Below are 144,179 nucleotides of genomic sequence, written 5' to 3'. Positions count from 1 at the left end.
AAGTGCCACGGAATCACAGCCCCTAACCAGCTCCCAACCATCAACAGTGCCACGGAATCAGGTATTTTCTAACCGGCTTCTAACCATCACCAGTGTTACGGAATCACATAGCCCCTAACCACCGTCCAATCATTAGCAGTACTACGGAATCACAGCCCCTAACCAGCTCCCAACCATCAACAGTGCCACGGAATCACAGCCCCTAACCAGCTTCCAACCATCAACAATGCCATGGAATCACATAGCCCCTAACCACCGGCCAACCATCAACAGTGGCACGGAATCACATAGCCCCTAACCAGCTTCTAACCATCAACAGTGACACGGAATCACAGCCCCTAACCACCTTCCAACCATCAGCAGTGACACGGAATCACAGCCCCTAAGCAGCTTCTAACCATCACCAGTGTTACGGAATCACAGTCCCTAACCACCGTCCAGCCATTAGCAGTACCACGGAATCACAGCCCCTAACCAGCTTCTAACCATCACCAGTGTTACGGAATCACAGTCCCTAACCACCGTCCAACCATCAACAGTGCCACGGAATTACAGTCCCTAACCAGCTCCCAACCATCAGCAGTACCACGGAATCACAGCCCCTAACCAGCTTCTAACCATCAACAGTGCCACGGAATCACAGCCCCTAACCAGCTTCTAACCATCAGCAGTGCCGCGGAATCACAGCCCCTAACCAGCTTCTAACCATCAGCAGTGCCGCGGAATCACAGCCCCTAACCAGCTTCTAATTATCAACAGTGCCATGGAATCACAGCCCCTAATCACCGTCCAATCATCACCAGTGTTACGGAATCACATAGCCCCTAACCACCGTCCAACCATCAACAGTGCCACGGAATCACAGCCCCTAACCAGCTTCTAACCATCAGCAGCGTCATGGACTTACATAGCTCCACAATACCTTCAGAACATCATTCATACAACACCAAACAATTAGCAGTGCCATGTCACTGGACATGAAACTCTAAATCACCACCTTTTAAACATGATATATACCTACTTGTATATTGATATTGTCGCCGTATCTATTTGATAAATATTCCATGTATTGTTGATATCTAATAGTACTTTGGTACATTTCTGATAAATATTCCATAACTGTTGAAATATTGATATTGTCTTGGTAACCTTCTGCTTCTGATAAATATTCCATAACTGTTGACATATTGATATTGTCTTGGTAACCTTCTGCTTCTGATAAATATTCCATAACTGTTGACATATTGATATTGTCTTGGTAACCTTCTGATAAATATTCCATAACTGTTGACTATTGATATTGTCTTGGTAACCTTCTGCTTCTGATAAATATTCCATAACTGTTGACATATTGATATTGTCTTGGTAACCTTCTGCTTCTGATAAATATTCCATAACTGTTGACATATTGATATTGTCTTGGTAACCTTCTGCTTCTGATAAATATTCCATAACTGTTGACATATTGATATTGTCTTGGTAACCTTCTGCTTCTGATAAATATTCCATAACTGTTGACATATTGATATTGTCTTGGTAACCTTCTGCTTCTGATAAATATTCCATAACTGTTGACATATTGATATTGTCTTGGTAACCTTCTGCTTCTGATAAATATTCCATAACTGTTGACATATTGATATTGTCTTGGTAACCTTCTGCTTCTGATAAATATTCCATAATTGTTGAATTGATATTGTCTATAAATATTCCATAACTGATATTGATATTGTCTTGGTAACCTTCTGCTTCTGATAAATATTCCATAATTGTTGACATATTGATATTGTCTTGGTAACCTTCTGCTTCTGATAAATATTCCATAACTGTTGACATATTGATATTGTCTTGGTAACCTTCTGCTTCTGATAAATATTCCATAATTGTTGACATATTGATATTGTCTTGGTAACCTTCTGCTTCTGATAAATATTCCATAACTGTTGACATATTGATATTGTCTTGGTAACCTTCTGCTTCTGATAAATATTCCATAACTGTTGACATATTGATATTGTCTTGGTAACCTTCTGCTTCTGATAAATATTCCATAAATATTCCCTTCTGCTTCTGATAAATATTCCATATTGTTGAACCTATAAATATTCCATAATTGTTGACATATTGATATTGTATTCTGCTTCTGATAAATATTCCATAATTGTTGACTTGATATTGTCTTGGTAACCTTCTGCTTCTGATAAATATTCCATAACCTATTGATATTGTCTTGGTAACCTTCTGCTTCTGATAAATATTCCATAATTGTTTAAATATTGATATTGTCTTGGTAACCTTCTGCTTCTGATATTGATATTGTCTTGGTAACCTTCTGCTTCTGATAAATATTCCATAACTGTTGACATATTGATATTGTCTTGGTAACCTTCTGCTTCTGATAAATATTCCATAATTGTTGAACTATTGATATTGTCTTGGTAACCTTCTGCTTCTGATAAATATTCCATAATTGTTGACATATTGATATTGTCATGGTAACCTTCTGCTTCTGATAAATATTCCATAACTGTTGACATATTGATATTGTCTTGGTAACCTTCTGCTTCTGATAAATATTCCATAACTGTTGACATATTGATATGTCTTGGTAACCTTCTGCTTGTTGAACTATTGATAAATATTCCATAATTGTTGAACTATTGATATTGTCTTGGTAACCTTCTGCTTCTGATAAATATTCCATAACTGTTGACATATTGATATTGTCTTGGTAACCTTCTGCTTCTGATAAATATTCCATAATTGTTGAACTATTGATATTGTCTTGGTAACCTTCTGCTTCTGATAAATATTCCATAACTGTTGACATATTGATATTGTCTTGGTATAAATATTCCATAACTGTTGACATATTGATATTGTCTTGGTAACCTTCTGCTTCTGATAATGTTTTCCATAATTGTTGACATATTGATATTGTCTTTAAATATTCCATAACTGTTGACATATGATAACTTCTTCTGATAAATATTCCATAATTGTTGAACTATTGATATTGTCGTGGTAATATTTGATGAGTATTAAAAAATTTTATGATAATTTTGAAATATTGATATCTCGTGGTAATTTGATAAATATTCCTTATCTGTTGATATATTGATATATTTCTTGGTAATTAGCTGATAAAAATTACCGAAGTGTTATATATTGATATTGCTGTTGTAATCATTTGATAAATATTACCTTACCAACCAGTATCGTTTTTATTTTGATATTGTCATGGTAACTGGTCTGAAAATATATTTTACTTATCTGGTTTATCTATATTGACCTAGAGATTATTCAAAGATTGTTATTTTCATCTTCTTCCGATAAACATAACTTGAGGGATTTGAATACAAAATGTATATTCTGTTTAGATTATATCGTAGATGTTTCTAACTAAATGATTAATTCTTGTGACCTATCAATGTTTGTGTTGTTATTAAAATACCATATTTTCCGTTAGTTACTACATCACTGAATCATCTATCCCACCCCATCAGTATGCCTGTCCCACCCCATCAGTATGCCTGTCCCATCCCATCAGTAACCTCATTTCGCTTTTTCATTTTTCTCATGCGATAACATTATTTTGTTTCAATTATCCTTAATAAAAATTAGTTTTTGCTACCCCGCGCTGTTTATTTGTTTATACTGTTTCGTAAATTTAAAATTCCATTCTATTAAACAGTCTATTTACTATATTTGAAAAAGATAATTCTTACTACTACTGGTTACTTTCTCTTTCTTATACCACTAATTGGTTCACATTTATAACCCCACATAACAGAACAAAATATAAATATGTGCAATATATCATTAACATAACTGTGGTTTTAATAAAATATTTATTCACTCTAAAAATGTTGCAAAACATGATGAAGCGAAAACAAAAATACTGAACTGCAGTTTCAACAATATTTGATATTTCTATCAAAGTAATATTAAAATGAATGTCCAAACATTGTAAAGTATAGCAACAATACGCACTATAGTTATAACAATAAATTGTCTCGCTTCCAAAGACTACATAAAACAACTACAACAAAATCATTGACTGGCTGTCAAAGTATGTACTATAGCTAACCATGTTTAACAAATATATATTGTTAGTGTCACAGCAATATCATACTGATCAACCCTCACAATTTAGAAGAGACTCCCGATTTTGGACATCTAATTTTGCCTTTTTTAACAAGTTAATTCACAAATCTGTTCCTATATTCTAACATGTAATACTTTCATATAAAAGGAACAATCCAAAAGATGACATTTACAAGTGTTCTTTCATTACTGAAGGGTATGGTTTATTTATGTTTTTATTTTTTAGCACTTAACATCTCGTAATATATCCACCATTAAAACTTTTAAAAGTTGGCATATATGTAATATGAAAAAAGTTATTAAGTATTGTCTGGCTGTTAAAACATTATATACCATATTTTAAAGAAAATTTACACGGACAGTCCAAAAAGTATTTAACTGAGATAACAAACGTGCCACATAAACTTTATTATAATATGGATAGGACGGAGCGCCAAACTTTCTATCAAGTGATATAAACATATCTAAATGGTTCATCAGTATTGTTCGTATATAATACAATTCTGCTTCACGTCAGTATTTCGTTTTTTTTATCTTAAGTAAAAATAAAATAAGTTTTATGATGACATTTTAATAAGTATCACAAGTGAGTTAGAACATTATGCATTTTGTTTATGTTTTTTAGATAACATTTAATGATTATTAAATTGCAAAAAAATGATATTATATTTTCATAACTGCATGATAGAAATAGAAACTCTAGAAATAAGCCATATTGAAATGCTCAGTTGGAATGAAACTATATAAACTTTTTTGTTTAAAATGTAATGGTGATAATTTTACGTTTAGTAAGATGTGGTACAAATATAAGTCATTCGTTACAAAGATTATATAGAAGTTTTGTTTTTGGTAATGTTGCTTTTATTTCTATTAAGTTACATATACTTATTTTCTTCTCCTGTAAATTTCATAAAATATCTATTGTGTACTTGTGTATTGGAGCTTGTTCTATTCTATATTGGTAACATAATGAATTCTTATATAATTCCTATCAATAAAGGATTTTGAAATGCTTTTTGAATTTTCGTTTCAGTTTACGGAGATATTGTAAACATTAAGGTATATGGATGACATTTATGTTACATGCATTACACGATTCGAACCCCTTGTTGCAATAAAATCGCAGTATTTATTTGATATGATTTCTTAACGATAAAAAAACCTGTGTTTTGATACTTTTTGATATTTTTTACGACTACAGACTGGTATATCATTAAATGATGCAGGTTTATTAATTCAGAAACATTTTAGTATCATTTTTCTTTACGTTTAAAAGATGTTAATATTATGCAATATATAAAAATTATATCCAAAATGATATATATTTGCAGTCTTTTTGGTTGTAAATATAAGCTTGCGTTATATTATAGAAATTGTTTGTGTGTAATATAATATTACTATAACAGTAATAAGAAGCAATGAAAAAAAAGTAATTCTCATAACAGGATTGAAAAAAATTGATTTGTAAACTTCATGTTATGAGACATGCCAAAGGGTTTTTTTTTCATATGTAATTAATAAAATTATTTAACAAATTCAATACGCGTTTTAGATCTCCTGTAATCTGGGAATCACGATAACTATTTTAATAGATGCAGTTATATCAAATTATCTAATTTTCTATTTATACATAATTTCTGAAATCTTCAGAATTTGTATTTATCAAATATATACGTTTGGCATTATGATAATCAGTGTTTCGTCAGTCTGCTAATAACTAATTTACCTACACAAAAAAAAGTCTATATACCTGTACTCGTGTTTACCTGTAACGGACTTATATATACCTATTCTGTGTCTATTTCACACCTGGTTATCGCCGTTAACGCATGTCCTTAGTTTAGACATTTTTATCTATTTTATTGCTTTATGTACTCAATACCATGGACACCTGTTACGTCCTCCAACGTCACACGGACCCATGGTACATACCGCGAATATGGTGCATTTACAGGTAGCAAGAGAGAAAGACTAACAAATTGGTTGATCGGGACATTTGATCATCCAAACATTTACAAAGAAACCTACTTTTGATCATATGTTGGTTGATTGGGACAAAGTATAAACATAATCAAAGAAAACGACGTGGTAAGTAAAAGTGATATAAAACAGGATTTCTTTTATATATATATATGACAGATAAACCAATTAAGAAATGAACAAAACTTGCGAAAAGAAACAAAACCAGAAACTAAAAGGACAACTAACAACATTAGGCATTGTAGAAACAAGTAAACACTGAATGTGATATCGCGATCTTTGTACACCAACTCTGACACTCGTCTTTACATGAAAGTATGTAAGTCAGAAGTGTAGTGATAACAAGTAAATCTTTAAACAGAGTTCACGCAACTGAATCACAGTTGATGGCGGGATGGCGCAGTGGTAACACACTCACTTTTCACCTAGCCATCCAGGGTTCGTTTCCCGGAATAGATGTGGAAAGGTATGGGGTCACCAACCCGACCACGTGAAATTTCCCCGGGTACTCCGGTATCCTCATACAGTAAGGCCCCTCGCGTGTTTCCATCCGGGCCAGCAAGGGTGATTAATATAAGTTGGAAAAACTTGTTTCGCAATTGCTGTAAAGTAAATAGAGTTCATTTTTTAAACAGAATCACGTGGCTGAAAATAAAGGCTAAGATATAATTTGAAATACATATTGCTTATGCTAGTTCAATACTGAAGTTATTCCTCCAAGCTTTGGTTTGTGTTCGAGTAGGGTTTTATTTTCTCATTAATAGACACGTGTTTATACCAAAGTGATTCCCTTCCCATGATTCTGATTCCTTGTTGAAGAATTGCTACCAATATATGTATACCAGTGTTAAAGTTACTGTTTATAGATCAGCGTCAAAGCTTATACATTTTAAGATGAATTCTGAATATTGGGACTCAAAATTGACAGTTTTCGCCTCTTAAACATTTTATTAGTATGTCGAAAACAACAAGAAAATAATGACATGTGAAATAATAATAATAATTCAAACATAAAATTAATAAAATTTTACATCAGTGAAAAAGTGCAATGGGAATAACAGGAGATGTAAGCATCTTCTACTTAATTGATATCATCCGTCAAGTAAATATTTAAATCTAAGTGATGTGACGCTCTCAAAGTAACAACCTGGATATATTACAACGAAACCAATACAAAAAATACTTCATATCGCATAACGGAAATGTTTTACAATAAGAACATGCCATCTTGTCAACTTGTAATGCTAATGTTTTAATTTTTCCGTCTGCTGTCAATATTTGTTCAAATCAAACATGATATTGGCAACAACCCATCATACACCGAATCAGCTGTGGAATGTAAATACCATATGCTTATGAAGAAGGCACATTTGGAAATTGAAATCATCACAGTTTAGATGGGAGCTGTCTCTTTTGGTTGTAAGAACAAGAGTCTGTACTGTCCTTTATTACCAGTTCTGGAGGTTATATGCGATGGACGTGATCAATAAATTTCTATTATTATGAAGACAAGACGTAAATCAAGTTGAAAAAAGAGTTGAGCTCTTAAAAAGAAGAAAAAAGGGTTCATTTGAAAACTGAAAGAAGTCAGCCAAGAGGGGAACACTATGTTCCCATAGGTATGCCATTAGTCTGCTGGAAAATCCTACCATCAGAAGAACCAGATATTCGACCATAGTTATCGTGGCTTTAGAAAGAGTTTTCATGAAATACGTTTTCATATAATTTATATCCATATACTCGTGTCGCTGTTAACCATTCGTTAAACAGAAAACTTGAAAGTGTGGAAAAATCAAACGTTCTTATTAAATAGAAAATATTTTTTTCAGAAGCAGATGTTTGAATGTTTGAGTGTTTAAAATAAACATTCAATAAACACCACTTCTGGAGTATATATACATCACTGCAAGACTGTAACGTTATCGTACTGAGAATATTACCATCTACATCAGTTGACAACACACTTTCCTGGATAAGGAGATCCCATGTCTAATAATGGTTAATCATTCACCGAGGGTCAAGACGTTGGTGACTAGAAATCGTAAGGAAATATACTTTTGGTTTGGTAATTAAAAATGTTATGACAAATCAACATATTTCATTGATTTTTTCTGGACGCATTTTTTCATAATATTCCTTTAATTGTATGTGTAGTTTTTGTCGCTTTAAACATTATAGTGTGCTTTTCGAATGATCATTGATAAGAAAGGAGAAGTCTTGCCTACTGCCAAGCAATTAAACAAAGTTTAATACTTCAATAGCGAGTACTTCTGCTCACAGACCTAAGTCAACAGTCTTGGACTGATTTATAATATCATATGCAATAGAAAACCCAATAAACAAGATATACTGAAAGAAATTGCTTTGACCTTCGACATTTTCCAATACGTAAATAAAAAGCGTTGAAAGATAACCAAATACAAGGTTGATAAATTGGTCGACGGTAATACCTATAATGTAGCAATGAGTATTTACAAATAGTGTAATACTGGAAAAATGTTAAATATTCCTGGGGATTGAAATGATTGTATGACTGTAATCTTTGATCATTAAGTGAATATTGGTAGAAATATAAATTTTAGACATTAAATACCGATTTACGACAACGCTACTTAATATCAATACAGAGGTCATTCATTTTTTCCCTCGATATACACGTTCATTGTGATTTTATTCAGTTACAAGGCAAACTGGGGAGTTTTTAACGTTGCAAATCAATATGGAAGACACAATCACGTTATATAAATAAATAATCATTTTTAAAGGTTTTGTCTACATAATATTACTTTAAACGCGTAGTTTCGGATACAATTCTTCAGTGTAGACGATACCATTTTGTTGATTTTACGGAGCTTGAAGAGGACAATAAATAAGAAAATATATGGGAATAATTATTTGTGAAACGCAGATGAAAATTTATTTAACTTCGTATGAATGTGAGAATTCTTTCTACAGTAAATATGCAAAATTGATTTCAACATTCTCATACGGGTGACAAAACTAAAGGTCACAAGTAGAATGCTTTACAAATGTACAAAGCAGTCTTCTAGACTAGACAAGACTAAGTTTTAGGGTACAAGCCAAGAACTATTGCTGTGACTGAGTGTGTGGTAACGAACGTGTTCTGGATCTTAACAAATAAAGTTATCGAACCAATCGAGACAGTTGTTTGACAGTGTCATACTCGGGTAGCTGTCTTTCCTCTGCCTAGTGTAAGAGGATATTCTGGAAATCTCTTGATTTATCGTCACTTATTCAGTCGAACGGATTACATTGTCTGTAATCAATTAGGAACCTATGAAAAGTTGTACCATAAATCTCATTAATTCGCTCTTGATGCTGGTAACATCTATTTCTGCGTCCATTTCCGCCATCATTTGTCTAGAAATATGTGTTGTTGTCATTGTATCTCTTTAAAAAAATACAATTTATTCTTTACGGCATTATATCTTGTGCAAAGTAAACAAATGCACACCTGTGTCAGTGTCTCGAAGTAAACAGTCCATTGTTAGAATCTTAAAGGGCATCCATTGTGTTGAAAATACCACCAGGGTTGTTCAGTACTGCGTATCCCCTGTTAGAGAGGATACTGTTATGTATGGAGAGCTCACCCCAGCACATACTGCTTCGTGTAAAGGAATAAATAGGTTCTTATACTAGTATTTGTCTTCAGTGATACAAGTACATAGCATGGCTACACAAGACATCGTCTTTAATATCATTGATGTGATGTCTATTTTACGTACTTAAATGCTGACCTTTGTACGTGTGTGGGCTTCCATAATTATTTGTGTGGCAGCATTGATAGGTCATCCCGTGATGTCCATTAGTTACTTTCGAACAGTAGGGCACGTGGTCTCAGATCAGTCGACTTTTAAAGAAGTTATGGGGACAATCTAAATTCTCCAAAACGACCTCCGATTGTCTTGGTTGTCTTTGATGGTATTGTGATAGGGAAAGCATTTCTCTATCAATGGTTGTCCAGGAATTTTTACTTTTCATACTACATACACGGGGTTATACCCTCTAGTAATCCCCATACAGCAATAATCTACCACACATTCCAAACATCGAATTTCGTTTTATTATGATCACAATTTCAGCATTAGTTTGATGCTATTTGAAAATGATTTCTTCACAAGGAGTTAAAAAAGATGAAATCGGTACAATACTTGGTATTTGGCTTGACTTGAAGGAAGATAAAGCACTGGTTATGGGATATAATTGACCTTGCCATGGTCATTGTATGCACTATGGTAAGTAGATGAGAGGTTTGACTTGAATAATATTCTTTTGCTTAGATAATATGGTATTTTGTTTTGACTTCAGTAATTATTCATTATTGATCAAAATTACATTTTTACATTTAAAAAAATGTAAACTTTGAGACTGTACAAAAGACACACAAGTAAGTAGCACCTTTTAATACAACTTTTGAGTAAGATGTTGCAGAACCAAGCAATGAATTAAACTGCATTGTCATCGAGCTGTTTCGTCCTTCTAAGACTCGACAGTGAAGTTATGGGCCTAAGTTTTGAAGCCAAAGAGACGACTGATAAAAATCCAAAATGAGGAATTCAAACATAGTTTTGTGATTAAAACATATTTTATTGTACCAGTACAATCGGCTAAGGCACAAGTTATCACAACTTAGTATTGCCTTCTCCGTGGTAATACATGATACAGTGTACATGTCAGCAATAACAAGACATTAATGTATATAAACAAAGATCTGGATCTGAAAGTACAGGAGAGATGGAGAAATGAAAGGGAATGATACCTAGTACAGACTTGACCTTAGAATATTTTACATTCTTTAATAAAAGTTTGTACAACATGAAAAATATTTTGTTTTTTTCACATCAGAAAAATTTGCAGAAACACATAATAGGACATCACATGTGATATAAAATATCTCAATACACTGTCAAATAAAGTTTTTTAAGAACATGTTCTCTATCTTCACAATCATTTCCACAGATTCATGATGGATCATTTATGATAATAATTCTGTGTAAATCGTAACTCAAACTACTACATGAATAACTTGGTATGTAAAATATTTAATTTTCTTTTCCAACTAAATAGAAGTTGGGTAAAGAATCGATTTTTTTGTTTAGTTAAATGTTCAGAACTATTGATGGATGGTTGCTCTCCGACACAATATTCTTAATCGTTCCACAGCTTTATAGTAGACGAAAAAATAAGACTGGGAGGAACTTCATAATCGGAATTTAGGACAGTGTAGTTTTCAGCGCTTTTCACACTGTAAGTAGATCGCCTACTTTGATAAAAAGAATATTAGTTAGATAAGACGGAGTTCTTATGAATTTTATACATAAGAATAAGATTTTTAGTCTTTCTTCTTTCGGTAAGCGACTCAAGTTGGGATTCCGGACACAAAGAATTTTTACTAGAAATAAGAAGGTATGTCAGTAATGACTGTTGCTGCCTCTAACTTGTTCTAGTTGGTTAGCATCTGACTGAGATCAACCTCCCCAACGTTTACATGCATACTCCAATACAGGAAATACCAACTCTTTATATATTCTTAACAAATTGTCCTACTTCTCAAGCATTTTAGCTTACGCAACACTGATGACTTTTTAAAACACGATTTTTGAATTTCTGAATTATGTATCGACCACTTTGCATATGCACTAAATGTTACACATAAGTGCCAGTGACTTGCAAAATTTCATCACGAAACGAGAGTTGTAAAGGTGGAATGTATCCAGATATTGGTAATACACATATCTTTAAAGGATTAAAATTTGTAAGCCAATCGTTCGGCACTCGATTAAGTATATCTAAATCTCTATTGAGGTGCAATTCAGTTATCATCAAAAGAAGACGAAGAATACATTAAAGAAGTATCATCAGCGTCCATGTATATTGAAAACAAAGTTGGTCCTTGTGGAGATGGGGAGGTGTACTAGGTCCATAATTCAATGGGTTTCGGACTTTTCATAAATCTGATCATTTAAGAACAACGTCAAGTATGTGTGTATTTACAGAACGGAGCCACTGTATAAAGAAATACCATTCACCACGGAATATTCCAAATCAGATTCTGAAGGCGCGGTTGGGAAAGCAGGAATATTATGATCAAGAGATGGAAAATTAACAATCAGAAAGTTGTAACGTAGAAAGGAAAGATAGCTGAAAAGCATTAATGAAATACGTTAAGCTCTTGATTTCAAGTTTACGTGTACTTCATATAAAAAAAATAGATTCTACATTTTGTAAAAAGAATTGAAGGATTTCTCGGAGTTTTGTTGATTTTTTAACAAATAAGTAAAATTTCAAAGATATGCCATAGGCAGTCTTAATTAACACAATATTGGGAAAGTTTAACATCAAACCTAACAAAAATATTGTTAATCAGAAATTCAATAATTCTCATTGTTTCCCCAAATTATATCCCCAAGATTATACAACATCCACACAAGTTAGAGCAACAATTTTAAAATTATATACAGTAGAATGAATTAATGAATTAAACTGCACCATGCAGCATTTTGTCGACCGAGGACTCGTCATTGATTCTAAGGATCTATAAAATATTTAAACCTGTGAGGCGACCGAAGAAATTAAAAATCTATCGAAAAAATTGGTCGAAATCCAGATGTGAAGATGTACTTGTCTCATATATTGATAAATTTCATTGACGTATAGGACGGTTCCAAAAGAACGTAAATACTTCGTGCATATGCTGAACCGTTATACGCTGCAGTTCACAACCACATGATTGTCTCGCCTTTCACTCTTCTATAGAAATTTTCCGTTACATATGTATGGATTTTTTTCTTCAGTATCCACATTTCTTTGTTTCAATTTCTGGATTTGTATTAAAATTCAGATATTCGCAATCATGTGATCAAAATTCATGTCTTGGTCTTGAATGAAAATGTTTTTTCACCAATATTTTCTTGTTTCAGTATTGAATTGCTTCAAGCACCCTTGCATCTTGGAAAATACACATGTTCCTGTATGGTCCTTGATGTATTACTTTGCCATTTGAATAACCAACCAGATGTATGCTTATGAAGACAACAATAATGAAAATGCTTCTACATCAATCTACCTATATTTACATTGTTCTCATTTGAGAACGAGACATTACTTACTTATATTGACAAAGAAGCAGAAACCATTTACAATCCAGGAACACATGGTCAGATTTGAGTTTGAATAAAGATTCTGTTGACATATCGGTATTCTCTTTGTTTTTTATGGCAATACATACATATATATCCAAGTATTTGTCAACACGCGTTTATCTTTATACAATTGTCTTGACATTAATCTATCTATTGCCATACATATGTATACACAGGATTGTGAAATAAAATACAGCTTAATAAACCAAATAATGAGGCTATTTCTTCCTTCTATACAATATTTCCTGCCTGCATATATCTGTAAACATCGATGTCTGTAGGACTGTTACCCGCAAGGGTATCACGTGTACGCATTCCAGGTGGGTGACGTCATGATGTTGGCGCCTTGCCGTCTGTTACAGCCGTTCTGTGTAGAGGGGTTTTCCTGTGCTCGGCCAGAGGAGAATTAATCATAACGACCACAATGAAGTCATTACAAAGGCATGTCGGGCCAGGCGGGGTTGCTAGGAGAGTAAAGATACAACTTATCAAACGGACAAGCTTCCACAGGTGTTCACTGGCTTCCATGTTTACTACCGGGGCAATTCCCCATAAACTTGTTTGCTAACGTATTCTACCTATGGTAAGGAATTTTGGAGTCAATTTAAATGACAAACTTGGGAAGACTAAAGATATCTCGATTACACGTACATTTCACGGGAATTCCCCATTAAGAATTCGTTTTTACAAAACATTTTATTAGAAACGTCAGAAAGATATTGAGGAGAAAATTGAGATTATACTTTGAATAGGCTCTATGTAGTAATAATGGTAGAATCAGCATTTTATTTGTGTGTTACGTTTTCCGCTAGAAGGAGAAAGTTGAATACGTATACAAACTACGACAGGCAATCGGCCTACCAAATTGTAAAGAGGACGCCCAGAGTTTGGAAAACTCCAAAGCGAGAGGATCAGCTGTGGTTTATGAAGACAGTGTGTCTTAAAAAGACATTATACAAGTAAGGGATCGGTTGATTCGGAAATGGACAAAGATTTAAGTTTTTATTTGGCTTTTCAAATTTGAATACTTACCGGAAAATAGCAACAAAGTTCGTTGTGTAATGATAACGGATAAATAGCAATTGCTAACCTTAATCACAGTGTGATAGGGTATCGCGTTAATCATTTTCTATATACGGCACTCATTATAACAACCTACGTTATTTTTTCTTGTGATGTGATAAACCGACCCAAATTCACACACAACTGCAGCACATAATAGTTTTTTGGGGGTATATATACGGTAACTGGGACACCTGCGAGCTCTAGACCAGGTGTGAAATTCTGTCCCAAATCAATACTCTTCACAGGCTTATTACATATTGAGTAAATTGGTCGTGATTTAATGACGCCTGTGTTACGACATTTACAGCAGAGCCAAACAGCGGGACGTGTATTTACCTACTGCGTGTCACTTACACGTGTGAAAATACCGTGCGCACATCGTTCGAACATCGTGTGTATATCATCAGAATATCGTCTGTAATAACGATAAACCTGACTTTGGAATAAAAATATTGTTATAAGAACAGGTTTCTCGTAATTTTCGACCGACTATATGTCAAATACAACCATTTCATTACACATAATATTTTCATTACCTACATTTACCTATGATTTGATTGTTTACGCTGTTGACGGCCGAACGTCGTCCACCGTTTAAGTGTCCCTTCAGTTCGTTGACCCGTACTTGGTGTAAGGATTAGTAATCTTTTAATACCCTTGTTCGGAGGTGTTGGTAATCCATGCCGTCTATGAACATACCTACCGGCTTCCTTACTGAGCAGCAACATTTAGACAGTGATGGAACTCTTTACCGGTCTTCTAAAACATAGTGTACAGCTACCGGCCACAAAGAGACCAAGTGCTTTTTAAGTCACTCGTAACCACAGTGGCATGTAACATATTATACCTTAGTTAGTACAGGGGACCAATGGATCACTAGAGAGAGAAATTAACCAGCCTCGGAAAAGTCGCCTGTATTCGGCCAAATACTATTGGATTTTTACATCGCTGGTACCAAAAGGATTAAAAATAAATACACTAATAAGTTACATATATACGTAAATAAACATTAAATCATATTTCAAGTATCCAGTTTAAAAATAATTTTAGAAACCAAATTCTTTTCGCCAAGAACTCCATTCGACTAAATCCCCCGCCAGTGCTGGTGGCATCGCATACGTAGGAATGGGACAATTTTGATTTTCAAAGGACGTATATGATTGGTCGATTTTATCTATTATCCAATCAAAAACGTTCTAAAGTTCGCTCACTGTTTTGCCCGGAACCAAATGCATGAGTTCTGTAAAGCATTAGTGTTCACAATTGTTTTCAGATTACTTCTCAGTTTCATCCTTGTTTTCCTCGATTTTAGGCTTATAACTTTTATTCTGATTATTTTGAATTCTATATGGTCTTTACAGTTGCCAATTTTCGTTCTTTTACCTTCGTTATTGTTATTTTAGATGGGCAGGCCAAATATTGTTTTATACTAGCTACCGGCGGTTTCCTATTTTCGATGAATTAAATTACTCTGAAATGATAAATGTCTCACAGAAATAGCATCCGATTTCCTTGCATGATATGAAGTTTTTTTAAGTGTTCGATTGTCTACCTTGCATAAGAGTTCGACTCGCTTGTTAAGAACATGACATTATTCTAATTTGACCGAACTTTACATGCCTGTTGTCAATCAAGTACCTGGTTTCATTCATCTCTTGTTGTTTAGTTCCCCTTAAATATTCATGGTTTACTTTTTACACTTTTTTTTATTTATTGGAGATACAATGATGGGTTTGTGTACACACCGGCATCTTTTTGTTGTTTAGAATATTTTCTTCAGGTTGGTAATGTCAGTAAAATAGACGTTCTTATAACATTTGTCTGATGAAGGTGACCGTGTAGTCATCGAAACGTCACACTCTTATCTTTTACTGGTTTTGTAATAAGATGAAGGTGAGCGTGTAATCATCGAAACATCACACTCTAATCTTCTACTGGTTGTGTAATAAGAACTTCTATTCTATCCTTTTGCTGTTTTGTACATATCCTAGCGAGGCAATAACAGTGTTTATTACAGTGAATTCAGTGATTAATCATAAACTACTTTCACACGTACGACTCTGCGCCTGTAAAAAGTTTAACGGTATATCAGCCATCACATTGTTAGCTATAACCCGTAATGTTGTCACAGAAAACCACAGCTATTTCCGGATTCTCCTTGGAAACTTTGGCTGATGTTGTTGGTATGTTTCACATTCACGGTGTCACAGTGCTTATATCAATCAAGTTTGAAATATTTCATAGTCCCTATTGATAGACTGACACCAAAAATGGCGGCACTGCGTCTGTTTGGAATCCTGAAAACAATTGGAAAACACTTCAATTCATGTTGATTATATGCTAACAAAATACCAAAACAATATTCTGCTATTTTTTTAATATAAAGATTTTGATGATTTGTGAAAATACACTGAAATTTTAGGGGAAAACTCCATCTCATTTCAGTCTAACATTTCCGACAAAGTTTTATAAAAATGAATTGTCTTAATATTTTTACCGAACAATCTTGTTTATTTTCTAAAAAGATAAGAGAGAGAAAAACCCACCAAAAACAAACAAAGTAAAAGATCGAATAACCAGGCACATTATCATAAAAAAAGGTTGTTTAATTAAAAACGTGACGAGAAGATGAGTTTTATATTTCATATATTTTACTAAATTAGTGATCAGGGATGGACAGATGGGATAGAACATAACGAGAGGATGAATTTAGGACGGACGGGATAGAACATAACGAGAGGATGAATTTAGGACGGATGGGATAGAACATAACGAGAGGATGAATTTAGGACGGACGGGATAGAACATAACGAGAGGATGAATTTAGGACGGATGAGATAGAACATAACGAGAGGATGAATTTAGGACAGATGGAATAGAACATAACGAGAGGATGAATTTAGGACGGATGTGATAGAACATAACGAGAATATAAATTTAAGACAGATGGCATAGAACATATCGAGAGGATGAATTTAGGACGGACGGGATAGAACATATCGAGAGGATGAATTTAGGACAGATGGGATAGAACATAACGAGAGGATGAATTTAGGACGGACGGGATAGAACATAACGAGAGGATGAATTTAGGACAGATGGGATAGAACATAATGAGAGGATGAATTTAGGACAGACGGGATAGAACATAACGAGAGGATGAATTTAGGACAGATGGGATAGAACATAACGAGAGGATGAATTTAGGACGGACGGGATAGAACATAACGAGAGGATGAATTTAGGACAGATGGGATAGAACATAACGAGAGGATGAATTTAGGACGGATGGGATAGAACATAACGAGAGGATGAATTTAGGACAGATGGGATAGAACATAACGAGAGGATGAATTTAGGACGGACGGGATAGAACATAACGAGAGGATGAATTTAGGACAGATGGGATAGAACATAACGAGAGGATGGATATTATATATTGATAAATTAGTGAAGCAGGGATGAACGGATGGAGTAGATCATAATAAGTAGAAAACTAAATAGATGTTTCATCAAATTTTCGTTCTAAAAAATATGAATCCTAAATATGTTTTGTATTTAACTTTCCAAATGCAAGGTTCATCGTGTTAATTATCTAACTCTCCAACCAAAATGCTCATCATGTCTTTATCTAAATCTCCACTCAAGCCTCGGTTTTTTAGGCATCTTACACGTCGCAAACCGAAAACCTCGCAATGATTGTTTACGTGTTATCATCCCGTTATAACAGACGAGTAAGGACAAAAGACGACATGACCTTTTTCATGGTAGTTAATTTACCTGTTTTCTGCGAATAGTCACGACCTTACAATGTAGTCGCTGACTCAGAGTGACGGAAACTTAGTTTTCCGCCAGTATCATGACGGATCAGCTTGGTCAATTGATAATTAAATGATCGCGGATATTACAAATAGCAGCGCAGACGTCATTTGCACGTGCTTGCTTCCTGCGCCCTAGAAGACTGCTTTGTATGAGGCACAAGCGCGCGAAACATTAAGCACAATCAATATACTTTCGATGATAAAAATCAAATAAAACATTTTAATACAAAAAAGGTCGCAATCAATTAAACAAGACTCGCAAAACGCTGTCGACAACGTACAAAGTACAAAGCAATTAGAGATGTGTAAATATGTTATAAAGCTGACAGTGTTAATTTCATGGTAATATGAGTACATAGTGTTAAATAGACCTGGATGCATGTGCTTCATTCAACCCTTACCGCCAAGTTAAACAACTGTCTCGTTTTCATGTTCAATGATACTTTTTAGCACTTCCGAAAGATGAAACTATATTCATTTGCTAATATGGATTCTGTACATCAGACTCTAAATTCAGTGTGATGCTGTTTAATATTTTTGAAATTCTCACGGGAACCGAAATTGAAGTTTTTGTTTTGTTTCTCTCCCTTTGTTTTTGAAACGTAGTTGAAACTATGCAATGAAGCTGTTTCTGATGGGAAAACGTGCTTAAAAGTTATTAACTAGAGCGATGAAAAAGTAGATGATTATTGGATGAGTGACTGCATTGTTTCATACACGCATATCAAAACCAAATTCTTTTAATGCAAGTATTTAATGTACCGAAAATTCATATAGTTAGTACTTTTTATGAATAGGAATATTCTCAATTGTCCGGACACAATAAATATTAATGTTCAAACATAATGTCAAGTTTTAAGTTCATGCATGTATGCATATAAAAGTGTTAAACTTTTCTGTCATAAACTTGTAAAGTTCTTGCATGTGAAATATCACACGTGAAGATAAATTTCAACTTTTGTCAGGTATACTACCGCAGGTTTTTTCAATTGTAAATCTTCTTTCGTAAATTGGCATATTTTAAATCAAGAAAACTAATCTCCCACGATAGTGAATTGTTTTATTACATTTAAGAATAAAAATAGATATACCATTTAAGAAACCAGAAAAATCATTGATGGTGATGCTTGATTGAGTTTGATATAGCAAGACTAATATTGTATATCCTTGGAGCATTAGTTTCGGACCCCTTAAGAATCATTTCTCGCTTACTACGCTTTGTCGATAAACTTCCACCAAATAAATACATAAATGACTTTAACTGTGTTTACCCTGGAAGATTTATTTAAAAACTGACCGATGAAAGACTAGTAATTTTCTAGGAAATATCTTCAGATACAACTTTAAATTCGCTCACCTGAAATGATCAACATGTGTATCGGACATGTGACTTCACTTCCGTATCTGATGACATCACGTAATCTCTTATTTCATATCTATCGTCCTACAACTCGATACTTAAACAAAATCAGAAACGAGTCATCAAACATACGGAGCCCGTTAACTGACATGCTCCATACTTATTTTATTTCGTTTTTTCGAAATAATAATTCGTTTAAACGAAATATTATTTCGTTTTTTTCGAAATATTATTTCGTTTTTTCGAAATAATAATTCGTTTTTTCGAAATATTATTTCGAAAAAACGAATTATTATTTCGGAAAAACGAAATAAAATAAGTATGGTGCATGTCAGTTAACGGGCTCCGTACAAACATGATAATTTAAAATCATCTTTTTTTTTCAGTATAAACGTACATGTTTGGACTTTCGTAGCCTAGATATTACAAGAAGGCGTAGCCTATTGTTCTTAGTCGATTTTTATTCACATTATAGACGACAACAAAACAGTGGTATCCGAGGAAAGGTTGATTGATTATTTCATCATATCTGAAAGAATGTTTAACATGTAAAAGTGTGGAGTAAGAAAAATAACACAAATTTACCAATGAAATATAAATACTCATAAAATGTTATAGTGAATAGTTTAAATCACAATTCTTTTATTATTTTTGGAAGCGCGAGATGTTACAACAACCAAGATTATCCCGATGCAATGTCACGGAGGCCAATAGTTCATGTGATACGGCTGGACAAAATGTCCGTTCCGAAATACATAACGGCCCGGAACCGATGTTCAGACGATATATGGATATGAACCTACTGGATGATATCAGAATGATTATTAAACGTGATTGTAGAATTCTAACCACTTGATGTCACCGATGTTTCCTACTGTGACGGATATCAAACGTGATATCTTACAACGGAAAAGAACACCTTATCAGTAACCAAGCAGGCTGGAACCTTCTCTTCATCAGCAATCAGCATATTGGCAACTCAAATGCATTAAGCACACCTGTAGAATAAGTAATTGTTATGATTATAAACATTCATATGTATATTGTCATTCCATAACCATCAATAAAATATATTCTTATTATATATAAACAGACATGAGAGTAAGATAAAATATTCCGGAATGGTAAATCCCAGTCAATGAAAGTGAATAATGTCAGGTTCTCAATAGGAGACAGGTTTATAATCACGAATCTACCAGATACATTAACGAAGAACAAACACATCTATCTTCATAATGAACACGGAAGTATGAGATTTCATTTTGAGTTTATTATCATAGCCATTCACGTGCATCTCTCGAAACACTGTATTTTATGTTAATCTGTCAAATACATATTTTTTCACGGAATAGTAACATTGGGAGAAAGTCTTTGAATGCCGAATCAATTGCAACATGTAAACACTGTAGGTTGGGAAAGAGGGATATGTCTGACTAGAAATGGAAAGTTCACAATAGGGAAGTTATGCTTATGATACATCTCAATAGAAAACTGTCACTGTTGTAGGAAAAGATCAAGCTAAGACTAGTCATACCTTGATTCTAGAAGGTATGTGTACAATTAGCATGGTCAACATTCTTTTGTTTAATTATTTTAGAGAAGACCTTATCAATAGGCTTTAAAGTCAGCTTGGCGGACATTGTCAAGGTATTTTTACCTGTTCTAATAAGCTCTTCGATAAATTCAGCCTCGTATGGAAACAAAAAAGTCAGTCAGGAAATGGGCACTATTAGTTTCCATCGACAAGTCAATAGTCTGCTGGAAGATCTTATCACTGAATCATTGAAGATATTGTCAACCAGAATTCTCCACTTAAGACGCGCTATTCATCTTCTCACAAGCAGAGAATGAATGCATTGTTTTGGAAAAGGAATTGGTAGCGTAAAGAGCGAAAAAAAATCTTATGAAAGATTTAAAATGCAGTTTCTGTTAATTATATTTCGCAATAAGTCTGTGACCTTAATTATATCCAGTATTTAGTAGAAGCGTCCATAATGCTTAAAAAAGTAGACGAGCCAATTTGCACACACAAAAAAATGATAATAAGTTAAAACATTTTCGAGACATTTACAAACGATAACGATAAATGCTAGAATTGTGATGCACGTTGAACCTTCGATGTCCATGATTAGTTTTCATAAATTTGGTGGTTTATTACATAGCTGGTTATATTTGAAAAGTACATAAATTTTTAGTTTAATAAATCATTGACACTTGAAATACTTATTTGTTCTGAGTGCTTTCTTTTCATTTGCAGATAGATGTATTCAGAGTTAAAAAGATAATTATCTGAGGAAATCGCATAAGTATGCTGTTTGTTTTTCAGTTCTCCAATTCCCTTTCTTACCATTGAAATATTCATCACGTCATAATGCTATGCTGATTTTAACGGTTATCACCAGCGAAGTGTTACTGTTGTCAGCTGCAAGAAAGTTATACTTAAACTTTCGTCAGTATTTCAACGATTTTTCAATACACAGAAATGTGTTTTATACTTTTATTCGTGGCCAAGAAGAAACATAGTCATATATACAAGGACAGGTTGCTCACCTTGGACCAAATGTCGGCTATAATCAGAAAATAGTTTAATATGTGTTAATTATTTTACGGAAACAAGAACGAATGTCGAATATTATTAAATGGAATAAGACCATACCGAAAAAGTAGGTCATGTCTGGAGTTACAGATTTTATAAGCTGTTCTTTCAAAAATCGTGTAATTTAAAAGTTATATTAGAATATTTCTTTTCTCGAAAGAGGCAATTAGATCTGAATTTACACACTTTTAAACGAACATAATGCTAGATGATATGATATCACTCAACTTTTACTAATTATTTGTATTGAATATTGAATCAACAAATCGTAAGCTGAAGACAGAGTTCACCAACCCTGTCTGTCCAAAGAAGGCAACACAATCACACTACCACCTTGTTTTAAACCAACACGTCTCGTCATTTAACAGGTAGGAGTATTTGTATACAGGTAAGCAGATACAGCCAACATACGGCCTAATTTAAAATCCCAAATAAGATCAAAGACGGTCCTCTACCACGGGTCATTTTCGCAGGTAAATATTCCCGAACCAAGTATAACGGAAAGGGTTTAAAACATCAAGCGACGTGTTTAATTAAACAGTTATTTTAGGCTAATTTGCCGCCCTCATGTGTGATGTTGTTGACGCTCTCTGTGCACGTGTTTACCATTAGTCTTTGTGTTTTTTGTTTAGGTTTTGTCATTCCTTTTAAGTTGAGATTGAACTATATGTGTAATATCAGGGTTTAATCCTATGAAAGATCGGTCTATTAACTGTTCTCTTCATTACATCTGTTAGCAGTGTGGCGATACCCTCAGTCATCATACCAACACAGTGAGCTATTATATATGTGTGTGTTTGATGAAAGTGATCTGTACAGAGAGCTTGCAGAGAACGTTTGTTTTATCATAACGTTTAGACAAGGGAAATAATACAACAAAGAAAATCAACAGAATCTTAATTCATAAACAAATTACCACAAAATAAGAACAAACAAAAAATGTACACTTCGACAAGGACGATAAGACCAAGCGATTCCGAATAGTAAGCGTATTCTCCATCGACAACACCCGCTATGTAAAACTTGGTCAATTCAAGTCAGTGATGTCTAGTTCCCAAATGAGAACAAAGCAAATCTCGAACGCCAAAGATAAATATACAATTGTAACATAGGGTTTATGAACAAACTTAATTATATTTTTAACAGTTTGATATAGCAACTTATCATTTCATCAGAAAATAGGGCACTGATTCAACATCCGACGTATCTTTCCCTTTTTTTGTGGTTTCTATCAAGCCCCTCTATCGTCCACACCCTGTTTATAGTTTTATCTTAAAACAGTTGACCTGGAGGATGCACAGCCTTGTTTTCAGTTAATACGTTAATATATATAATACAAAACCAGATATTTCTCTGAATTATGTTGACCTTTACAATACAAAGCCAAAGTTTTCTGGGAATATGTTGACCTTTACAACACAAAGCCAAAGTTTTCAGGGAATATGTTGACCTTTACAATACAAAGCCAGGAAATATTTTATTTCCTTTTTTAGTTGGTGGTCTCTGGTTTGTCCACCAACGTACCCATGGATATCTACATTATTTCTACTTCTAGCTGAGTTCATTAGCAGGTAACGAAACAGAAAACAAAAAAAGCACACCAACATGTAATGTTTATCAGTGGTTTTAATAAGAATATAATTCAATTGGTACTCAGAACGATTAGATATGCAGGTCATGTAACACCTTACGTTGATACCAGAATGTTTTATTATAGTATAAATTATTTGTTCAAATAGAAACTATATTTGGTTAGCATAAATAAAGATTTTCAAGTAAATTGAACACGGTACTTTATAATATGCCACTGCAATTCAAAGGCAAATGTTAAAACACTTGAGGATCAAAACGTAATCTCTTCAAAGAAACAACAGACGTTGTCGAGTATTTATATGGTATGTCGGGAACGTGTTCAACAAACCTTGTACCCTGTATCGTTCTCAAGGATACCCCAGTAGGTTTCATCGATCATTGCGTTGGGCGTATTATATAATCAATTATTCATTTATTTATCTATTGTTTGTGTTTTAGCTCACCTGGTCCAAAGGAACAGAGTCAGTTGATGACGTGCTGTGACATCCATCGTCCGTCCGTCGTCTGTCCGTCGTCCGTTAACAATTTCTTAAAAATACCATTAAACATGAACGAACTGACAGATTTTGAAAAAAAAATGTTCAGAAGCGTCCTTACATAAATAGTCAGTCTTACCCCCTGGGAACTGAGAGGCGATACCTAATACAGACATAGAGGAAATTCGTTAAAATCTTCTTTTTAGGAATGATGGGATTTTGTCCAACTTTGGTCAGAAGCAATCTTAGGTAAAGGAAACCGAATTTGGTGGTACACTTGTTGTGCATTGCCCTTCCCATCCCCCCACTCCCTTCCACCTAGGGCAGGAGGGATGAGGCTGAATAGGAGAGATGTAGTGAATTCTTTAAAACCCTTCTTCCTTTAAATGAATATTAGGATTTCATACCGATCTTGTCTGAAGCATTCTTGGGTGAATGATGTTTTTACTGGGTTTTGCTGATCCCTGGGGTAGAGGGGCGAGGCCAAACTAATGGGCAAATAGATATACACCTTTAGAATGTCTTTTCCTTTAGTTAGTATACAGCAATTTCTGACAAACCAGGAGAGCGGTACAGGCCTTATGGGCCTCTTGATAGTTACTTAGAAAAGCTTGCAGTTTTTAATTTCTCTAAATCGAGTAACTGCCTTCACTAGATCACATTTGAAATCACACAAAAATCGAAGCTGTAAAGGAAGTGAAGAAAATGTCCTTAACGAGGTATTAAACTCACTGCAGGCAAATTTCTTTGTCAGAAGTATGTTGTCTTTATATAAGATCAAGCTGTGATAACTATTTTGATAAAATATGTAAAGTGTCAATCATATTTCAAGATTTTTATTCACAAATCTACTCGACCCAAAAATATATACACATGGACCACTAGAGGCCACTCGACAGTATGAGAAAGCAATAATTGATATGGCTACTGTTAACGCTACACCTGTACTGTTTCTACCCTAATCAAGTGCCAGTTGACAGCTGTGTAATAAACGAAATCTTTACGGGAGGGGAATTGTACATCCGAACCTACATAACTGGGACACCGGGTACCAATCCGGAATTTGGAACATCTGCCAACTGAAGTTGTTACATTTGAAAATGATCATTTATCGGAAGCAAATATTACAAAAACATACCTCAGCGTGACCCCTGTCACGTGATGTTGTAACTTTAAAAACAATCCAAGCTTATCCCATATCTAAATAGGAAAATACAATGCGTATAATAAATTGTCATGCTATTTTCAATGTAAGAAAAAATGCAGCAGACATCGTTTCAACATTGTAAACAACGCCAACAATGTTGGAGCCACAGCAGAATATTCGTAATTAGTTCGTCATTGAAGGCAAACAGACTAACTAGGCTGAGTACATCAGGTGAGAGCGAATTCCGGATACCTGGGATTGCAGAACTCCTCAGAACGTCAAAAGTATTCCACGCCTAGTGTTTGATGAAATTATTTTATTAAACTACGTGGATTATAAACTATTAAAATAGATTAAAGACTAAATATTACACCATAAGGCCCACTCGTTCCCTATACTCAGGAAACATCACTGTTAGTGTCAACAAATACCTGCTTGATTGTCTCAAACTTCATCGAGATCAAGCCTTATAAGGGCATCCTTTTTAATTAGATATTCAGTTTATTGAAGGACACCTTATTATTCCCTTATGATGTGCTTCAGCATTATACGTCGAAACATAAGAATGTTGCCGAGGTTTTTTTTAAATGAAGTAGCATGATAGAATATGTCCAGATGGTGGTCTAATTTTTGCTACTGAAATCAAGTATACAGAACGATCGTAAGGGTACCTAGCCTATACATCTTTTTCTGTCATCAATAATACGAACTTACAGCATTATCATACGCTTTTCGATGTTTAAATTATCATTTTCCCTAAATTCTAATTTAGTGGGTCGTTATCATTATGGTCTGTATGGTTGATTGACTGAACACCAGCGTGTTTATTGGTTCAAACCTATTTTATTGATTAAAAGCATAATGTAAGGGGTACTTACTAGGCCCTCTCCTACATATAACATAACTAACTATTTAACGTGATGTCAAAAAGGTTCAACATATATACAAACTACTAAATAACATGAAAAGTAGGAAGAGAAGGAAAGAGTGGGGAGGGAGGTGACAGAAGGGGACAGGGGGATGTAGGTGGGTGGGGGTTCTGGTTGTAGTAGCTGTCTACTTGTTAGTATCAAACCTCTTTATTGATTTAATAAATGACTGTACAGCATGTACTATGTTACTATTAGTTTCACTAGGATGATCAGCATCTCCTCATATGAGAATATCCAGTCGGGGGACTGGGTAGATACCAATGTTTGACAGAGCATCAAACAATCTTATTCTAGGATTAGAAAAGTTTGAACAGACAGATTAAAAACTAATGGTATGCATTTTCATTACCACGACCACACTGACATACAGGTGAAACACAAATATCTACGCGGAATAAATCACTTTTATGACCACCACATTTTTGTCTAATTAGTGCTAAAAGAACAAAGATGTATCGGTTACCAACGTTAAGATAATCGGGTAAAACACGTGGTACTGCTGATATTTTGGTATTGAAGATAGAAGTTGATGAGGCACTGTTCACAAAATCATCGAGACTATGAATTAATTGAAGAAGGGATAAATAATCTTTTAAGAATATCTAATCTACAGCTTGGTACCTGATTGTTATCGGGATTACGGAAATCACGATGAAGATCACTTCTTCTAAAAGGATAAAAATTGGAAAGATACTCTGGTACTAATTTATTATGCACCTTGAAAAAAGTAGAAAGATTTTAAAAGAACCCAACCAGTTTCAAAGTAAAGTGCTTCACAAGAAGCAACAGAGGATTGGCCAGTTAACGTGTTTATTCAAAGTCTATTATTGTGTGTTTTCACTGTACCAATAGTTCGGAGTAACATTTCTATCTGTGCTATATGTGCCATTTTTAGTCATCTGACCAAAAGGGACAAGATGACCTATTGCCATCGTGCATCGTCCGCAGTCGTGTGCCGTTCGCAGTTCGCCGTCCGTAAAGTTTTCCTTTAAAACACTACGCCTGCTAAACGCCTGGGCAGATCAACCAAATTTTGATCTGAAACATCATTTGGGGTGAGTTATAATTTCTTGAATTCAGAAAGTTGATTCGACCCCTAGGGACGTGGGGTTGGGACCCCAAATGGGAAAGTTAGTCAATAATTTTGTTCAAAACGAGTCTCTTCCTTACTGTTGGAATGGAATTAAACAAAATGTGGTCTGAAATATCATTGTGGGTAGGAAATAATTTCTTAAAATCAGAAAATTTATCCGACTCTAGGGACTTAGGGATGGGGCCCCAAGTGGGGAAGTTAGTCGATATTTTACTTCAATGCTTAAATGGATTTCATTCAAATTTTGTATGAAACATTAGTAGAGGTGGGCAAATAATTCCTAAATTCAGAAAGTTTCTGTTATTGACAAATTTCTGTATGGATGACAAAGAATGAGTCTTAATACAAATTTTTCCAATTTGGAACTGATTTTAATGATATATAAAGGACACATAACCTACATTAGATTCGCTCTGATTTTAGGTAGCCTGTCAACTAAAGGCATTTATCTCAATACTATGATGGCCCTTTCTGGCACAAACTGATGGCTGCATATCGAATTCGCGTGTGATGTAACGATATGTTAGATAAATGTGCTTGTTGTGTATGTAATGCTTGTCACAAATTTATTTACATATGTTACGTTTTTTATAAGTTTCGAAAATAAACGTAATTGCTGCGGCATAGTAGATACACATGAAATGAGTTGAAAAGACGAATGTTTTATATCATTATTGTTCGACTGGTGCATTGGTAACGCACTCGGCTTTCACCGAGGTTCGACTTCCCAAAGGGACCTGAAAAGGTATCTGGGTCACCGTTTGACCACATGAGTTTTCCATGGTTATTCCAGCTTCCTCCCAAAGTCGGACTCCTCCACACGTCCCATCGGACCAACAAGAGGGATTAGTATAAGTTGGAATAACATATGTCGCAATTTTTGTAAAATAGATTAAAATGATAGCTATAAAAGGTTACGTTTAAAAGGATTAAGTATATATATATATATATATATATAAATAAAAATGATTTTTGACAAAAGAAGAAAGACGTTACATTTTGCACTAGCGCTTTCACTGTATTAGATCTTCAGGTGCATAGTAACTGTCTATGTTACTATGCACCTGAAGATCTAATACAGTGAAAGCGCTAGTGCAAAATGTAACGTCTTTCTTCTTTTGTCAAAAATCATTTTTATTTATAATTTACTCGCATCTCGTCAAATCAACTTTTTTTCTATATATATATATACATATATACTGGTATCTAAGTTACGTACAAGTACACATTAAATTCAATATTGGTTACAAATGGACATACTAAATATATATATAATGAATGTTGTATCGTCAGTTCCATTATTTTATTTTGATATATAACAATATAAAATGTTTTTAAGATGCGTTCGAATACATGTTGTAGTTTCATCCTGATTTGGAAAACAATGGCTCCGATATTAGGCGTTTTACACGCCATCAGTAATGAAAACAATAAACGGCGAGACTGAATAGTGTTGAGACATTACACAGTGACAATATGTCAGGTATAAGACTGCTGAGATTGGTCCACGATACACCCCCATAGTTTGATGTATTCCTCTGTTTACAATTCTGGACACGTCTCCGCAGTATCGATATCAACTCACTGTCCTACGCTAACTAACCGATTCGTTCTGCTTCTTTCTGCGTAGGAAATGAACAAAGCTATAATTTTCGCATATAAGGAGAGGTCGCCTTAAACACGAAAGTCTCTTTTCTCGTGCGGCAGAATGGGTCTTCATCATATGAGACTTCACCATCAAAAGTATCATCTTTGACGATATGTGACTCCACACTTGACAATACAGCTGCAAGTCAGTCGTAATGAAAACCTATACGTCCAGCTATTACTAATGTTTAGCAACAGATGAAAGGTATTCAAACATCGACAACATGTGCAAAATATCATATTTATTTACGAAACATGACCACCGTTAGGTCAGACTATACCTTATGGTGAAAAAAAGTATAAGACACGTTAGGTCCTAAGTGATAATCGTTCTTTGTGTTGTACCTAAGTGATGACCATTCCATGTGGTGCTCCTTAGTGTTGATCGTTCTCTGTGGTGTCCTTTAATGATGATCGTTCTCTGTTCTTAGCGACAGTCGTTGTGTCCCTTAGTTCTCTGTGGTGATCGTTCTATGTTGTGTTCCTTAGTGTCGATCGTTCTCTGTGGTGTCCCTTAGTGACAATCGTTCTTCGTGTTGCTCCTAAGTGATAATCGTTCTCTGTGGTCCCCTTAGTTGTAATCGTTCTCTTGGTCCCCTTAGTTGTAATCTTTCTCTGTGGTCCCTTTGTGGTTGCTAATTGAGTGGTCCCCTTAGTTGTAATCTTTCTCTGTGGTCCCCTTAGTTGTAATCGTTCTCTGTGGTGTCCCTTAATGATGATCGTTCTCTGTGGTCCCCTTAGTTGTAATCGTTCTCTGTGGTGTCCCTTAATGATGATCGTTCTCTGTGGTCCCCTTAGTTGTAATCGTTCTCTGTGGTCCCCTTAGTTGTAATCGTTCTCTGTGGTGTCCCTTAATGATGATCGTTCTCTGTGGTCCCCTTAGTTGTAATCGTTCTCTGTGGTGTCCCTTAGTTGTAATCGTTCTCTGTGGTGTCCCTTAATGATGATCGTTCTCTGTGGTCCCCTTAGTTGTAATCGTTCTCTGTGGTGTCCCTTAATGATGATCGTTCTCTGTGGTCCCCTTAGTTGTAATCGTTCTCTGTGGTGTCCCTTAATGATGATCGTTCTCTGTGGTCCCCTTAGTAATCGTGGTGTCCCTTAGTTGTAATGATGATCGTTCTCTGTGGTCCCCTTAGTTCGTAATCGTTCGTTCTCTGTGGTCCCCTTAGTTGTAATCGTTCTCTGTGGTCCCCTTAGTTGTAATCTCTGTGGTGTCCCTTAGTTGTAATCGTTCTCTGTGGTCCCTTAATAGTTGTAATCGTTCTCTGTGGTCCCCTTAGTTGTAATCGTTCTCTGTGGTCCCCTTAGTTGTAATCGTTCTCTGTGGTCCCCTTAGTTGTAATCTTTCTCTGTGGTGTCCCTTAATGATGATCGTTCTCTGTGGTCCCCTTAGTTGTAATCGTTCTCTGTGGTCCCCTTAGTTGTAATCTTTCTCTGTGGTGTCCCTTAATGATGATCGTTCTCTGTGGTCCCCTTAGTTGTAATCGTTCTCTGTGGTCCCCTTAGTTGTAATCGTTCTCTGTGGTCCCCTTAGTTGTAATCGTTCTCTGTGGTCCCCTTAGTTGTAATCGTTCTCTGTGGTCCCCTTAGTTGTAATCGTTCTCTGTGGTCCCCTTAGTTGTAATCGTTCTCTGTGGTCCCCTTAGTTGTAATCGTTCTCTGTGGTCCCCTTAGTTGTAATCGTTCTCTGTGGTCCCCTTAGTTGTAATCGTTCTCTGTGGTGTCCCTTAGTTGTAATCGTTCTCTGTGGTGTCCCTTAGTTGTAATCGTTCTCTGTGGTCCCCTTAGTTGTAATCGTTCTCTGTGGTCCCCTTAGTTGTAATCGTTCTCTGTGGTGTCCCTTAGTGGTAATCGTTCTCTGTGGTCCCCTTAGTTGTAATCGTTCTCTGTGGTCCCCTTAGTTGTAATCGTTCTCTGTGGTCCCCTTAGTTGTAATCGTTCTCTGTGGTCCCCTTAGTTGTAATCGTTCTCTGTGGTGTCCCTTAATGATGATCGTTCTCTGTGGTGTCCCTTAATGATAATCGTTCTCTGTGGTGTCCCTTAATGATGATCGTTCTCTGTGGTGTCCCTTAATGATAATCGTTCTCTGTGGTGTCCCTTAATGATGATCGTTCTCTGTGGTCCCCTTAGTTGTAATCGTTCTCTGTGGTAATGATGATCGTTCTCCCCCTTAGTTGATAATCGTTCTCTGTGGTGTCCCCTTAATGATAATCGTTCTCTGTGGTCCCCTTAGTGATAATCGTTCCCCTTAGTGTAATCGTTCCTGTGGTGTCCCTTAGTGATAATCGTCTTCGTTCTCTGTGGTCCCCTTAATCGTTCTCTGTGGTCCCCTTATCTTTCTCTGTGATAATCGTTCTCTGTGTTGTCCCCCCTTAAATCTTTCTCTGTGATGAATCGTTTCTTGTCGTGCCTGTAACGCGGGACGAGCCTCGGTTTTGCATGGAAGGAAGAAACCGCATGAAAACTATGACAATTACACATACATTTGACAAGTGTATACATTCGGCATAATTACATGTACCGTGAAACAACTCCTTTATTGACATTAAGTACAACTTAATATAGACAAGTTCACAATTATTTTCACACTCTCCATCATTCATATACTTATCTATAACGGTTTACCCTGCAGTCTCTTTAAAGATTGAGCGGTATTTATCTACACAATTCCAAGTAACATAATTCGTTGACCAACATTTCTCCACTAGTATATATATACCACTTCTAAGGCAATAATACTTGTTACTGCTGCTGAAGTGTACAAAGTGTGCTCTCCTATGCTAATGAGGCTAATGTTATCATTTCAGTATAGCTGGACATCAATACCAGAAACTTGGGTCCGTCATGTAGACTGTTTGAGAACGTGACATCCTTCCAGCAGCTGACCTTGACCCCGATGATTACTAGTGCTTGTCGGTCCTGACACTACTTCGATGGAGGTCTGTTAGTTACATCTTTACTGGCTTTATTTGTGCTCTGATGAGAGGTGAATGTAAATCAACATAGTTTTAAAAACATTTTCACTAACATACTGTAGTTTAACACTAGAATATTCTCCATAGTAATGATCGTTCTTTGCGGTATTCTTTAGTGCTGACCGTTCCTTGTGGTGCCCCTTAGTGATGACCGTTCCTTGTGGTGCCCCTTAGTGATGATCGTTCCTTGCGGTGCCTCTTAGTGATGATCGTTCCTTGTGGTGCCCCTTAGTGATGACCGTTCCTTGTGGTGCCCCTTAGTGATGACCGTTCCTTGTGGTTCCTCTTAGTGATGATCGTTCCTTGTGGTGCTCCTTAGTGATGATCGTTCCTTGTGGTGCTCCTTAGTGATGATCGTTCCTTGTGGTGCTCCTTAGTGATGATCGTTTCTTATGGTTCCTCTTAGTGATGACCGTTCCTTGTGGTGCCCCTTAGTGATGATCGTTCCTTGTTGTTCCCCATAGTGATGATCGTTCCTTGTTGTTCCCCATAGTGATGATCGTTCCTTGTTGTTCCCCATAGTGATGATCGTTCCTTGTGGTTCCCCTTAGTGACGATAATTTCGTGTGGTTCCCCATTTCGAAGATCGTTTCTTGCAGCCCTTGGTGATGGTCGTTCCTTGTGGTGCCCCTTAGTGATGACCGTTCCTTGTGGTTCCTCTTAGTGATGATCGTTCCTTGTGGTTCCCCTTAGTGATGATCGTTCATTGTGGTGCCCCTTAGTGATGATCGTTCCTTGTGGTGCCCCTTAGTGATGATCGTTCCTTGTGGTTCCCCTTAGTGATGATCGTTTATTGTGGTGCCCCTTAGTGACGATAATTTCGTGTAGTTCCCCATTTCGAAGATCGTTTCTTGCAGCCCTTGGTGATGGTCGTTACTTCGAGTGCTCTTGAAAAATATTACTTTCCGCACTGTCTCTGCCAACGTCTTATAGTACCCGTGTCCATGATTTTCCCGGACTGTCCATGTTCCCTTTCCTTCTTACATTACCCGTGTCCATGATTTTTTCGGACTGTCCATGTTCCCTTTCCTTTCTTACATTACCCATGTCCATGATTTTCCCGGACTGTCCATGTTTCCTTTCCCTTCTTACATTACCCATGTCCATGATTTTTCCCTTTCCCTTCTTATAGTACCCGTGTCCATGATTTTCTCGGACTGTCCGTGTCCTCTTTCCCTTCTGACATTACCCATGTCCATGATTTTTCTCGGACTGTCCATGTCCCCTTTCCCTTCTTACATTACCCGTGTCCATGATTTTCCCGGACTGTCCATGTTCCCTTTCCTTCTTATAGTACCCGTGTCCATGATTTTCCCGGACTGTCCGTGTCCTCTTTCCCTTCTGACATTACCCGTGTCCATGATTTTTCCTGGAATATCCATATCCCCTTTCGCTTATCACAGTACCCAAGACCATGATTATTTCCTGAGCTGTCCGTCAATGTTGAAGCCAATCACTGCCCGATTATTACCTACTCTGTAATTGGACCAACGGGAAGTGTTTGGATGAAATACATTGAGTTGTCACCGGGTCAGAGACATAAACATTCTCTCGGTACCCCAGTGTCACCCTGGTGGGTATTATATATGGAAATTAATGCAGTCAGGGAAACAATGCCCGAGAGGATCCTGCCGTAATTAAGTATCAATTCCCTGCTCGTCTATACCGAGAACTAGAGACATTACTAATGCAAATTGACACTAGACCCTGAAGTCCTGGAGAAGCTACGATATACCATCAACAACATGACACCGAACTAAGAATCAGAGCGGACGAAAGAAATGTTTATAATACCAAATAAAGACATTGACGTCATATTTCCTGTTTGTTTAGGAGAAACCATCAAGACATTCAAATTATGAAAGTCGTGTATCCTACATATTAACCCCATATATTGATCTGAGTATGTGAGAATATATGCGGTTTATTTCTCTATATCGGGAACATATACAAAACACGTGACGCTGAGGCCACACAAGTCGGGATACCTGGGCGGCGCCACTTCTCCATATAGGTTGTACGACCCCTGGTGTCATCCCCGGGCTTTCCCATTCATTCCTCACAGTGACATTGTTGACATTAGCCATTGACACGAGTGGGCACAATAATATTTAGCTCCTCAGTGCGATCAGAGTCAATATAGGAGATTTCTTACAATCACATTTCTGACGATATAAGTGGTTAGTCCCGAGCCCAGAGTAAAGGCTAATGGTTTGAAAACAAATCTCAAAAAGACATCATAGAGTTCTAAGCAAAGGAACAATGAGGAACTATGGACTCTTCAACTAACAAATTGACAACCAACATTTTCACGGGTCTTTTACTTTTCCTTGATTTGTCAATTGTCAGTTCGGAAGTTAACTTAAGCGTTAACGTAGTACTATCTGAGTACTGCACGAATCATGTCAACTCCAAGTCACTGTGCAAAGGTACCTGTTATAACTGGATATACGGTACGGCCACTATGTAATTGTACCTGTTATAACGGTATATACGGTACAGCCACTATGTAATTATACCTGTTATTACGATATATACGGTACAGACACTATGTAATTATATCTGTTATAACAGTATATACGGTACAGCCACTATGTAATTGTACCTGTTATAACGGTATATACGGTACAGCCACTATGTAATTATACATGTTATAACGATATATACGGTACAGCCACTATGTACTTGTACTTGTTATTACGGTATATACGGTACAGACGGTATATACGGTACAGCCACTATGTAATTGTACCTGTTATAACGATATATACGGTACATCTTCTTTGTAATTGTACCTGTTATTACGGTATATACGGTACAGCCACTATGTAATTGTACCTGTTATAACGGTATATACGTTACAGCCACTATGTAATTGTACTTGTAATTACGATATATACGGTACATCTTCTTTGTAATTGTACCTGTTATTACGGTATATACGGTACAGCCACTATGTAATTGTACCTGTTATAACGGTATATACGGTACAGCCACTATGTAATTGTACTTGTTATTACGGTATATACGGTACAGCCACTATGTTATTGTACCTGTTATAACGGTATATACGGAACAGCCACTATGTAATTGTACTTGTTATTACGGTATATACGGTACAGACGGTATATACGGTACAGCCACTATGTCATTGTACCTGCTGTTATAACGATATATACGGTACATCTTCTTTGTAATTGTACCTGTTATTACGGTATATACGGTACAGCATAAATGACTGAAATTATGTAACTTACATAGTAAATTGTGATAAGTTATCAAATCTTTTAGGGACATTTTAAAAAAGAAACTGACATTTTTACCGTCGTATTTGGCCCAGAGAGGGGTCAGTGTATTTGTGCGTTATATCTGAGCGCTGCAATTTATTAGTCCTTATAGAGCGGCAGGAGTGGGCAATGTATTTACATAAATCTCAAAATAACGCATGTCGCACTGCAATACTGACTATAAAATGCTGTCACTTCAAGTATTCCCAATTTAACATTGTCCTTTGTGTATCACAGACGATTTGTAAATCACTAAATGAGCTGCGCACCTGTGATGTACTTCAAAGTCAAGTAAACTTTATTTAAATTGTAAATCTAAAAGACGACCACGTGAAAACTAAACAAAATGGTACTTGTTTTCGTACTTCACGTCCCTTTGCTCTTGAGTGTCCAAATATTATATTTTCTTTCCTAAATTGTCTTTCGCAACACAAACATACTTGCCATGCAATGATCTGTCTCCAGTGTTCATTCTATAGTTGATACAAAATTTAGACTGTGAAAAATAATGTCTTTTGTGATAGACATCGGTGTAATTTGTATATAAGAAAAATTAAACAATTTCTATATTGTGACATATGACATATCATACCATAATATTGTATTTGATAAATAGATACGGGTCGACCAGTCACGTTCATGCCTAAATGCCTTTATTCACGTCAAATGTTTTATTTACCTCTCATCAGTACATACCATTTATATAAAACAAAATAGAATGAATGTTTATCTATTGAAAAGAAAAAAATACCGCCACTCTGAAAAGAGTTATTAGAGACAAAATAATTTTACTACAATTGTAGACCATGTGTACTACTTACATAATAAATTTCTTCTTTGTGAAATATAAAAACATGTTTTTCACTACGAAGTATTCTTATGTAAGACAACATCATCTAAAATTAGTACTGACTTATCAGAAACACGCAGATTTTTTAAAATGGTATATACTTCAGTTGCTGTTATAAATACTCCTTGTCTAGTGTAATTAAATATACTAATTTATATAAATTACAGTTTGATAAACAGTGCTCTTTATCTGCAATCGTACAACTTTTATAATAACACATCACTTTGTAGTTTATGTGGACCAGTAGTCTGACGCGGTCTAGTTGTCGTCTCGGCCAAGTACTATTTGTCACCGTCACGGTAATTTTATGAAATCATTTAGCCTTTCGTCTCAGCAAAAAATATATGTGTCGTTCCGTTGTGCAGTCACTGTCGCAATATCATAAATATTGCATTTTTACCAGCAATTATTATGTACGTCACGACCTATGTACGTCACAGCCGAGAGCTGCGGTTTTATACCATTATGTAACCGCAGCTCTCAGTTGTGCAGGATAGTCTGAACAAAGTAACCTCCCCTCCATTTGTGCATTGCACCATAATGAAAAGTTGTAATTAAATGATCCGAAATCCTATAAATAGTTTTCGATTACCTTTCAGTGAAAAAGAAAGACAATCGAAAAACAAAGCCAGAAGTGGTACAACAACTATTTATTATGATATTCGCTTGAGAATGAGAGACAATCCATTTGATTTAGATTAATCACAATTTCATTAACAGAATATAGCAAAAGTTCTCTCGTGAAACTTATCAAGGTTTTTACAGACCATATAAAACACAACACATGAAAAATTGCGTGATCCATTTCGGTTAAAGTAAATCAAACTATATTTTGATAAATTGTCAAAGCAAATTGATATAAGTAAGCGAATGTTGCTCTCGTTAGAAGTATCATGGTGTCGTTTTGGTTACGTACCGTTTCCATCTTCACTTGTATGACGTCGGTTTGATTTGTATAGATAAGCCGATAAGATCTTAGATCACTTTGGAATAACAAGAAATGATCAGTGGACGAAGGGAAGTAAATCTGAGAGGCGGAAGTTAAAGATCATTACAAATAACTGTAGTGTAGCGACAGGGACCGAGATCTGATCAACGTAGTTATGTAATTCTTAAAGAAACATAGTTAGCATCAATATCAACCGTCATTTCTTTTTGTTCTTTTCTAATTTCTATGATCAATATTTCTCCATTAATTCTTTGTTTGCCAAATGCTAAGTCAAGTGCTATTTTGTTTTGGGAAGGACCTTAAACAATGTTGTAATAACTTGTACCCAATCCCATTGCTATAAGATGTTTGAACCGCAAGTTATAACAATTTACCGACCGACATACTAGATTGATATGCTCTAAACACAAAACATGAGGTTATACTCATACTAGTGTTGTACATATCTATAAGAAGTTATATTTGTACATCGAAATCGAAAGATATTGAACAGATACAAGGCATCTTCTTCATTCCATTTGTCATTAACATTGTAAAATAATAATAATGATAAAAAAATAAATACCGGCATGTCAACAGAATCATAATGAAAAGACAAATTCGATAGAAGCACGAGCACATGTAGAATATGAACACACGGTGACCCCTGAAAATGTACATGAAGGAAAAAGGAGAAACCAAGAATTCTCTAGCTCTTTTACTTTTCGTTATATAATCCAATAAAATAAAATCAGCATCGTACGATGAACCGGATATAGCTTTCTCCTGCAACTGGCAGCGCCGTTGTCGGAATACACCTGCCACATTGGCCTATAATTTTGCTGTATTCGGAAGTGACGAAAAACAGCTGTATTTTAGCACGTGCGGTAATTCGACGGAATTACTCTCTAAATTTACTTAAATATTACGTTTAGAAATGTAAATATTTGTTAAAACAGTTGTTAAGGCGATTTTACATGTTGTAATGAACAAGTTGATTTATAAAAATTCATTAAATCGCTGTTATATCCGATGAAGTTTGGAACTATGTTGCCATGCGGATAAATTATTTTGGCGTCCGTCTTCAGACAAAATTCAGCGAAACGTGAATGTCAGGTGAACTCGGATTGAACACCAAAACTGTTTAATTTTCAATAGTCTGATTATTAATCGATGTTGCAGGATAAATAAATAAAGATTTGTCAATGACTTAAAGCATAAGCTGTTTGTTGGCGAGGATGTTGAAAGACAAAGTTGTGCATATTGCGCAATGAGCCTCTGTGCCACTTGTGTCTTTCTTTACCATCGTCAAAATACAGCTTACATTTTAAGACACTGACCATTTGTTCTCTATATCATCGATACAGCGCTAAGAAATACTACGACAGCACACGGTAGGAAACGCCCTATAATAACTAGGTAGAGAATTGGCATTGGTTAGAGTCTCGCCATTCCTTCAGGTTCAAAGACACTACTGAATGACGAAGTGTATGGATACAAAGGGTTCTACATATCCGGTTTACATCACAGTATCGATTATATACTGTATCCTGATCGGAATGAGTCAGATATGGCGTACCATAGTCCTAGGCAAAATATTATACTTTGATCAATTTACAGAACAACACCCATAACTTGAATATAAGGCCTAGTATTTTGACAGAGTAAATATATCTATCATAATACTTCGATTTAGTCTGAAACCCTTGAGACATACATGTATTTTTTCAAAAAGTGTGATAAGAAACCGAACCTTCAGTTTGATGTATAGATTGTTGATACAAAGACGCCTAATATGAGTCAGCTTATTGTATGCACAAGAGAGAAAAAACGGATAAAGAAAATTTCATAAAACTCTTAGAAATGGGACAACATTGATATTTCTCCCTGATCTGTATGTGTTCTCAAATCTACATACCCTAAGCCCATTATCTGTAAGACTTCAAGACAACAAGCTAAATTTCAGCTCATTACAATTAAATGTTTCACTAGTTTATTTCTGATGCATATTGCACAACAATCAAAGAGTGTGCTCTTTTCGGATAGAAGAATGACCGAAGCCTCTCAAATATGATGACAGCGACACTTGTGGTGTTCACAGCGGGCTCCGAACGGTTCACAGCCAGACATGTGACCAGTAGGACATTCGCCATCAAAGGAACAGACAACTGTGAAAATAAATGAATGACAATACATTACGATTATAGGCTCAGAATAACGCACTTGACTGACGGTTTGTTAAGATATATATATATACAAGTTGCACAAAAGGGCCTCCAATCCCATGAGTTGGTCCGGGCATCGATTTGTTTCAAGACATAGACCGTATTAGCCTTAAGGCCATGATAATGTGACATTACCTATGCATCAAATCCCTGTGGACCTGTTCCATGTAAGTCTTAGACCATTAAGTCGACATATACCTGTCCCGTGTTAACCTTAGACCTGTAACTATTACACATTACTTCGACCTAGGTCGGCCTTGCTATGGGACACTACATGTCTGTTTGCCCTAGACCCTCTGCGGGTTCAACTCAAATCTGTTTGGAAACGGGATATTCCTTTCACGCATCTGCTCAGTCTGTTCGGGTATAAAAGTTCCTCTATACGTCTATTCGACAGCAGACCTTTTGCATGTTCTCTTTAATGTGTTTGGCTGCAGAACCCTCTCTACACATGTGTTCACTGCAGACCTGTTGCAGATTCTCTTTAAATGTGTTTTATTATGGGACCCTCGCTACACATGTGTTCCCTGAATACCTGTTGCAGATTCTCTTCATATGCGTTTTATTATGGGACCCTCTCTACACAAGTGTTCCCTGAAGACCTGTTGCAGATTCTCTTTAAATGTGTTTTATTATGGGACCCTCTCTACACATGTGTTCCCTGAAGACCTGTTGCAGATTCTCTTCATATGCGTTTTATTATGAGACCCTCTCTACACATGTGTTCCCTGAAGACCTGTTGCATGTTCTCTTTAAATGTGTTTTGTTATGGGACCCTCTCTACACATGTGTTCCCTGCAGACCTGTTGCATGTTCTCTTTAAATGTGTTTGGCTGCAGGACTCTCTCTACACTTGTGTCCACTGCAGATATGTTCCATGTTCTCTTTAAATGCGTTTTGTTATGGGACCCTCTCTACACATGTGTCCACTGCAGACCAGTTGCAGGTTCTATTTAAAACATGTTTGGCTATGGGACCCTCTCTGCACGTATATTTGCTGATCTGTATGGTTGTGAGACATTCCCTACAATGGGTTCGACTTCAACCTCCTGTAGGTTCGCTCTAGATTTTTTTGCTGTGGCAAATTTCCGATAAGTTGATATTGCTTCTTGAGGCGCGTTTTAATGCGACTTTGCCTTTCTTAACAGTTAAACACCTTCTCTATGTGCTTGCCCACCTTATATCTGTTCCCCCAGGACCTGTTGCGGTTCGCCTTAGGTATGTTTAGATATGGGACCTTCCCTACACGTTTTTTTTATCTGGGGTCCGCTCTTGAAACGTTTCGGTAAGGAGGTGGTAACATATCTAGCCTTACCTGCCGGGTTGCAATAACACATTTCTGTTTGGGTGTTACAGTGTTGGTGGTACCCGTCGCTACATCGACTGGTGGAACAGTCATGATCGCTAATGCATGCCTCGCTCACAATCAGCACTGTAACGTATACATAGAACTAAATGATCTTGAAGAATTGTGGAAATATACTGCACAATAAACGTGAATATGTTCAAACTTACAACAAACAGCAATAAAGGTACTCAAGACAAACTTCATGATGGCGCCTTAAACCACTGTGAGTCTTAGGCCACTCAATTTCCTTATCAATTCTACAATCCCTCAGAAGAGATAAGTGCTCGTTATCCAAGTTTGACAATTTCAAACTGAATAACTGCCCATCAGAGTGTATAATGGGAGATAACTCTTATAGGTAAGTTACTCCCGTCCGTTGGTAAGACTTCACTTGCTGGTAGATGGAGTCATGTTGGCAAGAAACCGTACCCAACCACTCAATATTATAATGAGTTCGTTATTCCGAGACCCAATAAAAAGGAATTATGTATGGACCTAGTTTTCAACGTATTCACCAACAAGAGTTATTGGAAAAGAGTAATATGGATACAAACCTACATCATACTTACAGAATGTTTAAGTTTAACCTCTTTTATAAATCTTCTTATATCAGTTTACCGAGAAAGAAAGTTACATTCGAAACTGCCAATTTTGTGTGATACCTTTAACATCTCTATGACCCCAGTGAGTATGTAAAAAAAATGAAGTGTAGACATTGTATCTAAGATGAAAGAATCCCCATTATATATTGTCACGGGTGCCTAATTACTTATTCTGTGTGGTGGTCCTGGGAAAAACTAATGATGTGGTACAAACGATATCTACTTTAGTACGTGATGAAAATCGATTATCATTACACATGTCTATCAAAGTTGTCATATTCGTACATACAAGTCAATATGAAGACCCTGTAAACCTTATCGATACGCCGCAAAAAGAATAGTATGCAATATTCAATATGCTGCTGCTGTTATAGTTTTACGTTAAATACGAATAGTCCTATTATATTGAAATTTCACATTCCTAATGGATTCTGTGGAAGAATGTGCCGATGGGGTGAGCAGATCTACCGCGTAACGGCAAATATGCGTGGATGGGGATAGCTGAAAAACAATAGTTTGGTAAGTATCCCTCAGGATGGGAAATCACGAGTTCTAAAATTCCTTGTGATTTTTAATCATTAGTTCGGATAGTACCACATGCTGTGGAAACTCAATAGTTTAGAGAGTATTCTAGATGGGAAATCGAGTCCGGATAGTGCGCCCTTAGGTGGGAATTCAATACTTTCCATTGTAAATTTTGGATGGAAAACAAATACATGATGCTCAATACAGCCAGAAGAGTTTTTAGCACGACTTCAAAGTCCATCTATGTCGGTCGAAACGACTACAGATTGTCAACAAAGTCTTCTTCAAAATATAGGAGGAATATAGAAATATTTTTTCCACAAATATAGGAGTTTTTGCTAGTTTGGAGGCAAAATATAGGAGTTTTCCGAACGAAAATCGCTTCATTCAAAGGCATTTATACTAAGGTAGCAGTAAACAGTTAATTTGCATTTTTCCTGAAATTATTTGTCATGTTTGAGATATACAGGTATAGCAGATTGGTTATGAAAAATACATCATTACATGTACATATATTTATAAACTGCATAATAATTACATTAACAGTAGAGAGATGAAATTTGTGTAAAAAAAAATTTCCTCTGATTTCTGACATTTGATTGTCATGGTTACCTACTGAAAAAATGCTAAAAATGCAAAAATACTGCTAATTCCAATCCAACACTACAACTTTCTTGGAGAAATTTAATTCTAAACACCTATCTTACAATCAACAACACTGTCATGGTAACAAAGTACTTACATTTTAGCAAATTCCAACTCGGAAATTCTTCATAACATGACCACATGTAAACGCTATGAAAATTTCACTTCCTGTGAAGCTAGTTTTTGGTGCGTAGACACAGATTCGAGACTGCCCAAATAGTAATCTCCAACAAAAAGCTAAAATATTATCCTGAAAAAAATGAAACCCCACATTGTCCACTTTAACATGACAGGACCAATTTTAGCAAGGATTTTTTTTTTCATTTTTAATTAAAACCTTTATAATGGGGTAATCTAATGAGCAAAAAAATCACCCATGGCCACACCGAGAAACTGTGTACTGCTACCTAACAATTCTTACCGTCACTTACTGTTTCTATATTAATCAATGATTAAACACTACCTTAAAGTAACCATTCACTTAAAAAGCATCGCAATCCAGGCAGGGAGCTGCTGCATAGCTCACCATCATCTGATTGGCCACCTAAAAGGCCAATATCCTGTTGCACTGCCTTGCAAGGTGCCCATACAGGCGATAAAGAGATGCACTGAATCATTTTCTGGTGGCTGGTGATGCTGTTATGTACTTTTGAGATCCCAGGATTGTAAAAATTTGATTTGTAGCCCTCTCCCTTCTTTTTTTTATTTAAGTTTAAAATACATCCTTCTGATACGATAACAAACTTCCAGTGTTAAAATCCAAGATGGTCACCTGTTAGACATTTTGTTTCTCAGATCCATTCAGTACTTTTAAAGTAACGGCCAGCCATAAATTTTCATAAACAGAATCCAAAATGGTAACTTTAAAGTCATCTGATGTTCTCTTTATCATAACAAATATTAAAACTTCACCGCTAGGAATCAAGTGGAACTTACATATGAAATCTGAGACAGAATCATCTGGTTCATGTACTTAAGAAATAGTGTCAGAAAACAATGGACAACAGATGCAAGACAATTTGATAGGAAGGCTAATAAATGAAAGCACAATGGAGTGTGAATCAGATTTTATTTTTCAAATTTTAGTTATGTCCAACAAATAAGATTTATTTACATAATTATAATTCTACTGCCTGATAATGGTATGAAAACAGTGGTTTCCCTCTATGAAATAAAATACAACACTACTTGTGTTCGCTAAACTAAAACTCTTAAATATTAATTAAAATGAAATAAAACTTAAAAAGTGTAGAAATATTAATGCAAACAAGATTCAAATTAAACTGAATGATTGAAAAGGCATCCTAAGCAACAATATTTGTGCCCAGACACCCATACAAAGGCAATTCACTGATCAACCCTTCCTCACCATGTCAACACATTTCTCCCTATCGAATAACTTATACCATATATTCCTTGTTTTTCAGAAGACATCTGTCTACCTGTATTAACTGTGGACTACTGTCACATGCAGCATAATGGTTATGTATGTACAGATAATGTTACTGTATTACAAAGTTGTAAATATATATATATACACAAAGTGTCTAAAAGCAGGAGGCTGACATAGACTGGCCCACCACTTACTCATAAATGTGCACCTCTATGCAAGTAGTCCAAACACGCAACCAAACACAGTATATTAAAACACAATGAAGTACACACACTTGAGATGCTCTACCTGACTTTTTGGTAGAGTAATAGACCCGAGTAATTGTAAGGTTATCATGAAGACCTTGAGGTCCGATACGCGAACACACATGGATGTGGTATCAGTCTGAAAATTGTGACTAATTGTCCTTCCAGAACCACTGGCCAACAAAGTCACAACGTATTGCTGTTGTAACGGCAAATCAAAACATCTAGCAGGCAGTGGCAGAAATTTATCCCGTTATACTTGTATATTAGCTAGTTCCCTTTTTCATTATGAGCAGTTTTTCACAACACAATGAATTTCTTACTGAAGTTCCATTAATAAATAATGCCGTTGAGTGAATTCAGTAAATGCACCTGCCTTCAATACATCTGTTCATTCCTTCTCAAGCATGCAAGGCTAACAAGTGCAATATTTTCATTTACAAGTGATGATACATCAACAGTTACAAATTTCTAACATCAATTTTTTTCCAACATTCTTTCAAATCTTCTTGCAAGCAGAAAAGGACACGGACATTTCAGCTACCATCCACTCCACATCAAGACACATCTGAAGAATAAAAAGGAATATTTGTTTAATCCATTAAAACCATCAGAGTTTTAAACTGTGCAAAATAGCTATGCATTCTCCCCATTCCCCTCCTTTTTTTCATATTCATTTCTCATATTCTTCAATGGATCAGGATACATTTGTATCAGAAACCATCTATCACTTATTAACTTCACTTCTTAAGTCTATAGTGTAATCTTTCAAGTGAGATTGCAGAAGGTAGAATCTGGTAACTTCTTGTTTCAGACAGTGGCTCTTCCAGGCTGTTCAGAAAATACACATTTTCAAAAATTGAAATGTAAAATGATCAAATGGGTTCTAAATTATATATAGTTCCATTTGACACAATTTAAAGCTCTAGATGTTGGAAACAAAATGTTCATTGACAAACAGACATTGTAACATTTATATGTTATCTGAAAAGACTAAATGATGTTTGAAATATCTTTTATCAAATGATTGCCATGCTATGACACAGATGTCTGTCAAAAAGGAGCAATGTTAAGTGACTGTGGTGAACTTTTAAACAGTTCTTCATCAATTACATATATATGATGCCAACCAGCTTAGGTAAAATGTGGCATATTCAACTGATTTCTAAAATAGAAGCATTTATATACATGGACACATTGTAGCTACTGTGCACTATGTTCCATGCTTACATTATATATATATGTACTTTGGTAAAATGGATATTTAACAATTTTTTCAAAAGTCTTAAGTAAAATATCAAATTTTCACTGCATGAAATATTTTAGAATGAATTTTATCGATACATAACAATATCCTGATGTAGTCCTATAGTTAAAATAACTAGTACAGAATTTATAATACATTATATACATACAGCTAACAGGTGCATTTCCAAACTTCTTGTGTATCTGGTCATGATTGAACTTCAAGAAAGCCTCATATTGTTCTGAAAGATAAAGAAAATTAATGAGATATAGAACTTTGTGACTCACTTTGGCAACACAAGGCTGCAGACATTCATTTATGATATACAGACCAGAAAATGTCAAAGACATGCATGCCTCCAAGACTCTGCTGCCATGTCTAAGTGTCATTAATCACCAAATTACTCTTGAAACAGTAACAGTGATGTTAATTTTGAGTCATTCTCATAACATTGTTTAACTTTCCTTTAAAAGTTTGATTAATATTCTTAAAGAAATGTAACTGTAAATAGTCAATTTAAAGCTTATTTTATGCACTTCGATCCAAAAAAACACTAATTCCTACAAGGTATTGTCATTGGTCACCACTGCACAAAGTTTAATGAAATTCCTTTAAAAAATAAAGTTGCGAGAGCAAGATATTGGTATAATACTCCAAATTTACTCGATCACCTTTTAATAATAAACAAGTCAAACTTTTTAAATCAAAATTCCCCATGATTGAAATTCATCATGTATCAAATTTTTTGCACAGTTTGCAATTTTTTTCTACCATATACTAACCTATCAATTTATGAATATAAATAAAACTTTTCAATGTATCAATGTTTTCTCAAAAACAGTTGGCTATAACACAGGCATGGACAACTCATGATTTGAACAAAAAATTCACCTGTACTGTATAGGTACTTTCATTCCATTTTACGAAATTAATTAATAACAGGACACATATCAAAATTTAATTGCTTACTTACAAGCATTACATTTAATCAACATAGATAATGGGATGTTGTGTGATGTTCACAGCGGCAGGTCTAATTCACAGAATTGTGAAAACATACAGAGGAAATCCTGAACGCTTTTAAGATGTCACTCATTCTCAAATCTTCACTTTTCTTTTTAAGCATAAAAGCAAAAGAAACATGGTGATTTATTTGTCAATCATGTGTCCCCCTATTGATTCAGACTAGTTGTCATCAGAACCTTGTAATTTTTATGACATAAGATGTGTAAAGTTTGTGCTGTCCTTTCTGGACAGACTACATTGTGATATTAATTTCCTTTCTTTTAAATCAATTAGTGCTTATACATATGTATTATTCTTTAAATAATAACTCTAACATGTGATGAACTCTTTAATGTTGTACATTGTTTTGTTTAAAATTGATCTGTAAAATACACATACTGTACATGAAGGCACAAGTGTAAACGGAAGCATGCATTGACAATTTTATGTTTTTCATTTCATGAATGAAAATGCTTTAAGATAAAATGTCTCTTTTCATTTAAACGTGTTTTGGTATTTATTGCATACAGGTTTTTTAAATAGAGATGTGCCGTCAACAATTAAAGACATGAACATAAAAACGTCAACATAACTTGTCTAAGATGTTCAATATCTTGATGTATTGGAAGTTTTTTGCTAGTACCATGATATTCAAAATACTGAACTTCAACTCTATCAGTTACTCTCTACAGTGACAGTTTAAATGCAATCTGGCAGCACATCTTGGTGTTTACATTGTTCACTCTACTAGCACTGCATAACAAACAAATCTACAACAAATGCAACTATGTACATGTTGGCATACATCATAGAATGAAGTTGGGGGAGATAAGAATATTCTTGTTCATGAAATGCTCACCTGCTAGTTTACAAGTCAGTGTAGTATTGTACTCCTGGCGGACTTGATCTTCCCTCTCTCTGATCAGACGTTCACATATGAGGCTGACCTGCCGGAAGGTGAACAGTGGGGCATCTTTTTTGCTTGGTGACAGAGCACTAAACAGTGAAGTGGAAGAAGAGGAAGGGGAGGCACATACACTGCTGCTTTCCATAGCTGTTAAGCAATGTGAAGAGGAGGAAGCCTCATGTTGGGGAGACATGTTTGGTGGACTCTGGCCTCCAGATGACTGATAATGCAATTGCTTCCTTCTCTGCATCCTCTTAATTTCCAGACCAAGACTTGTGGCAATTTGCTCTGGAGATGAAAAGATTACATTGAATTATATTTAAAAAAAAAAAAAAAAAAACTTCTCGTATATCTGATCTTCAATAACCATCACATTCATATCCTGATCAAAAAAAAAAAACCTAGAAAACCAAGAGACCATAGGCCTTAATGATAATCTGATTGTAAACACCTATCACACAGCTATATATTATATATCAGCAGTTTTAGAACACATATTTTAGCTGCGAAGGGAAAAAAAACAATTCCTCATATCCACAAAAATTCAGTTCAATTTCACCAGTAGAACTTGAGAAGTTTAAAAGTATTTTCCCAAGATGGCAGCCATATTTGATTTCTAACCAACATAAAACACAACCTTGGTCATAAAGTATTGACATATCAGCAGTTGAAACTCGCTATTTGTAAACACATCCCCATTTTAAACACGCCGCCATCGAAATTACGATTGTTGCCGAACCACATCGGAAAGTTCATGACCTGATCTCGCGAGAGTTGAGGTTTATACTTATAGAGGAAGCACATGCAGATATGTCTACGGTTAGTTTTTGTTTACAAACATTGTTTGCGAAGTCTTGTTGTAGACTTGAGGTATTCCTGTGATAAACATTCAGTTTTTGAGAGATTATTAGAAGGAATAATTAGTTTAGAAACGATACGACGCACAATTATAATGTAAGAATTCAGAACTGACCTGATGTATGATTGGGAAAAAAGGAAGCGACTGGTAAACATCTGTACTGTGTCTGCCATGTTTACACACATGGAATATGTGCATGTGCAATGTCATCGCTACGAGCGGTAATGTATGAATTATTGTGGGTCCCACATTGTTTATTTTCCGATTTTTTAAATTTTTTTATTTAAATTGAAAACAGTCAGTTTTATTTTATTTAATTAAAGGAAAGTATTTGTTTTGTTACATATAGTACGGGGAAGATAAGGTAAAGTTTGTTTTTTTATAGTGATTTTTATGTATATTGGGGCTTTAAGTACCAGTGCTGATTTGAATGAAGTTGAATTATGCTCAGGACATTTAGTGAAGACTTCCACTCATGTATATATTAATGAAGATAAATGTATTACAAAGTGAAAAATTAAGGTCATTACATCAAGATTTCCAAAATGTAACACTGCTTATGTTGTTGGTGACTATCAATGGCAGTAACGTAGCTTCAGTTCTCTGTCTATGGCTACTGTAGTGTACTGTACATGTATGCCAATCTGAATTACAACTTGGGCATTGGTATCAAACATTAGGTTCAGGTGACAAGAAATTGTCTTATTTCTTCATAAAAACACCACATATCCTACTTGCTTCTGCCATACAATTGACATTCATTGCATGTATATTTTTAGGCATGAAAATATCATGTTGTAAGTTCACCTGTGGCCCAAATCTGCATTGAAGGGATGCTTATCTGGAGGCAACATAACAGTGTATAACAAACACCAGATCGGATTGACCTGCTATTGAACTTGTTATTAAATAGGGAATGAAGAATACTGAAAACTGCAATCACAAAGTAAAAAAAAAAATCCCTAAAAGTGAGTAAAAATAATTTTTTTTATAATTGATTGATGTATGATTTGCCATCCATTTTTTTCATCTGCATAAAAAAGATAGGACCAGACCTCACCTGTTTACCTTCGGTCTACACTCATCTGAGCAGTGCTCCAAATAATTTAAACTAATGTTGCATAAACTTAGAAGAGACATGTCATGAACATTTTCTGCTATATCAAATAACATTATCATTCTCAGTAGTTTGTCAATGACACTGATGTTATGGCAGATATTAATGGAAGACAGAACCTGTGCCCGAACACCCCCATTGAAATGTCAAATATTTATCATATGGTGGTTTTGTTCTATGATATTCAAATATTCCTTGAGAAAAGCCCAAAAGACTTTTGATCGTCGATTAGCATGGGGTAAACTATGAACCAATATTAAGTTTGTACTATAATGTGTGAGATATGTCAAATCCGCTTTTGATGCAATACTTTTCTTTTAAATAAGATATTTTACCACGATTATTTCAGAATAAGCAAAATAATAAGTATGCAAATTGTATGGGAACCAAAGTTTATTTTAATAGTTGTTGCACACAGCAGGATCTGCTGTGCAGTTGTTTGCTGGATCAAGATTACCACTGTAGTAAGAAACCTTTTCTTATCTATGATAAGTGTAAATATATCCCTTAATTATCATGCCTCAAAGTGCACAAACCAGTTCTGTGGAATGAGAACCCAACATAAAAAAAAAAGAGTTCAAGCAATGTTCCAATTTGAGCAGTGGTCAGGTTAGTCTATATGCATATATATAGATTCGGCTGTATAGCCAACCTAGGATTGGGATTATGTTACAGTATTTTATCCTTCCATTGAGATACCCCGATCTTGCTCAATAACAGGTTAACAGATTTGTGCTCAGCACTGGTTAATAGTACAATCAGAACTTTAGCTAAATGTCACATTGACAAGTAATACGTGTCATCAATCAAATTGAATAATGTGAACATTATATTTGTCCTGCAATTGTTGTCAAAATACATTTTGGCAAGTGTATTTTTATATATGTAGAATTAACTTCTGATTTGCCTGGATATTTCATTAAAAAATATGAATAACTCTTAATAAGTGATTTTTATTTAATGTAAAAAAACAAGTTCATTTACTAAAATTCATAAAATTGCTTTTTACATCCATTTGAACTACATTTCCGCACAGGGAAATTATTTTAACGTGCATCACCATTATATCAACTAAAAAAATGGAATAGACTTTAAATTTCATTAAGAGCAACATGAAAATCAGAATAAGAATACATGGTCAGTCTCTTATATATATATATATATATATATTTAAAATATCTGCTACATTTTGACTCAGGACAGAAAAACAAAGGTAGTGAGCCAGTTTTTACTCTCTGCACCCTCGCCAAATACATCCGATATTTTAAGACACTGGATACGGATTCTCTATATATTACATCGTACAAAGACTATGCCCATAACGATATTTTTGGCTACTTATCCCCGTATTCTAACTCGACCCCACCTTATGTGAGAAGGGAATTGGGACGTTCAACAAAACCGACGAATTCATTAACCGATGCAGTTTGTTCAGATCGAGTCCAATGCTTGCCTGTTCGTAATTCGAAATTTGCCAACCAATGCATGCACAATGAACCGGCAACTCGTTATCTTCGAATGAACAAGCAGTTAGCAAGACAATAAGACATAATGTCAAGGTATACCAAAGATTATTATAATATTCAGTAATAAACAACATGCCTAACACGCAGGTTAACAAATGCGCAACGTTTGTCAAGTATTTAAAAGAAATTTCCAGTAAAGCAGTCTAAAACGAGATAACAGCCGTCATTCTGTCAAAACATCTTACCCGAAGTCAATTTTGGACTCACTTCCCCAAATGGAGAAGGGTTTATTTGATGATACTTCGTTGGAGGAGTTGAAGGAGAAAGTGTCATCGGCATACATCTTCTTCTTTTAGGTGTTGTTTGGCCAGGACTGTGTAACGGATCAAATTCAAGACTTCGTTTCAATGTTGCACCACAAGCCATTCTGCTCCGATGGCTTTGGCGTCTTATAAATCACCAGTTGTATTTAGCTAGATGAAAATTGTTACTCGTTAGTTTTCTCAATGGGATGGCATATGAAATGGAATTAAAACCAGATCGTTTTCACCATTCACTAAAGCGATGTTCTTCGATTTGTACCATCCGTCCGATCACCATCCACTTGTATCACTTTTAAAATGGCCGATACCAAAACAACAAGCCTCGTTTTGGAAACAATGATAGAAACGAAACATAATAATAAGCGACTCATAAAAGTAATACTTTTCATTAAAACAAACAAATAAATATTATTATATTACTATGTATTACATATGTCTTTATTTTATCGAAAATGCTTAATCCCCTTTTTATCAAGATATACGAAATTTGTTTCGTATAAAATGTGAAATTGAACGTGCAATTTGTATCAACTCTACGATACGCTGAAGTAAGGCGTAATAAAGATAATGTCATAAAGTCGTAGTAATTATTACCGAATTTGGACACTTCATAATCAATTTGGAGGTAAGACTATATTTCTATTAGTTAGAATAGATATCTAAGGTAATTTTTACATCGATGTCAACATCTTGATTTCTTTGTTTTTTTCGCTTTGAGTTCGGCAAATCAACCACCCGTGTAAGCCCATCGTTCAAAGCCTTCTTTTACTTCTGTTTAGAGTATCAACTATGGGAAGTGCTAAAAATATCTTATATTGTTTTGCAAACGGTTATATGTAGTATGTAAACAGAAGAATATGTCATGATAGAAAAATGAAATAAATATCCCTAAAAAATGTAAATAAGAGTTATATAAATCAATCAACAAAAAAAGGAATGAAAAGCAGTAAGTACAGCAATATTTTAAACCAGAAGAGTAATTTGCTATATTAATTTTTCTTGAAAAAGTAATTAATTAGATGAGAAAACAATTAATAATTTGTTAAAAAAATTTGGATTGTTACATAATTACATACTTGGATCTACAATATATCTTTCCAACAATTATTGAAATAAGGATAATGTAATAATTATAATACTCTCTTGTTTCCATGTGATGTGATATCCATATATAGATCTCTAATCCACATTTTTGCTCATTCAGCAAGTATACAAGTATTCTATTATTAGGATTGGCAAACAGTTTTTGAAGGTCTCAAAGGTTTAGTGACATCTTGATCGGGCAACTCGCCCAATCAAATTACATATTTATATAAAGTAAATCTTCTTGAATTTAAACATACTGATTTTTACTACTTATACAGTAAGGCACAGAACATAATTGAATGTTAAGTTTTCTGCATGATTCCAGAATGTACTTCGCAGATCTACTTCCATGATTCCAGTAAGTGACAAATACTTGACGACCCCACAGGCCTATACTTGAACCCATAGTCCTTTCCATCAAGGAGAATCACTAGCACATGTTACTTCATTCTCCTATGTAATAAACTCAACCACTGACTTTGAAGTAGCCAAGGGCCTCAACATTCATTTTTTTTTTTTACATGGGATGGCCCATCTTATTTTTTTCGTATCAATTAAGAATTGCTAAAAATGGTCCATTACTCCCATCAGTTCCCATTATTTTCATTGCTGATTTTAAGTCAGAATTTGTATTTTGGCTCTAGTTATCTCGTTTTTGCAAAATCTTTTTTCAGTGGAAAAAAAAATGCTGCATTTTTGGCTTGATCTAGACATTCTGGAATCTAATATTGTAAATTTAAGATGTTATATATGTATGTAGCTGAATTTGTGTATATAAGGATTTATTGCAGTGCAATACAGGTGGCAGCACATTGCCTGTATGTCTATATCAATTATATGATTTAAGAATTAAAAGTAGAATTATGGCAATCTCAACCTGTTTATAAAGAACACATCATTGTTCAGTAGTTATAACTGTTGCCAATCTTCAGAGTCAACTTATAATGCTGAAAAACATTTTTATTTCTATTTTGAGGTACATTGTAAACCTACTTTGGAATTTGGGCGATATATTGAAAGCAATGGGTAGGAGGAAGCAAGGCGCCCCTCAGCGGGCATCAGCAGAGAAGCGGAGATGTTTGGAGTGGAACATGCTTGAAGGTGTAAATCCAGAAGGATCCCTGGTTGTGTTGGATGATAATGACCCTTCCATTCTGAATGAAGCACATCAGGTTCAAGGTTCACCCAAGAGGAATGTGATTGAGGCAGACAGCACACAACAGTCACAGTTTTCAACACAGCAAATGCAAGACATGTTTGAAGACAACCTGAAATATTGTTCCTACTCTGTCAGGGTGATGTCATCTTCACCATTTCAGGAGAATGAGTGGCACACAATGTTAGGTGTTTTCAGTATTAAGTTGTTACCTTGCTTGACAAGAGATCGGGAGGTGGAGGACTGTTTGCAGAGTGATACAGAGATCTGGCTTTATGTCAGTGAAGTGGAAAGCAAAAGTATGCTGTATTTTGAAAAGAAAGAGAATGATGACATGTCCAAGTCCAGGTTGTTGAAATTTTGGTGTGTGGAAATAGATATTCCCACTGAGGTACATATATACAATGTATATCGATATTTTAATCATAGTCAAAGGAATTAAAAATTCTTTAAACGTTTATGACAAAATCAGTATGTAGCCTGCATATATCTTCAACATTTTACACAAAAGCAGTAATGAATCGAGTACTTGTTTATGACAAAATCAGATCTGTGATGTAAAAACTGCTTTCTGTTATGCAGGTACTTGCAGTTTTTGACAATTACAATACAAAGATGGCTGTTGTGATAATTAGTCACTATGATCACACAACATTAAGATTTGATCTGACCATTCATGCTAGAGAGGCCTTGCTATATAAACCTAAATTCCCAAGTGAGCATGTCAGAATGAAGAAACAAAACATTCTTCTGAGGATTATCATGTCCCACTTCTATGGACTAACTCCACGTGGTAAGTTTTTTATTATACATGTTTAGAATTTATTTATACCCTGTGACACTCTGAACTGATTTTATTCTGATGTTATATTTATTAGAGTTATTATTATATAACGTATAACTGGAAATATCTTAATATTTTCCCAATATTCTTACTAAAAGCTCAAAGTTATTTTTACTTAGTTTTTGACCAAGAAATCAGCTCAAAGAAGCATGATATTGAGGCCCTGTACACTGCTATCAAGGCAACACATGACAAGGAGGAGATAACTGCTGGTATTGAGGTGCAGCATCCAAGCCTCATACCCCACTTGAGGCCTTATCAGAGAAAAGGCGTGTCCTGGATGCTGTCTAGAGAGGGGCTCAAGGTTGAAAAAAATCAACCCACAGACAGTCTACTTGCTAATACAGGTCAGTCAAAAGATATGGTCGTAAAACTAACTCTCTCAAGTTATCAGAGTAAAATGGAGCAATAGACTTTACAACCATAGGTAAAGATCCGAGATGTGTAGTGTGATGATCAATTACTCCAGGCAGTGATTGCTTATCAGGAAGCTGAGAAACCCAGAAGTTTAAGTGAACTTGGACGCTGTTGAAATATTGATAAACAAGTACATTTTAATGAAACTTCCACTTTGTTTGTGAAATGTGTCTATTTATAATCTTACAGAGGTGCCCATCCACATGTTGTATGAGGAAGTCAAGACACTAGGTGGCAACACTTTATACTACAACAAGTACTTGGGAAGGTAACTTACAGACACAATATCTGACTAGACATTTAGTGCTGGCATACTATGTATTAAGTGTCATCAAGTCTTTTTTAATAATTTCTATATAAAACATTAGTTTTCACTGCTGTGGCAGAAGTATAATGTTATTTCAGTTACATTCAGTGTGTATGCATAAAGAGAAATTATCACTATAAAATTATATAGTCCTGGCACTTTCTCCCACTCTTCACATGCGCAATCCTGCATTTGCTTGGAAATAAAGATAGCTTACACACATAAAAGTCTTGCCATCACATTATTTATTGTAACTGTGTCGTTAATGGTGTCGTCAATTTTTATCCACACTTCACAGGTCATACATGATGATGCAATGTATGCAGTTGATAACAAAAAGTTCAGTATTTTGTGATCGGAAAGTATGGGAGAAACTCAAATAATCACCTTTGTGTGATTTGTGAACTGTATTATCTGAACTTAAGAGTAACATTCTTTAAGTTAAGCAATGATAGAAAAATATAACCTTTCATTACAACAGTTGTGAAAAAATAATTTGAACTTATACTGATCACTCTTGTTGGTCCGGATGTAAGAGTTCAGGGGGATGTATTGTAAGAAGAAACTATAGTGCCCAGGGAAAACCCATGTGGTCAGGCAGGTGACCCTTCCCTTTTCACATCCCTTCAGGGAAAAAATCCCAGATGGCTAGATGAAAGGCAAGTGTGTTACCACTGCGCCACTGGACCATCCAAACGATAGTATAGCATTGTGTGAAAGCCCATTGATAATCTTTAAATTATATTACCATGGTGTCTAACACTATATTCTTTTCTAAATTCTATTATTCTTTGAATGAAAATGTGGAAAGATAGATTAATGGAAGAATTATTTATGATAGGTAGACCCTGTTGTGTTGGCACCAGTTGTGCCATCTGCAGTTAGACTCCATGTTAAGTTTTGATTGATTTGAACTTGCAACATAATACAGCTAGCTATTTTGGTCCTTGGTACTGAATTTATCATAGTTTGACTATGGAGCGTCAGGAGAGATTGGTGATTCCTCCAGGTGGAATCCTTGCAGATGAGATGGGACTTGGCAAGACAGTGGAGGTACTTGCCTGTATTTTGTTGCATAGAAGTCCTGTTATTGAGCAGCCTCCCAGACTCCCAACACTGAAGGTTGGTACTCTTGATCCTTATCGTACACTTCCTGTTGTGATCTTTTTTATCCTATCAATATCTAGGCAAGGAGATACAAGTATCCACCATTGAAAGCACAAAGGAGGCATCACACACTGTGGTTGTACTTCCAGAATGTGTTTAACTTCCCATATTTAGTTTGAAAGAAGTTTTAAAGCTTTGCTGACAATTTTTCTGCTCACTTTTATAGACTTCTTAGTCATATCATTAAGCTGATGGTCAGTTCTGTTATTTTTTTCAGGAGATGAACATCGACATGGATGGAAGTCAGAGGCATGTTCATGTCAAACATGTTCATGTCAAAGTTAACAATAGTGATAAATCACTTAAAATAGTTCCAGAAGTAGAAGTTGTAAATGGAGTTGACTCACTAAAAGAAAGTGAATGTGTTGTAAACGACATAATTACAACACCAGAAAATGAAGAATCTGAAGATATTGGTAGTCAGGGCAAGGTAAAAGTTGAAGGAAACAAGACTCTAACCACTGAAGTAGTGAACTCAGCATGTGATGGACATGTTGTCGAATCCAATGCTGAAGACTGTGTCAAGTCAGATCCATGTGATAATGTTGGAAAGGTTGAGGACGAAGGTCAGTCCAGAGGTGAAAGTCACGGCCCAACAGACAAAGCTGATAGCTGTGATAACACACCAAACAATACACACAGGAAAATTTCTACTGTCTGTGGAAATGGAGAGGATGCTTCCACAAACTTGATCAAGAATGTAGATATCAAAGAAAAAGACCTGGGTTTGAGCTTAAGTAGTTCAGAAGCTAGAAGTTATAAGGAATCTATCACTCAGGATACGGGTCTTCTTCAAAATGTGGCCGATGTAGATGAGACTAGATCCTTGGTTAATGAAGGAATCTGTGATATTTCAGGTGGCAGTGTTGATAACATAGAGACGAGAAGAGATGTAGGTCAGGCAATGGATGGTCCTGTAGCTTCAACTTGCAGTGAGTTAGTTAAAACTGCAGATAGTCCTCAGTTGGAAGCTGGTAGCCGGTCAACAAGAAAAACGGTGAAAAAGCGTAGACGTAAGAAATGGACATTGAAGAAAAAGTCTCGTCGTTTATCACACTGTAGCCATGTAGATGTGGAGGATAGTGATATTGAGGATGGAGCTGATGGAGTTGTGACAGGGAATATTGAGACAGTCGCTCTTTGTAACAAAGAGGAACCTGAAAAACAGAAAACTGAAAAATGTAAAAAACAGAAAGGAAAATCAAAGAAGATTAAGCCTGTGCCATCAGTTGAAGTGAAACTTGATGACATGACAAACAGAAGTGAAGGCAAGAAAATGAGTAAGCCCAAGAAAGGGTCCATACCATCTCGTTTTGTCGAGGTGGTGGAGGAATCTTCCTTCAAGCCTAAATACCAGTTCTTTGGCTCCACTCCAATAAGGCGGAAGCACTTCTTTGAATGTATCTGTGGAGCAACAACTGCAACATCAGGTAAAAAGCGACACTCTGTCCAGTGTGTGGATTGTGGACTACAGCAGCATGCAGAATGTGTCCACTACAACCTTGACGATCCTTTCAGGGGCAACTTCCGCTGTCCTCATTGTCATGTCTCGTCTGTGAGTACCTAAAACATATATTGTGTTAGGCAAAGCAAAATCTATTTCTGAAAATTTCCCTTCTCCATTTTCTAACTTCAAACAAAAAAAGAACCTTGGAATATGAGGTCATAATGAGTTTTGATTTTTTGCATTGCTATCACTCTATGCGGAAAAAAATATGTATTTTTCATTTTTAAAATCATTAGTGTTGTCTTCAAATTGATTATCGACTTTACATAGAAGATACATTGATATGGATAATGAAGTAATGAAATAATATGTTTCTCCACCTGATACTCTAATTATAAATATTGTTGCTTAAACAGTCACCCATCAAGTCTGGTGCCACACTTATTATCTCCCCTTCGTCCATCTGTCACCAGTGGGTAGATGAAATTCTGAAGCACATCCGCAGCCAGTCACTCAAAGTGTTTGTGAGTAACCCAACCTTTCTTCAAGTATACTGAATGGTTGATATTTTTGAAACCAAAATTTCTCGTTGTTTATATGTAATTCAGCACATCTTATAAATATATTGGATGTTGATATTGTGAAACTGTCACAAAATGTATTTTTAGTAATCAGTCATATCTTCTGTAGGTGTACACTGGGGTGAATAAGCTTGGATTTATACAGCCCCGGACTCTTGCCCAGCAGGACATTGTCATCACTACCTATGAAACTCTGCGAAAGGAGATTGACTATGTAGACCTTCCTCATTCAAACAGTTAGCAGTCTATGTTGTTTCTCTTGGATGATATGTGTTCTTGAATTTAAGTCCTTCTCTTCATGACTTTCATGATTTACTAATTACATACAAGTGATTTTTAATAATTGGAGCGGGTCGTTGTCTGACATGTAGGAATTTCATATTTAGTATAGGTTATTGTATGTATTGCATATGCAAAGCCTCGGGATTCAACTTTGACATATTAGCCTGATATTGCCCGATTAATTTAATGTTGATGCCACTGTATGTGTTTTTAATTCTTTTTCTTTTGTTTATTTACTAGGTGATGGTATTATTTAAAGTGTTTTTATTCCGGTCTGATTTGTTTTCTTGCTCAGGTGATACAACAAGAGCATTCCGTAACCCAAAGCGCTTCATGGCCATACCAAGTCCCTTGACAGCAGTGGAATGGTGGAGAGTATGTAACAAGTATACTATAATTAACATAGCGATAGATTATTCTGTAAATTTGGATATGTGGAATTTGGTTTGATTTTTTCTTAACTTAGTCCTTGCTGGTGACAAAATGAAGTGTAACAATGTATAATGTTAATGGTATTGTTGTGTAGACCATATTCTGGATAGATTTTTTCTATACTCGACTATCATTCAGTGGTTTTTCCAAAAATATAAGATGGGCTTAATTTTTATCAATGTATTTGAGGAATATGTGTTATTTTTTTCTAAGTATTTTTTATCTGATATTTTTAGTGGTCTTGATAATATCTAGTTTGAAACAGAAGCTTGTAAATCATATCCTGAATTGAATATAAAAGATTAACCAACTGTCAACATCCAGTGTCAGAATTTAATTGACAATTGCCAAGATAATGAAAACACAAGAGAGACTGCTGTATTGGTGTATAGCTGTATCATGCTTGCCATGTTGTAAATCTTTGTAGGTTTGTTTGGATGAGGCTCAGATGGTAGAAGTTACAACAAGTAAGGTAAGTAGTGTTTTTGCTCTGGCTGTTACACATTAACCATTTATTATATATATATCTGACAATAACCCCATGCCTGGTGATGAACCTACCCATATGCATTGCTGTTCCATATGATTACTTACTCAATACCATTTCATTGTCCTGTAATGACTTAAAAGTAAGGTGTTGGTCTTCTGGACTTATTAAGGATACCAGAATAAATGCTGATATATGTGTGTGTGTGATAAAATTTCTGTGATACACTGTCAAAAAATGCACTCCACATGGAAAGAATGTTTTGTAAATGTACTATGCTGCCTGTAAGATTCCTTCTGTCACTCCCTTAATGTTGCCGGTGTATCAATAGTAAAATGTGATCCTGCCTTAAATTTCAGACTGCTGAGATGGCGCTACGTTTGAGTGCAGTTAACAGGTGGTGTGTTACTGGTACCCCCATACAGAAAAGTGTCTCAGGTATGGAAACTCATCACTAATCCCTTGACCAACAACCCTTCTCATGTTAAAAAAGTCCAAATGGGAACAGCGCGACATATAATGTTGCAAAGTTCTTATTTCTTTTACAATGTTTGGTTATATCCCTATTAGGTTTGTGTGTCATGATGCAAAAATGTTATGTTTAACAACATAGAATAATATAATATGTTTGGATCAAATGACCAGTTATTATATGAACAATGTCAAGGTAATTTTGGTCCCAAATGACATGAAGTTTTCCACAATAAATTATTGGTGTGTACTATTTGCATTGTTCACTATCTTTTTAGTCTGTACGTCATTTTTAAGTTTCTTTGTGTTAAATGTTTTATACTTGGACATAACACCTGATATAAGCTTCATATTGAAATCAGAGATCACCTAAGTTATTGTCAGTGTATATCTGGTAATTGATTTACAGATGTGTATGGGCTGCTGTTGTTCCTTGGATTGGATCCTTATTGGGTGAAGCATTGGTGGACGACCCTGTTGTATAACCCTTTCTGTCAGGGTGACCCTCAACCTCTTCACAACGTCCTCTCCAGTGTTCTCTGGCGTAATGCCAAAAAAGATGTGATTGATCAGGTAAGAGAAACTATTAAAGGATTAAGTCAGCTTCTTGGATAATTTGTATGTGAACAATGAAGTTTCTGGTTCAGCTATAGCTGTTCAAACTTGTCTTAACTGTCAAGCTTTTAAGTGTTTCCTATCTAACCTGTCAAACTTTTGTTCAGGTATCTAGATGAATACACCAAACCTGTAGACTGTCCTCATTTTAATCAGAAAAATAGAATCTTTAATATCTTCAGTGGTAGGTAAAAATGTCTCAACATGATGGTAAAGATTATTAATGTCCTGCAGCCCAGCATGATGAAAGTAAAACCATTGTGTTTCAGATTATCAGGTTTGGATGAGTGTTACTGTAAATTTAAGTTAATAGATGCTTGATCAGATATTGACCTATTACTTTCAGATCAATATTCCTGATCAATCAGAACATGTTCATTGGTTGACTTTTTCACCAGTGGAGGACCATTTCTACAGGCGTCAGTATAAAGACTGTGCCTCAGCGGCTAGACGGGTATCTATAACATATCAGTCTTCACCTAGATAAGGGCTTCATGGTTGTACAAATGAAGGAGGAAATAAATTAACTTTATTTATAGATATTATAAAAGGACACAATCACTTTTTAGCAACTTATTCAAATGATAAATTTGTATACACTCAACAAATGCTATGAAAGCAACTGCAATTAGCAAGCATAATTTAGTGCATTGAATTTAGTGTAAAAAACACTAAAAAAAGATTACCACTAAACTTTGTATATTTGATGGAGGAACAACTAAGATTGATTCTTTAATAAAATGTTGATAACTCCTTACAGTAGTGTCACAAAAGACCTAACCTTGAATCGTTGGTTGAGCATTTCATAAATTATCATAAAGATAAGCTAAAGATAAGGTGGCATGGTGTTTTGTAGTATTACAGAATTCAAAAGTTTTCTGTGATAAGGATATGAGTTTATCATACACATTTGATGTTTCAGAGTTACAGCAAATGGACAGATCTGAGCACAAAGTTGAGCAGTTTAGATAGACATACAGTTAGTCAGGTATGTATGTAACCATACTGTTGGTAAGGCATGTATATAGCCATACTGTTAGTCAGGTATGTACATAGCCATACTGTTAGTCAGGTATGTATTTAACCATACTGTTCGTCAGGTATGTATATAAGCATACTGTAAGTCAGTTATGTATATAACCATACTGTTAGTCAGGTATGTATGTAACCATACTGTTAGTCAGGTATGTATGTAACCATACTGTTAGTCAGGTATGTATGTAACCATACTGTTAGTCAGGTATGTATATAACCATACTGTTAGTCAGTTATGTATATAGACATACTGTTAGTCAGGTATGTATATAACCATACTGTTAGTCAGGTATGTATATAACCATACTGTTAGTCAGGTATGTATATAGCCATACTGTTAGTCAGGTATGTATATAACCATACTGTTAGTCAGGTATGTATATAGCCATACTGTTAGTCAGGTATGTATATAACCATACTGTTAGTCAGGTATGTATATAACCATACTGTTAGTCAGGTATGTATATAAACATACTGTTAGTCAGGTATGTATATAACCATACTGTTAGTCAGGTATGTATATAGACATACTGTTAGTCAGGTATGTATGTAGCCATACTGTTAGGTATGTATATAGCCATACTGTTAGTCAGGTATGTATGTAACCATACTGTTAGTCAGGTATGTATGTAACCATACTGTTCCTCAGGTATGTATATAAACATACTGTTAGTCAGTTATGTATATAACCATACTGTTAGTCAGGTATGTATGTAACCATACTGTTAGTCAGGTATGTATGTAACCATACTGTTAGTCAGGTATGTATGTAACCATACTGTTAGTCAGGTATGTATATAACCATACTGTTAGTCAGGTATGTATGTAACCATACTGTTAGTCAGGTATGTATAGTTTGATTTCTGTATCAGATACAGTACAGTACTACAAAACAACTTTGATCCTGGTAAAATTTGCTGATATGAAATCAATAGAACAGAATCTTGTTCATTACCACACATCTGAAATGGTTCGTTCAAAGCCAACTTGTTGAATTATCTGTGTATGTGTAAGTTCAGGACAAGGTCAAAGTTTGTTCTCCATTTCTCTTAACCTACGGTAGCCAATTTCATGTGTTAAGTACCATTTAAAGTTGCACAAATATTCACAGACCTTTGATGTTTTGCCTCTATTTAGTCTGATCTCTGCCAGAATGTTTTGGTGTTTTGCCTCTATTTAGTCTGATCTCTGCCAGAATGTTTTGGTGTTTTGCCTCTATTTAGTCTGATCTCTGCCAGAATGTTTTGGTGTTTTGCCTCTATTTAGTCTGATCTCTGCCAGAATGTTTTGGTGTTTTGCCTCTATTTAGTCTGATCTCTGCCAGAATGTTTTGGTGTTTTGCCTCTATTTAGTCTGATCTCTGCCAGAATGTTTTGATGTTTTGCCTCTATTTAGTCTGATCTCTGCCAGAATGTTTTGATGTTTTGCCTCTATTTAGTCTGATCTCTGCCAGAATGTTTTGGTGTTTTGCCTCTATTTAGTCTGATCTCTGCCAGAATGTTTTGATGTTTTGCCTCTATTTAGTCTGATCTCTGCCAGAATGTTTTGTTTTTCTGAGGAAGCCACAGACATTACAGTGTTGTTGGGCAAGATATGCTACCCCAATCACTCTGGATAGCATGTGATAGGCCTCCTGTTTTATGTTCAGCTACTTCAAGTAGACCTTGCCTCAAAAAAGTTCTGTCTGTCCTTGGGGTTTTATACCCAGAAAACAAATTATTAATGCATTAAGTTTGCTTGGAATTTGGGTAGTATGACGGTTTTGTTATGTATGACAGTGCCTGTCATATGATGTCAAAAATCTCTTGTGGTTTATCTTCCAGTTATAATTTGATTTTATTGGTTGAGAAGCTAAGAGTACATGTCAACTTATCAGCCTCAACTAGTGGGAATTTCCCATTAGAAACCATGGAAAGGCCACTAGCTCGAGCCCCAGCACGGACAGGATGTGTTTCATAACTCCTACTCATTAAACATTTGATGGCAAGGATAAAAGCACCTGATTTGTTGTTGTCTTGGAGATAAAGATCCAAGATTGTTGTTTTCTTAGGAGTTGAAGGTGGGTTAATGTAGAAGCTGAGAGAACAGGTCACCATGCTAGTTTTAGTTAATGGGCATTTCCTTATAGTCAAGTTGTAGTGTGTCCAGCTTAAGACTGAAATGTTGCTAGTTCAAGTACAGCTGAGACAGGGTTTTTTCATTACTCCATCCTATGACACTGATGATAATTATATTAAAATATTTTATGTCTGGAATTAACTTTCAGCTACTGTCACCATTGCTAAAGCTTCGTCAAGCCTGCTGCCATCCCCAGGCTGTCCGTGGTGAATTTATCCCTTTGCAAAAAAAGTGAGTCATGCTCCAAAACCATAGAATCTTCAGTCTTTTGGCTATATAGATATACCTATAAACTGCTGGACAGTAACAGGAGTTTACAATTTTTATGTTCACCATATCAATAATTGTAATTTCATAGTACAATGACTTTGTGTTTTTCATATGTTTCTTTTTCTTGTTGGTATTTGACCTTGGTGTTTTCCAGTACCATGACGATGGATGAATTATTGGAATCCTTAATCAAGAAGGCACAGACAGAATGTGAAGAATCTCACCGTCAACTAGTCGCAGCTATCAATGGAACAGCTGGTCTCCACATTATAAAAGAAGAGGTACCGTGGAACTATTAAAGAGCAGAATTATGTCTAAGGGTGAAATCTCAGATCTCTCAGCCTTTGAAACATTGTCAATATACAAGAAGTTTCTTTTGAGAGAGAGCTCTTTACAGATATAAATGTATTGCAAAAGCAAGGGGAAGTGGGGATCTTCTTTAACTTTTATTTGTTATGGTAAATGGTGATGTAAGTTAAGGTTTGGCACATTTCATTATAAATACATGACAGTTTATATATATTAAAGGTCTATAATCAGTTTGTATGGTAGCACTACGTTTGATACAGTAACAGTTTCTTAGCTATCCTGCCGGAAAGATACGGATGTAATGCAGCATTCATATGTCAAGCATCACTTCCATTCATCTACTTTGAATATCAAAAAGACTTTGGGTCGTGATATTGACCTGTTACATGGCGGCGCTATCAAGATTGTTTAAATCAATGACCTTGATCAATGAAGTCACTTCCAGGATCCTAAGTGGCCAAGGTACAAATATAATATATAATCTACTGGAATGCTAAGGTAGTATGTGTAGTGTTCACAATGTTGACCTAGATAAACTTTCAAACCTAAGAAAGGTTATAGTTTATATAATAGAAGATTAAAACATTTCTGTAATGTTGCAGTATTCTGAGGCAGTAGACATGTACCGTGAGGTGTTATGGTCAGTGGAGGAACACAAAGATTACCTTAGGACAGACAAATTACAGCTGTTACATACTCTCTACAACCTCCATGAGATCCTGTCCCTTAAACCAGAGGGTGTAGCCCCTACACTCAGGGACGGCCTTCTAAAACAACAGGTAGGTTCAGCTGAAGACAATTTCAGCTTGTAGTTAACAACTTAAGAAATTATTTCTCAATCAACTAGTAATTAATTCACAATTTTGTGTGTTGGTACAATCATTAGTGCACTGTCACAATAAGCAGATGGAGAAAAAACCTTCTGTACATCTGCCATGTCAAAGAAGAATTATTTATAAGAGTTATTTCACAAATTAGACGAAATAAATAAGTCTGTTGTTATCAATTATATTGTCCATAACAAAATTAGTTCTCAGCAAATTTTATCACTGTAAAATAAAACAGAACAATCAACTTGTCCTATTTGCAGGCAGATGAAATGAGAAAAAATTACATGTTAAAGGCTGAAGCTAAAGTAACATCAAGCCAAAGTTCACTGACCCCTACACAGCAGAACATGGCTCAGTTCCGAGCTGAGGTAAGTTTACTTCAATCAGCCACTGATTAACTACTGTTCAGTGGAGCATCGCTCAGTTCCATACTAAGGTAAGTTTATGTACAGTCAAAGCTCACTGATTGACTACTGTTCAGTGGAGCATCGCTCAGTTCCATACTTAGGTAAGTTTATATACAGTCAAAGCTCACTGATTGACTACTGTTCAGTGGAGCATCGCTCAGTTCCATACTAAGGTAAGTTTATGTACAGTCAAAGCTCACTGATTGACTACTGTTCAGTGGAGCATCGCTCAGTTCCATACTAAGGTAAGTTTATGTACAGTCAAAGCTCACTGATTGACTGCTGTTCAGTGGAGCATCGCTCAGTTCCATACTAAGGTAAGTTTATGTACAGTCAAAGCTCACTGATTGACTGCTGTTCAGTGGAGCATCGCTCAGTTCCATACTGAGGTTGACTCAAAGTTCACTGATTGACTGCTGTTCAGTGGAGCATCGCTCAGTTCCATACTGAGGTAAGTTTATGTACAGTCAAAGCTCACTGATTGACTGCTGTTCAGTGGAGCATCGCTCAGTTCCATACTGAGGTAAGTTTATGTACAGTCAAAGCTCACTGATTGACTACTGTTCAGTGGAGCATCGCTCAGTTCCATACTAAGGTAAGTTTATGTACAGTCAAAGCTCACTGATTGACTGCTGTTCAGTGGAGCATCGCTCAGTTCCATACTGAGGTAAGTTTATGTACAGTCAAAGCTCACTGATTGACTGCTGTTCAGTGGAGCATCGCTCAGTTCCATACTAAGGTAAGTTTATGTACAGTCAAAGCTCACTGATTGACTGCTGTTCAGTGGAGCATCGCTCAGTTCCATACTGAGGTAAGTTTATGTACAGTCAAAGCTCACTGATTGATTAATGTTCAGTGGAGCATCGCTTAGTTCCATACTGAGGTAAGTTTATTTACAGTCAGCCACTGATTGACTACTGTTCAGTGGAGCATCGCTTAGTTCCATACTGAGGTAAGTTTATTTACAGTCAGCCTCTGATTGACTACTGTTCAGTGGAGCATTGCTCTGTTCCATACTGAAGTAAGTTTATATACAGTCAAAGCTCACTGATTGACTGCTGTTCAGTGGAGCATCGCTCAGATCTATACTGAAGTAAGTTTATATACAGGCAGCCACTGATTGACTGCTGTTCAGTGGAGCATCGCTCAGTTCCATACTGAGGTAAGTTTATATACAGTCAAAGCTCACTGATTGACTGCTGTTCAGTGGAGCATCGCTCAGTTCCATACTGAGGTAAGTTTATGTACAGTCAAAGCTCACTGATTGACTGCTGTTCAGTGGAGCATCGCTCAGTTCCATACTGAAGTGAGTTTATATACAGTCAGCCGCTGATTGACTGCTATTCAGTGGAGCATCGCTCAGTTCCATACTGAGGTAAGCTTATTTACAGTCAAAGCTCACTGATTGAACCTGTGTTGACAAAGTATTGCTCATTTGCTGAATTAGGAAAGTATATCATTGACTCCTACTCAGAAGAGCACAACTAAGTTCTAGTTTGTAATGGTGTTATTGTTGTCTATATGTTTTAATGAGATTTAATGATAAAACACGGCAGGTTGTCTGTTGCCAAAATTTTCTGAATCCACCTGTAAAATCCCTTTGCTCTTTAAATAAACAAGTTTAAACTTATTGTGTGTAATGAAATTTTTCTTAGTTGAAAAATGGTTGAAGAATAAATATATCCCACATAGCATAATTCTTTTTGACAATATTTAAATCCAAATTTATCTACATGTAGTCTATATTTGGTTGTACACAAAAACAGTTGTTGTATTGCTTTCTTCAGCTTTCTGATGGACTGGAGTGGTGGCTAGAGGTAATCAAATTTGCAGAGGAAAGACAGACAGATGAAATCCTTGTGGAAATGGTGAAGAGTGAACTGATGAGAGACTATGTTGACAACCATATCAATCCACATGTATCCATGGCCCGCCTGTAAGTTTCTGAAATCCATTTGTGTTCATAGTCCTAACGTAAGTCATACAAACCCTTATTGTGAGTTGCATGGTTGTAAATCTGTAATCTGCCTGTGTCCATGACACATTTTCGACATATCTGTAAGTCACATGTATCTATGGCCCATTTGTAAGTCATACTTTAGAAACCCATTCAGTAGCTCTCTACAACCCACGTGTTGAAAATAGAATGATTTGCTGTGTGTCTCCGAAGACAAATACGCTTTTATTTTTATCAGTTGAAATGGTATTGTGTATACCAGATTCTGCTTAAGTTGTGAAGGAGACATAAGTTGTAAACATCTATGAATTGACAGTTTCCATGGTTCCCGAGGGCTAGAGCTAACCATACATGGCAAACTGGTGGCCTTGGAATCTGCACATGAGAAATTGCTACAAGGGATTGGGAAGTTGTGTGAACCAGTGACACAGGACATATTGAACCAGTCTGTAGAGTGCTGCCTTAGACCAGTGGGACAGGTTCCTAAAACGTACAGTTCTTTATCTAGTCCTTACCCTGTTGTAACTGCTGTGTACAAGCAAACAGCTGAAAACATGTGACATTGTAATGTTAATAAAAAAAATTAAATAGTTGATGAATGGAGAAATTTAGCTTTTATGTGATGATGAAAGTTAATGAAGTTCTTCTTCCTATTTATCCTTTACAGCTGTGAGCTCTGCCTTGTTGACAAGCTTTTTGAGGAATATGAATCCAAGTTATTTTCCTTCACACAGAAGTGAGTAGATCATACAGCATGTTTTGACTGATGATTGACTAGTTGATACAGTTCTAATATCTAAATCAATAACTTAATGCTAATTAAATTTATTACCAAGCATGTAATTAATTGGTTTTTATAATTTTAGAAATTGTCCTTGGTCGATTCCTTAGGACAGATTTATTCAATGCTCTTTTGTTACATTATAGCTATTGGAGTGTGTGGTTTCTTCTTTGATATAATAGGGTCTTCGTTTTGTTTTTTTAAGTTTGTTAGGTTTTTGTTGTTGTCTTTTCTAAACAGCCTTTTAATTCAGAAGTTGAATCTATGGTCCTAACATTGATACGTAGCAGTAACCATCTATGTGTGTTACAGACCTGTGGCTACAGTAGAGGGGGATCACACCAATACCACACGGCGACAGGGAACCTGGGCCGACAGTGAACTAGAAAAATCACTCAAGGTCATCTTGAGCTTTGCTAAGCTCTACAGAGGTACGCAAGGCTAGTGTTGTAACTCTGTTAGGCTTTACAGACCCTAACTGGCCCTATATCATTTATCTATCTTGCCTTAGAGATTTCACCTGACCCTAATGAAGTTCTCTGTTACAGCAAAGGAATTAACTTTCTTTGATATGGAGCATTCTTGGACCATGAAATTCAGAGTTGGGATAGAGGGATAACAATGGCCTTTTTAAATGTATCTCATTTAAGATATGCAGCTATAAAGCCAGGTGAAGGTAGATTTCTTCCCTGTCTAGTTGGGATAGTTTTTACTTTCACTAGATACTATGTTACCACAATACACTGAATTCTGAGAAATAACTGATTAATGTATGTTGTTCCCATAGTTGGCCACTACCTGATAGAGTTTGGAACCACCCATATCAAACTCATGGATTCTTTAAAGAAGGAGTTCAAGGTAAGCTGTAATGTTCTTATATAGATGTCACAAAACCTGTGTTACTCTATAGGTCAGAAGTACTGATATCACAAAACCTGTGTTACTCTATAGGTCAGAAATACTGATATCACAAAACCTTTCTTACTCTATAGGTCAGCAATACTGATGTCACAAAACCTTTCTTACTCTATAGGTCAGCAATACTGATGTCACAAAACCTGTGTTACTGTATAGGTCAGCAATACTGATGTCACAAAACCTGTGTTACTGTATAGGTCAGCAATACTGATGTCACAAAACCTGTGTTACTGTATAGGTCAGCAATTCTGATGTCACAAAACCTGTGTTACTGTATAGGTCAGCAATTCTGATGTCACAAAACCTGTGTTACTGTATAGGTCAGAAATACTGATATCACAAAACCTGTATTACTATATAGGTCAGATATACTGATGTCACAAAACCTATGTTACTATATAGGTCAGAAATACTGATATCACAAAACCTGTGTTACTATAAGGTCAGAAATACTGATATTACAAAACCTGTGTTACTATGTAGGTCAGCAAAAATGATTTCACAAAACCTGTGTTACTATATAGGTCAGCAATAATGATTTCACAAACTTCTGATACAACAGTTAAACAATTCTGATAAAACATGGCATCAATATAAAAGTACCATATGAAGATGTGCTATTAACTTTTGTCCCAAAGATTTGGTTGCAATGGAAATTGGTAACTGTAAACAGGTTTTATTGTTAATGGACAATACTCCTTGGTCATTCAACAGAATTTATTTTTTGTGTATGGTACTGGTATAGCTAATTAAAACCAATGAAGTAGAAATCAAGTTCAGTAATGTTTATTTCTCAGTCTTAAAAAATGACGTGTGTCGATTCAGAATCTGAGGTCAGTCTGGATGTCCAAGCATGAGCAGTTCCAGGCTCTGGATGAACTGGACATGGCCACCACCAGATTGAGGCTGCGACTTCCTGACGAAGATGTTCCCACTGCCACACAGCTCCATGTCTTAGAACCTGCAGAGGTCAGCAAACCTATCTACCTGTTATTATGCATTGTACTGGAAGAGAGATTTCTTCTCTAAACTTGAAATTATCTCTTTATTTTCATGTTTCTATTGCCATTTAGATGTTAAAACAACTGTTTCCAAAACATAACGATTCATTTGTAAGAATATTCATCCATCAGCACTTTCTTCTTCTCAAGACAACTGAAGTATCACTTGATAAACTTGTCAATCATTAGTCACCGTATGATATAAAATAAACTGAGTTAACAGTTGATGAAGTACATGTATGGCCATAACTAATATGTGTTTATGCTTTCTGCATTATGACTCCAGATATGACCAGATTCTGAAGAAACTGTGTTGATAGATATAATGCCAGAGTTTAAATTTGAAGCTCAGCAGAAGTATGCAAATAATTATCGACTTTCTGATTTATCCATAGCTACAATGAAACAATCGATGTAATCTGACTAGATTTTGGTAAATTTAGTCAATGAACAATAGACATAGTTTTCATGGCAGGAAACTGAAATTTGTGTGATGGTTTAAAATGTTATTATTGGCGAAAGAATGGCAATATCCATACAATTCAAAATTTTACATGCCTCCGGTAAATCTATCAATATGAAGTACGGTATGTACTACATGTTAGCCATGTTTTGGAAATAATTTTATTTTACTGAAATAGTGTATAAATGATTTCCATTTAGAGTATATCTTACAAGATAGATCTATGCTACATTGCCTGAGATTTCATGTATTGTTCTGTGAGGCTCTCATGGTGTGAGTGTATTTGAAGCAATTATTGCATTCACAATGTACAGCAGTACTGTTATTCTAAATTCTATTTTTTACAGCTTGAACAGCAGAAGATAAAACTACGCACAGAAAAAATTGTTGCGAAGAATGAGCTGCGCAAGAAAATTGGTCAGCTGTTCTACCTGAAGAACTTGTCAAAAGTAAAAAGTTACCTTTTTTTATCAAGCATATATCTTTTATATTTTAAAACAAAACCAAAGTTTATGATGTTTTCTGCAGCCTGCTAGTAGTAATCTTTGTGATTATAAGACAGATGAAATTAAGAAAATGATTGACAGCTATCTTGGATTTCAGCATTGAAAATTTGCAATAGCAATTTCTTGAGATGTAGCCAATTGATCTTTCTCCAAGTTTATATGTAGGTTCCCTCTGGCCACTAGTTGTGCCCTTTTGATTTTGGGACTGATCAGAGAAACAAATTGCTCATAGGCAACCATCTGAGGTTTTGACAATTCAAGATTATCATCGCTATCGCCAAGAAAAAATTTCTGATTTCATATAATTAAGAGGAAGAATGGAAGAAGGAAAGAGAAGAACTTTAACTTAAAAAATTAAGACCAAAGAATATTTGGCAACAAGTTCCTTGTGAGATATCTTTTTTTAAATATCTATATAGGTTTCATTAGATGTTGAAATATGTGTCAATACATCTTTTATGACATACGATGTTTAAATAAGCATGTTTGTATCTCAGAATCAGGTTGACAATGAGGGTGGAGTAAACCCTGAGCCTTGTCCCATCTGTCAACGTGAACTCGGTGTAGAGGTAAGTCATCTAGCACTGTATCTAAAGTCATTTTTACCATAAAACACTTAAGCTTCCTCAGAATGTTAACAACCATAAAGTATGGAATAAGTTAATAAGGTTAATGTTTGAATAAAACAAATCTGGCTTACTCACAAACTTTATTTTGTCATATTGATGATCATTTCAAAAAATAAGAAAATATTTGATGTTTAAGACATTATTCTATACATCAAGTATTACTGAAAATTCTTAGTTATAAAAGTTTTTTTGTTCGCAATTCTCTTTTCTATGTTATCCATGATGTGCAGTTTTGAAATATTTTCATGAGATGATAATACATGTTTTTATGTTCCCAGTGGAGTGTGGTCCAGTGTGGTCATTGCTACTGTATAGAGTGTATCCGTGTCATGGTCATCCAGTACAGCTTCGGTACCAACAACCGCCGCCTCAAATGTGCTGTATGTCGGCAGCTCAACTTCATCAGTGACATCTCATATGTCAGCACCAAGGTTACACCTGTTAATGACGGCTTAGAAGGTGTCAGAGTTAAGGTGAGAACTGTAAAACTCCTTATTTCGAGGTCGTGTTAACTCGACCAGTAGACCAGGTGAAGATTTGATGTGTCTTGCTCTGTACCTATGGCAGTGTGTGTGTATGTATCTCACAAAATTGAGATCACTGATCGTCCTGTACTGTTATTTAATTGCTGTGCCTCCAGCATGTTGTTCAGTGAGGTAGCCACCAGATTATATAATAAGACAACACCTCAAAATTATCCTGGCTGTTCATGGGATGACAGACCCAGCAAACTAACAAGCCTTTTTGTACATGTATTAAAACTATAGCATGATATCTTTATTCATTTGTCAGAACTTCAACATATTCCTACCTGATTCCAGTCACTATGTATCATTTCCTGCAACCTTTCCTCAAAGCAATTTGTTTTCTTTATTTGTGTCAATACTTAAACTATATTTTCTGTTAATTTCAGGGAAGTTACTCCATCAAGATAGAGGCTGTTGTGCGATGTATGCTGGGTATACAAAAGAATGACCCTGCAGCCAAGGTCCTGGTGTTCTCCAGTGTAAGTAATACCTTGTCAGTATTGATAACCCTACAGACATATCCTGGTGTTCTTTTGTATAAGTAATGCCCTGTCTGTATTAATGACCCTACAGACAAGGTCCAGGTACTGCCCAGTGTAAGTCATATCTTACCAGTACATGTAGTGCTAATGACCCCATTCAATATATAAGGTATTGATGTAAGCCTGTTACAAATAACTTGTATTGCTGAACCATTTCAGTGTTAGGCAACCTCTCTTACCACTGACGGACACTGTAATCCTCCTGCTATGATTAATGACAGATTGATACAATTCAATTACCATATTATGCAATTGAAATCGAAGTAGTTTGTTAATGGTGAGGTTTTGTTTGCTGCAGTGGAAGAGCGTTCTTGGAATCATAGCTGAGGCATTGGACGAGAACAATATCACACACCGCACTCTATACACAGGGAAATTCCAGGTAATTATCTTCTGTCCTCATAACAAGAGAGGTACAGTGTTTTCACTTTTTCAACACAATCCAATTACTTTGGGTTGGGATGGGGTTGGGGAAGGACATATATTTTCGCCTGAATTTGTCACTACGTCACATTCTATCATGTTGAGTCATGTGTAGAGATTCTAATTGAACTGTATGCAAGGGTCAATTCTGAGTAAATCTTGGATGTGTTTGTGTATGTGGGTTTCATGGTCAAGATCACTGTTACAATTCATAGAAATCAATTTGTCAGATATTGAAACTTATACCTGTGGGATACAGAGACATCAATGTCATTTTCTTCTTATATATTATGCAGAGGAAAGATTTTGTTTTGTTAAACCTTGAAAGTGGTGACACATTTTTATATTAAGGTGTCATGTCAGTACTGTAAGATAAGCCATGTTTAGAGCTTGATAACTTTGTCAAGCAATAACTCATGTAAAAGAGAAGTTGATTAAGGCTAAAGGTTACAGACACTTCTAGTAACTGATTAACTCCTGCATGTTAACCTTGTCAATTTTTACAATAAGTCCTAACTTCCTCTTAGTTTTCTCTCTTAGGTACATTACTGCTGTTGGTAGTTAAATATTACTTTGTTAACACAGAACCAGCTGACATCATTCCGGGAAGAAAAAGATGTGATGGCCCTTCTTCTCCCTATTCAGTCGGGTTCCAATGGACTTAACCTTATAGAGGCCACCTATGTCCTCCTGGTTGAACCAATCCTTAACCCTGCACAGGAACTACAGGCCATCGGGCGAGTCCATCGCATAGGTCAGACAAGGTAAATGTCATGGGTCAAGGTCAATTCGATATCTGACCAGGCTTAACGAGGGTTAATTCCATTCCATAGCAACTTTTGGATCCAGTTTTGATATTTTCATGTTCGGCATGTATTCTCTGTTTGGCCCTACAAACACTTTCTTAACATTAAGTCTGACAACCTTTCCCACCAACCCTGCATCAGCTATTTTGATATTCCAAAATCAGGCTGTTTCTTCAGTGCATATAACTTCCAATGAATGATGGTGTGAATAAAAAATGTAAATATACACTTCATTTGGTTTTGACTCTTTTCATGAATACAACAGTGCTCGGACAGAGCATTTTGAATAACATTGAAACTATTCGGAAAAAGTTGAATGTAAAAATATACATAGAAATGAAGTTACAAAGTCCTTGGGGTGTTGAAAATGGTACAGTGTGTCCATGTATTTAAAATTGCTGAAATGCAACATATTTCTGTCTTGAGTGTCTTAACATGTATGTTGGTTTCAGTACTATAGGACCAGGAAAGCACTGGAAAATTCTTATCATGCTATTACAAAGCAAACATGGTATTTAGATGTATAAATAATCTTCTCAGCATTCTATTCAAAATCCAAATTTGTTTTAATTATTTATTTGTCTTAATAGCACCAATTTGCTTAGAAGCTTGTGAATTAAATTATTTCATGTTTAATACGGTTTTGTTTTATATTTCCTAGAAAAACTGAAGTCCATCGATTTTTAATCCGTGGAACTATTGAGGAAAAGATATACTCAATGATCAAAACAATTGAAGATGTGCCGTCAAGTCATAATACCGAGGAGAATATTCTGACCGTTGGACATTTAACATCACTCTTACATGAGGATGAGGTGGACAGAGGACAAGGTCACTTGACTGACAATGGAGAAAGCCAGGAATTGCCAGAAGAAGATGAGATTGGAACAGTTGAAGTTGCAAGTCAGTCTGTGGAAGACACAGGTACGACAAATGTTCAAGGGAACAGAGAACAGATTCAGATTGATGACATAACAGTGGAAGCAACTTCTCATGAGGAGGAAATAGCAAGGGGAGTAACTGTCCAGAATAATAACGTATCAAGGGGAGTAACTGTCCAGAATAATAACATATCAAGGGGAGTAACTGTCCAGAATAATAACGTATCAAGGGGAGTAACTATCCAGAATAATAAAGTATCAAGGGGAGTAACTGTCCAGAATAATAACATATCAAGGGGAGTAACTGTCCAGAATGACACCACATCAAGGGGAGTAACTGCCCAGAATGACACCACATCAAGGGGAGTAACTGCCCAGAATGACACCACATCAAGGGAAGTAACTGCCCAGAATGACACCACACCAATGGAAATAACTGCCCAGGATGATGATACATCAGAAGTGTGTGTGATTGAAGACTCGCCATCAGAGCAGGAATGTGTGCTGAGCTCAGAGGAGGAATTCACCAAATCAGAAGTCATGTACTATGAACCATATAGTCAGCAAAACAGTAGTGAAGATCGACCAACCAATGAACCTGTTATAATTGATGAGGACAGTTGTGAACCAATCAACATAACTATAACAAACCCTGGAGATGTTCCTAGCTGTGATGTGATAGACGTGGATACTGATGCTGTTGAAGAGACCATGGTAGTGGACGATGACTGGAAATCCCAAATTGTAGACCTGACTTCCATTGAAGAATCGTCTGTATCATTTACTGATCCAAAAACTATCCCACAAGATAATCAACAAGGACAGAAAATCCTGCGAGTAGATACACAGGCTGTAGTGGATCTAACATCAGATGATGAGGATATAGGATCACTGGGAGACTTACAAGTGGGGGAAGTTCTGTGTGCAGGTATTGGTGGAGACTCCTTAGTAAATCCACCATATGGTTCTTGTGAAACCTCTGGTAATGATTCACAGGCAAATCTAGATAAAAAGCCTTACCCTGGGTCAAAGGCAGTGCTAAGTGACAAATCTCAAGCTTGTTCTCAGACAAATCCAGATGATGCAAATCTTAATTTGAAGACAGAACCAAGTGATGAGCCACAGCTTGGTTCTGAGACACAACCAGATAAAGATCCAATTCTTAATTCAGAGGTGAGTCCATGTGACAAGTCACCAGATGATTTTCAGACAAATAATGATCCACATCCTAATTCAGAGGCAGGACTTTGCAATAATTCACAATCTGGTTTTCAGAAAAATCCAGATAAAGGTCCACATCTTAATTCAAAGGCAAGTCCTCATGATGAGTTGCAAGATGGTTTTCGGACAGATCCAGATGATTCACCTTCGAATGCAGAGGCAGGCCCTAGTGACAAGTTTCAACCTGGTTCTCAGACAAGTCTCACTGGAGATTCAATGACTGGAATATTGACAGATCCCTGTGAAACCTACAAACTGGAACACTGACAGGTCCTAATGAAGATCTGCACAATCATTCACAAGCAAAATTCCAAATGAGGACTCATAAGCTGGTTAAAAGAAAGATCAGAGTGAAGATTTATCAGCTCAGGTTTACACTGGTTCATTTGATTTGATTGTTGTTGACAGATGGAACACGGTGAAACACAGAAAATTATACTGAAGATGCATGGATACTGCAAGAAATCTAAAGCACATATGAAGCTAGGGAAACAGCTACATTTAAACAGGTACATAATGTTACTAGGAAGTAATCTGAAACACTGACAATAATCATGGAGACTTTTGGACCACCTGTCACATGGATTCTGTTACCATGAAACAGTCTGATTAATATTAAAATTAATACTTTTACATGAAGACAGTCTGAGACACACAGGTACTGTAACCATGTAAACAGATAATCTTGAGTACAGACAATGTCAGTAGTCATTTAGATATTATAGCACTGCTGTCTTAGACTGTTCATGGTACTTTTCAAAATGACTTATGACAGATGACCAATTTTTGTCTGGAAATTGATAGAATGTGTTAAAAGTTAAGTAATGTTATATGGTTGTTATGTTTTGGTCTTTGTTAATGATTTATGGCATTGTTTGATTATGTTATATGATATGAGTGCATTTCTCCAGTGCTGAATTTTTAGCCCACCATCATTAGACAGTAGGCTGTTTAAATCACACATTGTCCTAGGTCCATCCACAAGCAATTCTTGTTGTCGCCTTTTCTTGAGAAGTACTGGAGGTATATTTTCAAACTTAATATGTAGATTTGACTGTTGGAAAAAAAATGTTGTCCCATGTTACGCCCATTTATTTTGTGCACTTTCAAGAAAACATACCAGTAATGAGCGACTGTTGACCACATTGGATTTTTATTTTTTTAAGTTTGTTATGGCTATTTCTTTAGAAGTAAAGCAAGGATATTTCTCAAATTTAAAGTCAAGGTCCCTCATTGTGCTCATTCAGGTCCGAGTCCGATTAGTGAAACATAATGGCTGATAGGTGGCCATCTTGAATTTTGACTTGAAGATTTTTTTTGCTTTTTCTTCTGTAATACTGGAAAGATTTTTCTCAAATTTGATCTGTTTGTTCCTCTTGGTCCCAAGTTGTGTCCATTCAATTTGTTCTCAACTTAAGAAACCATAATGACTGACTGGAGACCAGTTTGGATTTTGACACTCAAAATTTGTTATTGCTATTTCTCTTTAAATCCTAGTTCAATCTTTCATAGATTTCATAGATGTAGGATTCCCTTGTTATCAAATGATTAAAAGGAAAAGGAGAAAACAGGGAAAAGTTGAGAAAAGACCAGTCTTACTAAAAACCACTTATGATCATTCAATTGGTGGGTGCCAAGATTCATCTAGGATTTTTTTTTCTGTTTTTGTAATAGTATGTTAGAACTGCAAACATTTCAATGCCTCTAGTTGTTGTATATATATGTATACATATATATATATACACCCATATGTCACTATTATCATATATTATGATATTCAGAATCCCCTTGATCACAGACCCATATGTTCATATAGGGCTCTGACTGTACCTTCATGTTAAAGCATTTGTACTTGATATATCTGCCAGTTTCTCTCTTGATATATTGTGTAGCAAACCATTGAATTCCTTTGTTTCAGTGAATGAAATTTTTAGAGCATCAGTACAATCAATACCATGTTCATAAATCTGTGATTTATTTAAGAAAGTTGAAGGAATTTTGGTATTTATAGCAATATTAGATTTACTCTGTGATCAACGAAATTATCTGTGATAATACAACTTTTGTGTAATTTACATTGAAATCTTTTACAAAACGTGTATAAATGTCCTTCTTAAGAGTGATGATGGTTTTTGTAGTATTTTGTAACCATAGATATAATTCATTTATTATTATCATTATTCTATTTTTTGAATGTCACTCAAGTCAATCAGGTAATTAAACAGTTGTGATTGTCTTTTTTCTCTCATTGTGTTCTGCTTGTTGAAATGTCCTATTTTGGTCTTCTCAAAACTAACTGATGGCACTGTGTTGTGATCATCAGCTTATGTTGAGGGTCAGAAATAATATTTAAGGACATGGTAATGATTACAGAATATCTGTTAGGGATCAAAAGGTTAATCTCTTTAACTTCTTAATCCTTCTACACAGTTGGTGGGATTATAGTAAGTTTCAGCATCCCTGAACCAAGGGGACTCCACATTTTTTAATTGGTCTGTTTTATTGGTCACCCAGTACAGTAAATATGGATTATTTATATTTGAACTGAAAAAAAAAGAAATCATATTTTGGATATAGAGGCTGGGTTCAAGAAGGACCATTATAAAATTGTTTAATTCAATGATTTGTCCAATCTAAGCTTATACTTGTTTTTACTCCAATGTACTACTCTATACTGAATTTAAAGGAAGGATCAATTAGCTATATAAGCCAATTGTTGTTAAGGAATTCCTGTAGTGCTCAGTTTTTGAATTTGATTGGATGGCATTGATTAATCATAGACATTCATATGAAATTTTTTTATCAGAATTAGAATTATAAATAAGATAGAGTTTCAGTGCATTAGTGGAGAAGGGCTCAATTTGGTTCGTCTTTTTAGGACTTACACATAGGAGCCAAATCATTTCAAAACTAATCTCAATCTTTATGGAAACTTACCATTTCACTAAAAATTATCTTTGGTCTGCTTTCTGATAATGCTAAACCCTTATCTGTACACATATAACTATTTTTGTTTAATCTCTTTTGAGACATTTTGGGAGCAATTTCATAATGGTAAAATTTCCTTACCAGACACACAATCTATACCTGTTATTGTGTTATGTTGACAAGAATGTCAATGAACTAAAGTTGTTGTTGTAGTCCTAGTTGTTATAATAAAATATACATTCTTTCGTATAAAGTCTTTATGCTTATTTATCAATACATTGTATGTGTAAATGGATATTCTAACTTCTCATGATACTTAAATATGGAAATCATGTACACATGATACTGTACCAAACATGTTCAGGTTCTAGTAGATGTACATGGATTGTTGGATCTGTACCCTATATATTAGGATTCCAGTAGGAATACATGGATAATTGTCTTCCAAACATATTCAGGTTCTAGTGGGTGTTTATGTGATATTTTGTATCCTAAATGTTCAGGTTCTAGTAGGAGTTTATGTGATATTTTGTATCCTAAATGTTCAGGTTCTAGTAGGAGTTTATGTGATATTTTGTATCCTAAATGTTCAGGTTCTAGTAGGTGTTTATGTGATATTTTGTATCCTAAATGTTCAGGTTCTAGTAGGAGTTTGTGTGATATTTTGTATCCTAAATGTTAAGGTTCTAGTAGGTTTGTGATATTTTGTATCCTAAATGTTCAGGTTCTAGTAGGAGTTTATGTGATATTTTGTATCCTAAATGTTAAGGTTCTAGTAGGAGTTTATGTGATATTTTATATCCTAAATGTTAAGGTTCTAGTAGGAGTTTATGTGATATTTTGTATCCTAAATGTTCAGGTTCTAGTAGGAGTTTATGTGATATTTTGTTTCCTAAATGTTAAGGTTCTAGTAGGAGTTTATGTGATATTTTATATCCTAAATGTTAAGGTTCTAGTAGGAGTTTATGTGATATTTTGTATCCTAAATGTTAAGGTTCTAGTAGGAGTTTATGTGATATTTTGTATCCTAAATGTTAAGGTTCTAGTAGGTTTATGTGATATTTTGTATCCTAAATGTTCAGGTTCTAGTAGGAGTTTATGTGATATTTTGTATCCTAAATGTTAAGGTTCTAGTTTATGTGATATTTTGTTTAAATGTTCAGATATTTTATATCCTAAATGTTAAGGTTCTAGTAGGAGTTTGTGATATTTTGTATCCTAAATGTTAAGGTTCTAGTAGGAGTTTATGTGATATTTTGTATCCTAAATGTTAAGGTTCTAGTAGGTTTATGTGATATTTTGTATCCTAAATGTTAAGGTTCTAGTAGGAGTTTATGTGATATTTTGTATCCTAAATGTTAAGGTTCTGGTAGGAGTTTATGTGATATTTTATATCCTAAATGTTCAGGTTCTAGTAGGAGTTTATGTGATATTTTGTATCCTAAATGTTCAGGTTCTAGTAGGAGTTTATGTGATATTTTGTATACTACATGTTCAGTGATGTTCACCTATGACATTTAAAATGATTTACTGACAGCACTTCTCACAAGAAATATCAATTGTTATCAAATTGTCTTGCTTTTTCAAAAGTTCATGTGATATGACTTCTTGACCTTGAAAAAACAACAAGCTCATTTATTTGGACAAAGCTGGTTAATGCCCTAGCTTAGTCATATTGATCACATTATTTGATCTATGTGACGTTGAACGTAGGTGAATGTAATTCAGTTAAAGATCAATATTAATATGCTTCTTGTTTGTCTAAATAACGATAACTTTTTTTCTCAGTTCCTCAGTGATGTCCTCATAACTTATGAGTCATTTAATCCGTTGAACATAAGTATAGCTGAACTTGAAAGTAGATTTAACTTGAGTTTTCGTATTGTAAGCAATTGACCGGATTACTATAATTAACCTGTATATAGCAAGCAGTATTTAAGAGAAATTGTTGTTAAATGTGTACCCAAAGAAAATGTTACCTTGCTGATACTGTATTATCTATGGTAATAAGATAAAAGCTTATAAGAGATCCTAGAGGAATCTTTGAATCACCATTATACAATTTTCATTGATGCAAAATCAGTTGGATCATTTCCCTCCTTCGTCTCTTATTTCTGTTATTTCCTCTTTATTATTAGTTGTATTGACAGGTAAATTGAGACCAATCAAAGACATTTGAAAATGGTTTCTTTCTGAGACATAATGATAATACACTTGATTTGTCAAAATCTATGATGGCCTCCTGTCAGCCATTTTGTTTGAACACTCCCTAAAACCAAAGGAAACCTACCGTAATGAAATCCAAGAATTCTGTTGCACTCTGAGAAAGTAATGTCAAAATCAGAGATAGCTGCCTACTGGCTTATATTTTGTTTCTTTTCTCGTTTATCACCAAACTGAAAACAATTATGTATGCCAAATAAGGGACAAATGGTAATCTCATATGAAATTTGAGAACAATCCATCCATAATTTCTAAAAAAAAAAAAAAAACTCCTTTCAGCCATTTTGTTTTCCTCATCAATCCTAAAATGGAACAATGCACTAGTATGGACCAAGGAACCTGCATACTTCACAAGATATGTAAATATAAATATTCAAAATCCAAGATGGCTGCATGTCAGACATCTTTATTATTTGATCAGCCCCAAAACTGTCAAAACACAAGAGACAATGGGCAACTTACATGTGATTCTTTTTAAGATCGTAACTTACTTGTAACAGTTAAGACAATATATGTATACAAAGCCGTCAGAATCCAAAATGGCCCCCGTAGTCTGTTTAGATTGCACAATCCGACAGTCCCAGGAAGGAAAATGTATAACTATAAATCAGTAGGGAACCTACATATGAAATTTGGAAATAATTGTGTTACATTTCAAGAAATTGCAAAAGAAAGTTAAATCGCAAAAGTTAAAGATCATTGCATATGCGGGCCACTTTCGTTTTCTGGTCATGTCCAAAGTGACTAAGCACAATTAGAAGAAAAAAAATCATTTTAGGGTGCAAAAGGAAGTCTTACCTAAGAAGGGAAACATTGATACAGAATTTGTGAAATATCCGGTCTTTTTCAAGAAATAACGATAATTCAATACCGCATAACTGTTAAATTCTATGATGGTCGCCCCTCAAGTCATTTTAATTGGCAAATAATATTAGTCCCAAAATGAACACAACACAAAATGCTACGAAAATGAAGCACAAATACATATGAAGAATTAATGATACCAAGGTTTTGTTTTTGTTTTTTTTTTAATTACAAACTGACGAAAATCGATTACAACTATCGTCACATTTCGAAAATATTTTTCCTTAATTGGTATTTAATTCCCCATTTCATGTTAGCCTTAATTATATCTCGAGCAATTATGATTGTTGTCTTGCTGTCAATTAATCGAAAACGAACAAAGTCTAACTGGCTGGCAAACAGGTTTTCTTTCATTAGAAAGGGAGATAAATTGAAAGTTTACTACGGCGGAGGAAAATCCGGCGCTTTACCCTTTTCACCTGATCAAAAGTCGTTATTATTCACTTATTTAATACTTTCGGTTTCAAATTGTTTTATTGTTTATTTTTAGGGGGAAATCGTAGTATGGATGAATTTCTGTAAACGCATCACATGAATATAAAATAAGAACTATTTCCCCAGGTGTAAATTCTGGGAGACATATTCTTGCGCAACGTACTCCTATTTTTAGCAGGTCAACTCACCGGTTGCAAGTCAGCACGGAAGTATAGAAGTGGAAATAGACCTTTGTAACAAATTGTAAACGCTACATAAGAACAAGATCACGTCGAAACAAAACCGTACGTATATCTTTGGTGTATAAAGTGTTGTAGTTCTATTAGAAAACATACTTTTAACAGGTGTCGGTGGCGCAGGTGAGTGTTTATTATCACATGAATACCTGTATTTCTGGGAGGTACTCGACTCTGATACCAATGTCTGATATGTGTGTAACACACAGCGATAATTAGCCTTACACAGGTTAAGGTTTGCCGAATGTGTTTGACAGTCGTATGTGAAGCCCGGTAGGGCGTACCTGTACAGGTAACAATCGATAGCGAGATATTGATACAAATCAGCTGACTGATCAACCAAGTGTAACACCTGTCCACGGCTTTGATCTCTCGATCAGATAACATAGCATCACTGACCGAAAGCTAGAAACCTTCACATTACAGGGCTTTCCCATCACTGCAAAAACCAAAGTACATGCACGTGTTTTCGGTCAATTGTTATGTTCGTATATATTAATTGCACGAACAAAACGATCAAACAATACAGTTGTATTAATGATAACATGCACAGACACATGTGTACTGTGCCTAAATACCCGGATAGTATTATATAATATACCAAGTTTGTACTGTAGAAAAAACGAAGGGCAAAAGCTCTGAGAAAGGTGGAAATTCTGTATTGCTATCTGGTCATAGACCGATCATGTATCTATATATAGGTCACAGGTACAGTGTTTACTTAAGTCCCACTCAGTACACAGTGCTACTTGGTGATAAAAAGAACTAGACTCTAATTTTTTTATACAAGCCCTTACAGTGGCTCTTTGCTAGCCACACACTTGGATCAATATGTGAAAACAATTATCATCTGAGCTTTACTGACCCGTTTGAGGTTTACACAGTGTTTTAAAGACTTGTCTGCCACTGAGGGTACAAGTTTTATACCAAGTCCTTCTTATTGAAAGGATCGTTGATAAACTAGAGAAGAATCAGATAAGCTGAAAATCAAGTTTAATTCTGTCAACATTTTGAAGTTGATTTGCATAGGGTCATATATACATAAGTGTTGAATTAAAATGCATGTCCACAATTGTAGTTTGTTGTATAAGTAAGTTTAAGGCATGTGTTTATATCGGTATACTGAAACTTCATCATAATTTTTCTTCACTTTGGCAGCTGGGTTATGATATGACAGAGGAAAATGTTGATATCTTTGATAATGTGTTTCTACGAACCCTAAGTCAATTCATTGACTTATTGGTCACAGAAGGATCAATTCATTGACTTACTAGTGACAATTGAATTAATTCGTTGACTTGTGCTTCAATTTCTAAGGCTTAACAATGTTATCATAAAATTTGACAATATGTTCATATATTTTAATTTCCCTTGATCCACTGACAAAGATTGTACAAAAGACACAGAAGTGAATAGCACCTTTCTAAGTTGCACTGTACAGCTGTTTCATCCTTGAAGGAATCATCATTGATGCTAACAGCTTAAATTTTGAAACCTGTAAGACAAATAGAAAATATCAAAATCTAAATGAAGTGCCCTATCCTTGCAACTTAATAGATTTCACGATTTTCTTTAACATTGTATCTTTTAATCTCTAAAGATCAATTACATGTATATCCTTACAAGAAGATATAATATGGGGCAAAGAATTCGGTCAGCATGCAAGGGCCTTCATTAATATTTCACAGCAGAGACACAGATGGAGAGATCTTTTAGTAAAGCATACGTAACGTCAGCCCCTATATCTGTACGTAGTCAATCTTTGAAGGCACCCAAGTCAAACAAGTTTGATTTTTGCTATTTTATGGTTTTTTAAATACTGAGGTGTGGCTTATAACCTGGAAAATAAGGTAGTTTGAACAAAGCCTAAAAAACCTACATAATTACTGAAGAAGATGCAATTCATTTAGAATAATAACTTTTAAAATGAAATAATCAAATTGTAAAGAGCCATTTCATTTCAACTTGCGAAAAACTGGTATACATCTACTATTATGATTATCATAAACAAACAAAACATTTAGTCATACACTTAAAGATTCCTTGTGTTGTCGGGCTTTAATGTGGCTTATTAAAAGATATTTCAATGTTAATTATTCATAGTAATAAAGCAACAAATTAAATTTGTAATATGATGAAATAAAAAGAAATCAAACTTCACTAAATTGTTCTTTAAACTAATACCCTTCTTTTCCATTCTCACAAATTGATTTTACATCCACCCTAAAATGCTGATGTGTTGTCATCTCCACTGCTACTGTACATTGTAAGTCATTGTATTAGACTCCTTTGTAGCAGAAATGTTATCGTGGAATGGGTGTTTAAGGTATTAATGATCAACAGTTCCCTGGTATGGATCTAGACGGATTTAGATAACTTAGAGCTCTGTTCAGATGTAAAATTATTACAAACATGTGGTAAATTATAATCATGCACTTTTCGTCTACGTGCTTTCTGGCCACTTGCTGATATAAAACTATAACTGTGTGTTTTATGATTTCAAACTACCCACTTGTCTGAGCTATGCTAGGTAATTCAATGACTGGTATACCTGGTAGCACCTGTTACCATGGTTACCAATCCTACTGCTCAATTCAGGTAATACAATTCAATATAATACGTAGGAACAATCTGCTGGCTCCAAGGAGACCTTTCTTATCTGGTTTCATTTTACAACATTTTATGTTCACATGGATTAATTGTTTATTTTCCATAGCATTTGTTTCTGAATTTTTCCACAGAAAATCAAAATACAAAATAAAAAAAAGATTCATTAGTGATGTGAAAGGAAATGGTTGTTTACCATTAGAAGCCATAGATCTTTGGATTTAGATTATTTGTGATGTCCTGAAATAAAGAATTGTTTGATATCATTATGAATTTAATTTTATGACTATTATTTATTTGAAATTATAATCACAATCTGGAATTTTACATAATGATGTGAGGAATAATTTAAGCCTATGACTGGCTTAAATTTTGCATTTAATGTTTTAGTCATCTAACCTCATATTTAACACTTTTTGTAGTCTCATACAATGCTATAGTCATTCTGACTTCGAAATAATTAATATAAAATAAAATTTTTACATCTGTTACATTGGTTTGTGTATGGTATTGTGTAAGTCACATGTATACCTGCAGGATTAGTCATTGCTCCCTGATAATATTGTGTATACAACATTAGGGAGGAGACACATTTCTAAGGTTGTGATATCAAGGCTATGATAGCAGTACAGTCACTGGTACACAATTGACAACAGTGGTAATAAACAGCTTAAGGGCAAAGAAAGGGGGGAAAAAAGCATTTTCGTTGGTTTCATGTACATATTTACAAAACATATTTCTATAAGCCTCTTCTTATGACTAGATGTCATCTCACTGTTGGTATTCCATGTCATGTGATTTGTTTAACAGTGTACTGAAGGGTTACTTTTCACGTTATGTTTCCATTGTTTTTACTGGTATTATCATCTCAGAGATATTGCTGAATAAAGTCGTAGAAAATGATGTATGTACGATATCAGATTTTTTTATCTTGGAAACTGAAGCAAGTGGTCCCTATCAGTGATTTTTTGTAGTCCTGCTTTTCAATAGATCTTGCTCAAATTTTAAGAATCTGTTATATTTCTTTATAACTGGACTCATCAAATTTTTTAAAGGGTGCTCTGGAATTAACAGGGAAAATCCTACAAAAATGAATGCCTCATTTCAGTGCTCTGTAATAAGTCTTCCCTCTGACTTTTCAGTCAGAGGCAATGTGTTTTAGACTCTTTTGCTTAATGAACGATAAATATAGTATGTTACAGACAGTTGCACACTGTTTTTTGTATGGTAATATTTGTAAATCAGAGGTTTAGTTACTGACATGGAAGTGGTATTGTTAGGTAGACCAAAACCTGGGGAAGACAAACATGATGGTGATAGTGTCAAATCAACGGTGTTACCTATATTTAGTTGTATCTACTATTACATAGCATACAGAATGTCTGTAATACACTTAATTCCTGCATTGATTAGTGTGGACAGAATACAGGTGGAAGATAAAGGTAAATGTTAGAGAGAGTATGTGATGGATTACTGTCTTGCATCATTGTCATTGTATGGTTGATGACAGGTAAATGTATACTGGTTTACCTACAAAGCTGCCAGCACTTACATCTACATGGGTAGCTTCTTGTATAACAAAACCTTAATCTAGATTGTGGAGCAGATGGCTTCTCAAGCCTACCTGTAACGCATAAACAATATACTACAAATTTAAAATCAATACAGCTAGCTACTACAAGTCTGAGGTACACTACAGGAAAGCAACAAGTCTTCATACTACATGTGTCAGCATTTCATCTCCTGTGTGAAGTGGTACTGGAATTCGGGTTATTTACTACTACTGTAACTCATAAGTAGTTAAATACCACAGATGAATTTATGTCTCAGGGTGATAAGGTCAGTTACAATGTCTTGATTGCATTTTGTGATTCACAGAAATTTTCAAGGATGAAAATAATGTCATTCTGTTCCTGTAAGTAGCTGCTTTAATTGGCAAAATACCGGATGATTTGTTTGAAGAACCCTTCCAAATTCTCTTGGAAAAGATAGGTTCAACACACTAAAACATCTGTGTATATGTAAATTTGTAAGCTTGCTAGGTCATTTGCCTTGTCAATAGCCAGGACCTTTTTTAGGTGGAGTCACCTTGTACATTTTGTAGTAGCTAATGGCTACTTCATTGAACAATATATGGAAGACCCATCACTTGTCATATCCATTGCCATCAGATCAAAGTATCTGATATCTTGCCCAAGGACACAACCATCACAACATGAGATAGTCTGTATATTTTTGACTCCGTACGTGTAAATTTTCTCGAAGCAGATTTACAGTTCAGCAAAAGCTTACTAGTTTTCAAATCCTGTTTGTCATTATATCTATACTCATTTCAGAGAAAATATTTAATACATGCCAGTTGATATATAGAGCAGAAAAATTCTAAGAACTAAAGAAGTAAGATGTACATTAAATTTTATTTAAATTTAATAGTGGTGAGAAGAGTAGGTAATTGTAAGTGCTGTGATATTAATGTTACTGCAACTTTTGTCTGAAATATTGGTGTATCAGCTGGCTTAGCTTTGACTCTATTATTTATATGTACATAGTGACATTTTCAAACCTGTTTTTAATTCAAGCATAATTATCATACAACTACAGTGTTATACATTGGATAAACCCATGTCAGTATAAATTACGCAATATATATTACATACCGTAATAATACACCTGTTTCAATATGTATTATGTAATGTAATATACACCTGTTTCAATATGTATTAGGTAATGTAATAATACATGATAATTAATGAGTCTACTGTATTTATATCTGCAGTGTTCAATATATGCCTGGCTGTTATCTCTTCTTACCTGTTAATTATGGATGGTAATTAGTGTACTGTATATATCTTTTGGAATCATCAGATGTCTCTAGTTTCATTAATATATTCATCTCTATCAATTACAGGTGGTGATTCACCATGGATGGCGGCAAGAAAGTGTGGGTGCCACATGCAGCCGATGGCTTCAAACTAGGCAGAATCACTGACATAGGGTCAGACAACATTTCAATAGAACCTTTTGATGCCCCAGGAACGGTAGGATGTACCCCTTATTGGGCCCCAGATGTCAGATAACACCATAAAAAATTCTGATGTAATCTTATCATTAGCTAACACTTACAAAAGGTTTTCTTGGAAAATCTAGATATCAATGTTTTAGACGATAACTTTAGATTATATCTGCATTTGCTAAGAACATAAAAGCTGAAGAAAAAGGTGTTAAGAAATTGCTATTTTTATACCTTTATATTAAAACTGTAACTGGTGAGTTTTATTGTATCTTAAACAGATAATCCACTCAGTGTACGACAGAGTTTTCCCTGCTGAGGAGTACGATAACAAGGATGTTGATGACAACTGTATGTTTACATTGTTAAACCTTTATGACTTACTCTTTACTTCCATAAAAACAAACCTTATACTTCAATCAGCAAATACAATACATATACATCTTCATATATACCTACTTGTTAAATAAAATCTTTCAATATTCATATCTTTGACTCTGATTGATCCGTACAGTCTCTTGTATCTTTTATATCTAGCTGTTTCATTTAAACTTTTTATCCTTATACAATGTATTTAACTCATTCATCTTAGATAATCTACAAAGTGTATTTAAATTCTTCTGTCTCTAACAACTTCAGTGATGTGATATGTTTATTCAGTGTTAATATATGTATAATAATAATTGTTACCTCCTAGGTGGGCTTATGTACCTCAATGAGGCCACACTCCTCCACAATCTCAGGATCCGTTACATGAAAAATATGATTTATGTGAGTATCTATGTTTTTAATTAATTATCTGACATACAACATCGCGGTGGTGGAGTATGATGTATGAGATTTCTAAAACAACAGGAAGATACATTTCTCTTTAGATGTAAAATTATTCATACAGAATTCATTTATGGTGACTTCAATCATGATTGTACAAGTGGACAAAATGAACAGAGTTAACCTTTTGATAGAGACTTTAATTTCCTGGTATTCCTGATGGTTATTTTTCTCTATTTTTGTGATGGAATGAGATCATGAAAAATGGATACTTTGAAAATAAGACTAAAAAACCTTGTCCATTTCACAATAAGCTTTTCATAATCATGTGATAATTTGAACCATTGACAAAAAAAGCATTGACAGAAACTGTATTTCCTACATCAGATATTATTGCGGAAAAAAATGTTTGATAGAATTTGATAATTTTGGTGTTAAATTTTGATGTTGATGATGTTGGTTTACACTGTTATAGACATACACTGCCAACATCCTGATTGCCCTGAATCCATACTATGAGGTGCCAGATCTTTACACTAATGCAACCATCCAAAAGTACCAAGGAAAGTCACTGGGTACCATGCCTCCTCACGTGTATGCTATCGGTAAATATACACACACCTCTCTACACGGTTACATATATAAAAAACAAGTGTATCTATTGGAATACACACTGGTACAGAGATGAAAAAATCTGTATCTGAAGGAATATGCACATGTACACACAAATACAAGCTCATGTGATCAAAAAATGTTTTATGTATGATATATACACACTTGTATACACAAGTTAACATGCCTGTATATTTAGGTGTAGACACAGAAACAGTCAGAACCATCCCTTACCATTAATCAAATCTTATTGATCATTTTAAAATATGATTGACAGCGACACTGTATTCTACTAAGGTGTTTTTTCTAATTTGTATGATTACAGCTGACAAGGCCCTTCGAGACATGAAGGTTTCGAAAGTAAGCCAGTCCATAATTGTAAGTGGGGAGTCAGGTGCTGGAAAGACGGAATCAACCAAGTATATACTTAAGTACCTGACAATGTCGCGTGGACAGAGCAGTGGGCAGATTGAACAGAGAATTCTTGAATGTAAGTCACAGGGGGTCTTGGGTAACACAGAGTAGAGGATTCTAAGGTTGTCTTAGTGGAATCCAAGGTAAAGCAAAAAAAAGGATTCTCTGTTGTAAGGCTGAGGGATAATCCCATGTTGTCTAAAACTGAGGATTCTAGAGTTGAAATTTTAAGGGGTGTTTTCAGGAAACAGGATTTGAGAATTCTATGGTCAAGAAACTGAGTACAGACTAAGTATATATGGTACTTGACTTAGGGATGATATCTGTGTGTTAACTTATGATGACAGTGACAATCCAGTTACACATACTGATGTGAACTGCTATATTTTACAGCTAACCCGTTGCTGGAAGCTTTCGGAAATGCTAAGACCATGCGTAACAACAACAGTAGTCGATTTGGCAAATTCATAGAGATCCACTTCAGTGGCAAGGTAAGTGTGATAGCATCTTATCTATACCTTTTGTATCACAACAACGAGGCTAAGATAAGCATGATAAAACCTGTACTTTACTGTAAAGGTCCAAACTCAGGGGTGTATTTACATATTTAATCTTTATCTAACAATTCAGGGTGTTTCTCTATCTCAATATATCTAATAAAGCATTTGTATTGTCAGATTATTTATTGAGACAATTTTTTGTGTTACATTGATCCAATGTATATCAACAGATAGTCTACACAATGAATGATTTACTCCTAGCAAGGGGAGTTAACAATGCTGGCAAATAAGGTTTCAGAAAAGGAGAATATTGAGGTGTTATAGAATGAGATAGATATGTATGTTTGAAAATCTAATTGTTCTGTATTTTTCTAGTGATAATTATGATGGTAAGATACACTTGCCTGTTGTTTACTGATGACATATCACTGTGTTTAATGATAATGATATGATATTGTAAAAATCTGCTGTCTATTCCACAGGACCTGGTAAGTAATGTGCTAGCCACTGTAGATGTGTGTTATACTAATACCCATTATAACACTTTGTAATCAGTGATATCAATGATCAGTATGTACTTATTCTAGTGTCTTTAGTTTGTAATAAAATATATCTGGGACCAGTATATCCAAAATACCCTAATCCAGGGTGTATAGTTTGGTGCTAAACTATATCTTGTATCAGTATATTTCCTAATCCAGGGTGTATAGTTTGGTGTTAAACTATATATTGTGTCAGTATTTTCCCTAATCCAGGGTTTATAGTTTGGTGTTAAACAATATCTTGTGTCAGTATATTCCCTTATCCAGGGTGTATAGTTAGGTGCTAAAATTTATCTGATATTGGCACAACCCCTACTACAGGGTCTATAGTTTGGTGCTAAACAATATCTTGTATCAGTATATTCCCTAATCCAGGTTCTATAGTTTGGTGCTAACTATATATTGTATCAGTATATTCCCTAATCCAGGGTGTATAACTAACTATATATTGTATCAATATATTCCCTAATCCAGGGTGTATAGTTTGGTGCTAACTATATATTGTATCAATATATTCCCTAATCCAGGGTGTATTGTTTGGTGCTAAACTGTATATTGTATTAGCATATTCCCTAATCTAGGGTGTATAGTTTGGTGCTAAACTATATCTTGTATCAGTATATTCCCTAATCTAGGGTGTATAGATTGGTGCTAAACTATATCTTGTATCAGTATATTCCCTAATCTAGGGTGTATAGTTTGGTGCTAAACTATATATTGTATCAGTATATTCCCTAATCCAGGGTGTATAGTTTGGTGCTAAATTGTATATTGTATCAGTATATTCCCTAATCCAGGGTGTATAACTAACTATATATTGTATCAGTATATTCCCTAATCCAGGGTGTATAGTTTGGTGCTAAACTATATCTTGTATCAGTATATTCCCTAATCTAGGGTGTATAGTTTGGTGCTAAACTATATCTTGTATTAGCATATTCCCTAATCTAGGGTGTATAACTAACTATATATTGTATCAGTATATTCCCTAATCCAGGGTGTATAGTTTGGTGCTAACTATATATTGTATCAGTATATTCCCTAATCCAGGGTGTATAATTTGGTGCTAAACTATATATTGTATTAGCATATTCCCTAATCTAGGGTGTATAGTTTGGTGCTAAACTATATCTTGTATCAGTATATTCCCTAATCTAGGGTGTATAGTTTGGTGCTAAACTATATATTGTATTAGCATATTCCCTAATCTAGGGTGTATAGTTTGGTGCTAAACTATATCTTGTATCAGTATATTCCCTGATGTAGGAACTTTAGTCGGTGAAGTGGTAAAATACAGAAAGAGTATATGCCTGTCTTATACAAAATCTGATTGAGTTTCGTTGAGATATACTGGAAAGCTCCATCCTCTTATCCATATTATGGTAAGTTAGATATTTAGTTTAATCTGATTTGGTCCAAGTATGTGTGAATACCTATATAAGGAACTGAGGCAGGTGTTGTGTGTGATGTACCTATATATAATGATGATTTAATCTCTCATTAGGTAGAATAAATTTTTTTGGATGTTGTGAACTTCAGATTGGTCCACCACCCAGGTAGTGGATATGTATAAGACAGGTGTAAATTCTTTACATATATAGAATCTAGGTCAATATTTTGAAGTTGGTTTATCGTTGTATGTAATGACTACATATTGTGTACACATAGATACTCATATTTTAGTTCTTTATTCTTTCATACTATAATAATACAATGTAAGCATGGACTTTGTGTCTGAACTATTACTAACACTAAAACATTGTAAGACATGACAAATGAATGCTATGTTTTTGAAAATTAAGAGCTCCCCATTATTGTATACATGTTACATGTACCACAAGTAGTTTGCTGTAACAGCTCCCTATCCACTACAAGTTATAAACTTTTCCTGCAGGATATATAACATATGGAGCACTTGGTATAAGTGTTAAACCCTTCTGACTGCCTGGTAACATCTGATATGATTGTATAACACCCTTCTAGGAACACTTGATATAAATGTCTAACTATAACATGTTACACCCCTTGTGGAACAAATGGTATAACTGTCTAATTGTAAATTGATATACCCCTCACGGAACAAATGATAAAACTGTCTAACTATATGTTATATCCCTCTGGATACAAATTGTTTAAGTGCCTAACTATAACATACTACACCCCTCTGGGAACAAATTGTTTAAATGCCTAACTACTACAAGTTATAAACTTTTCCTGCAGGATATATAACATATGATATGGTATAAGTGTCTAACTACTGCCTGGTAATCACCCTCTAGGAACACAAATGTCTAACTATAACATGTTACACCCCTTGTGGAACAAATGGTATAAATGTCTAACCCCTCACAAAACATATGATATGATTGTCTAACTATAACATGTTATATCCCTCTGGGAACAAATTGTTTAAATGCCTAACTATAACATATTACACACCTCTGGGAACAAATTGTTTAAATGTCTAACTATAACATACTACACCCCTCTGGGAACAAATTGTTTAAATGCCTAACTATAACATACTACACCCCTCTGGGAACAAATTGTTTAAATGCCTAACTATAACATGTTATACCCCTCACAAAACATATGATATGATTGTCTAACTATAACATGTTATATCCCTCTGGGAACAAATTGTTTAAATGCCTAACTATAACATATTACACACCTCTGGGAACAAATTGTTTAAATGTCTAACTATAACATACTACACCCCTCTGGGAACAAATTGTTTAAATGTCTAACTATAACATACTACACCCCTCTGGGAACAAATTATTTAAATACCTAACTATAACATACTACACCCCTCTGGGAACAAATTGTTTAAATGTCTAACTATAACATACTACACCCCTCTGGGAACAAATTGTTTAAATGCCTAACTATAACATACTACACCCCTCTGTGAACAAATGATAAAACTGTCATAACAGTAACATATCATACCCATCTGACTCGCTGGCAATGGCTGACATGATTGTATAACACCCTGTCAGGAAGTGTTCATTAACTCCATCGTAAGTGCTGACTTGATAGGTAAGAAACTAGATCACTGATATTTCATAGCTCCTTGGTTTTAGTAAGAGAGGTCACTGTCATCCTATTACTGTAGGGTGCAGAAAGAGTGAGCTCATTATACACTCTGCTGTTGTAGTGTGCAGTAAGAATGAGCTCACTATACACTCTACTGTTGTAGTGTTCAGTAAGAATAAGCTCACTGTACACACTACTGATATAAAGTTAAGTAAGAATGACCTCACTGTACAATTTACTGATCAAGAGTTCACCTATTGGTTTGTTAATATTGAGTGTTTTATGCATGGAGTTTTCTGTTTTCAACAAATGATTTTACTAATACCCTAACATTTTTTTTCAAATTCGATATATGCTCATATTTTTTTTCCTCATTTACCTGAGAATGTGATATGGGATGGCCAGTTTATACTCAGTGTTGGCTTCTAAGTGGCCAGTAATCTGTTAATTTGTGTATCTTTTGGCTGGGGTCTCTGTATATATTTATAGCTTTCGTCAGTTGTAACCTGTGTTGTTTAAAGATAAATTTGTAATCAAAGTCCCAGTTTCAAGAATGTTCCTTATACTGAGGAAATTTTCTTCATTATGTTTGTCAGAAGGAAATCATTAAGGAGTAAAAGAGTGGACATTTTCTTTAAATGTGTAATACTTTCATGTGGAAATTTTCAAAGTGGGGAATTTTCTTATGATAAGAAACATTCATAAAACTGGGTACAGGTAATTGTGGTGAACTGTATTTTTTGTACTTAATCATTACTTATAGAAAAAATAATATAGTAGAGGCTGTTTGGCCTTATCTCATTGTGCTATTAAAACTATCACTTCTATCTAATAATTTGCAGTGTCCACTACACATGTTTAGGCTATGCAGGGAAGGGTTCATTCTCCAAACTTATGTGTCCATTATCGCACAGTGGCCTGATATATATTTAGTCTGGTACCTTCAAGTCATTATTTTAGCTTAATTTGGTGAAAGAAATTATGAATTTGAACTTATTTTTCTTTGGTTGTCTGTTGACAACTAAACATAATAGAAAATATCTAATATTTCAGTCCGGTGTTTGGTTAGAATAAAGTCACTTTTCTTTTTGACTCGGAGATGTTCATATGCTAGATATGACATTTATCTTTCGTAGATGACATCAGTTATATCATCCATTGTTGTAGATGACTTTAGTTAAATCAACAAATGTTGTAGATGACATCAGTTATATCATCCATTGTTGTAGATGACTTTAGTTAAATCAACAAATGTTGTAGATGACATCAGTTATATCATCCATTGTTGTAGATGACTTTAGTTAAATCAACAAATGTTGTAGATGACATCAGTTATATCATCCAATGTTGTAGATGACATCAGTTATATCATCCATTGTTGTAGATGACATCAGTTATATCATCCAATGTTGTAGATGACATCAGTTATATCATCCATTGTTGTAGATGACATCAGTTATATCATCCAATGTTGTAGATGACATCAGTTATATCATCCATTGTTGTAGATGACATCAGTTATATCATCCAATGTTGTAGATGACACTGGCTGGAGGATTTATTTCCCATTACCTATTGGAAAAGTCCAGGATTTGTGTCCAGAGCTCCAATGAGAGGAACTACCATATCTTCTATCGACTATGTGCTGGTGCCCCTGATGACCTGCACAAGAAACTTCGCCTGGCTCCTCCAGACCAATTCCATGTAAGCCTAACATTGAGTTGTGGTCTGGACGTATCCATGCTGTAAAGAACTTGTGACTTTGTTCTTGCTTATGTGTTGCAATTTAGTAAATTCAACATCATTTATTCTGGCAAAATTGATGAGTAATATTAAATGAAATTATACAGATGTAAAATGTACTGCTAATGTTGGTGAATCCTGTGATATTGTGTGTGTTATTCCAATCGTGTGTATGTTATGTGTGAAGTGGTTCCCAATACATTGCAATTGTATTGTATTTTAATATGGTTATCACAATGAGCATATTTTTAACAAGAGAAATGGTTTCAAATTTCAAGAAATCTCAAGTCCAATGATAAATGTTTTTAATGGATGAAATAAATTTTTATTTGTATTGTAAATGCAATAGAATAAATGGTAGACACCTTACTTTATGATGGAAACCTTTGCCTCATCCTGTGTACATTTTGCCCGGTTTGCTGTTGCATGACCAGATATGTAAATGTTGTGTGCTCTTTCTCCCTATGTGTAGTACTTGAATCGTGGATGTACACAGTATTTCTGTGGTCGCCAGTCTGACAAAGCAATGTCACAAGGCAGAAAGAGTAAACAGGTGAGTTCTCAATAGGATTACTGTACAAATGGGTTACCCTATAGTGGTTCCACATCTAGGTGGATTATTGTACAGATGGGTTTCCCTACAGTGGGTACACATATAGGTCGGTTATTGTACAGATGGGTTTCCCTAGAGTGGGTTCACTTCTAGATGGGTTATTGTACAGATTGGTTTCCCTAAAGTGGGTTCACTTCTGGTGGGTTATTGTACAGATGGGTTTCCCTACAATGGGTTCACTTTTAGGTTGTTTATTGTACAGATGCTTTACCTGACAGTGGGTACACATCTAGATGGGTTATTGAAAAAGTGTGTTACCTTTTATATGTATAAGGGATTTTAACTAGACAAGGTTTGATTTTTAGATAATTGTACAAGTGCTTTAACTTTTTCATATCTTGATTTTACAATGAGTAGATTATTATTTTAGTCATTAATCTTGCTTATCTATAAACTGATGTGCTTACTTACAAATGGTTTATATCACAAGTTAAATTATGGTATAGATGGAGTAATGTACAGTTTTACAGCTACATTATCAATATCATAAAGTTGGAGTATTTGACAAATGCTTTGGTTAGTTAGCAGAAATCTTGTGTTTGAATTGGGCTGTAATACTTATGGGCTATTTTATTTAGTGGCTACAGTACTAGTAGTCTTTATAAGGGGTAAGCTGTAGAATATTTGTCAAAGTACTGTACTGACAATTTTACATGGGAATCATTGTTATATTTTATTATACATCATACTTATCTCTTACAAAGGTTATTGTCCAGGTAGTTCTTATTATATAGATGGGTTACAGGTAATATATAGACTATACCTTGAACTATGTGGGTTTTGCAGTACTTAAAGGATGGCAGCCTCTCTGACCCAGTCATTGATGATGTACAGAACTTTAAGATTTGCGATGATGCCATGAAACACCTGGGCTTCTCAGACACAGATCGCTTATCTGTGTACAACCTGGTCGCTGGAGTACTACATCTAGGAAATGTTGCATTTGAGGAAAACCATGAAGATACAAAAGGTAGACAGACTCGAGGAAGAAATGATTGTAGGATCATATGTTATCACTTAACCATATACAGGCTACACTGATGTACATGTATAGTATTGATGTTCATTGATATCAGAACATGAATTTGGCTTCATTCGTGCTGGAGACAGCAACTTGTTCTCTTTACATAAATAGAAATGTTCATTAGATATGATAAAGAATGAGGAGACTGAAATGTTCATAAAGTGATGAAGAAACTGAAATGGTCTTCAAATATAATAAAGAAATATAAACATGATAGGTTTTTGTACAGCGTTTCATGTGTCATCAATTAAATGATATCTGAAGATTATTTTAGTTGTGATATATTTGATTGACAGGTGGTTGTAAAGTGGTGGCTGGAGCTGAGGCTGCACTAGATGCTGCTGCTTCACTGCTAGCTCTAGACAAGGAAGAGCTACGGGAAGCTCTTATGAGCCGTGTCATGCAGGCTGCTAAAGGAGGGTCAAAGGGCACCATCATCAAGTAAGTCACATGAATGTCATCTCAAAGGGCACTGTCATCATGTAAGTTATATACCAGGTCAAAGGGCACTGTCATCATGTAAATCATAAACCAGGTCAAATGGCACTGTCATCATGTAAGTTATATACCAGGTCAAAGGGCACTGTCATCAAGTAAGTTATATACCAGGTCAAATGGCACTGTCATCATGTAAGTTATATACCAGGTCAAAGGGCACTGTCATCATGTAAGACATATGCCAAGCCAAAGGGCACTGTCATCATGTAAGACATATGCCAAGCCAAAGGGCACTGTCATCATGTAAGTTATATACCAAGTCAAAGGGCACTGTTATGTAAGTCTAATGTCAGGTTGAAGGCCACTTTTATCATGTAAGTCTTATGTCAAGTGAAATGGCACCATCAAATAATTCACATGAATAACAGGTGAAATGAAGCCTTATACAAATACCATGAATGTCTCATGTCTAATCAATGGGAACCGTTCTCAAGTAAGCTGCTGGTAATGTCAAAGGTATGTCAACTGAATAGTACTTGCAACTAAAATAGTTCATCTCATAGTGCACAATGAATTGAACTTTTCAGATCAAAACACACTATCCAAAATTTAATATTAAAGAACTGAGATAAAACAAAGGTGTTCTTTTTCATTTATCATGAAATTGATCCATTCCTGTCAAGTATAGGTAGCAGTAAACACTTAATTTGCATTTTTCCTGAATTTATTTGTCATGTTTGAGATATACAGGTATAGCAGATTGGTTATGAAAAAGACATCATTACATGTATATATATTTATAAACTATATAACAATTACATTAACAGTAGAGAGATGAAATTTGTGTAAAAAAAAATTTCCTCTGATTTCTGACATTTGATTGTCATGGTTACCTACTGAAAAAATGCTAAAAATGCAAAAATACTGCTAATTCCAACCCAACACTACAACTTTCTAGGAGAAATCTAATTCTAAACACCTATCTTACAATCAACAACACTGTCATGGTAACAAAGTACTTACATTTCAGCAAATTCCAACTCGGAAATTCTTCATGACATGACCACATGTGAACACTATGAAAATTTCACTTCCTGTAAAGCTAGTTTTTGGTGCGTAGACACAGATTCGAGACTGCCCAAATAGTAATCTCCAACAAAAAGCTAAAATATTATCATGAAAAAAATGAAACCCGACATTGTCCACTTTAACATGACAGGACCAATTTTAGCAATGATTTTTTTTTTCATTTTTAATTAAAACCTTTATAATGGGGTAATCTAATGAGCAAAAAAATCACCCATGGCCACACCGAGAAACTGTGTACTGCTACCATAATAAGTACAATTTGTGTATATGTCTGTCTTACTGGGTCCCTATGAAGGTGTTGGTATTGTCATTGTAAACCTTGTGTAATCATTACAAATGTATGTGTTTATTTTCTATAGGGTCCCTCTGAAGGTAGGAGAGGCCTCTAATGCCAGAGATGCCTTAGCCAAGTCTATCTATTCACGCCTGTTTGACTTCATTGTGGCCAGCATCAACAAGTCCATCCCTTTCACTTCCTCTGTTAGCTTCATCGGTCTGCTGGACATTGCTGGTTTTGGTAAGGCTTGTCCAGATCCCTGTGTGGGAACCTCTCGTGTGTACCAGTGATGCAGGGCAATTTCGCCCTCTAAGAACTGTTATGTTCTTTCACTCTTGCAACTTTGAATGTTTACCTCTTTGTTTTTATTTTAAAATACAGCTTTCATTGTAAAGGAGAAAATTAACATTGGTTCTGTAATTTATCTTCTGGTCTAGACAATCAGAGATCAGTGACAGGACTTGGAGTAAATAACTGAAACACTAATTTATAGAACTTGGAGTTTATTTTATCAAGATATCTAATTGTATAATTCGTGTGATTTTTTTCATACTATTTTGATTCATTTCATTTGAAACTACAAAATGAATGCATTTATCAAACAGTTTCACTCAAACATCATAAAATGATCCTCAATTGTATAACTGTAATATGGTTATTTTGCAGAGTATTTCCAGGTGAACAGCTTTGAACAGTTCTGTATTAACTACTGTAATGAGAAACTTCAACAATTCTTCAATGACCGAATCCTGAAGGAGGTGAGTTGTTTCTCATAGGTGGATTACAGAAGGCATTAAATAGGAGTGTTATATTAATAGGAACGATACATTAAAAGGAGTGTTATATTGATAGGAATGATACATTAAAAGGAGTGTTATATTAATAGGAACGATACATTAAAAGGAGTGTTATATTAATAGGAACGATACATTAAAAGGAGTGTTATATTAATAGGAACGATACATTAAAGGAGTGTTATATTAATAGGAACGATACATTAAAAGGAGTGTTATATTAATAGGAACGATACATTAAAAGGAGTGTTATATTAAAAGGAACGATACATTAAAAGGAGCGTTATATTAATAGGAACGATACATTAAAAGGAGTGTTATATTAAAAGGAACGATACATTAAAAGGAGTGTTATATTAATAGGAATGATACATTAAAAGGAGTGTTATATTAATAGGAACAATACATTAAAAGGAGTGTTATATTAATGAGTGTTATATTAATAGGAACGATACATTAAAAGGAGTGTTATATTAATAGGAACAATACATTAAAAGGAGTGTTATATTAATGAGTGTTATATTAATAGGAACGATACATTAAAAGGAGTGTTATATTAATAGGAACGATACATTAAAAGGAGTGTTATATTAATAGGAACGATACATTAAAAGGAGTGTTATATTAATAGGAACGATACATTAAAAGGAGTGTTATATTAATAGGATTGATATATTTACAGCAGTGTTATACTAATAGGAATGGTAGATTAAATCAAGTGTTGTATTAATAGGAATGATACATATATATATTCTAACAGGAATGCTATATTTTTAAAAATGACCTAATTACAGGAGATTAACATCAAAGGCATCAAAACATGAACAGAAGCATTAGAAATACAAGAATGATTTATATACAATGATAGCATTTAAATGCTAGTAATCATAAATTTACAAAATTGTTCAGTCAAAAGGAGCACTGCTTAAACTTGTGAAGGTGTACATCATATAATGTAACAGTTTAAGATGTTGTGAAGAATTACTATCAATTACTCAGATAAGGGTCGGTGACAACTTAATAAAAAGGATATGTTGTGTTTAAGGAACAACTGCTTTATGAGAAAGAAGGCCTCAATGTGAAGAAGATTGAATGGACAGACAACAAGGATTGTATTGGTGAGTGTTGGAGAGTGATGATCCTGGCATTTATAATCATTTTATTATTCTCCTCATTTGTTGAAAAAAATCTACATGCAGTCACTGATAAAAGTGTTCCTGACAGTAGTTGAAAACAATGAACAAAACATTTTTAAATCAAATTTAACCATTTCGAGGTACTTAAGACCTTGATGATTGGTCAGACATGTCTGGATGCACCTGAATCAGTAAATAAACTTCAAAACTTTATTTATTTTACAACAATTGCGAAACAAGTTATGTCAATTTATACGAATCACTCTTGTTGGCCCGGATGTAAGTGTGCGAGGGGTCATATTGTGGGAGGAAACTGGAGTACCCGGGGAAAACCCAGGTGGTCGGGCAGGTTACCCCTTACCTATTCACGTCCGTTCCGGGAATCGAACCCTGGTCAGCTAGGTGAAAGGTGAGTGTGTTACCACTGCACCACCCAGCCACCCTGAATCAGTGATAGTCTATGTTAAAGAAATTATGTCATCTCGATACATTGAAAACAGTCGGGAAACTGTAGCTACTAGACAGATGACAGAATGATATTGTATTGATTCTGGATACCAGACAGGATGTTTCAGGTGTTGATCTACATGAAAGGGGTTGGGATTTTTTATGTTTTATTTTGTTATATTACAGAGTTGATTGAGATGAAAGGATCTGGAATATTTGACTTACTGGATGAGGAAAGTAAACTGCCGCAACCAAAACCAGATCACTTCACCATGGAGGTGCACAACCGTAACAAAAAACACTTCAGGCTCAGTGTAAGTTTCAATAGTATAACTCAACATTAAGATTTATCCTGATGTGGATTTAACCTGAAGAAAATGTATATGTATATATAAACTTAATAAATTTTATGACAGTGGTGAAACAAATTGTAAGCTTATGTTAATCGCTCTCGTTGGCTCAGAGAAGCGGGTACGAGGTCTTACTGTTGGAGGAAACAGTACACAGGAAAAACTCACACAGTTGGGCAAGTGACTCCCAAACCTTTTCACATCCATTCAGGGAATTAAACCCTGTGTTTCTTTGTGAAAAGCGAGTGAATTACCACTGTGTCACATGACCACCCAATATGTTATGATTGGATTAATGAAGACATAACTTATGAACAGAAAAGTAGGGTTCTATCACTTTGATATATCACAGCATGTCGCTGTTAAACCATTATTTATGTTACAGCTGCCTCGCAAATCTAAACTGAAGATGCACCGTGATGTACGAGATGAAGAGGGATTCCTTATCCGTCATTTTGCTGGTGCTGTCTGCTACCACACAGTAAGTGGAACATTTCTTGTGTAGTTACAATATTCGTCATTTTGCTGGTGCTGTCTGCTACCACACGGTAAGTGGAACATTTCTTGTGTAGTTACAATATTCGTCACTTTGCTGGTACTGTCTGCTACCACACGGTAAGTGGAACATTTCTTGTGTAGTTACAATATTCGTCACTTTGCTGGTGCTGTCTGCTACCACACGGTAAGTGGAACATTTCTTGTGTAGTTACAATATTCGTCACTTTGCTGGTGCTGTCTGCTACCACACGGTAAGTGGAACATTTCTTGTGTAGTTACAATATTTGTCACTTTGCTGGTGCTGTCTGCTACCACACGGTAAGTGGAACATTTCTTGTGTAGTTACAATATTCGTCACTTTGCTGGTGCTGTCTGCTACCACACGGTAAGTGGAACATTTCTTGTGTAGTTACAATATTCATCACTTTGCTGGTGCTGTCTGCTACCACACGATAAGTGGAACATTTCTAGTGTAGTTACAATGTTAAGGAATGTCTTATGGTGAAAGAATGCAAACAAAATGATTTAAGATGCTATTGTTTAATTAGCAATTCATATCAACAATTGGTGTCTTTTAAACTTAGTTCATCAAAGAGTGTCATTTCAACAGCCACAAAACATTGTTAGAAAATTTTAATCTGATTTCTTGGGCAAAATAAGAAGTTTTGGTAGGGTGTTTTTGTAGGGTGTTTTGGTAGGGTGTTTTTGTCATATTGAATAATTTAACTTAAATCATTCATGAATAATAAGATAGAGCTTTGTTACTCTTCCTATAAATTATTCACTTGAACATTCAAACAGAATTATTGTTTATGTTCTGTTGTATCTGTTTAATTTGAGAATAAGGAAAACAAAATGATCAACGGGGGCCATCTTGTATTTTCCTAATTACAGATTAGTTGTCTTAATGACTGTACCTTGAGAAGTGCACGGCTGCTCTTTCTTTATATAAAGGATTTGAAGTTGATTGCAAAAAACGAAATAGCCAATATATATCCTTTTTGGAATCAGAAGTGTAAAAGAATGATATTGTTTTATCTGTGGAACTAATAGGTCAACTGTTCTTATATTTCTGGGTTCCCTTTTGTCCCCAGTGGTGCTGTTTCAGATTTTGGTATTACTGTGCATTTCCAAATAATCTCGACAGGAATGATATAATGAGGGGTGTACTGGGTTCTTTCCCATCATTTCTACTAATTGCAACATTTTTTTTGTTTGTTTAGGTACAATTTATAGAAAAGAATAATGACTCTCTGCACGCATCCCTGGAGTTCCTCATACAAGACAGTAAGAATGAACTTCTGAAGAAGATGTTTGAGGGTGTCAAGGTCTCATCTGGAAAGCTCAATTTCATCAGTGTTGGCAGCAAGTTCAGATCCCAACTTGTTGTCCTGATGGAGAAACTTAAATCCACGGTAAACAGAAACACTTTGTCTCTGACTGTAACACTTACGCACAATTTGTCACTTACTTTGACCCTTACAAAACTTGTCTCTTTTTCTGTCGCACAATTTGTCACTTACTTTGACCCTTACAAAACTTGTCTCTTTTTCTGTCACACAATTTGTCACTTACTTTGACCCTTACAAAACTTGTCTCTTTTTCTGTCGCACAATTTGTCACTTACTTTGACCCTTACAAAACTTGTCTCTTTTTCTGTCACACAATTTGTCACTTACTTTGACCCTTACAAAACTTGTCTCTTTTTCTGTCGCACAATTTGTCACTTACTTTGACCCTTACAAAACTTGTCTCTTTTTCTGTCGCACAATTTGTCACTCTGTTACTTACACATTCAGTATCTTAATTGTCACTTTCACAATTTGTCTCTTTTTTTACTTTCATAATTTTCACATTGACACAATCGTTCTCTTACTTCATCACTTTCACAATCTCACTCACTTTGTCATAGTCTGTCACTTGTGTAACTAGTATTTGTAATCTACATTATCTGTCATTTACAAAACCATGTTTATACAAATGAAAATCAATTTATTTTGGTTTTTCTGAACAGGGAACCAATTTTATCAGATGTATCAAACCTAACTTGAAAATGGTGGACCACATGTTTGAAGGTGCCCAGATTCTCAGCCAGCTGGAGTGTTCAGGTAAGAAAGTTGATGTCATGAGTAATTAGTATTAGTATTACCATCATCAGACAATGACTAATGTAACTTAGCAAAATATTGACTCACTGTGTCATAATTTAAATAGATGTAATTATAGAAATATAGGAGCCACTACCCAAGTAATACAGACTGAGATGTTAAATGTATGCTGTGATATAGCTGTTGTAAATAACATAGAAATTGTAAATCAAATTAGCTATTTTAATTCAATTTGTCTGTTATGCAATTTGAACCATTTTTTTTTTAATTAATCCTGACATGAGCTTTTGATAGTTATTTTATCAGTATCAATCTGACTTGTGTGTTACAGGTATGAATTCAGTGTTAGATCTGATGCAGCAAGGTTTCCCATCTCGTACTCAGTTTAGTGAGCTGTACAACATGTACAAACGCTACCTTCCTCCAGAGCTGGCTCGTCTTGATCCTCGTCTCTTCTGCAAGGTAGGTTCTCAGTTTTCTACCATTTTGACATAATCAATTTTGTTGTCCTATTGAATGGGTTAGCATTTATCATTGAGCAGGACCAAACACTGAACGTCTGAGAATGATGCTAAAACCTCAGTGATTGGGTTAGTTTGAACAACTTAAACTATAAAACTAAATATGTTTTATCAAAGGTTAAAGGAACTGCTCTATGTCCGGTAACTGAATGCTACAGTTGCTGTTTAAGCTCTTGAGCTGAATATTAAGGTACTATTCTAGGACTGTCACAGGTATTGTTCACTAAAACTGTTGGACTGAATATTACAGGCACTGTTCAAAGCCCTAGGGCTGGATGACAAAGACTTCAAGTTTGGGCTCACCAAGGTGTTTTTCCGACCTGGGAAGTTTGCTGAGTTTGATCAGCTGATGAAGAGCGACCCTGAAAACCTGGCAGCACTTGTGAAGAAGGTGAAGCGCTGGCTTATCTGTTCTCGCTGGAAAAAGGCACAGTGGTGTGGCCTGTCTGTCATCAAATGTGAGTAAAATGTTCATAATCATTCTTCAGTCGTAAATGCCAACAATTTTTTGTTGCTAATTTCTGATCAACTTCTATCTATAACTTACAGAGTTCTGTATGAATTGTCGTTTTGCACCAAACAGCAAAAGCAAGAGTAGCCAAGTCAAATACTTTCCCTAAATTGATTATTTGATGAATAAGGTGGTTCTGCATCATTTCAAGATGTAAAGAAAAAGGGTTATAGAATGCTGACTGTGATACTAGCTGCCTGCCTGAGTGATACAAGTATGGTTGTTTTACTGAACTACACCACCTTTGTTTGATAGTAAAGCAACCTTGTATGCTATATTGTAATGTAGTGTAGTACCCTTGGCAGAAAGCAGAGGGTATTGATATTCGAGGTACCTTCTTGTTGGATTTGAAATTTGGTTTTGACATCCTTAAAATTTTTGAGGAAAATGTTTTATTTCTTGTGTTGTTCATGTTACAAGTGTTTATGAGAACTCTCTCTTTTTACTTATTTACAGTGAAGAATAAGATTCTATGGCGCCGTGAACAGATCATCTGTCTCCAGAAAACAGTCAGGATGTGGAGGGATGTCCACAAGTTCAGGCCTAAGTAAGTCACTTAAACCCTGATACTTAGAATTAAAATTCAGACTTGCAGCACATGTTATAAGGTGATGTTTTAAGCTCTAACAAGGATGTTGCTCTGTGATAAGCTATGACCCTGTTGTCTACAGAATTCTGATCTAAGATTATAGCAATTTTAATTACACTGTATCTCATATTAGTGTTTTTGTGATGTACTGCCTAACCTGGATAACAAGAAGTTTTTTCATGGGATTGCAAAATAAATTGGTGTTTATATGTTAAGTCAACAGTTGTCAGGTGTCAGTATTGGTACATTGAGTTTATACAAGTTTGTCTAAGTCCATAAAGGTTGAGTTAAAAGTGTCTGTAGTATTTAAAATGTGTTTCTATGATGTTTTGAGTACATTGATGTTTGTATTTATATGTTGAGTTTATGAGTATCCTTTTTATTTAAGAGTAGAGGTAATATGTTTCCATGTTTATTTGTTGAGTCAATAAATGACAGTATTTACATCTTGAGTCAATAAGTGACAGTATTTACATGTTGAGTCAGTAAGTGGCAGTATCTATGTGTGAGTCACTAAGTGACCGTATTTACATGTTGAGTCAATAAATGACAGTATCTATGTGTGAGTCAGTAAGTGACCGTATTTACATGTTGAGTCAATAAATGGCAGTATCTATTAGTGAGTCAGTCAGTGACAATATTTTTGTGTTGAGTCAATAAGTGGCACTTTTTACATGTTGAGTCAATAAGTGGCACTTTTTACATGTTGAGTCAATAAGTGACAGTATTTACATGTTGAGTCAACAAGTGACAGTATTTACATGTTGAGTCAATAAGTGGCATTATTTACATGTTGAGTCAATAAGTGACAGTATTTACATGTTGAGTCAATAAGTGACAGTATTTACATGTTGAGTCAATAAGTGGCACTTTTTACATGTTGAGTCAATAAGTGACAGTATTTACATGTTGAGTCAATAAGTGACAGTATTTACATGTTGAGTCAATAAGTGGCAGTATCTATGTGTGAGTCACTAAGTGACCGTATTTACATGTTGAGTCAATAAGTGGCGGTATTTACATGTTGAGTCAATAAGTGGCATTATTTACATGTTGAGTCAATAAGTGACAGTATTTACATGTTGAGTCAATAAGTGGCAGTATCTATGTGTGAGTCATTAAATGGCCGTATTTACATGTTGAGTCAATAAGTGGCGGTATTTACATGTTGAGTCAATAAGTGGCGGTATTTACATGTTGAGTCAATAAGTGACAGTATTTACATGTTGAGTCAATAAGTGGCAGTATCTATGTGTGAATCATTAAGTGGCCGTATTTACATGTTGAGTCAATAAGTGGCGGTATTTACATGTTGAGTCAATAAGTGGCAATATCTATGTGTGAGTCATTAAATGGCCGTATTTACATGTTGAGTCAATAAGTGGCGGTATTTACATGTTGAGTCAATAAGTGGCGGTATTTACATGTTGAGTCAATAAGTGACAGTATTTACATGTTGAGTCAATAAGTGGCAGTATCTATGTGTGAATCATTAAGTGGCCGTATTTACATGTTGAGTCAATAAGTGGCGGTATTTACATGTTGAGTCAATAAGTGGCATTATTTACATGTTGAGTCAATAAGTGACAGTATTTACATGTTGAGTCAATAAGTGGCAATATCTATGTGTGAGTCATTAAGTGGCCGTATTTATTTCTTGAGTCAGTAGGCTCCAGTGTTTATTTGTTTAGTCAATAAGTGACAATAGTTTTGTGTTGAGTCAATAAGTGACAGCATTATTTGTGGAGCCAATAGATGTCAGTATAGAGGTGCACATGTTAAGTCAGGTGCCATATTTATATGCCGATTCAGTGTCTGTGTATGTATTGAGTCAATGTGTGTTAATGTTCACTTGTTACATCAATAAGTGTCAGTAAAAAGAGCCAGTAATTATCTGTAGACTTAAATTTTGAGTCAGCTTGGGCAGTATTTCAGTGTTAAGCTACATTGGTATTTATGTGTTAAGTTGATAACTGTTATTAAACAGTCAGGGTTTTCCATAATTTTGTTAGTAGTAGGCTGTGTAGTGAAAGTAGGAGGCTGGCCTGCCGTGTACGTGTAGTTGTGTATGGAACATTATTACGGAACTGGATTGGTGTAGGCGGCCAAATGACCAAAATAGCCGGTCAAATTGGCCGGCGGCCGACACTTATGGAAAACCCTGACAGTATTAGTGCTGTTTTTCATACACGTCTTGATTTTTTTTCAGATTTAAGATGATCTCCAAGGTGGAAGCCTCTCAAGGCCAGGTCACTGAGATGTCCAAGATTGTGTCTCAGCTTAAGAAAGATAAGGATTCTGCTACAAAACAAGTGGAGGCCATTCAAATAGCGCTGAATTCCTTCATCACTAAAATCAGGGTAAGAAACATCAGGTCATATACTACTACTTTGTACATAACAGGCCACATACAGGCCTTGGGTAGTTACATCATACAACAACAGGGTACATAACAGCAGGCCACATACAGGCCTTGAGTAGTTACATCATACAACAACAGGGTACATAACAACAGGCCACATACAGATCTTGGGTAGTTACATCATACAACAACAGGGTACATAACAACAGGCCACATACAGGCCTTGAGTAGTTACATCATACAACAACAGGGTACATACAGATCTTGGGTAGTCATACCATACAACTACAGGGTACACCACAACAGGCCACATACAGGACATTACTAGTTACACCATGCAATAGCAGGTAACATAACAACAGGTCATATACAGGCCTTGGGTAGTTACATCATACAACAACAGGCTACATACTGTATTACAGATCTTGGGTAGTCATACCATACAACTACAGGGTACACCACAACAGGCCACATACAGGACATTACTAGTTACACCATGCAATAGCAGGTAACATAACAACAGGCCACATACAGGCCTTGATTAAATACATTGTCAAGAGTAGTTTTGTTTTGAGTTAAGTTAATCTGAGAGACACTAAATTAAATTTCCATGTCTCCATGAACAGAAGACAGACATCAGTCCAGTGGAGATGGAGAGAACTTACAACAACCTGCTTACTCAGATGGACCAAAATACCCAGGGTATACGCAAACTGCTGGAGAAACAGAAGATCAAGGAGGAGCAAGAAAGACTAAGAAAAATACAGGTAATTTTTCTATGATTTGACATAGAGGCAGAAGTAAGACTTCTAAGGTTTAAACGTTTTAATACAAATTCATAATTAGTTGATAAGGAATTAAACTGTATCATACAGCTGTCTTAGTAGGACCCATTTGTGATATCTTCATCAGATTACACTTCAGGTCTAGAACATGTAATTCTTTTAAAAAGCTGTCAATGCTTTACACGACTTCCTCAAGGCTATTCCCTTTTTCTTGTAATTTAGAAGGGCTCTGGATGCAATAGGCCTCCTGTATATTCAATGAAGTAGCCACCAGCTGCTGAATACCCTCATTTCTAGGTTATGGTATTTAAGGCTTATGATACTAGATCACTACAGCTTTGGAGCATTAATTAAATCTGTGATAGCAGATTATCATACCAGATTTTAAATGCTTGGAATTCCTGCAGAATACCAGATTGTTTTTTAGTGTCTTTCTTTCCACACAAAATACTCATTTGTAAATTAAATTCAGTAATATACTGTTTGTTTATGGATCAATCACTCTGTCAACAGTCAGGGTCTTTTTGTGAGAGCCTCCCACAGTATCTGTTGGCTTTGTAACTGAACAACAGAAGGGAGGCCCACAAAGACAAATCCAACGGCCTACATTGAAATGTTATCTCAGGGTTTTGAGCAGTAAAAATCTCTCAGGTGGGGATCGAACTACACACCTCCTGTATTAGCTGAGTTATAGCACTCCCTACCTGTCAAATAGACCAGACACAATTCAATTTATCAATTCACTGGTTACAAGTTATAGAGAGGTAAGTGCTATATCTGAGTTAAGGAAAAATCTGCTGAGGAATTTACAATTGTTTTAATTCTTTGTATCTTTGTCTTTTTCTTTACTTTACAGGAAGAAATGGAGAGAGAAAAAAAGAGGAAGGAAGAAGAAGAAAGGAAGAAAAAGGCAGAGGAAGAGGAAAGGAGGCTGTAAGTGATGTGTGATTTCTCTGTATTTGCTAAGCTCCATTATATGTATGATGCTACTATTTTACATGGTAATATTCATAGTTTTATTGTTGTAAATGGTGATTTTCATGATTCTGCTGTTGTACATGGTGACTTTCATGATTCTGCTGTTCTACATGGTGACTTTCATGATTCTGCTGTTGTACATGGTGACTTTCATGATTCTGCTGTTGTACATGGTGATTTTCATGATTCTGCTGTTGTACATGGTGACTTTCATGATTCTGCTGTTGTACATGGTGACTTTCATGATTCTGCTGTTGTACATGATTCTGGTGACTATCATGATTCTGCTGTTGTACATGGTGGTTTTCATGATTCTGCTGTTGTACATGGTGACTTTCATGATTCTGCTGTTGTATATGATGACTTTCATGATTCTGCTGTTGTATATGGTGATTTTCATGATTCTGCTGTTGTACATGGTGACTTTCATGATTCTGCTGTTGTATATGATGACTTTCATGATTCTGCTGTTGTACATAGTGACTTTCATGATTCTGCTGTTGTACATGGTGACTTTCATGATTCTGCTGTTGTACATGGTGACTTTCATGATTCTGCTGTTGTACATGGTGACTTTCATGATTCTGCTGTCATGATTCTGCTGTTGTACATGGTGACTTTCATGATTCTGCTGTTGTACATGGTGACTTTCATGATTCTGCTGTTGTACATGGTGACTTTCATGATTCTGCTGTTGTACATGGTGATTTTCATGATTCTGCTGTTGTACATAGTGACTTTCATGATTCTGCTGTTGTACATGGTGACTTTCATGATTCTGCTGTTGTACATGGTGATTTTCATGATTCTGCTGTTGTACATGGTGACTTTCATGATTCTGCTGTTGTACATGGTGACTTTCATGATTCTGCTGTTGTACATGGTGACTTTCATGATTCTGCTGTTGTACATGGTGACTTTCATGATTCTGCTGTTGTACATGGTGACTTTCATGATTCTGCTGTTGTACATGGTGACTTTCATGATTCTGCTGTTGTACATGGTGACTTTCATGATTCTGCTGTTGTACATGGTGACTTTCATGATTCTGCTGTTGTACTTGATCATGATTCTGCTGTTGTACATAGTGATTTTCATGATTCTGCTGTTGTATATGATGACTTTCATGATTCTGCTGTTGTACATGGTGACTATCATGATTCTGCTGTTGTACATGGTGACTTTCATGATTCTGCTGTTGTACATAGTGATTTTCATGATTCTGCTGTTGTATATGATGACTTTCATGATTCTGCTGTTGTACATGGTGACTATCATGATTCTGCTGTTGTACATGGTGACTTTCATGATTCTGCTGTTGTACATGATGACTTTCATGATTCTGCTGTTGTACATAGTGACTTTCATGATTCTGCTGTTGTAGATGGTGATTTCATGATTCTGCTGTTGTACAAGGTGACTTTCATGATTCTGCTGTTGTACATGGTGACTTTCATGATTCTGCTGTTGTACATGGTGACTTTCATGATTCTGCTGTTGTACATGGTGACTTTCATGATTCTGCTGTTGTACATGTTGACTTTCATGATTCTGCTGTTGTACATGGTGACTATCATGATTCTGCTGTTGTACATGGTGGTTTTCATGATTCTGCTGTTGTACATGGTGACTTTCATGATTCTGCTGTTGTATATGATGACTTTCATGATTCTGCTGTTGTACATGGTGACTTTCATGATTCTGCTGTTGTACAAGGTGACTTTCATGATTCTGCTGTTGTACATGGTGATTTTCATGATTCTGCTGTTGTACATGGTGACTTTCATGATTCTGCTGTTGTACATGGTGACTTTCATGATTCTGCTGTTGTACATGGTGACTTTCATGATTCTGCTGTTGTACATGGTGACTTTCATGATTCTGCTGTTGTACATGCTGTGACATGGTGACTTTCATGATTCTGCTGTTGTATATGATGACTTTCATGATTCTGCTGTTGTATATGGTGATTTTCATGATTCTGCTGTTGTACATGGTGACTTTCATGATTCTGCTGTTGTACATGGTGACTTTCATGATTCTGCTGTTGTACATGGTGACTTTCATGATTCTGCTGTTGTACATGGTGATTTTCATGATTCTGCTGTTGTACATGGTGACTTTCATGATTCTGCTGTGACTATCATGATTCTGCTGTTGTACATGGTGACTTTCATGATTCTGCTGTTGTACATAGTGATTTTCATGATTCTGCTGTTGTACATGGTGATTTTCATGATTCTGCTGTTGTACATAGTGATTTTCATGATTCTGCTGTTGTATATTGGTGACTTTCATGATTCTGCTGTTGTATATGGTGATTTTCATGATTCTGCTGTTGTACATGATGACTTTCATGATTCTGCTGTTGTACATGGTGACTATCATGATTCTGCTGTTGTACATGGTGGTTTTCATGATTCTGCTGTTGTACATGGTGACTTTCATGATTCTGCTGTTGTATATGATACATGGTGACTTTCATGATTCTGCTGTTGTACATATTTCATGATTCTGCTGTTGTACATGGTGACTTTCATGATTCTGCTGTTGTACATGGTGACTTTCATGATTCTGCTGTTGTACAAGGTGATTTTCATGATTATGCTGTTATAAATGGCTTTATTTATTATTCTACTATTGTACATAGTAATATTCTTGTTTTCCTAGTAGATGGTAATATTTCTTATTCTGCTTTCTTTATGATGACACTGTAAGGTACATATTTTAGCTGTTATGTTATTTTAGCGGTAATGTTATTTTAGCTGAAGATGGTGCGCTAACATATGATTGCAATAATTTCTGTATAAGTATGTTATTAACAAAACAATTATTGAAATGTACAAATTCAATGTGCTACTTTTTTCAAAATTGATATTGCGCTAAAATTTGATTGCACAAAGATAAGTTTACAGTAGTCATATTAATTATTTGTCATGTTGACAGGAAAGGTGCAGGTTAAAATACACCTTAGTATCAATTTGTTTTATCTTAACCATGCTGCTGTTACAGAAAAGCAGAGATGGAGGCTAAAAGGAAACGAGAAGAGGAGGAGCAGAAGAAGAAAGAAGAGGCAGAACGTGTAGAGAGGGAGAAGATGAAGGCACTGTTGGCTAAGGAGGCCAAGGAGAACAAAGAAAGGTATGTAACTATGGCAACCAAAACCAGATGTAGGTATCAAAACTTTATCAATGCCTTTTATGGAGGATGAATTCTGTGTTTATTTGTGAACATGTTATGTTACCTCTGTGACATCTTTGTTTTTGCCATACATCCTGTGGTATCCAGCAAGTCTGATATTTCCTCATGTTCTTATAAAGTTTAATAAGAATGTATTGCTGATTGTGTTGTAGACAGCAGCAGCTGGAACAGGAGCACCGAGACAGAGAGCTGGCTCTACGTCTTGCTATGGAGGACCAAAATGCTGTAGAGGACGTGGTGGTGCCTCCACTACAGAGGTACAGCTGCCCTCTACAGATTCTAACAAACCCTTATTTCTTCATCTTCCATAACACGCATCATATTCTCAGAATCTGGATAATGGTTTTCTATACTGTTCCATTGATATAATAGAGAAACTTTGAAGGCTATTGATTGTAACTTTGTTATATAACCTGGGTACAGACATGTATTTCTGACTAATCTTTCTTCTCCTTTATAATGCTGACAGAGCCATCAGTATGGTCATAGAGAAGTAAGACTATTGACCTCCATGACCCTTCACTTTATGGTCTGCCATGACCTTCACCTATATTTTGTTACAATGACCTTCACCTTCTACGTTTTGTTATATTTATTTCATGTATGTTAAACAGTATGATAGATATTAGGTGACACAACCTCTAACAGAATATGTGTCTTGATTAAGAATGACTTTAAAGGTATACCTGTTAATTATGTGTAGTCGAAGTAGATTACATGAAGATATCACTGGTTAAACAATGACAGTTCATTTCTCAGTCTGTGACACTGGTCAGACTATAACACTGGTCAGTCTGTTACATTTCTGTGGTCAGTCTATAACATTTCTCTATTCAATCTATAATATTTTACCAGTCAACATATAACACTAGTCAGTCTATAACATTTCTCTGGTTAGTCTATAACATTTCACTATTCAGTCTAATATTTCACTGGTCAGTCTATAACATTTCACTATTCAGTCTAATATTTCTCTGGTCAACCTATAACACTGGTCAATATATAACACTGGTCAGTCTATGACATTTATCTGGTCAGTCTATAACATTTCACTATTTAGTCTAATATTTCACCGGTCAATCTATAACACTGGTCAGTTTATGATATTTCACTGGTCAGTCTATTACATTTCACTATTTAGTCTAATATTTCACCGGTCAACATATAACACTGGTCAACCTATAACACTGGTCAATCTATAACACTGGTCAGTTTATGACATTTCTCTGGTCAGTCTATAATATTTTACTACAAAGTCTGTGATGATATTTTACTAATGAGATATCATTGGTAATTGCAGACAAACCTAATTATTGTATACGCCAGCTCCATATTACCTTACCTGTAACATTGACACAAAAGTCGTTTCAAAAGGACAGAAAAATTTGCTCCATGATCCATGCAGTGTCTATGGAAAATAATGCAGAATACTTGGATTTATAACCTTGAATTAAACTGACAGCAAATACCACAACAATTTTTCTGACTGTACCTAAACATTTTCCTTGGACCTTCACTTTATCATAATTTGTTTTCTGTTTTGTCAATAGCACTACAAAAGAAAGGTACATGGAATCACCACCATTTTCTTATTTTTTGAATGCCACAACAAATTCCTTTTTGTACTCACATTGCAGTTTTCCTGCTTTTCTAGTGTCTAGACCTAACAAAGCTTGCTTACTCACTTTTTACCAGAGAATTTGCACATTGAGATATTGAAATGGTTGCTATGGTGATACTTTTTATTGATATGAATGAGGATGCTGATCATTCAAAGAAGCAATGACTATTAACTTGTAGTAGGAAATGTTATTATGTAGTAGAATAATAGCAGCACATGTCTTAACTTTAGCTAAAAGGCCTGGTATGAATACAGTGAACAATTGACAAATGTAATGGAGCATTGTCATTCAACATGTTGCATGCACTAGAATTACATGGATGTATGTTTGCCAATTCTCTATCCTACATGTCCTGTCCTTAATGCCTGCACAAAAAATGCAAGAGGCTTATAACTGGTGATGTTTTAATGAACAATTAAGAATGCAATGTATCTATCCCATAAGTAAATGCATATAAACATAGAAAGGACCTCTTAGACTTCCTGTCCAGTATCATCCTTCCTTCATCATCCTGACTTCCTGTCCAGTATCATCCTTCCTTCATCATCCTGACTTCCTGTCCAGTATCATCCTTCCTTCATCATCCTGACTTCCTGTCCAGTATCATCCTTCCTTCATCATCCTGACTTCCTGTCCAGTATTATCCTTCCTTCATCATCCTGACTTCCTGTCCAGTATCATCCTTCCTTCATCATCCTGACTTCCTGTCCAGTATTATCCTTCCTTCATCATCCTGACTTCCTGTCCAGTATCATCCTTCCAATGCCATCCTGACCTCCTGTCCACTTTCATCTTTCCCTTGTCATCCTGACTTCCTGTCCAGTATCATCCTTCCAATGCCATCCTGACTTCCTGTCTAGTATCATTTTTCTCTTGCCATCCAGACCTCCTGTCCACTATCATCTTCCCCTTGTCATCCTGACTTCCTGTCCACTGTCATCTTCCCATTGTCATCCTGACTTCCTGTTTACTATCATCTTCCCCCCTCCCCCTCATCCTGACTTACTGTTCAGTACCATACTTCCAGGATCATCCTGACTTCCTGTCCGGCATCAGCTTTCCCTTGTCATCATCATTTCTTGTTCAGTATCATCCTTTCAGTGCCATTCGCACTTCCTGTCCATTATCATATCTTTTCTTGTCATCAAGACTTATTTTCCTGTATTATCCTGACCTGTCCCGTATCCAGTAACATTGTTTCCAGTCATCCTGACCTCCAGTCTAGTATCATTTTGTGTCATCCAGACTTCCTGTCCAGTATCATCCTGTGTCATCCTGACTTCCTGTCCAGTATCATCCTGTGTCATCCTGACTTCCTGTCCAGTATCATTCTGTGTCATCCAGACTTCCTGTCCAGTATCATCCTGTGTCACCCAGACATCCCGCCATTATTAACCTGTGTCATCCAGATTCCTGTCCATTATCATCCTGTTTCATCCTGACCCTCTGTCCAGTATTATCTTGGGTCACCAAGACTTCCTGTCCATTCGTATATGATGTCATCCAGACCTTCAGTCCAGTATGATTTTTCCCGTTTCATCCTTCCCCATTTAATGTCATCCTTCTCGTGTCATTCCAACTTTCTGCCCAGTACCATCCTTCCTGTGCCATCCTGACTTTCTATCTAGTACATGATGTATTTTATCCTGACTTCCTGTCCATTATCATCCTGGTTTCTAGCCATTGGTAATTGTGTCTTGTATTCCTGTTATTTGCTACTATGACCAGAATTACTGTCCTGTGTTACCATCATTTTCTTCCACTGTTTCACCCTACTTTCCTGATGTGCTATTCTTTTTACATACTGATATCATTTCCAGGTCATCCTCCTGTCCATTACTTTGTAATTCTGTTCTTTTTCCTGGTCACCATGGCTTGCCATTAGCCTTGGAATCTCCTTCCTGACACAATTGACTGCTAATAGCTAGCCTGTGGTTTGTCACACACTTGAACTTTTCTGTGTTTGTTTGTTTTTTTGAAGTTTTGTGTGAAAAATTTTGTCAGTTTGTAGAGAAACTTAACTCTGTGAAAGTGTTATGTATGGGATTATCTCTATGTTAGCTTTTTCATCTTCAATCTCTTCTCTGTAGCTTTATAGTCACAATAAAAATATTAAAGTGATCTTGATAATAATAGGTATCAAGAAATGCTATTTGATGTTATGATTAAGAACGGAGTTCTTACCTGTTTTCCGGGGACTTTTTATCTACATCTTTTTATAAATATATTCAGATTCAGGCTGATAAAGGTAACACTTTAATGTTATAACTTAACTGGTACTTTTTTTATATACTTCACCTGATATAAATAATACATAATGATAAAATTTAATTGTGTATATTAATGATTTGTTTTGATTATCTTATAACAATTCTTTGGCATGTTTAGGTCTGCAGAGGTCCAAGCAGCCCGTACAGCCCTGCTGTCTAAGAAGTATGACTTGTCCAAATGGAAGTATGCAGAGCTACGTGACACTATCAACACCTCATGTGGTAAGTCTATCATCTGCCAGTAGACTTTGGTGTAGTTTTAAGCAGCTTGGTTGATGTCAGTTTTAGCTTATCTACAATAAATGATCTATTGATTACCACGTTTTATTGTATGATTGTCTTCATTGGTCACTACACTTGACTCACGACACTTTCACCTAATCATCTGGGGTTTGATTCTTGGAACAAACATGAAAAGGTTTTTGGTCACCTGCTTGACAAGGTGGGTTTCCACAGGCACTTCCTACAGTAAGACCCCTTACATGCTTTCATCTGGGCCAACAAGAGTGATAAATATAAGTTAAAAAAACTTGTTTCATATTTGTTTTACAATAAATAATGTTTAATTCAACTTGACTCATGGTGCAAGGTCATCTACATGTAGTAAAATGATAAATTTGATGGTTTTTGTTGGATTAATACTTCTAATACAGTAGAGAAAGTGAGAAAGTTTTGGATATACTGGAAGAACTGTTATCACATTGGTAGAAATCTTTTGTAGAAGTTGAGCTGGTTGGTGTCAGATCATTGCAGACGTTGAGTTGCATAATGCCTGATCATTGTAGATATTGAGCTTCAAAATGTTGGATCATTGTAGATATTGAACTGATAAATGATTGTTTTTTTAAATATTGAGCTGTGAAATATCTCATCATTGTAGATATTGAGCTGTGAAATATCTCATCATTGTAGATATTGAGCTGTGAAATATCTCATCATTGTAGATATTGAGCTGTGAAATATCTGGTCATTTTAGTTATTGAACTGATAAATGATTGTTTTTTTAAATATTGAGCTGTGAAATATCTCATCATTGTAGATATTGAGCTGTGAAATATCTGGTCATTTTAGTTATTGAACTGATAAATGATTGTTTTTTTAAATATTGAGCTGTGAAATATCTCATCATTGTAGATATTGAGCTGTGAAATATCTCATCATTGTAGATATTGAGCTGTGAAATATCTCATCATTGTAGATATTGAGCTGTGAAATATCTCATCATTGTAGATATTGAGCTGTGAAATATCTCATCATTGTAGATATTGAGCAGTTAAATGATTGTTTTTTTAAATATTGAGCTGTGAAATATCTCATCATTGTAGATATTGAGCTGTGAAATATCTGGTCATTTTAGTTATTGAACTGATAAATGATTGTTTTTTTAAATATTGAGCTGTGAAATATCTCATCATTGTAGATATTGAGCTGTGAAATATCTGGTCATTTTAGTTATTGAACTGATAAATGATTGTTTTTTTAAATATTGAGCTGTGAAATATCTCATCATTGTAGATATTGAGCTGTGAAATATCTCATCATTGTAGATATTGAGCTGTGAAATATCTCATCATTGTAGATATTGAGCTGTGAAATATCTCATCATTGTAGATATTGAGCTGTGAAATATCTGGTCATTTTAGTTATTGAACTGTTAAATGATTGTTTTTTTAAATATTGAGCTGTGAAATATCTCATCATTGTAGATATTAAGCTGCTAAATATCTGGTCATTTTAGTTATTGAACTGTTAAATGATTGTTTTTTTTAAATATTGAGCTGTGAAATATCTCATCATTGTAGATATTGAGCTGCTTGATGCCTGCAGAGCGGAATTCCATAGACGATTAAAAGTCTATCATGCATGGAAATCAAGGAACAAGAAGACGAATGACAATACACCTGATGAGCGAGCACCTAAAGATTTGGTGGAAAATGCAGGTGGGATGCTCATTTAGCCTCTAATTTATGAACGGCAAAACTTGACAAAAGATGGAGAAAAATACCCTTAGTCATCATTTCATGTCTTCTTTATGGGTTTCTTGTGTTTCACAGATGGCAACATACAAAATCTGATTAAAATGACTTTCACTAAATATTGAAATTCCTGTCTGAAATGATACTTTAATTTAAAATGAACCATTGCACCAATACAATGTGACAATTTATCCTCTCCTAACCAACATGGACATCAGAAATGTCCTGTACAATCAAAAACAGTTAATGACACTGGGCACAAATTTAAAGGTGTTTAATGGTAAACAGGAAAGCATTTGATTGTATGACTCACAAGTTCTATCTCTTTGAATTTGGACACCACAGGATTAAGAGAAAAACAGGCGGGACTGATTCAAGCATTTTTAGACAAACAGTTCAAAGAATATCTAGCAGTTATAAGTAGGATCTCTCAAAGGCACAGTACGAAGATGGCAAGCTGACAATGAACTAATAAACTCTCCGGGATTCCTTGTTTTAGAAATTTTATTGAGACATGAAACAAATCAATCCTTTTACAAAACCTGTGTGGACTTAACCAAATATTAAGATATTGTTAGAAAGCTGTATGCTGTATTTGTTGCAGAGGCCATGGCAGCTGCTACTGGACAATCCATCAACCCTAGACCCAACATCAATGCCAAACAGGATGCTGTCCAGAGGTTTTTCCGAATACCATTTGCTCGTCCCTCGGATGACTTCCGTGACAATCCAACAGGAAAGAAACATGGGATGTGGTGGGCTCACTTTGATGGCCAGTGGATTGCCAGACAGATGGAGATGTATCCTGAAAAACAGCCAATTATCCTGGTTTCAGGTGAGTCCTGCTCTGAAATCTCTGAAGCATGTATCTAGACAGAGTATAACAGCAAGACCTTTAGATAATCTGTTAAACTTCCAAATCTTACTTACAAAGATAGATTGCTATGTTATTTATTTCTAGTCTGTTAATGTATTAGCAAAAGCAGTTTAGAAATGAAGCAATGATATATTATCTTTGGAAAGTCAAACATAACTAATATATGTATGTTTCCAAAATCATAGATTGCAATATCTATGGCCAACCGCAATATTTACTTTATTTTCTTGATTTAGATTTTTTTTTCTACAAAAGTAAAATGAACAGTATTGATGAGGGATTACGTATGAATACAAATTTAACAGAATTTTTTCACAATGTTATAATGTATCATTGTACAATATGTCTCCAGGTGTAGATGATATGCAGATGTGTGAACTTAGTCTAGAGGAGACAGGATTAGGTCGGAAGAAGGGAGCGGAAATTCTAGGAAAGGACTTTGAGGCTGAATGGATTAAGAATGGTGGAAAGGAATACTTGAAGAAACATGCCCAGAGATTGTCATCACAATTCCTGAGGAAGCGTCAAGGCTTGTCAAATTGAAAACAAAGTATCATAGATGGCTCAGATTTTAAACTTTATCTCACTAAATGTTTAATGTGTGCTTTAAATACACTTGTTGTTGATGGAGAAAATCGATGAAGATGCATGGGACCCAAAACAAGGACAGAGAATGACCAATCATTTCACCGATTCCATTGTACCTGGCACTACTTGTCACTTCCGTTTCTACGACAACCACTGAGGATCTAGACTCTCAGACCAATTACAGGATACAGAGAAACTGCTCATTCTGGTGGCATGCTCCCAGTTGTTTTACACAGTATGATAAAGTACTTGTAAATACATCATACAGTATAAATACCAAATACAACTACATATTCCCACATTCTGTGTAGTATGACATTTCATGTCCTACAAGTTGTCAGATTAGACCAGTTTCTCTATGTCTTGTTTTTGTGATCCCAGGGAACAAAATTGAGGACCCTGTGGACTAGATATTGGGTAAACTGTCTCATTTATATTTGTCATTCCTTGGACTGAATGCAGGAACAGATATTTTAATTCTTTACAAGACTTCATGGTCCCTGGAACCACCTTTTTAAATGTTCCCAAATGAATTTACTAGAGAGATATGGTGCCCCAGAACCAGACTCAAGGCCAGAAAGATAACTAATTCTGTAGTGTTGCTGGTTCTGTCACAAACTTTTAGTTTTGCTGGTCCATGGCTAAATTTAGGATGAGATATCTATATAATTGATCCTCTTTGGTAGCCCCAGATGCCTGAGCCAACAACTGAACCAGTTATTTATTTTTGTATGCTTATTTCCTTGAAACGGCATGTAGGTTTTGTTTTATGTTGTAGTATACCTGTTGTAGTCTATGTGATTAAGTTGTCTGAAGAAATCCAAACATATCAGAAATTTGTCTCACCTACCTTGTAGATGTTGCATTATACCAAGGAAAATATTCTCAAAGGTTGAAATAATTACTGTATATACCTGAGTATGTACAATAGAAAAACACCTGATTCTTCTGACTGTTTGGTCTTACATCTGGCATAGACATAAACTCTTAGTGTCGGACATCTGTGAAATATAACAATTGAGTTTATGCTCTAGAGCGAGTGGTTTATTTTGTGACGTGTGGTTTGGTTGTTACTATGTTCTATGTTTGTGTTCCCTTGTAGTGTTGGAATGATTAGTAACTAGTGATAACACAATTTCGTTAAGGAGCTTTCAAGCTTTAGAACTATTTTTCAATTTCTTAGATATTTTCTTTTCCGAGAGTTTTTATTCACTGAGAAAGTGGTAGATAATGGGCTGTGCTAATTTATACTTGATAGTAGATATTTAGAGAAATGAATTGTTTTTCATACATATTTTAGTTTTATCTTGACGTAAATGTTATGGTTATATATATTGTTGAAGTTTGGAAAATGTTTGTTGTTCAAAACAAATCGTTATTCTGGCTCCTTGTCTGTTAGAATTACTTGCTTCTCATCTGCAAGAATGACTGACCCGTATCTATTGAAAGGACTGACCCCGTACCTGTTAGAAGGACTGGCCTTTTATCTGTTAGTACTACTGGCCCTTTATCTGTAAGAATGACTGACCCCGTACCTGTTAGAAGGACTGGCATTTTATCTGTAAGAATGACTGTACCCTTATCTAGAAGAAGGTCCAGCCCCTTATCTGGTAGAAGTACTAGCCCTTTATCTGTGTGAATGACTGTCCCCTGATCTAGTAGATGGACGGCCCCTTATCTGGTAGAAGTACTAGCCCTTTATCTGTGTGAATGACTGTCCCCTGATCTAGTAGATGGACGGCCCCTTATCTGGTAGGAGTACTAGCCCTTTATCTGTGTGAATGACTGTCCCCTGATCTAGTAGATGGACGGCCCCTTATCTGGTAGGAGTACTAGCCCTTTATCTGTGTGAATGACTGTCCCCTAATCTAGTAGAAGGATGGCCCCTTATCTGTTAGAAGCACTGTCCCTTTATCTGTTAGGACTAGCACCTCATCTGTTATTAATACTGGCCCCTTATCTAATAGAACGACTGACTTTAGACATCACCTATCGGCCAAGTATATGGATTAAACCCTAGTTGCTGACCAAGTCTTCAGATGAAAACTATTGACCAAGACTTTTGAGATAACCTTCTGGCCAAGACTTTTGAGATAACCTATTGGCCATGTCTTTTGAGGTAACCTATTGACCAAGTATTTTGAGGTAACCTATTGACCAAGTCTTCAGATGAAAACTATTGGCCAAGTATTTTGAGATAACCTCCTGGCCAAGACTTTTGAGGTAACCCACTGGCCAAGACTTTTGAGATAACCTCCCGGCCATGTCTTTTGAGGTAACCTATTGGCCATGTCTTTTGAGGTAACCTATTGACCAAGTATTTTGAGGTAACCTATTGACCAAGTATTTTGAGATAACCTCCTGGCCAAGACTTTTGAGGTAACCTATTGGCCATGTCTTTTGAGGTAACCTATTGACCAAGACTTTTGAGATAACCTCCTGGCCAAGACTTTTGAGGTAACCTATTGGCCATGTCTTTTGAGGTAACCTATTGACCAAGTATTTTGAGGTAACCTATTGACCAAGTCTTCAGATGAAAACTATTGGCCAAGTATTTTGAGATAACCTCCTGGCCAAGACTTTTGAGGTAACCCACTGGCCAAGACTTTTGAGGTAACCTATTGACCAAGACTTTTGAGATAACCTCATGGCCAAGACTTTTGAGGTAACCTATTGGCCATGTCTTTTGAGGTAACCTATTGACCAAGTATTTTGAGGTAACCTATTGACCAAGTCTTCAGATGAAATCTATTGGCCAAGTATTTTGAGATAACCTACTGGTCAAGTATTTTGAGATAACCTACTGGCTGAGTCTTTTGAAGTAACCTATGTGCCAAGTATATATAAAACCAAAGCTATTTACCAAATTTACATGTGAGACCTGAAGACAAACCCTTATTAGTTAAATCTTCAGACATAACTCCAATTTCTTCTTTGGAGAGATAAGCTAATTTTTCAGTATTTATTGTTGGCACCTTAAGATCTCAGAAATCAAAGTAGGTTATGATAAAAAAGATTACTGGGTACATAGCAGATTCCATCAGTGTATAACATGTCATGTTCTCAGCTGCACATTGCACAAAAAAAATTTTTTGAAGAAGAAGAAATGTCATTACACTTATTAAGAATTTCTCTTTCTTTTTTAAATAGACATAAATGAAATATGCATGTTATTTTTCACCGTCCAGCAAGACTTGCTTTGAAAAGTGCCTCCAAAGAAATTCTGTCCTAATATTATGATATTCTTAGAAAAGTGTATACATTATAAGATCAGTATATTTTATACAATAGATGTATATATTTATTCCTGCCTTCAGGATCATCAGATCCGAGGAGTTTCAGTTGAAAGGAACACTCTCATGGCTGGCCTTATTGGATAACAAGGGAAGTAATTTAAATGTCTTGTGAAGAAATACAACTATTTAATTCTGTTTAGATTTTTCTTGTACAAGCGAATTTGAGAAATTGTTTGATACATTTGATGTGTTTGTGTGATTGTCTGATCAACTCACCTCACTGTATTGTTGGCTTTCATGTACATTTTTTATGGTTGTGAAATTATCTACAGCACATATATACAATATATCATTATGAAAACAAGGTTTGTGTGATCTTTTTAAAAGTACCAAATTTTTTAATCTAATTTGTGTATTACTTGATGCATTTATCAGTGTTTCAGGTCTAACCATTTTTCTGTTTCTTGAGATAAGTAATGGAAAAAGTTATTCAAAGCGACGTATGTAATATACAACCAGAGGTAAAGCATGTCTTTTGTAATTGCTGCCAGTACGACAATGATCACTGTCCTAGCCATTCATGGTCATATGATTATGCTTCATACCTGGCAGTGCTGAGTGTGGAAATCTTGAAACAATGACTTGTAATGATTGCTATAGTGAGAGAGAGCAAGTTTTGTCAGTAATTAATTGAATCAGTGAAGGAAATACCTACTTAACAATTAGTAGGCATCCACCAAGTTATAGACCTGGTTATGACTACAGGAATTTTACATATCGATGCATATATATGAACTAGTTAATGTATACTGACAATTTAACACTATTATGTGATTTACTTTGGATCCTAAGGCATCCAGTTAAAATAATTTGCTGTTTTCAAATATTGATACTATTTTTTTACATATAAAATAAGTACATGTAGATGTTTAATGATACTTTGTCTATCATGTGTAGTGTGAACTTGCAAGGGTTTATAAACTTTCCCCTTCAGCCAATACAGTGCATTTAAATACTAAGTTGAAGATCGTTGTTAAAGCTGAGGAATATATGTTTCAATGTATTTTGTCATTAAGGCAAATTCAGCAACAGTTAAAACAGTAATTCAGTTTTATGTAAAGATGGAAAAAAAACCTGGGTGAATATCTTCGCATATTTAATATGTATCAAGGTGTCATTAATATTCATGCTTTTATAAGTACAGATACAAGGACTGTGCCATGACTAACATCATGTACAGTGTAATGAAGATAAAAATACACAAACTAAAGTGAAGACTGGCTTGTAACCATCAGTATTTGTACACATCCTATCAGTTAGCCATACAAACAAATAGTATTTCTAGTGTTTCATGCATTTAGTTGTTCCAAGTTGATTATGTAGCCCCCAAAACCTGTACTTTTTTCAGGAGAAAACTTACAATGTAACACCCAAACAGTAGCTTTATTGATACTGCTAGTAGAACTTCAAGCATGGGGAATGATGTCATTTTAAAAGTACCAGAAAAAGAAAAAACAACCTTAATATAGAGAATTTTTATTTGTTAAAAGAAAATTGTTAATTTTAATACTTTGGTTTTACACTAGTGGCATATTTTGTATGTAATCCAAACTGAATTGTCAGTATGTATCATACTCAACACATCACCTTGGGATCAAGGTCACGGAATATATAGATAAAAAAAGCCGAGGTCACAACACCATAATATCAGTATATGTCTGTTTGTGCAGTGTCCACTTTTTATTGACGAAATTTGATTTATACAAAAACGAAAAAATTTTCATGGGAACAATTTTGAAATATTTATTTGTTGTTGAGATTGTGGACCAGTGTGGTATATGTACCACTCTAATTATTGTAGCACATGTAGTCTGGTGGAATATTGTTCAGCAAAGAATAAATGTGCATATGTCATACTTGTGTGCTGTTTTATGTTGAGATTATCAGTATAGGTGAAAATGGAATATATTTTATCTTAGTTGCTATATTCATATTTGACAGAAAATTATGTAACCTGCATTTTTGTGTCGCCTGCCAAAGGTGACATATAGGTATTACTATGTTGGCGCCGCCGGCGTCCGCACAAAAGTTTTTTAGGTCACCTGAGACAAAGTCTCATTGTGACCTATTCTAATACCATCATCTTTTGTAAACAATTTAACACTTTCAATTTCTTCTCAAAAACCCTTGATCCAATATCAATGAAATTTTGCAGAAACCTTCCTTGAATTTGTGAATTATACTTCCCTAACCCCAAGGGGCCTAAGGAGTGGGGCCAAAAAGGGGTCAAATTGACTCAGATTTCAAAAACTTCTTCTCAAGACCCAGATATGGAAGAAACAAATACTCTTCATGAATGGAAGCATCTTAAGGTGCTTTACCAAAATTGTGAATTTCATGGCCCCATGGTCTCACATTTCCCCGTGGGGAGGGGTAAAGTTTACTATAGTTCATAGATCTCCTCACAGTTTCCAATCATTCTTTTTCAACTTTGGTAGGTTTAATCAAAATGACATGAAGTTTTGTTTTCCTGAATGAGATTTTGATGAAACTGTTTTCAGAAAAGTTACTTTCCTTCTTTGAATAACTCTCTAAACAAAAGTATTGGAGTAAATGTCCCTCCATCTACAGATGAAAGCTTATCCTGCACAATGCTATTTACCCCGGTACTTTCTCAATGGATTTGTGTCAGACTTGTTACTTACTTTCAATTGACTTTCAGATTATATCAATTAGAGCTGCACACTCTTATCTACTTTTGTCTTTAGTGCTGTTAATAAACTTGGCCAGTACCTTTGGTATTTTACAAAAATAATTCTTATTTCACTTTCACTTTTTATGAAGGATTGAAAGGGGTAATAACTTAGCACTGATATGATAATTTACTCCAATGTCCAATGACTAGGATTCTGTAAAATATACTTTGCCAAGGTTTAATTAACTGATCAATTTTGCTGAAATGTTGAACATATCACATTTATCTCGTCAAAACAAAATCACCTTTTTTCATCGACATCGAAAATAGCAAAGATTAGACAATGAAGAAAAAAAAACCTGTGATATTGTATTTTATGATTGGACTGGTAATACCAAGTAATGTACCCTTGTCCCCGTCACAGAAGGCATGAAAACTAACCCAGTACGCCAATGGCTATACATTTTTACACAAAGCAATAAATAACACATATAGGCCATTATACATTTTGTTTACTGTTTAATATTCAATAAATTACTTAATTATACTACAAATTGATGAAGATCAAACATTTTGCCAGTTGCACTGTAGAGGTCCCTGGGGCCTGTATCACTCATTTCTATCTCACCAAGACAAGAACACCAATGAAAATCTACAAAACATAATGGCTGGCAGATTTCTTACACAGATGTGCAATGACTTTGTTAGATTAACGAGGAAAACATCAGTTTTCACATCTGACCTTTACGACCTTGATACAATATCACTTATTTCAATTACAAAATCAAAGTCAATTATCAGATTTTTTTTTTTTTTTTAAATTAATTGTTTGAAATTCTTACACAAATGACCTCGATTACTTTTATCTGATTGATATTAATGCATTTATTGTAAGCGAGACTAAGCTACACATGGAGGATGGATGTAGTGACACCAACTCACAGGCACTATGTATCAAGGGAGTTGAAGAGTTATACACATTATATATTAAGACTTAGCTAGAAAGACTTTATAGGGCTGGATATATATATACACAAATATTGTGTATGTTGGATTACATTTAACATGGACAACAATATATATGGTTGGAAGAAGTTTTTAACAAACTAAAATAAGCAAAATCAGAACAAAAATTCCAATAAAACCTGATTAAAAAAAACGTGATACAAATTTATTTACATTAAGCATACAGAGAATTTCTGAGACAATACATGTCACCACTCCTGCAAACTATTACATTGTTATCATTTATGAAAACAAAGATATTGTATTACTGTATATAACTATAACAGATTTTAATTATAATATTCAATATTTCAATTTAGATAAGAATTCAGCTTAGAAAACCATTACTACTTAGCCACACACATAGATAGCTTTGGAGTCATCTGTCCGCACGAGGAAGAAAAAATTTCTTCAAATTTATAAGTTCAAGGACAATAACTGAAAACTATAAAATGCCTGTATAATTTGAATGCCCTTTTTCATGCATTCTAATTTCTTTTCTTCAGAATATTGGGAGTAAGCCAGGGTACTGGTAATTTACTTTGATAAAATTGGTGTCTCTTCAACAATGCGTGCTTCAAGCCATGTTACTACCATTTTAATCCAGAAATAATTAAAGTCTTTAGTAAAATTTGAAGCCTGCTTGTAGTGAATCACAGTCATGCATTTTAAACAGATTTACTGATATCGGCACACAATTTTAATTCTCAGCATCAGTTTCCCACTAAATGGGGTTAAATGTACATACATTGGTATAATACAACAGTACCACAATGATCCCAAAAAGGGGAAAAGTATTTAATTAAGTTAAAAGGAAAGCTACCCAAGAGGGAACCCGCTTAACAGGACAAACCGAAATGTGAGTGAACTCACTCTGCAGAGGAGGGACAAATCACCCAGACAACCCAGATAACCTTTTGCATGATTTAGCATCCCACTCTCCTACACAATGCTGAAAATAATGAACATCAGTTGATACAGCCTTATACAACATTATGCTTGCTTTTATAAATACAATGGTTGAGCAACAATATTGAGTATCAATATCCATTTAATTGTTGAATATTAGTCAAGTGAAAAATAGAACATGACACCGAACCATGAGCATTACAGGTCCATAAACACTAGCACCTACAAGCCTTAAGATCTTATCAATATAACAACCACAAATATATAGAACTTTTAATAATGCTAGGCTATTACACATCCAATTTTTTGTCAATATTCACAGCACCTATATAAAAGGATCATGTCAGTAATCGCAGCACCTGTATGACACGATCCTGTCAGTAATCACAGTGCCTTTATGACAGGATCCTGTCAGTAATCACAGTGCCTGTATGATAGAATCCCGTCAGTAATCACAGTACATGTATGACAGGATCCTGTCAGTAATTACAGTGCCTGTATAACAGGATCCAGTCAGTAATCACAGTGTCTGTATGACAGGATCCTGTCAGTAACCACAGCACCTGTATGACAGGATCCTGTCAGTAACCACAGCACCTGTATGACAGGATCCTGTCAGTAATATCACAGTGCCTGTATGACAGGATCCTGTCAGTAATCACAGTGCCTGTATGACACGATCCTGTCAGTAATCAGTGCCTGTATGACAGGATCCAAAACAAATATTGCTGAATACCCACTAACAGACACAACTATGATATTTACATTTTGGTAACCAGTACCTTTTTTGCGCAAAAAGCCTGGATGAAGTGATCCATCACAATACAGCATTACCATAATACACTATCCAATATAATAAATGTTAATTATATGTTTAATAAGAATGGATAAAATCACATACTCACACTCACTTTCTAAATCCATGCTCATTTACACAAATACATGTGTTCACATTTTCAATGATCTACAAGTTATTAAAAATGATCTACAAGCTATTTGCATAGTTTCTCCCCTTTTTACATTTTCTTACATGCATGTATGTATTGCCATGATAATTTATTCCTGGGATAAGTGTCACATTTTATATATATTTACCAGATATAATTTTCAGAATGACCACCCACCCCCCTCCCCTCCCTCCCAAAAAAAAAGTTCACTACATCTTAGGCTCATCCAACTCACTTCCTTCCTAAGATCTATCTAATTTAACTTGACCCATCTACTCTTCTCAACCAAATCTTCCAGGTATTGAGGTTACCAGATAACATTAGCTAGCTGTTTCTATTTCCCTCAATTTTGAGTTACAAAATTAATTACTTTTCACCTGACTGTTAAATCTGCACAGAGGCATTACACTTAACCTGGCTGTTCCCCCCTACCCAGAGATGTTACACCTCACCTGACTGTTCCCCCCCTAACCAGAGGTATTACACTTCACCTGACTGTTCCCCCTACCCAGAGGTAATTACACTTCACCTGACTGTTCCCCCTACCCAGAGGTATTACACTTCACCTGACTGTTCCCCCTACCCAGAGGTAATTACACTTCACCTGACTGTTCCCCCCTAACCAGAGGTATTACACTTCACCTGACTGTTCCCCCCTACCCAGAGATTTTACACCTCACCTGACTGTTCCCCCCTAACCAGAGGTATTACACTTCACCTGACTGTTCCCCCCCTACCCAGAGATGTTACACCTCACCTGACTGTTCCCCCTACCCAGAGGTATTACACTTCACCTGACTGTTCCCCCTACCCAGAGATGTAATTACACTTCACCTGACTGTTCCCCCTAATTACCCAGAGGTATTACACTTCACCTGACTGTTCCCCCTACCCAGAGGTATTACACTTCACCTGACTGTTCCCCCCTACCCAGAGATTTTACACGTTCCCCCCTACCCAGAGATGTTACACCTCACCTGACTGTTCCCCCTACCCAGAGGTATTACACTTCACCTGACTGTTCCCCCTACCCAGAGGTAATTACACTTCACCTGACTGTTCCCCCTACCCAGAGGTAATTACACTTCACCTGACTGTTCCCCCTACCCAGAGATTTTACACCTCACCTGACTGTTCCCCCCTAACCAGAGGTATTACACTTCACCTGACTGTTCCCCCCTACCCAGAGATGTTACACCTCACCTGACTGTTCCCCCCCTACCCAGAGATATTATACCTCACCTGACTTTTCCCCCTACCCAGAGATATTATACCTCACCTGAATGTTCCCCCTACCCAGAGATATTATACCTCACCTGACTGTTCCCACGGATATTTTAACCAATAAGACTGTTTTTAAAGTTGGATGTTTTGTCAGCATCCTTACAACCAATAAATTAGAAAATACTATGCAATATTATGCATGTATTTGTATCCCTTACAATCTATAACTTCCATATCAACATGATGATATTTTTTAAAATTTGACCATAAAACTGAGATCAACTATCAAAACATATACAATACAAACACAGCTAATTAAAAATAACATGTAATTACTGAGTTGAACTAAATGTACTGCCATTAAGCCCATCCTGGGTAATATGCTCCCTTACATTTATTGCAATTTCCCTTGAATCACTTACATATATTTTAAGTTGTAATTGACAATACATTGTCTAATAATAAGCCCAGCCCCTAAATTGGTATTAGCCTCCTGGGCTTATTGCAGGAGAAATACAGAAAATCTACAATGTCCCAGACATCAAAACTAATATCCCTCTGAAATCATAAAACATAAAACCACGATGTACAAGATCTCAAATACATTGTCTAATCCCCTAGTACTACAGGTACTATTAAAATGTGCCAGAAACAAAAGGACATAATCAACCCTCCAGATAAGTTTGTACACTACTGGAGTTACAAATCATTGACAATCTATGAACAATCTGGAAAACAACTATCCACAAGATTCCAACAGGTACAGCATTTGATACCTAGGTAAATAGGATAATTTATGAATGGTGGCATTTTATGCCTGCACTCATGATTTATCCTATTAAGATATTATACTATCATATTATACACTAAAACTCAACAAGAGGTTCAAAATTTGATCGATTTTTACAGATAAGAAATATATCAGTAAATGTATATTTTATACAATAGCATAGCTATGGTTTGGTCCATTCTTTATAAACAATGGAATGATCCCTATCACACGAATACCAGTAAATCATCAATTCAGCTTTAGCAATGGAATGTAACATTTTTTGCTTTATAGTTACATAGAGACACATCAAGCCTCAATGTCACTAAAATGAGGTCAAAGACAAAATAAGAAATCTAAAATAGAAATTCTGACAAAATGGAATGTATTCTGTTAGTCATACTAACAGTTAGACTATCATGGAATGATTTCCAATTTACTGATACAGATAAACATTACTGATACCTGGTAAATGTTACTTACACAATAAAGCTTCTGGATGTTTGGTAGAGTTTAGTGATATAAGTGATAATTAATCAACTTGTAAAGCTTATCGACACTTGTAAAACTTATTTATACACATAATTTTTACAGATACATGTAAAGTACACAATTTTTAAGATATAGATACATGGTAATGTTTACTGCTAGAGATAAAGTTGTCTGATGTTGGTAAATTCTACTGATACAGGTAAAATTTCCTAATACAGGTGAGATTTACTGAAACAAGTGAAATTTTCCGATTTGGGTAAAGATTTCTGTTACATTGTACTTTATAAAACATTTATACAGTGCTGCAATACGTTCATATATATCAATGTTTTATTTATAAGCATGTACGAGATAAATAACATGTCAAAAGATGTAAAACCACTTAAAACTCATCCTCTGTATCAGAGTTGACCAGTAGAGGTACATGTCCCCCATTCATTGTAGTAGAAAGGCTCTTAAATGAATTAGGCAAAACTGTTAGTGATCTCAACTGTATTTTTCTGTTTCGACGATGGAAGATCTGCTGGCGACATGCAGCAATGCTGAATATTCCTCCGACCAAGGCAATAAAAAGTAGAATCACAATATCTACAAATGGAATTGATAAGATGTATTAGTAAATGATTGGCTACAATAATCAAATTATCTGCGACAAAAAAGGTAGATAAATCAACATCAAACTGTCTAAAGCAACTGAAACTTCCGACACAGGTCACAATCCATACTTTCATTTATACAGGGCTTCAGGCATTAGGAGTAAGGATTTTTCACCGAACTTCGTGGTGTGCAAAGATACTCCAAAGCCCTTTTCTTGATCAGGAAATGTGGGGGATCACAAAGATACTCACTCCCCTTATCCTGATCAGGAAGTGGCATAATGGAGGATCACAGATTTTTACTCCCTCATCCTTTATTCAGGGATCACAATGATACCCCTGTTCCTTATCCTAATCAGGAAGTGATATAGTGTGGTATTACAGATCCACTCCGACCCCTTATCCAGGGATCACAATGATACTCCCTTCCCTTATCCTGATCAGGTTGGTGTAGTGGGGTATCACAGATATATTGCCATCCCTTATCCTGATCAGGTTGGTGTAGTGGGGTATCACAGATATATTGCCATCCCTTATCCTGATCAGGTTGGTGTAGTGGGGAATCACAGATATATTGCCATCCCTTATCCTGATCAGGTTGGTGTAGTGGGAGAACACAGATATATTGCCATCCTTTATCCTGATCAGGTTGGTGTAGTGGGGAATCACAGATATATTGCCATCCCTTATCCTGATCAGGTTGGTGTAGTGGGGAATCACAGATATATTGCCATCCCTCATCCTGATCAGGTTGGTGTAGTGGGGAATCACAGATATATTGCCATCCCTTATCCTGATCAGGTTGGTATAGTGGGAGAACACAGATATATTGCCATCCTTTATCCTGATCAGGTTGGTGTAGTGGGAGAACACAGATATATTGCCATCCTTTATCCTGATCAGGTTGGTGTAGAGGGGTATCACAGATATATTGCCATCCCTTATCCTGATCAGGTTGGTATAGTGGGAGAACACAGATATATTGCCATCCCTTATCCTGATCAGGTTGGTGTAGTGGGGAATCACAGATATATTGCCATCCCTTATCCTGATCAGGTTGGTGTAGTGGGAGAACACAGATATATTGCCATCCTTTATCCTGATTAGGTTGGTGTAGTGGGAGAACACAGATATATTGCCATCCCTTATCCTGATCAGGTTGGTGTAGTGGGAGAACACAGATATATTGCCATCCCTTATCCTGATCAGGTTGGTATAGTGGGAGAACACAGATATATTGCCATCCCTTATCCTGATCAGGTTGGTGTAGTGGGGAATCACAGATATATTGCCATCCCTTATCCTGATCAGGTTGGTATAGTGGGGGATTACAAATATACTTCCACTTCTTATCTTGATAAAGAAATGGTCGGAGATAACAGAGATACTCCAAATCCTGGATCTGATCAAGAAAGTGTGTACCTGTGTGGAATTACCTACAGTAAATTTCAAAGGTTTGATCTTTTAACTGTCTTTTTTTTTTTACAATTTTTATAAGGCTGCATTAAAACAAAATTTAATCTACACACATTTTTTATAGTCTATTAAACCTTATACAGTTGGTACTTACAAACAAGAAATACATTATCACTGTCTTCACCCTTCAAGATGGACCTGAAGTTTTCCACGGATCCATTGTTTGGAGCTGGTTTCAGTCCCATGATATGACACATCAAGGGGTAAATGTCCACATTATGGAGAGTCTCTATCTTTGTTCCAGCTTTAAATGCAGGGCCCATTGCCACAAAAAATGGGTGCATGTCAGGTAATCTGTTGTCATAACCATGGTTACCTCCTGTAAAATCAACACATACCATCAGTACTGCTTTTATACATGATTATGAGAAATGTCACATAAAGATGATAATTCAGAAGTTTTACCGTCAAGATTTAAATTAATATATGCATAGGTAGAATAAAAAAGGGGAAAAAAAGAAAACTTTGTTTTCTGTTTCTGAGGTTAAGTTCAAAATCAGCTGCAATCTTAAATAGGTACAAAAGCAGTAGGAGAGTAGAACTGCATAAAACTGTAATTTTGAAAGTGGTAAGGGCTGTGGGTTTACTGTATAAATTTGTGTTTATTTCTCCATTAGTGAGTGTGGAATGTGTTATAGAAAGAGTCAGATGTCAGCAGGAAACATGATAGTCTTGTGGAACAAATGAGTTCCTCAAGAGATTCAACAAGATGTCTACTAAATCTCAATGTCATCAAGGAATCTAATGCAGGTGAGTAGTTTCAAGAGGGCTATGGCAAGTAGCCCTGACTCCAGGTGGTCTATAAATTAAATACATTCACATATGTTGATGCCAACTTAGATTATCTCATAAAAGATAAAATAACATTAATGGGACATAATTTGGTGTAAGAGGTGGTATAGTGTCTACATTAAAGGGACATACTTTCATACAAGAGCTTGTACCATATTAACATTAAGGGTACATACTTTGGTATTAGAGGCAGTATCGAGTCTGCATTACGGTAAATAATTTGGTATAAGAGTCTGTTTAGTGTCAACATTAAAGGGACATAATTTTCTATAAGAGCTTGTACCATGCATAATTTGGTATAAGAGTGTCAACATTAAGGGGACATTATTTGGTATAAAAGGCTGTATAATGTCTACATTAAAGGTGCATAATTTGGTATTAGAGGCTGTATAGTGTCAACATAAAGGGGGCATAACTTGATAAAAGAGGATGTCTAGTGTCAACATTAAGGTGATATAATTTACTACAAGTGGTTGTTTTGTTGCTGTTTTCCATAAACTTGATATGTGTAAGCTTACTGGTTACTTACAACCTAAGATTTATTTCAAGTATACGACTTAAAACAACAAGAACAGCTATATGTAAGAGAATAACTATCGATGATATATGACTAACTTGGAACATATGAATTATTATGACGCAATGAATATCCTTCTTCCGTCACCAATAGTAAAGGCTGTATCCGTCTGTTGTGTTCATAGTGAAATCTCTCTGGTATATCCACCCCTTTTCTGTATACATGTAGATGTGGCACTGTAGACAGGTTCTTAACAATCTCCTCTTCCATCCCTAAAAAAACATGAGAACTTTTCATATCAAAATTTTAGATTGGCTTATACACTACTAATTAAGTGAGAATGAATTAAGCATTTCAAATTATTAATATTTTAATCATGTTATACTGTGCTCCTGTGTCCTTATAGCCTCAGTTACATTGTACCCCTGTATATCTGTCATAGCACGGATAGAAAAAAATAATGCAAATGGCTCACTGCCATACAATTAGAATAAGACAATCAGTGGTCTCTTGAGCTTTAGAGTATATCTGAATACATAACCTTCCTTCTCTAAAAACTGAGTTTTAACTCTTGAGTTTAAACTGATATATCTATTTCACATGTCTTGATCTTCCAGATATGGGATATGACTAATGGTAATTGCCAGATGTCAAGGACAACTGAATATTATTGAAGAAAAATAAATTTGATAGCAGAATTTTCTGTGCTTCATTTCAGTTGTTGATTTATATAAATAAAATCACAAAATCTACCTTCATTTGGAAGTACACTTCCGATCGGATCTGAAGAAAATATCTGATATGATGTTGGACTGATATATTCATCTAAGTCAATGATCTTTGTTTCTGGTGTTGAAGACATTCCATGGTCACTTGTAATAATCACATTTAAATCACCCAAGTCGTTCTCTTCAATTTTTTCTAAAAGGTATCCAACAACTCCATCTAAGGCTTCAATCATTTTTTTCATTTCCAAAGAATCTGGTCCAACTTCATGACCAAGTGCATCAGGCTGTTCAAAGTATAGCAGACCAAGATTAATAGGATATTCGTCATTGAACCAGTCGATAATTTTGTCAATCCTGCTTTCGTTTTTCACGTCCGGGTTGAATAGTTCATGCTTGTAGGGCAGAACTCCCTTTACTGCCGCCCCGTCTCCTGGCCAAAATAACACACCACTGCGATGCGTACATCCCTGTAATTGATTTGTCACCCACACAGGCTCTCCTCCGTTGTCAAACCACTTGGAATCAGTGACTTGTTCTTTGTTACTGATATGAAACACCTCATTGAAGACAGGATCGTACATAGTGTTTCCTACGATACCATGACTTTCCTCATACAAGCCAGTCACAATGCTGTAATGGTTGGGAAATGTCTTTGTGATGAAAGCGTTAACTACTCCACGAGTAGCAATTACACCATTCTTTATTATTTTGTTAAAGTTTGGCGTTAAGGTATTGTTGTTCAGGTAGTCCCAACGGAATCCGTCAAAAGATATTAGTAAGCATCGGGGACTTGGATGACAGGTACAGTAAAGGAACGCTGTCATTAAATATATGAATTTTATGGATAAACTGTAGAAAGACATATTAACAGCAACAAGTATTCACCACAGCAGGGACATGTGTATCGTACTTACAGCGACGTGTACGTGGATGTTTGTTGCCATGTGTATGTCGCTGTAGTGTGTACTTCGCAAGTACGTGAAGAGCTACAATTTCCGGTTCCGGTCCTTGCAAGTTATATGTCAGTAGTGCAAGTTGTTATTATTATTATTATGACATTCTTAACGGCCCTTCAACACGTGAAAGGTCAATAGGGCCATCAACCGGTAAAAACACACATATTGCAAGTACTTTGAGAATTGTTAGCATTGAATGTCACTGTGTCACTACTAGGGAACATGTTATATTCACGGTACGTTATCGTCTCTCTCAGTATATTAATTTTTCACAGCGAAATTTGTTTACATCGTCAGATCGGGCTTAATATTAGGCTGCACTCGCACCCCGTTGAAACAGGCAGAACGATTTACCTAAAAACACCCAAAATTATCCCCCAAACACTCTATGATATACCCTAACGGCATTTTGAAGACGAAAAAACAATTATATATACGTTTTTATGTGGTAACCTTGTGAAATTACGGCTCCCGATATTGTTTTGGAAGGGAGCTAACCCCTACAAAATTACATTTATTCTTTTAATAATGTCTTTAAAATTACTGGTTTATTTAAAGGGGAAGGTATATTGGCGAGTGGTATATTTGAAGTTTAATATTAAGATTTTGGCTTGGGAGTTCAAAAAAGAACGTCTCGCCAAAATGACAATCTGATAACACAAACACGCATAGTAACTACACACTTTCTACATATTACTGATAATCTTACATATTTGCTTACCGGAATTTGGGAGGATCACATTCTGTAGAGTGAAAGTTAAAAAGTAATATATAAGTTCGACAAAAATAAACAATGCAACAAGTATTTATTACATGACAATGATGAAAGGTTACATAAATTACACAAAATAGTAATTGTGCAAATATAAAACTAGTAACCGACTGTGTCCATGATATATAACTACACAAGTAGAGATCTACATGAAATCTTTATCAACAACAACACACATGGTGCCAATATGCAATATTGCTATGCGTTCTATCTCATTTCTATGATGCAAATCATATAGAAATATATCTAAGTCATAGTTTATATGAACTGATATGCAGGCCTTACTCCTTGGAAAGTATAATTGTTTCCCATTTATTGTGTGGTTTTTATATTCATCATTCCCTGTAGGATAAACTAAGTAAAAAATCTGTTTCTCCATCTCTCTTATTTCCGCTGTACAGGTTTTATTTTACCGCAAGTCAGATTAGAAATGAATTCATTTGTATCTTTATGTTTCAATCCTAATGATCATATTTGTAGAAAAAAAGCTTATATTGGGGTTTAAATTACTTTTATTAGATCTAAATCTAGAGAGTGGAAAGCCAATTTATATATTATTTATACATACCAATTCAATCCAACTAAGTCCATGTATAATATCCGCAGTGTCCTACTGCATGTGGTAGAACTCCACTAGAAGGGGCAAAAGGTGGCGTCCCGTTAGTACTAGGAGAAATGATCCTGGTGGTTGAGGGGCGGATATGTGGTTTGCGCTTTATTCTCAAGCAATCTCGCATGGCCTTTCCTCAATGCATCACTTTGGTCTTTATCTCAGTAAGACGGGTGATCATTCCGGCCCTCAATGACCAATCGGCTGGTCATGCCAATCTCTGGGTGAACTCTATGTACCACATGTTAAGTTTTTTCCTTTTATTTCACTCAACCGTATTCCCATCTATTTTTGTAGTTTTTATTTTACAGTGGTATCCCAGAAGGTGGTGACTTAAGGGTAAATCGAGAGAGTTCTGTTCTTTCGAGTATACTACCTGTGTATCCTTGGCACGCTTGTACCGAAGATCCGTACAGTAAGTAGTGTCCCCTTGTTGGGCTCCGAGGAGCACGAGTAATGAAAATCTAAACACCTGACTATGGGCACAAAAAAAGACCTTGTCCTTCATCATCGGACTCAGAATATGGCCGTAGTTTCAACCAGTTCATCGTCATACGATCGTTGGAAAAAGGATAAACCAATGTCACCTGTTCCACCATTTCTTATAGGAAAATAATCCTGTCAACATGCGTTACTCCAAAGAGTGTTAAAAAAAACTGCGGTCTGGCGAACTCCTTGTGGAAGCTCTCTGCAAGCAACAGGCCAAGAACCTCTTAGGAATGACAAAGTTGTTGGACATAGCTGTACAGGTTATTCCTCATTACTCCCTGAACAAATCAAAGGGCGTTATACGCTGTCCATCTCTTCAGGAAGAGCGAATAGAACATCCTCAGTTACTCCAAAGAAAAGCACTAAAATGTCCACGATGTTAAACGAATCAGGGTGAAGCGAGATGGCAACATCCGCGACACCAACACTTTTGTGCTTACTTTTAAAACTTCAATCTTACCAAAACGTGTCAAGGTTGGCTTCGGAAGTGTTGGCGTGGATGTATAAATTCCAAACCCACTTTGAAAAAAAAAATTAATCATCATTCTGATAACTGCTAAAAAAACCCAGAAAGTTTGTGCTAAATGTGGAGTTGCGGGCCACGAAGATGAGTCGGCAGATGGTGCTTGTAATGGTCAGGCTCACTTCGCGAAGTGGTGGAAGGTATCCAGCATATTCCAGAGATTGCTCTGCTTGGCGCAAGGAAAAAAGAGATCCTTCGCGTCAAGTACACAAAAAACATTACCTTTCCGAGACAAGGAAGATTGTTGAAAAGCCTGTGTCGGGTCCATCCTACCATCCATACAAAGGCTGGTGTTAGCAACAAAGTAAGCGGTGGAGTTGCTATCCTGGTTGACAACCAAGTTTCTCACAGAAATAAACCATTAAATACAGACAACTGCTATTAGTGTTACGCTCAATAAAACGCTCTATCTATCTCTCTTCAAACTGATTTTACGGACAACCAACTAGACGAACTCTATCGTAAATACCTCCCCCATTCATACTTTTGGGTGACTTTAATGGTCATAACAACCTCTTGGGTTCACCCGCCACTCATGACAGAGGAACAAAAATTGAACAAATTATATTGGAAAATAATCTTTGTCTTTACAATAATCAATTTCCAACTTATTGGCATCCCTCTTCCGGAACATTCTCGCATCTTGATTTAACTTTATGACACCCATCGTTGTTACTCGATTTCGAATGGACAGTGCATGACGATCTCAGTGGAAGCGACCACCTTCCAATTTTTCTAAGGATTTGTAGATCCACAGAGAGCGATCATGTACCCCATTTGAAATTGTATAAGGCAGATTGGAGTAAATTTGAACATCTTAGTACCAAAATTCTCAACACCATCGATTTCCTGAATTCAGAAGATCTGATAGAATCCTTTGCTACCGAACTTTTTGAGATAGCCAAAGAATGAATACCAGAGTCCAAAAGAAAACACAACAAAAAACCTTAGATTAATGAAGATTGTGATAAAGCTATGAGAAATAGGAAAACCGCTTTGAGGCAATCCAAAAACAATCCCACAAGCGATGGCTTAAACAACAATAAGATCATTAAGGCAAATGCCCGTCGTGTTATACGCTTCAGCTAAAAAATCGTCCTGGAGATCTTATGTGTCCGAATTAATTTCCAATGCATCCACTAAAAAGGTATGGGATATGATTAAACGAATCAGCGGTAAAACATCATTTAACACAATGGGACATCTGAAAACAAATGTAAAATTAGCCACATCGAAATTTGATATTGAAAATGCTTTAGGATCTGATTTTTTCCGAAAAGTGGTCTGCAAATAAAAGTTCCAATTTTTTTTTTTAAAATTTAAGACCACTCGAGAAAAAACTAAGTTGAAATTCTCTTCCGAAAAGAATGAAACTCATAATCAACTTTTCTCAATGTTAGAACTTGGAGAATCGTTGAAAAAACTCACATGACTCTGCAACAGGACCTGATGATATTCACCATCAGTTCCTAAAACATCTACCAGAGTTTTCATTAGAAAAACTTATTAATATTTTTAATTATATTTTTTAGATCGGGTATATCCAAAAGTAATGGGAAAAGGCAACTGTGATTCCAATCCCCAAACAGGGTAAAGATATGACAGATCCCTCCAGGTACCGCCCAATTTCACTCACGAGTTGCGGATGATAAATTCAAGATTAATTTGGCATCTGGACTCCAATCGCATAATATCACCGCTACAAAGCGGTTTTAGATCTAAGCGAGGTACCAATAATCATTTGGTTAGACTTGAAACCTTTGTGCGTGAAGCTTTTCTAAAGAAGGAGCACTTGGTTGCTGTTTTCTTCGAATTAGAAAAGGCTTACGACACAACGTGGAAATATGACATAATGAAAGATATATAAATATAAACTTTATTTGTTTTACAACAATTGCGAAAGGCTTACGCGCACAACGTGGAAATATGACATAATGAAAGATCTGCATGATATAGGAATTAGAGGTAATCTACCTAATTTTATTTCAAATTTTCTATCAGAGTATTTCAAATCCGGAATGGAACGACTCTTTCCGATGTTTCATCAGCAGGAAATGGACGTACAAGCCAGCATTCTCACGGTTACACTTTTTGGACTTAAAATTTACAATATTGTCAAAGCATTATCCCCTCCAATGGAGGGCGCTCTTTATGTTGATTACTTCATGCAGTTTGTATGCCGAATTTTTTATGCACGACGATCCAAATATATCTCTTTGTGGTGTTTGTTGAGCAAACCAAATTCTAAGGTGTAATGTTCCTTCCTCATATAAAATACCTTAGAGCCAAATGCTTTAAGACACTGAATATTCTAAAGGTAGTGTCCCACACTGTTTGGGGAGCTGATAGAAAAGTTTTGCTACGATTTTATAGAGCTCTTATTAGATCAAAATTAGACTACGGTTCCATTGTGTATGGATCTGCTTGACCTTCATATCACAATTTATTAGACAACGTTCATCACCGGGGTCTGAGGCTCGCTCTCGGAGCTTTTAAGACTTTGCAATACAACATTCAGCTAAAGTCAAATCCTTCAAATCATGCTTTTTTACTTATATTTGATACAAAATATAACAAACTGATGTATAATATAAACCAAGGACCATTCCAGCATTCGGTATTCGGATTTCCGCTCTTTTACAAAATACAAATATTGACCAAATTCAGTCATTTAGAACGATTGAAATTCCACCCTGGCTCTTGAATTCACTTGAGTTGACTTTTCACTTCATGAAATGGTTAAATCAGACACTGACAGTTGCATCTTTCGTCCATCCTTCTTGAAATTGCAGTTCAAATATCAAACATTTCTACCATTATATTCTGGTGGTTCAAAAGATAATAAGGTTGCCGCGGTCATAGTTTCACAAGAAGCCTATAGATGCCAGCTACGGAACAACGCCTCAATATTCTCCGCAGAAGCGCGAGTCTTCCCGCCCTAGAATACACAAACAAAGTAATGAGACCTGTTATCTATTCAGAATCTCTTTCTGTACTACAAAGTCTTATCAATAGAAATATCTAAAATATTTTCATTCGTAATACATTAATACTTTAACATGAACTTCCCTTTAACTTTCGTATTGATTTTTGCTGGTTTCCTGGGCACATCGGAATACCAGGCAATGAAAAAGCAGATCGTGCCGCAAAGGAAACTTTATCGCTACCACCTGTTGTTTTTAAACTTCATTTTACTGATTATAAACCATTTATCAAATATTTTAACAGCTCGGTGGCAGGAGGAATAGAATAAATATACTATCAATAAATTGTACTCCGTAAAACCTATCATTGGCGAATAGTCTCCATGCTATAGAAACAACCACCGAGACGAAATTGTTCTTGTCCGTCTTCTGATGGGCCATACATACCTTACGCATTCCTATATGTTCAAAGGCGAAGAAAACCCTGGTGCATAAGATATGATGAGCCATTCACCATTAGAAAAAATTTATCGGACTGCATTGACCTTCTGTCTACTCGAGAATTCTTTTTGAAAATGGTGAGATTGATAAAATTCTAGGTTATCTGAAAGATGTTGAGCTGTATCATAGATTATGACTTACCGTTTTAATCTTTTGTGACGATATAACCATTTAAGATTTTTAGCTTTTATCTTTTACTTTTTAGTTTGTTTGGTGTTATTTCCGTTTTTGATCGCTGTGCGTTTCATCGGTTGATGGCTCTAATGACCTTTTATGTGTTGACGTGCGGTTAAGAATGTTGTCATAATGAAATTAATAATAATGTAAGCAGTCAAACGTGTCATAATTTCCAATAGAATGACAGGATTTGCAAATTTGGACAATGTTGAAGCAGTGCTCGATTCGCACTTTGCATGAAAATTAAGTGTTGCAGGACTCGCACAATAAAATATATTGGAGTTTAGTTTACAAGTAGCACATGGTTATTTCAATTTCGTTACGTTTTTACTGTGAGACATGGTTACTTTTGATGGGTCGCTATGGATCTTGTATATGTAATCACAGGTCATTTTATAACGACATCATGTGTATGATCGGTTGAAATCTTATTGTTTTATTTTTTAACAAAACGTTGGTCAAGGACCGCTTTCTGAAGGCTTCTGAAAACATGCTTTTGGGTTTCAAAGCCATTTCAATTAATATCGCAACCAATATAACAAACGTCAATCCAGCTCCATCACTTACTGGAGTCGTGAAATCACGTGTCCCCGGGAGATAATAATGACACCCGGTACCCGTCTGATTACCTCACATTTCACATCTAGCCAACGGGTAGATGATACGTGCACGATCCAATTAATGATCCCTCATTTTCTACACTACAAACATACTAACCAAATTACGGACACGCGACGGAACAGGTAAAGGGAGGCGTGTGTTCGGCAACGCATCACTTTTACCGATTGAAGTAAAATTAAGTTCTTATTTTAGAATGAAACACTGAACATATTACCATCGGCAATAATTTAATAAATAATCAACATACGCGAACTAAGTAGTGTACTGGATATCTCTGACCAACTGGAATTAATTGTATCTTTCCTGACGTTGTAACAAATGTCAGTATACCTGTTTTTTGTTTTGTTTTTGTTTTTGTATATTCCATTTAATTCAACAAAAGTTATAAAACAATATG

At 35.5% G+C, this 144,179-nt stretch overlaps 4 protein-coding genes across 4 annotated transcripts; 2 read left to right on the top strand and 2 right to left on the bottom strand.

Moving 5' to 3' along the window:
• Window positions 1-43,420: 43,420 nt before the first annotated feature.
• Window positions 43,421-51,209, bottom strand: LOC132557323 (akirin-2-like). Its single transcript, XM_060221808.1, has 4 exons — window positions 50,849-51,209; window positions 47,114-47,449; window positions 45,419-45,490; window positions 43,421-44,571 (listed from the first exon to the last, which is right to left on the bottom strand). Exons 1-4 carry the CDS (start codon window positions 51,027-51,029, stop codon window positions 44,561-44,563), a joined length of 600 nt encoding a protein of 199 aa, XP_060077791.1. The 5' UTR covers window positions 51,030-51,209; the 3' UTR covers window positions 43,421-44,560.
• Window positions 51,210-53,034: 1,825 nt separating this feature from the next.
• On the top strand, window positions 53,035-79,023 carry LOC132557337 (E3 ubiquitin-protein ligase SHPRH-like). Its single transcript, XM_060221823.1, has 32 exons — window positions 53,035-53,559; window positions 53,751-53,961; window positions 54,132-54,359; window positions 54,619-54,697; window positions 55,705-55,858; window positions 56,121-57,458; window positions 57,767-57,874; window positions 58,041-58,167; window positions 58,509-58,588; window positions 59,073-59,117; window positions 59,492-59,570; window positions 60,013-60,176; window positions 60,565-60,672; window positions 61,141-61,206; window positions 63,520-63,602; window positions 63,796-63,922; window positions 64,553-64,729; window positions 65,041-65,148; window positions 66,975-67,123; window positions 67,461-67,634; window positions 67,812-67,880; window positions 68,238-68,356; window positions 68,713-68,783; window positions 69,669-69,812; window positions 70,655-70,756; window positions 71,311-71,382; window positions 71,721-71,915; window positions 72,356-72,448; window positions 72,810-72,893; window positions 73,520-73,698; window positions 74,402-74,747; window positions 75,066-79,023. Exons 1-32 carry the CDS (start codon window positions 53,035-53,037, stop codon window positions 76,107-76,109), a joined length of 6,648 nt encoding a protein of 2,215 aa, XP_060077806.1. The 3' UTR covers window positions 76,110-79,023.
• A 3,519-nt stretch (window positions 79,024-82,542) lies between these two features.
• LOC132557334 (unconventional myosin-VI-like) lies at window positions 82,543-121,116 on the top strand. Its single transcript, XM_060221820.1, has 31 exons — window positions 82,543-82,576; window positions 88,044-88,173; window positions 88,427-88,496; window positions 88,843-88,916; window positions 89,392-89,521; window positions 89,854-90,018; window positions 90,336-90,439; window positions 95,566-95,730; window positions 96,242-96,322; window positions 97,169-97,352; window positions 97,703-97,847; window positions 99,293-99,450; window positions 99,877-99,968; window positions 101,050-101,122; window positions 101,774-101,901; window positions 102,323-102,418; window positions 103,659-103,850; window positions 104,450-104,543; window positions 104,875-105,005; window positions 105,315-105,522; window positions 106,032-106,122; window positions 108,374-108,524; window positions 109,153-109,293; window positions 110,168-110,244; window positions 113,302-113,430; window positions 113,643-113,747; window positions 115,041-115,055; window positions 117,501-117,604; window positions 119,185-119,322; window positions 119,963-120,193; window positions 120,588-121,116. The coding sequence occupies exons 2-31, from the start codon at window positions 88,057-88,059 to the stop codon at window positions 120,776-120,778; spliced, it is 3,780 nt and encodes a 1,259-aa protein (XP_060077803.1). The 5' UTR covers window positions 82,543-82,576; window positions 88,044-88,056; the 3' UTR covers window positions 120,779-121,116.
• An 11,237-nt stretch (window positions 121,117-132,353) lies between these two features.
• On the bottom strand, window positions 132,354-137,072 carry LOC132557338 (bis(5'-adenosyl)-triphosphatase enpp4-like). Its single transcript, XM_060221824.1, has 4 exons — window positions 136,235-137,072; window positions 135,580-135,753; window positions 134,267-134,491; window positions 132,354-132,688 (listed from the first exon to the last, which is right to left on the bottom strand). Exons 1-4 carry the CDS (start codon window positions 137,070-137,072, stop codon window positions 132,483-132,485), a joined length of 1,443 nt encoding a protein of 480 aa, XP_060077807.1. The 3' UTR covers window positions 132,354-132,482.
• Window positions 137,073-144,179: the final 7,107 nt, after the last annotated feature.

The sequence above is a fragment of the Ylistrum balloti genome, unplaced genomic scaffold (genome assembly GCF_031769215.1).
Source record: "Ylistrum balloti isolate Yb309-2 unplaced genomic scaffold, AGI_CSIRO_Ybal_v1 Utg370660, whole genome shotgun sequence".
Lineage (NCBI taxonomy): Eukaryota > Metazoa > Mollusca > Bivalvia > Pectinida > Pectinidae > Ylistrum > Ylistrum balloti.
This window is presented reverse-complemented; position numbering and strand designations above follow the sequence as displayed.

Coding starts and splice junctions, on each gene's coding strand:
- LOC132557323 (XM_060221808.1), bottom strand. CDS start 51,029: ATGGCTTGTGGTGCAACATTGAAACGAAGTCTTGAATTTGATCCGTTA. Junction 47,450..50,848: donor GAGTCCAAAATTGACTTCGG/GTAAGATGTTTT, acceptor TTTCATCTCCAG/AGCAAATTGCCACAAGTCTT. Junction 45,491..47,113: donor ACTGACTTGTAAACTAGCAG/GTGAGCATTTCA, acceptor TTTATCTTTCAG/AACAATATGAGGCTTTCTTG.
- LOC132557338 (XM_060221824.1), bottom strand. CDS start 137,072: ATGTCTTTCTACAGTTTATCCATAAAATTCATATATTTAATGACAGCG. Junction 134,492..135,579: donor TAATAATTCATATGTTCCAA/GTTAGTCATATA, acceptor TTGATTTTACAG/GAGGTAACCATGGTTATGAC. Junction 132,689..134,266: donor TGATAATGTATTTCTTGTTT/GTAAGTACCAAC, acceptor TTCCATTTGTAG/ATATTGTGATTCTACTTTTT.
- LOC132557337 (XM_060221823.1), top strand. CDS start 53,035: ATGGGTAGGAGGAAGCAAGGCGCCCCTCAGCGGGCATCAGCAGAGAAG. Junction 60,177..60,564: donor AAAAAGATGTGATTGATCAG/GTAAGAGAAACT, acceptor TATTACTTTCAG/ATCAATATTCCTGATCAATC. Junction 72,449..72,809: donor AGGTCCTGGTGTTCTCCAGT/GTAAGTAATACC, acceptor TGTTTGCTGCAG/TGGAAGAGCGTTCTTGGAAT.
- LOC132557334 (XM_060221820.1), top strand. CDS start 88,057: ATGGATGGCGGCAAGAAAGTGTGGGTGCCACATGCAGCCGATGGCTTC. Junction 105,523..106,031: donor TGGCCTGTCTGTCATCAAAT/GTGAGTAAAATG, acceptor ACTTATTTACAG/TGAAGAATAAGATTCTATGG. Junction 109,294..110,167: donor AAAGACTAAGAAAAATACAG/GTAATTTTTCTA, acceptor TTTACTTTACAG/GAAGAAATGGAGAGAGAAAA.